General features: G+C 39.2%; 6 protein-coding genes across 9 annotated transcripts; 3 read left to right on the forward strand and 3 right to left on the reverse strand.

Annotated features, from left to right (window-relative positions):
* The first annotated feature begins 2,690 nt into the window (after positions 1-2,690).
* LOC124269982 lies at positions 2,691-4,715 on the forward strand. The gene is made up of 2 exons (XM_046704984.1): positions 2,691-2,911; positions 3,092-4,715. The coding sequence occupies exon 2, from the start codon at positions 3,204-3,206 to the stop codon at positions 3,726-3,728; it is 525 nt and encodes a 174-aa protein (XP_046560940.1). The 5' UTR covers positions 2,691-2,911; positions 3,092-3,203; the 3' UTR covers positions 3,729-4,715.
* A 473-nt stretch (positions 4,716-5,188) lies between these two features.
* Positions 5,189-15,014, reverse strand: LOC124269981 (stromal cell-derived factor 2-like). 3 transcript variants are annotated; one of them, XM_046704983.1, is made up of 8 exons: positions 14,892-15,014; positions 13,422-13,531; positions 11,803-11,885; positions 10,955-11,094; positions 9,880-9,961; positions 7,889-9,044; positions 5,839-7,773; positions 5,189-5,668 (listed from the first exon to the last, which is right to left on the reverse strand). In XM_046704983.1, exons 1-6 carry the CDS (start codon positions 14,974-14,976, stop codon positions 8,870-8,872), a joined length of 675 nt encoding a protein of 224 aa, XP_046560939.1. In that variant the 5' UTR covers positions 14,977-15,014; the 3' UTR covers positions 5,189-5,668; positions 5,839-7,773; positions 7,889-8,869. The 3 variants fall into 3 exon arrangements, with proteins under 3 accessions (XP_046560939.1, XP_046560938.1, XP_046560937.1); XM_046704982.1 differs by having other exon boundaries at positions 7,883-9,044; XM_046704981.1 differs by having other exon boundaries at positions 5,839-9,044.
* A 5,548-nt stretch (positions 15,015-20,562) lies between these two features.
* LOC124269979 (cartilage acidic protein 1-like) lies at positions 20,563-56,779 on the reverse strand. Of its 2 annotated transcripts, none has more exons than XM_046704979.1 (2): positions 56,712-56,779; positions 20,563-23,503 (listed from the first exon to the last, which is right to left on the reverse strand). In XM_046704979.1, the coding sequence occupies exon 2, from the start codon at positions 22,718-22,720 to the stop codon at positions 21,020-21,022; it is 1,701 nt and encodes a 566-aa protein (XP_046560935.1). In that variant the 5' UTR covers positions 22,721-23,503; positions 56,712-56,779; the 3' UTR covers positions 20,563-21,019. The 2 variants fall into 2 exon arrangements, with proteins under 2 accessions (XP_046560935.1, XP_046560934.1); XM_046704978.1 differs by lacking the exon at positions 56,712-56,779 and adding an exon at positions 41,091-41,295.
* On the forward strand, positions 24,665-84,516 carry LOC124269965 (calmodulin-regulated spectrin-associated protein 1-like). The gene is given in 23 exon segments (XM_046704964.1): positions 24,665-25,034; positions 62,833-62,877; positions 62,880-62,930; positions 64,794-64,899; positions 65,278-65,387; positions 65,713-65,798; positions 66,064-66,208; positions 66,384-66,522; positions 66,983-67,186; positions 67,913-68,045; positions 68,647-68,738; positions 69,019-69,127; positions 69,499-70,453; positions 70,455-72,356; positions 72,584-72,596; positions 72,710-72,842; positions 74,213-74,487; positions 76,872-76,940; positions 78,690-78,758; positions 80,019-80,099; positions 80,880-80,998; positions 81,604-81,767; positions 81,890-84,516. Coding segments are annotated over 23 exon segments (5,214 nt in total). The 5' UTR covers positions 24,665-24,947; the 3' UTR covers positions 82,017-84,516.
* A 3,810-nt stretch (positions 84,517-88,326) lies between these two features.
* Positions 88,327-96,142, reverse strand: LOC124269962 (zinc finger protein 346-like). The gene is made up of 7 exons (XM_046704960.1): positions 96,057-96,142; positions 94,817-94,945; positions 93,532-93,578; positions 92,582-92,762; positions 91,456-91,548; positions 90,153-90,376; positions 88,327-88,862 (listed from the first exon to the last, which is right to left on the reverse strand). The coding sequence occupies exons 2-6, from the start codon at positions 94,929-94,931 to the stop codon at positions 90,168-90,170; spliced, it is 645 nt and encodes a 214-aa protein (XP_046560916.1). The 5' UTR covers positions 94,932-94,945; positions 96,057-96,142; the 3' UTR covers positions 88,327-88,862; positions 90,153-90,167.
* A 36,585-nt stretch (positions 96,143-132,727) lies between these two features.
* LOC124269966 (DNA-directed RNA polymerase II subunit rpb1-like) lies at positions 132,728-133,843 on the forward strand. Its single transcript, XM_046704965.1, has 2 exons — positions 132,728-132,942; positions 133,414-133,843. Exons 1-2 carry the CDS (start codon positions 132,728-132,730, stop codon positions 133,841-133,843), a joined length of 645 nt encoding a protein of 214 aa, XP_046560921.1.
* Positions 133,844-144,179: the final 10,336 nt, after the last annotated feature.

A 144,179-nucleotide genomic window follows, 5' to 3' on the forward strand; every position in this document is an offset into this window, starting at 1 on the left:
TATGCATCTGAAAATATGTCTCTGTTGTCAGTAACACGATGTGCATTTAATTTAAAAGCATGAAATTTTATTTTAAAAAATGAGTCAAATAACTTTAAATAATGACATGCACTGAAGAGGACGAGTGAGTGAGTGGAGGCTGTTTTACGCCAGTCAGTGATGTTACATCTACATCACGTTGAATTCAGCCTCAGATCAAGGTCTCTTTATTTCTTCGGATCGGATCGGATATAGCATGCATTAGGCCATTGTATAGTTTAAATGGCACACAAGTACACTCCCTGGCTATATTTAGGTAAAGTTATACAGACTTTAGTGTCAAGCCTTAACAATACGCTCACGATATTAGACTGGAGCAATGTCCAGTTTATTAAATTATTAATAACTTTAAAAATATGTCTGACATTTCCTAAAAACAATCCAGCATATATAATGCAATAAAAACATACAACTGGAAAAATCTGATACAAAGGTCTGTAACACTGTGTAGTCGCACACACTATAATTGTTGACAAATATTACATCTATTGACACTCAACTGTGTGTTGAATTGATTAAAGTTTTATTAATTAGCTATTTGAAGAGGAATGTTTTAATAGTTGATCTATCTTAATTTAGTCATGAATTCCGTAAGACTTCCACTTGAATGAGATGTTGCACGTCCTTTACACATGAGCAAAAACAGAGTCACAATATGAATAAATACATTTTCTGAAAGTGCATGTGTTCGATTTCATAGAGTCATGGCATAGTTAATGTGCTATATTTGAAGACCAAAGGTTGCTGTATCCGTTTTGATAGCTTAAAGACGGAAAAGGATGAATCAGTTGATTTTGGGAGCAGAGTGGTTTCTCTTACTTATATCATGTTACGTCTAAACATTAATAATGAATAATTTTGTATAACGTCCTACTTTCGCGTCGGTTGTACTTCGTTAACAACTTATAACATGCACGTTCAGAATAGTGTGTGAATTTTGGGGTGAGAATAAACCTCATCTTAATATTTATAAGGAAAGGAAAATAACATAATGAATGTTTTTACTTCGAATGGCCTTCCAATAAAATACGAGCATTTTACCTTCGAATAATGGTAAAAATTGGGAGAATAGCGAAGAATAATGTGTCTTTAGGCCGACAAATTGGTGAATTCTTCTCATATTTCTAGGGATATTTGTGAGCAGGGCTTTAATTTAGGACTAATGGGAGATCAGAAGAAGTGAATCATTCACATGTTAAATGGGATTAAACTACACTTTGTAAAGAAATATGTCTAACGTTTCTTGAAAGTAACAAAACCTCTTTCAATAAAATAAGATGGGTTGACCCATGACAAACATTCTTAACATCGTTAGTTACTCCATTGTCGCTGTATGGAGTATGAACAACATTCGCCACTACTCGCTCCTTTCCGTTACATCCAAGAAGACTCGGCTTGTCCCGGAAAAACACGCGTTGGGTCACGAATGACCTTGGAGATGCACACTGATTGGTTGTTTCTCATGACGTCACGGGATTGTTACCTTGAGTTGCCGAGCGGGACTTTCGATTACACAGCAGCTCTGACTGACACTAGCAAATTTTCACAGGCACAAATGGCGCGAAAGATCCATATTCCCCAGTCTTACTTCCGGAGACTCAGGAAGTGGTGTTCTCGACAGGCACGGAAATTCTGCTGCTCATCTCGTGTAGAAGTAAGTAGCTTTGCTTCATGTTGCCATGGCCAAAATTTGTCCCACACTGAATGTGCCTCCCGCTTCTATGGTCGTGGTTACATTTACTTTTAAGTAACGGGAACTAAACCTGGGCGTCTTCCTTTAATCACGTGATGACTTGTCAATTAATTAACGAATCAGCAGCACCGTGTGACAGTCTCTCTTAGCGTGTGCAAGAACTAGAACTAGATCTATCTGCCTAGCGTCTATCCAACTCTGGGCCCAACTCTGTTAGCCTACAATTACCCTACGATTGATTGAATATTGTTTGAGACATCCGTTATACTTGTAGTCACAGAAGCGGTATTATTAGTAGTAGTGGTACGTGTACTACAGTAGTGGTAATACTGTTGTAGCTGTAGGTGTAGTGGTAGATTAGTAGTATCAGTGTAGTAGCAGCAGCAAAATAGTAGTAGTAGTAATATCTGTTCAGTTGTAGTTACATCACGATTAGTAGTAGATCAGCACAGTAAGAAGTAGTACTTAGTAGTATTAGCAATACCTGCATTAATCGTCAGTCTTCCAAACTAATACTGAAATGCTTGAATTGAAGGATGATGAAGACGACCATTACAAGAAAACTGTGAGGAATGAACTTCCTGCAAACTCGTTGAATGGGTAAGTGTTTATTGTATGTGAGCCTGTACAAAACTAACTAAACAGTTGTGCCATTATCCCCCCTTGAGAGATTCAAGGTGCCTATTTACTAGGTTACTCAAGAGGCTTTATTTAAGCTTGATTAAAGTCACTACAGATCATAAAACACCTTTCTGTTTTTCTTTTGGTTAGCTGTTATGCTTCACGTTTGTCATGTTTAGTTGTAAATAGATATGTCATTGTCTGCAGCTGTTTCTTTTCTTTAAGTTCTTGCTGTGGACCTTGTAATTGTTTTTGTTTTCCTATTAAAGATCACAGAAGCCTACCCTGGACTTAAAGGGCTTCCTTACACCCACCCAAGGGGATTACAGCCTAGGCCTTCAGCCTACTGTGTGTGGATGTGGTGCCCCAGCTGGGGAACACCCCCCTTCTCCCATCAAGGTCTGAGCATGCAGCCCAAACTGACAGGGAGCTACCACCAGTGTCAAGCCAATCTAGTACGGAGGTCAAGGATACAACAGCAGTGTCCAGTCAACCTGAATGCAGACACTCAGTCCTTGGGCACTTTCACCAAAGCCGTATTCCAGAAGTATGGAACCCGTAAGTTGACTGTTATGGTTAAATCATTGAAATTTGTAAGAATTGTCTCACTGCTAACAGTGACTTAGCTGTCATCAATGATCAGTCATCAGTTCTCCATTCATATGGTATTCATCACAATTTTGCCCTTTACTTTAAATGGATTCTGTATTAGGTTTGTAATTATGCCTTTTATTTCAGGTCAAGGCATGCTGGCACACAATGCACCTCGGTGGCATTCACCGCCATTGTTGCCAGTGCGGTTGTCCCTGTTGGTCTCTGGACTCCAGCCACACTGGACGGGGTCCTCGTAATGGGGGACCGTCTTCATGACGCCATACTCAGCAGGATGGGAAGTAAGGCTCCCACCAGCAAACATCTGGCAGCAGATGAGATGTTGGAGCAGCCTGAAGACTGTCAGTTGAGATGGCCTGTCCGGTGCAGCCGAGTCAGTGAAATGCAGGGACTCCTGTACCCTGGCAGCATGGACTCGAACTCCCTAAAGAGCCAGCTGACCTGGGAATGGATGCCAGGTCAGCCCCTCAGGGAGTTCGGGGATGCAGTGAGGAGGGTTTTCAACGCCCAGGACTGTCAGGGAGCTGTTGTCACCCTTGCAGGCGGAAGCTCGGCCTTGCTGCACAACCCTGTTGGAGGCTGGATGGTTGTTGACAGCCATGCCAAGGATGTTTTGGGCACCACTGATGTGGAAGGGAAGTCAAGTCTCCTCAGGTTCCCTTCCCTGAAAAATGTGGTAGCCTATTACGGAGGAATGGCTGTTCGACCCACCCAATACTCACTCACAGGATTCAAGGTCGAGTCAATGTCGCAAGGGGGATAACCTCACTAGCAGTACCCTCCCTCAGCATTCGGGCTCCTGCCACCTAGAGGTGCATTTGTCCATTCTGCATGACTGAAGAAAGCAGCAGAGATGCTGCTGCCTGATGGTGCTCTATAAACATGAACTGGAATGTATGCTGCCTGGTGGTCATGTGGAGGTTGATTTGTCCACTTTACTGCCTAGAAGAAAGGACTAGAGATGCTGCTGTCTGATAGGGCACTGTGAACATGCTGTGATAGTGACACTATGCTTGAAGTGGAGTGTATGCTGCCTAGTGGTCATCTCGAGGTTGATTTGTCCACTGTACTGTCCAGAAGTAAAAGGACCACAGATGCTGCTGCCTGATGGTGCACTATAAACATGCTGTGATAGTGACAGTGCATGGATTGGATTATGTTGCTCGGTGGAGCATTTGTCCCATTAGTGGACTGGACACATTATGCTATTGCACATGGAGTGAACACTGTACTGCTGGTGACATATGCATCAATGAAACTTGTATACTGTCTCTGGTTGTGAAACAGATACAAGAAAATGCAACTGATACCACAGGCTGTGTTTTCCTTCAAGATTAAGAATGCAGAAACTTATAAAGGCTAATATTTGTCAGGTTTATATCGAAATGTATGCAGTGAAGACGTTTCTAAAGTAAACAAAGAAAAGAGACTGATCTCTCTAAAAACATTTACTCTTTGTAAATAGTGTAAACAGTTGTAACATGTTAAATTGAGATTGCACTTTCTCAGTCAAAAGTAACCAGTTATAAACTTGATTTTGATTTGCATGTTATAGCCTTCTTTTATATCAGGGTATTATTTATGTTATACAATCACTAAAATTCTATAAAAAAAATGATCACACAGGTGAATGTGTTGATATAAAAGGTGTTATGTTACAGAAAATTGATGTTATTGTTGCAGTTATATGAATAAAATTTAGTTCAAATGACATACATCCCATGTGTTGCTTATTTTGCTACTGTTTTCAGGTTTTCTATAGTTTGTATAGATTCATCAATGCAAGTACAACCCATGACCATAGTAAAGCTTTCTTAGACAAGTAGACTTAATGAGGGTCAAGTTCATGTCCATGATTATTAGTAGCAATGTGTGTACATGCGAGTGTGTACACATGTGTGTTTGTACAAGCCAGGACCTGTTTTATAGTGCTATCCCACTGAGATAACATCCAACAAATATAGCACAGTATACAGACTCCGAACAGTCCAGTCCTGATGCCCATAATGCTGAGTGCTAGCCATGATAGCAACAAATTACATCAATTAACAAAGTGAACAAACTACCAACCTCCTTTCAGACAGATGTTCTATCCACAAGACCACCGCGATCTTGATTTGTTGTTCAATATCTGAATCAAACCACCTCTACAGCATGGGTGGCTGAAACTTCTGGAAAGGGACATAAAGATATGCTCCCACTCAAATGAATGACATCACTATAAACTTTTCATTACATTTTATTTCATTCACTCTCCAACACTTGCAACATATCTAATGTCACACCAACAGCAACATTTCCTCAACAAAGGATATCTTCGTCATATACTCACATATGTACAATAGCAAACATTCTCAACAACAGAATTATGTAAATGACATAACTGACAAAACGGACTTAAACCCTACATCAATCTATGACATAGCAGACCTGGTAATCTGAGGAGCGCTGAAAGTAATGAAGCCAAGACTGAGTTTGATTAACTTCTTGAGGTACATATCTTGAGTGTTGGGTTTGAACAACGGTTGTTATACACGGAATGTCAGCTAACTATGTGAAGGAAGCCCAGAGTGACACAAGGTGCAAACCTCTGCCAAGTTAAGAAACAGGCATGCTAACATGCCAAGGATCATGGATCTTGCATTCTTCTTGAGGCCATGGACAACCTGGCAGTCAAGGGATGCAACTCTGCACATCAACTGACTGACTGAGTTTGGTTTTACGCCACTTTTAGCAATATTTCCAGCAACATCACGGCGGGGGACACCAGAAATGGGCTTCACACATTGTACCCATGCCGGGATTCGAACCCGGGTCTTCGGCGTGACAAGCCAACGCTTTAACCATTAGGCTACCCCACCGCCCCTCTGCACATCAGGCTTTAGACAATGTGAACACCTATATCACCATCTGCACTGAAGATGGCCGAAACATGAGTGATCACCAGTCTATCCGAATTTAGAATAAACACGCCACAGGAACAAAAAGACTGATCATGAGGCAATGAACTGAGAAAGTTTTTGTAACAGAGGATATCTTCCTAAAATGGTTTTACTTTGGAGACATTTCCTAAACAGGATCTGAATTTTCAAATCTTGTGAACTGGATTATCCTGCTTATGACACTGCTTCAGCATCCATGCTCAGTCTGGTAGGTCTGGGTTATCAATAAGGATTACCAAACATATATATCCAGACAAAACTCTCCGATTCATGTACCATGTCTACCCTTTGCCAAATTCTTATATTCACAAATAAAGTCAACCAGCACAGTATTAGTAAAACAAAACAAGCATAACTACAAAGATATATTTACAGTTGTAACCTTGGAATAAATAAACCAGAAAACTAATATGATAAAAGAAGCACCAACATCAAGTGATGATACAGGTAATGTATTACATACAATGCTAACCCCAAACAATCCTTGCATTCACATCCAACACATGCACCCTAAACCCATGGTTACCATGGACACAGATCATTCACCCAAGTAGAACACATGTTCACAAAGTCAGCAGAAAATCAGCCAAAGTTTCTGACCTGTGTAAATAATTTACATTATTTACCAAAATCGCCAGAAAAACTGAAGGTATTGTCCAGATCCAAATATGTCACCATCATACAAAGCAATCATCAGCTATAAATGGATGAAAAAAGACCAGGGTTGATGGCCAAGGTTTTCATGCATTTCAGCTGTAGCGCTCACACATTATGTGACGACTCAGTTTTATCCTGATTTCATTTTCTAAGGAACACCAGTTTTGTAAAGAGTGTAATGAAAAGTTGAAAAGATAAGTAGACTGACTCATCAGTTCTGCCTGTGACTTGCTTTTATAGACAAACTCTGTTCCCATATCATTCTAACCAGGCTAAGCGAGTTTTGAAGAGCAAAGGCCTTGTAATTTTGATGTCTAAAGAATAAATGGATAAAGCAGTTTCTCAAATACCAGCCCCTTTTCTAGTTAGGTTTGAAAAGATCTGGTCAAAGGTACCTATCATAACATCCTAATTATGCTCCACTGCAGCTGGGACTAAAATATGATACTGAACCGGTTTTAATGTGTACATGTCACTCATAATCCCCAAATTGAAACATACCTCTTTATGTTCAAATAACAGCACAGCTAAAATACCTAATAATTCAAGGAGCCACTATGAATTTCCGTGACAATCACTTTCAGGAAACAAAGCATTTACATATTCCTGGACATAAAACAAAACATAATTTGATTATTATACAGCACATCCCCTTGAAATTGTGTTTGTCAGTAGGTTAGTTGTCAATGAATTAGACTCGACTGTTTCTTATTAAAACATACACTTACAAATAGGCATGTATTGTATGGCAATGATTCAAAAGACATATCTCACCTCTCTTACAACCGAGATGCATATGTATAGCGACATTGAAATGGAGATCTATTTCCACGGCTACCTTACAAGTGAGATAAACATCAAGATGAGGTGAACTATGCGGTAGATGATACAGTATCTGGGCCGTATAAGGGCCGTATCGGCTTATGTACGGGCAAAAAATGTGCACAATACAGTAGGAAATAATTTAGAAAACGTAGCCGATACGCACCACAGCAATGGTGTACGGTCTTAGAATCATTTACAGATGTATTTTTCTGAAAAAGCATTGTTTTATTGTTTTATGACCAGTTTACACAAGACTAGCAATATTGTGGTGCATATATGAAACAAAACACAAGATTACTGATACTCCATTAATTTCCATTCAAATGTACACTTCAGTAATCCTGTATTGAACAATTAAGGAGTACGTACTGCAGTATCAAACAGCTGTATAGTTCTAGCCCACTGACATACCATTTAACACCCACACCCAGTTGGATACAGTATACCTTATCAACAGATCCCCTTAGAGGAGAACATAAGCCAAAGTAATAACAATTACCATCTTGTAACTTTTTGTAGTTTGAGTCAGGCACGACTAGAGATGAGACCATTAACCTTCCCTTTCTTCCATGGCCAACATATACCTTAAGACATACATGTTTAAGATACTGAGAGATACTGCTGATACAGTAGTGCTGGAACAAGGCAGCTGACTCGGATTGAGCAAAACAGTGTAATATAATAATAATAAGTCATCTTCTATAACGCACAGTCTCCAAACACAAAGTGCTTGCTCACGGAGCTGAATCAGAATCTGATTCTTAGAGTATGACACCCCAACCCTGTCCTTAGTGAACACAAAACTCTTCAACAACAAGTATCATCAATCATAGAATACTGACAAAATATATCTCTATAGAAAAACATGGTATCAAATAATCAAAGAAAGTATGCCTGAACCTATCAACATTGAGAGGTCAGAAACAGCCAGATTGATAAACTGATATATTAAGATATGGATGCAAACGATACTGATCTCAGACATTGAATGTTCGAAGTTAACATCAATGTCTACCAGTCTGAAAATAACCCAACTTCTACCATAAGAAAGATTTCAACACTGTAGATCATTTTTGTGGATTAGTCAAAATATAAACATGAATGTCTAAACCTGCATCTGACAAATGTTTCCAAAATGCCTAAAAGCTCTGTTTGTCCAGCTTATTTTGATCAGTGTAGATCATATTATTATAGTTATATTTGTTTAAAATATGAATACAAATAATGCTAAATATAAACTTTTCAACCCACCCACTTCTGGACAGAAACAAGCCAATCTTGTTCATCAAGGGAGGTAATCCACAAATATGGGCAACAAGGCAGTGTCAACTTATAGTAGTCTTTCAAAGTAAAACTTTCTGCAGGAAGTAACAAAATATACAAACTAGAAACATATGAGTCTAATTCATCAACACATTTGTAAATAAACAAATACAGTTATATGGTAATGTACAAAGTTTTGTCCTAAAATGGTGTTGTATTAAAGCTCATCATGTTCGTGCATGAGTCGTCCTGTGTTGGGATCGTTGGCTGGCTTGATAAAGATGCCCTCATTGACCATCCAGTAGTTCATCTCCGATGGTGTAGGGTAGCCACTGACCTCACGCTGTCCATGGATCGGTCGGCCATAACTGTCACCACTGATATGTAAGTAACTGAAATACAAACCATAAGGCCAAATAAAAAGACGTTGTGGTTCCGATTACACCTCTTTATAATTAAGGGTAGGTGATAGAATTTTATGTTTTTTTCGATTTTTAGAAGTAAAGTACAAACTAATAACACATTTATCAATGTGTAATTGTTTATTCAATCAAGCTTTCGGCCATCATTTTGTCTTTATCAGAATGACCGATGTCTCTCGATGCTCCTTCATTCTATTACATTAAAAATGACAAAGCATTCAACTTTCCTATAAACAATTTCATTTCAGAGATTTAAAAGAGACTATTTGATTTGTTACTTGAAGCAGAGACTGCAGGGTTTTATGCAAAACAGAAATGTATGCACCAAATGCAGTATGCATCATTGTATAGCATAGATGCAGAAAAAATACACATTACACCCCTAAAGGATGCACAAGATGCAGAAAAAATACACATTACACCCCCAAAGGATGCACAATAATGTTTACTGTATCAGAGAATATAAGGTGACTAATGGGATTGGGTGGTCAGGTTTGCTGACTTGGTTGACACGTCATCGTATCCCAATTGTGTAGATCGATGCACATGCTGTTGATCACTGGATTGTCTGTTCCAGACATGATTATTTACAGACCACCAACATACAGCTGGAACATTACTGAGTGCGGCGATAAACAACCAACCAACCAATCATAATAATGACATTCTATTCTTGTTGAGCTTGATCCTGAGCCAGAAGATGAGTAGCCCTGAATGAGCATTCTAAACAAGTAAAACTGATGCAGGCGCAGGTCTTCCGGCAAAATCATACATAAGGCTGTTATAACAAACAAGAGTTACTTACTGTTCTGTGACAACATTCTTGATCCTGACCTTGTCTCTCCGGCTCCAGTACTTGCTACTGCACACAATAACCCAGTTGTCACCTGCAGCACATGCCCAACAACATGTCAATGGCCTAACAATCGATTCTTAATAAAACAACATCTCCACCATATCCGGGCAAATTGAGATGAAAGAGTTCAATCTTGTATCCAAGATTACAATATGTGTGCATGTATTTCTATGTACCTGTCCACTTTTACTAAAGCTTGTTTGATGTATGTAAGCCAACTGAGATACTATGTCTGAGTTTAATATCATCCTATTCGGACAATTTTTTCTTTTATTCCCTCAATACTGTGCAGCTGGGAGGCAAACAACAAGTACTATTTTTCTACAGGTGAGGTGAAATTGGGTTTTACGTCGTACTTGAGAATATTTCGCTCATATGACGACGTGCATGCGTGTGTATGTGTATCTGCGGCTGCTTGTACTAGCCCAGACTGAAGCTGGTTTTATAGTGCTAGCCCACTGAGATACCATGCTGCAGTGAAGCATGAATACCCCACTCAGACACATTATTCTGACTCCGAGCCGACCAGACCTTGTTCTACCCATTAATGCCGAGCGCCAGGCAGGGACCAACAAGTACCATATTTTAACGTCTTTTGGTATGACGCGGTCGGGGATCGAACCCACAACCTTCCGCTTTCCGGGCGGACGCTCTAACCACTACACCACAGGAGGCGGTCTATTTTTATTTTATTTTATTTTTTTACATATTTTCGTAAAATGCAGTGATGAATCTATCAACTATCTGATTTCTTGATAGACGCATTATCTACCAGGCATAGATTATTTATCATGAACCACAAAACTTGGGCTCACTTAAAAAGGTGTGTGGTGCAGCCAAACCTATAAGCCAGGTTGCACTCAGTGCAGGTGCTGAATAAACATGATATCGCACCCTGGTGATGGATGAACACGGTGTGCAAAACTACAGATGTATTCATGAAGAATATGTCAGTGAAACCTTTGTATCCAATAGTGAAATTAATTACTCATAACTAAATAACTAATTCCCCAGCAATACTGACCTTCATCGCCCTCTCCTTCCTCCCCAAAGGCACTGACCTCCAGGTTGTGAGACAGAGGTGACTGGAAGTGATGGCTGTGTAAATTACGTTTTGTTGATAAGTGCATAAGACGGATTGTCTGACCACATTTTACTGGAGTCCTGTAAATATAGCAGCACAAAATAAACAGCAACGCCTGTCACTAATATAACATAAAAGTTTTGAGTGTAACATTTGACCAACAATTAGTTGCTATCAGTTTGAAAATACTATTTAAAGTCTACAGTCACTCATCAGAAGTCTGAATCTAGCAAAGATCTGTCCAGTTCAGTAAGCTAAGCTAATAGTCCATAGTGAGTGTGTAAGTTTGGATTTACCCCCGCTTTTAGCAACATTCCATCAATATCACGGCGGGGGGCCACCAGAAATGGGCTTTACGCAGTGTACACATGTGGGGAATCGAACCCGGGTCTTCAGCGTGACAAGCGAACACTTTAACCACTAGACTACCCCACCGCCGCTAATAGTCCACAGAATAATACTAACATTTTATGAGAAATGATGCCAAGAGCCATGTTTGAACAAACAGACTGAAACTTATAGACAATGAATGCATTTATAAACATATGAAAACTGACAATGATGCTAAGAGCCATGTTTGCATGAACAGACTGAAACTTATAGACAAGGAGTGCATTTATAAACATATGAAAACTGAATTTTCACATCATATTGTGATCAGAAAAGCAACATGTTAGAGAGTTTATTTCTTTTACTCCATAGAATTCCATTCATATCATGGCAGCCCGTAAATAATCATGTCAGTCAAGCCTGAAAGATTATCAACAAAGCTAATTATCTCCCCTTACCCTCGCAGACACATTGCTCCTGTCTTGCCCCGGATCTGCCAGTAGCTGTTGTGATCATCAGAAGAGTCAACACCTGTCACCGACTAGAAACACAACAAGCAGCATTAAACACTGGCAAGGCAGAATTCTAGGCTTTTAGCCAAACATATGTACAAGATGGAAGTATTCTAAAGTACTGTTGGAAATGCTAGAAAAATGCTTTTTGACTTTTATGTAAAAATCAGAGATAATACAGTTACTGAAATGACAAATATCACTTTAAGAAACATCTACCTAATGTAGACCGAGGGAATAAATTTTGAGACATGCCCTAAAATGTGTTTTTACATATGAAAATATCAAAAACTTAGAAAAATAAGGGGTAGTGGAAGGTTATTTGATACAAACACTAACTGCCTGTGTTATGTCATCAGCATGCATGGCATCGACAGGTGAAATTGACACCTGAGCACAAGCTCAGGTGAGGGGTCATCTCAATACATTTTTTTCTTCATAATGTTGAATATTTGTAGGTATAGTATATGTATTGGTTATGTAAGGGATCATGTGATATCCACATTTCGCACACCAACAACAACACACACGTGTGTGTGTGTGTGTGTGTGTGTGTGTGTGTGTGTGTGTGTGTGTGCTGTAAAAATAAACATACATTATTGTGCATGATCCCATCACTTGTGCATGAATGTTTTGCATGTCAACGGTATATTTCTTTGCAAAATATGGATGTAATTCAATCCCATCACTTGTGTTGTGTTATCAATTGGTTGTAGAAATGTGCAACGTTTTAATAGATGTTTTGCATGTCAACGGTATATTTCTTTGCAAAAATATGGATGTAATTCAGTCTTATTCAATATGATTTGCCATGGCTACCCCACCATCCCATCAAAACAATCAATCATAAAACTATGAGTTCATTGTTTCTTGTTTTGCACCAGTCAATGGAGAAAGATGACAAACTATCAGTGGAGTCACAGAGCCTGGCAGAGAATTATCTAGACCTCTGTAAGAGGCTTGAATGCTTTGGATAATACTATGCATAGACTGATAAAATATACAAGACTTCAAGAAATTGAGAACTTTTAAAAGATATCCATATTGATTTATCAAAGTATTTCCCTGGACAAGCCCATATCTTGGAAGCCTTGATATAATATATCTGTGGCCACATGAATTAATCACCTCCATATTCCAATAACAACAAAATTGCACCTCATAGCCTTTACCTTCAAAAGAGAATTCAGCATACATGAATCAAGATAAGTTTCATTCTTGAATTTGTAGGAGCTGGTTGGAATTGTTGCCACTTTCAATAGAACTGCAGTTATCAAAGCAAGTGAGGTAAGTTACTGTAAGCAAGCACATCCTAGACACTCATACCTTTTTTGACTAACACCCCGAGCAAGAGTATTGTGCTGACCAGTCAAGAATCACAATCAGGAATTAGAAAACATGACCAGGAACCAATATTACCAGCTGATTAAGTTCATCATTTACTCCACACAGTAGATTACCTGATTTCCTGTGCCCCCATTAACCAGCAAGTTTTGTACTGTGATCAAAGCCTACACACAAACATCTCTTTAAACAACTTGTGGGGACCAAGATGCTGTCTTTACCTGCTGTCCACTTCCTGAGCCATATTTCACATGCGAGTGTAGGCGGACACTGGTGTAGGTATTGAGCAGTTTTAGAGTTGAGCCACATGTCACATACTCATAGTTCATCTCTGAAACAAGACGGTTCACACAACATTCTATTTTACACCAAGGCAAGAACATCTGTAACATTCTTTGCATTTATTTCAAGAGAAAACAGACAAATAAATGTTGTTTTGCATGAACACTGAACAGTATCCAGTTTATTACAGCATCTTTTCACCTTGTAATTTTCAAGTTGTGAAAACCCATGGGTAATAAACATGAGGTATAATCCAAGCAGGAAGGGCGTTTTCTGACCATAGCAAATAACAGATCGGTAAGAGTTCCTTACGTATCCCCCACCTATTTTTTTTTAAAAATACAAAGATATACAAGTAATGAAAAGTACCTTATAAAATAGGCGGGGGGTACGTAAGAACTCTTTCCAACAGATCAACTCCTGATCGATGTATTGAATTACCAATGAGTCAGTAAACATTGATGTCTCACAACATTCTGTTATGGATACACCTAAATGAATACACCTAAAAGACACATGCAAACAAATCGGTAAGACTTCCGCCCGTATCCCCCCTAGATTTTAACGATAAAGAAAAATATCTTTGAGGGGCATTTTTGGAAGTTGAATGTGTCTTTCAGCATGTTCAGATACAATTAAAGAAACACGTTTAAGAAACTCATCCTTATCTAGATGAGGAATATATATTCAGGTGATATGATTTGACTAGAATGAAATTTAAGGGGGGATACGGGCGGAAGTCCTTCCAACAAATCCTCATTTTAGCCTGATTCCATGACGGTCATTGGGGCACTGGAAACCTATTTTACCCTGGAACCATCACAAGGTCTCTTGATCATTTGGATCAGTGAAATCGTTAATAAAATAATATATGTTTACAAATATATCCTGCTTATCTTACTACATGAACATCCAAAGAGAAATTACATGAATAGAATGACCATAAAATGAAACATGAGCAGAATTGGTACAGATCTTTGTGGGGAAACGAATCATAACACCAAGCTATGATAAAACATTAAAAGCAAATCTACTGCTGAAGAAATGACAGTGAAAAAAAGAGAGAAAGTTAACATTTTAGAGACTTGAGCGTCCCTGTTTGAGTTTAATATAAAATTATATCTCCAAAAGGTGAACGTACATCAACAGTACTAATGCATTTAACTGAGTAAAACCAAAGAAATAACGTTTGTTTCTTCAATTCTTGTTGACCAGCCCCACACACATCATCTACAATACATGTCCCCTTCATGCATTGGCACATATCTGCCCCGAACAAGGATTAAATATCCATGACGGTCTCAGCATTTGTCACACGCAATCTTATCCGTAATCCTGGCAGATAAAGCAAAATGAAGAAAAAATCACTGACTATTTATCAACAACTATGAAAGATTAAAAGTGTGTACCTCTTGATAACGCATGTTTGATAAATCCGCACAAAAACAAAAGCGAAGCAGCCCAAGTCAGCAACTCCTTTACGAACGCCGCCATGCTGGAAAACTAGACACGTAATGCTCAACTCCACACGTGGTTGGCTGTCATTGGAGAATACAACAAATTGAGTTACTTCCCTTGGACATCTTTTTCCACTGCATTGATGCATACAGGAAGTGTTGGTTGTTGTGTTGTTAAGAACGGATACGTTTTGGCTGCTGCGGCAACCTGAAAAAAAGGGGAATTTGTTTATGTTGGGGGACGTGCAATTGTCATCCTCGATTAACCAGTGTTTCAAAAATGAATTAGTAAGAGTACAATGGATAATCGAGAATGTCCGGCTCAGCCGAACAACACAGGTATATATATACTGATAGAAATAAATAAAGGAGCGTCTCACAAGGAAACATTTTGCTTGAATGCCGCATTTAACTGAAGATCATCAGATACTGTTTTGCAGTGCTGTGTCATATCACATAAAAGACATAGTTACTTAAAATCCAACAATACGCGTAGACGCTTGATCGTGCTGTGACGTACGTTTTGGCTGTACGAGGTACGCGTAACGTGGGCATACGGTGTAAACTGGAGTAATGAAAGCAGGGGCATAGCTACCATTATAAAAAAAGCCCGGACTTACACATTATTGTTGCTAAAAAGAATATATTTTTTCTAATTCTTGCCAGAAATAACTAAAATATTGTCTAAATATAAAGCTTTGCGTCCTGTCGGGCTTACACTAACAAACTGGCTTGCTACGCGCCTGGAAAGTGTTTAAACATATAGCCTGTGTTTCATATACTATATATGCATACATGTACTACAAATATAACACCGGGAAGATAAAAGCATGTTTTACCAAACACATACATGTACACGTGATTCATACACAATTACTAATGTGACATGCACTTTGTCCGAGAACCTATCAATGAGATAGTTATAGAGATAGAAAATTAGTGGTAATTAATGGTAATCAATGGTAAATTGGAACAGAAAATATTTCTGCAAGAAGGGGTCCCATATCCGGCTTTGTACAAATGTATAATGGCATATGTCTTATTCGAGACAGTTTGTTCAATATACATGTATCCCGTTAACAAATATATGACCTTGAACAGATCTCTGCCAGAACGGCGGGGTATCATATGTAGTGGTCAGAGAGAAAGTATGTGACCTGACGTGACGAGACGTGAACTCAAAACCAGTGGAAATGCTCGACTCACAATGGTACAAAAAGTATTCAGAAGCTAGGTGCGGCATCTACATTGTGAAAAAAAGTGACGTCATCGGGGGCTCATGCATTAGGACGGCGGATCAGCACACGCACAGTTACCAGGAGACTCCGGTCAGCAGGTATCAGAGGTTACCGACCGTTCAGAAGTCACATGTTGACGTCGTAGTACGACGGTGGAAGCGTCAGGACTGGTTACACGTGGTCTTTGCAGATGAATGCAGATTCTGTTTATTTATAGCTGGTGGCAGACAGCGCACATGTTTACCGTCGCAGAGGTGAACGAACATAAAGCTGCAGTCAGCGTGCAAGAAGTCGTTCCTTGCGGTGGAGGTGGCGTCATGGTGGAATTTGCGGAGACCAGAAAACGCCACTAGTCGTCATTAATGGAAATTTAAATATGTTATAGACATAATAACACTCGTCTTGTCGTTCTACATTACCTTCAGCGCCGATGTGTTCTGTACCACACAGCTCGTATTCAAGTGAACTTCCATGAAGGAAACATTTTTTTAACGTCGACGTCTTACCAAGGCCGGTATGCTCTCCGGTTTTGGGGGTTTTTTCATAGATAAAGCATCTCCGGGACATCTTGGACAGACGAGTTCGACCTCCTGACAATATATCCTCCCGCCAACATATAAGAGTTGATACAAGCTCTTCAGGACGAACGGAACCTCTTACCACGTGACCTCATCAGACGTTGGCATTTTCGGTTCGACATAGGGTTCGTGCATGTTTGAAGGCACGGGATAGCCATACAATTTAGGTATTAAAGTGGGAAGGTTTTTTTACTCGAACCACTTTCTACGGTTGAATGAAATGTGGTGAAAATACGGACAGCCGAATTTACAGCTTGTTCAGCTTGACCTGATCAAGTGAATAGTAATGAATTGCGTGACCGTGTCACAACTGGTTGTGTCTATTATTGGGAAGGGGTGCACCTTTGTTGATCATGCAGTTGATTGTCAACCTGTCCAACAGCCGATACAAGGTTTCCGTTTGACATCTCAGTGTCGAGAAATCGTCAGCAATGTCCTTTCTTTTAAAAAGAAGCTACAGATGGTTTTATGTTTCCGATTCGGGTTTTTAGTGGACTACTGTGACAGAAATATTGCAGTTGAAGATGAAATTATAGAAAAAATGATAATTGAACTGGGTGTAGAGTGTGACAGCGAGAGTGAATCGGATTGTGCAAGTAACTGACGTCTGTACGTTGTAAAGTTAGTAAACCAAACTAGATAGCATCTGACTGTATAAACAATTCAATTAAAACATGAAATGATTGTTTTTTGAGAAGTGTTGTTTTCCGGGACAAGTTTTGTAACGAATCCATGTACATGTATGCATACTTCGCACGAACACAACATTAATAACATTCTCTGCTCCCCTATTTAATGAAGTTAACTCGACCTGCCGTTTGTGCCATTTGACCTCCCGGGTCATGCATATGCAGAGTAGCTCGGGTCAAGCTGAACAAACTGTACACCCCAAGTGACTTTGAATGTCTTTTTGGCAATATTTGACTGTAGAACGCCAATTCTCAGTTGGTCATTATTTAATGAAACTGTCCATTTATTAGGTATACTTGTTCTCACACATTCGCTGTTTTTAGCTTTTTAATTGTCCTTGTGGTTTGTCATTGTAATCTGGGGCGGTGGGGTAGCCTAGTGGTTAAAGCGTCCGCTCGTCACGACGAAGGCCCGGGTTCGATTCCCCCACATGGGTACAATATGTAAAGCCCATTTCTGGTGTCCTCCGCCGTGATATTGCTGGAATATTGCTAAAAAGCGGCGTAAAACCATACTCACTCACTCACTCGGTTCGATTCCCCCACATGGGTACAATATGTAAAGCCCATTTCTGGTGTCCTCCGCCGTGATATTGCTGGAATATTGCTAAAAAGCGGCGTAAAACCATACTCACTCACTCATTGTAATCTGATGCAGAGTCTTTTTTGCCGTTAAGATTACTGAAAGATGGCATTAAGGCTGAACTCACTGGAAGTGCAAAACCCCAATTCCAATATGATCCGCACTTCGAACCATGGATAAGTCCTTTCAGGCATCAGTAAACAAAGCCATGGTTTCAGAAAGAGGCTATGGAGCAGAATCTGAAGACGCAGAGTTTCTTATCAGGGTCCCATTCCACAAAGCCTTCGTAACGCGACGACATTCGTAAGCCTATTTATAAACTACAGAGTTACGACAGGTCGTAACGTTACGAACGCTATGTGGATCGGGACCCAGGCTAGGCAACAAGTCTCCCTGCCTAGCGACAAGTTTCTGAATACTGAAACCCAAACAGACCACACCCTGTGACCAATCGCAAATCTCACACACCACACAGTCATCAACACAATGATTACTGAAGTACAGTAGTAGGTTTTAGATTTAAGTTTAAGAAAATATTTGAAAGGCACACGTTCACGACGAGAGCAGTTGTGGAGAACTGAAAAAGTTGGAAATGCACGCCTACAAATACGCAAAGCCTTTGACTGAATAAGGGCCAGTTAGAATTTTCAGACGAACACACATAGTAAGTACCTCGCGGCCATTTGTTCACAACTTGAGATATGTGAAAGTCCCATGTTCGCATCCGAAGCTCTGTATCCGAAGGATATTTGCGTATGGTTGTCACAATTAAGATAGAACTGGACTGAGAAACCTCCAGACCGTTGTGAAGCCTGAATATTTGATTGTGCTTTTGAAGGCAAACGTTTAGGTCTGCCGAGAAAGGTGATGGTTCTAGATTTGTTGGTTTTGCTGGGAAGAAGGAAACTCTGATAAACGATTTACTTCTGTCTGTGGAGATTTTGACAGATTGAGGACAGTGTGCAAAATAGTTTCCAATAGTTGCTAGCCAGTCGGGCTAGCTATGCCTGAAAGTTACTAGCCCACAAAATAATTCACTATCCCGAAATTTGAATGTAGACACGGTTTCACCATGAACCTGCTAATATTATGAACATTTTTATTAGGCCATAATATTGCGAGACTTAAAAATGTATTGTAACTTAATAAGTCAGAGAGAGTGATATATTTACAAAATGACCCCATGAACATTCACCAGCCAGTCGGGCCAGTAACTGGAGATTGACTGGCCCAACTGGATTTTTACTAGCCACAGGCTAACGGGCCAGTGGCTATTTCGCACACTGATTGGGGCAGTTGGTTTTGCTGGAGTATATCAAACAGTAAGTCAGGGGACATTGGGTCTTGAGGAGTAGAAGTTGATCAGTTGAACCATCAAGTCACCTTCAAGTATATCATCGATGTCAAAGCATACTTGATTATGTCCATCCCATAGAGCATTTCAACACCCACATCTTCTTCAAGAGACTCAGTCAGCCAAGTAGACTGTAAATTTAGTGAAATATGAAACAGGCAAATGTATGTACAATTTTCGGGATCGTGTCATAGGCCAAGGTCAGGGGAAAGTCAAACATATTTCAAAATCCCAAGTTCCCCCAAATAATAAGACTTGTGGGTACCGCAAGAGACTATAGTAAATCTTGTCAGAATTGCTCATATTAGCCCCTCTCACTCATTTACATGTACTAAGAAAATGTTGTCATTTGTTTGGAACAGCAGTTGTCATGCTATGTTTATAACATTAGAGACATTTTCAAGAACGCTTCCTTTCTCCCTCCCAAATTTTGTAAAACATTATTACAGATTGGCGCTAGGTGCTTGGAGGACATTGGTTCTGAAAATGTCATGTTTCAAGAATATGCATCAGGTTATACTTCACAAACAAACATCAGATAATTATTCCTCAATTGAAAAAGAAACTCTTGCTCTCTTATTAGCTTTTTAGAATCTGATGTGTATTTGGTTTTAACTTCGTTTCTGTTCCCCTGTGAACACTGATCACAATCCACTGACTTTTTTCATAGAAAAAAAGAACAAACCCATGGATTTGATTGGATAACAAACATATTAAATGCAAAAGTACCATTGCTGTGGATGCATTATCACATTTGTAATCATTATGATCATGTACCATGTGTCCTATCATGTACTGCTTACAGTGCAATATTTACCAAAAAAGGTTCTTTCTATGTTCAAACATCCTTTTTCTGAACAGGGAGTGTTATATGGTCTTGTCTTTGAAGAGGGAGTGTATATGGTCTTGGAATGTATTGTTAAACAATGTTGTACTTGTATTAAATTGTTTCTGTTAAAAATTAGCAAAAGTTCTGTATGTAAATGGGTGAATCTACATTAGAATCTATGTCGAAATGTCACCTGTACAGAATAAAGAAGTTCTATATCCATAAAAATAGTCCTCATTCTTTATTCACATACCAGCTGCAGTGTCATACAGCTGGAATATTGTTGAATGTGGAGTTAAACTGCAAAGAAATCATTTTGCTTATCAGGATATATACACCATGTACACCAACATCTTTTCTGACATATTTAATCTAGAAGTGTTTGCCTCTTTCCTTTGACCAGGTGATTGAGGTAGATGAACATTAGATTAAGAGTGCTCTCCCTTCTCTCACATCAGAGAAATAGCTGTTGGACATGTATCCTCTTTATTACACATTTCTTGTATTTTCAACTGGCTTATTGACATTTTCATCTTTTATCAATTTGTTGTTCTATATTTGGATGTAAAGCTGATTACAATCACTCTTGTTCATAATTATGAAATGAAAAGACAATGAATGTGTGTACAAACATTAATGTGCATAACAAAGTGGAGAGTTTATCATGATCCAGTGCTTAACATTGTTTTTTAATTTGATGGACATGCTGTTGTTCAGCATCACTAAATATTGCATGGTGCTAATGAAATAATTTGTCCTCACTTCTGATATGGATTCATTAAGTCTTACTGATCTTAATAATTTAGCATTTATAGTTCTTCATGCATCTTGGTGTTTGATAATGTCACATTAACTGTCCCACTCGTACCTATATCTGCAAGGGGTATAAAATCTGGGTGATCAATTATATGCACAGTATTTGAATCATTCTCTGTTAGCTCACGTGAAACCCGCCTGCCATCAGGCCATGTCACATGCATTGTTACTGGTGTGTCTTTTCCAAGTCCAAAATGAGCAACTGGTTCCATTTGACACAGGTATCCTGATCCACTGTCTATGACTGACAGCTGTTTATCACCATTTGATGTTTCCATGGATACTGATGCACCACGTGCAGGTGCACCAAATTTGGTTCGAGGAACAACCCTTATCCAGCTGTTTCCACTTCCAATATTAGCACTGTATACACGCAGTGGCTGTGCACTACTTTCTCCATGTGACAAGAGAAGATCTAGCTGTCCATCACCGTCAATATCAGCCACGCCCCCTCCAGTGCCACACCCATCCTCCTCTAATGCATCCCCAGGATTCAACGAAGTGATTAAGGGGTATACATCTTTCCTGGGCTTAACACTAAATAGACGATTTGGTTGTACTGATGACATTCCATATATGTTATTGAAAAATATCTCAGACAATCCATCATTATCAAAATCAGCCACAATGACTGTTCTTATTAAAGATGGTTCCTCTAAAGCCTCAACAGCAATATTTCTGAATTTGGTTTGGCCAGACGACTTCTCCTGAATAAATACACGATGCTTTCCTTCCCAGTTTCCATAAACTATGTCAACAAGACCATCATGGTTCAGATCAGCAATGGCCACACCTCTAACATTCTCATTCTCATCTGAAATGCCAACAACTCCAGCCACATCAACAAAAGAACCATTTCCGAGATTCTGGAATAGAAAATTTTCTCCTTTGTTATTTAGTTGTCTATTTCCTTCATTACCGAAGAACATGTCCATTCTCCCATCATTATTTAGGATGGGTCCAACAACAATGCTTCTACCACCAGTTGATCGATCTATTCTGGACTCTTTTGCAACATTCCTGACAACAATGTAACCAGTTTCTACATTATTATTTGGGTGAGATTCATCCATTTCCAGAAGTGCAAATCTACCAGTTCCAGAATCAGAATATGTTGCAATGGCAATTGCATATTTACCAGTGCCAAATCGATCTACACAAGCGACCGAGCGTCCTGCATAATTCTTAGCGTCCAAGCTTCTGTTAGGTTCATCTTCAAACAAATTTATATACTGACCATTTCTGTATTTAAAAAGCTTGTCGCCGTAACTGGACTTTCCTGCATATGCATCATTTGTGTTGAGGAAATATATTTCCTCCCGTCCGTCCCCATCAATATCGCAAGCACAAACACCAATAGCTCTGCCTTTGGGGTCGAGAAGGCCTTTCAGAGAACTGTTGTTCTTGGCAATGTTCTGTAATACATTCAGTTCAGCATTGTACTTTAATACATAATTTGGTCCCGTGAAACCAGCAACAATCCATTCAATCTGACCGTCTAAATCTACATCTGCTGCAGCTACACCATAATTTCTTTGCAAAGGTTCACTCGTACTGATGTCATCCAACCATGGGAGACGACGAAACATTCCTTCTGTCTCTGGGGCACCAACAGCTTGACAATGCAATATAAACACCGAACATATTTGAAACCAAGTAGATATAAATAATGTTAACAGAACTCTTGTCCACATTATGAGAATTCTAAACACACAGGTGATTTGTTATGAAACAGCTACCGGCATGTGCGTGGCTTTGTTTATTAATAGCAGCCATCGTCTTCCGGTAAACCTCATTGGTGGGGAAAGGTTTGTTGTAAATTTTCAATCATATAGTGGAATAGGATTTCGGACAATCATCAACGAGGGTTGAATGTCCACTTCGTAGTTTGATGTTCAATATATGGTTCTGTAATATGTTCTTGCCTTATCACAGAATAAACGTGTCACTTGTAATATTTATATTGTGAATGTCTTCGGTGGCAATACGCAAAACAACGCAGGTGTATTTATAGGATTTAAATACATTTATCAAAATCAGACACTTAAAATACTTCACCTGCATGTCTTCTCACATGGTAAAATGCATTAGAAGTAACATAGGCTTAGGTTATTGTTCACGTGTTTCAAGATTACACGGTGAAATATTCCATACCAAACATCTTTTGGTCTGTAACTACGTTGTCAAGCAAAAAAAATATGATTTCGTGCGCATTACAAACGCGATTGTTGACGTTATATGTGCTACGTACGGTCAGGAAGAAGACGTAGATTATCCCTGGTACGGTGACGCCATGGAACGCCCACTCGTTTGTATAAAAAACAGTACCTCGCGAGAGCGAGCCTGGAGTCTATACATATTTCATTACGGCAAATTGCGATTATATCACAGCTTTACACGGTTGATGTCTTGTGCCAAGCCCGACGTCAACAGGGTTTGGCCTTCACCCGCTCACTGTACATCCGCTTTATCATACCCTGGAAAATACAAAAAGTGAATTCTCGTGAAAACATGCATCATCATATGTGATTACATAAAGAAATCATTTTTGTCACACTGTTGACCCTGTTAGATATTTGAGAATGTATTCAAAAGAAGAAAATACAAACACTTCTTCTAATTTTAAGCGTCAGAATATTTCCAATACTCATTTATTAAAGCCAATAGCGAACAAAATACTTAGTTAAGTATAGCTAGGTGTTACACCAATGACCGAGAACTCTGACTGAGACTTCAATGTGATTCATTATAGCAATAACTATTAACTAGTCCATGCAAGTCTAGGATACATGGCAAATCTAGATTTCCACAGTTTGAGGGTGAATGAAGAAACACTCAGGGCTCCATTTCATTATATTTAATTTTTTTTTATTATGAACTCTTTTTTTTCAGTAAAATATGTTCGTTTCAGAGACTAATAACATACTTGTACTTTCTGCTGGAGACATTCAGCATAAAGGTTTGCTGTGTATTTGACTAAATTTACTTAACAACAACAATATGCTCTAAAAGTGTGTATTAAAGTAGCTTAAAGACTCAACCTTCACAGTAATATCATGAATGAGTAAGACTCTATGGAATGAACGTGGGCGAGTCATGGTGTAATTTAATTACATGTTCAAATTATATTATCGCAACCTTATCGCTGACGGATATGTGTTTCTTGTGTAAAGATGAGTGGGTGAGTTTAGTTTTACGCCGCTTTTAGTACTATTCCAGCAATGTCACGGCGGGGAACACCAGAAATGGGCTTCAGATATTGTACCCATATGGGGAATTGAACACTTTAACCACTCGGCTACCCTATTGCCCCTGTGTAAATATGAAGTATATGCACCACAATTATCATGTGGCACATGGATAAAAATAAACATCTGGCACGAAGAAAACTTAACAGTGGTAAAATACAATGAAGACTCTCCGTGTGAGAATATATGGCGCAGCACAAGAAAACATATGGACCAGAATATATCTGTTCCTGAATGATATCGTTTCGTGATTTCGATTTACCCGACCTAACAGTCAACTGGTTTTCCAATGCTATCATAAATCTAATATTGCGCGAAAACGTAGACTGAAACCCAGTTTATGTTTTGGCTTTGCCGCGCATGCGTGACATTCTATCATGCGCACTTTAACGGAAGTGAATATTTCTCAGTCCATAATATTGCAATGGGCCAAGATGACTCAATTTGACAGGAATTTTTCGATAAAGATACATAGAGTGTCATCTTTTCTTTCCTAATTTCAACATTTCTATTTCATGTTCGCGATGACTCGGTAGTTCACATACGGATACTGATGAAATGTTTGTGGGAATCCGATTTTATTTGCCTACAGAATGGCGCTGCTTCCATAAACAATCTGCATAAATTTGGATATGTTGCAGAGGTTCCGAGAACTAAATGAGTGACAGTAATTATGGAATCTTCAAGTGCTCAGAGTGCCGATTACACTGACAATGATGTCATTGAAATCATCCCAACAGCAGAGTATGATTCTCAAAGGGTAAGTGAAAATCGTGGGAATGACAGACGAAAGAATGACATGCATGTGAAACATGTCACCCAATGTTGAGTGGGTAACCAACCAGTTTTCCGGTTATTGTGACATTTCGTTTTGAATGAATGTCTCGCAAATATCTGTCTGCAGCTGAAACCGTATAATATTAAGAAGTTTTTCTCAGTCAATTGACTATTTTAAAATTATACAGACTTCATATCACAGAATATCGAATAATCAATCAGACCATTCTGAGTGACCATTTGGTACCACACTGATTTGAACCCCATTTTACCACATGTGGTACATTATATTTCGATGTTATACCAATATGATGTGATCAAAGGCATAATGGAAGCAGAAGTGGGGTAGTATCACTGGTGATTAATTTTCTCACCTGTGAGTGTGATCTATGGTGTTCATACATGCTTGACTAATGACAGCTGTCATTTGGTATTTGGTGTTGAAAAGCTATTGTACTGTTTTACCATCACCAGTTGATGAGGTACTGATTAACTGTTTTCCTTGTTTGTTAAACAAGAACATCGCCACCATTTGAATCCAAAATTTCTGAGTGCATTAGGGTCTGTTTGTATATTAAGTCTTATTTTCAGGTACCAAACTTCTACATGAAACACCATGTGTATGTGTGTGTGTGCTTTGTGGTTAGCAAATAGATAAAGATATTGTTAATTTCCTTTGTTATCTCCATGAGTTACCATCTGTTATTTCAGGAACAGTGGATGAATATATTGCATGCATGTGAAATTATGATTTGAATCTGATATCCTAAAAGGGGTCCTTGATGGTTTTTAGCTGTGATATCTTGATATGTTGAACTTGGAACCTACTAGGTCTTAAATGTTTCTTTGTAATATTATATCATGAACTCCTCTTTCGTTACCAATATGAAACATGTAGTATAAAACATTAAATCATAAGATATTAAAATGAAATTCAGAAGTTCAGTATGTAATTAGTGACAAGATTATATGGATGATGAACTTCTGTAATACCATTGTAGTATTGGTTTGGTGTACCTTCTAACACAGTCTTCATGCAAGTAATGTAGCATGTTTTCACATACACTGACTCACTCACACACATACAGGTTGTACTAAGAGGTAGGCCCTGTATGAAGGAAGTGTAGCTGCCACAGTACTGTACTTATTACAGATATTGTGCATATTGTACATTGCATAAGCCAGTGTTATTGTGATTGTTGTATAATGATATATGCTATGGTCTACTGTTCCTCATTTGTTACTTTTTAACAATCTTATCATTCCGCCACCTTCTATATTTTAGACAGTAGGACATCATACCAATATGCAGTTATTCTGAATTTTTCACACCACAATACCCAAAGTGCTACAAAGCAATATGGTAGCTATAAGAAATCAGTGGTATGGTATGTCCAAATTAGGTGAAAATGTATAGAGACTGACTATTCAATTCACCCATATGAAAAATGACTAAGAAACCTGGTCTTGCTGATAAAGACTGATAAACCCTGTGTTTGGATAGTGAAAAGTGGGGCAGAGAGACGGTAGTTGACACAGAGTGACACACTTGCCATTCGATAGCTAGTTGACTAGTGAAGTAATGGTACAGCAGTACAGTACTGTATCGCAATACGAGGTCCATGATTGCTGTACATCGATGTACAACCACTGTATCATGCTGCATTCAATGCATTACATTTCTAGTCATATTTGTGCAAAAACATGAATGATAACAGAAACTGTTAAAACACCAGCCTGCATAGTTTGTCTTTTATTTAAGATATGAATATGTTTCTGCCCTACAACACCCCATTTTTAATCTCTGAAATGAAATGTAATTTGAAACATTAGTGTTGTGATTAACCAGTAAAAAAAAAGAATATCAAAGTTGGAATTTTTAATACATGTATTGTAAAAATACAAGTAGTACCAGGACTATGCAGTATCATTACCCCTCTCCTCTTAACGCCTACAGTCTTACATTAAGTCTTGAAAGATTTAGTGTCAGGCAAGATTGATTAATTTTTTTTTTTCTTTTTGATGTTTTCACACACATGATTATAAAGACTGTAAAGACAGATAAGATTTATTTACTAAAGCTCATAAATTTCTCTTTTGAGATGAATAAAAATAATATGTTTTCAGATAAACATATGACTCACCAGTAGTAATTTACAAATGTTTTTCTGCTAGTTTGGGGTTTAACTATTAGGCTCAGCTTTCCTCAACACTGTGATACATGAATTTCGAATTGGCTTAAATCTGGTGAAAAACTATTTCAGATAAAAGGTTGGTGATGGCATTATAGTCAGTTAATTTTAGTGGAAATCTGTTCTGGAAAATTATGGCATTATAACCAATGTGCAGTGTGTATCTCTGTAGTTCAACCAATTAACTATCACCACCCTATTATGTATTGGTCCAGTGATTATCTGTGGTGTTGAAATTGCTTTTGTGGTTAATTGCTATTTAGCAGTCATAACAGGATATTGTGAGACAGTATGTATCAGGCTATGCACATCCAATTGTTTGTGCAATATGTACATGATGATTGACATACTTACTGGCTTGATGCCCTGTAAAGTTGTATTATCTAATGTACCCATGGTGGGCTTGCACCCTGGAATATATATCTATCTTTCTGTTTCCAAATAGATCAGTCTGTTGTAATACACAGTAAACATGTTAATGTTTCCTCTCTATCACTGAAGCTACAATAATCCGGTCATTGAGGATCTGTGTATTTGTAAACCTCCAATGCATATATATGCTAAAAAACAACAATCAATTCAAAGTCTTGGGTAGTAGCAGTAGGACTCTAGAAGTGATTGTGGGTTCATGTAAGTGCTTTACCATGTGTCGTAACTGTAACCCACCCCATGGCTTCATGACAACAAAATGGCTGAACACAAGGCTTAGTCTTCTCCTTGCCTTAAGTTAGGAAAAAGTGATCATTTTTTTGTGCCTAAACAAGTTGCATGCAGGTTAGTGTTCTCAATACAGCAATATGTGTATGAAAGTTTAACAGGTTATAAGTAAGGAAACTGTTATTCCCAGATGTAATCTTGTATTTTTTTAATCCCTTTCAATACTTTCCATATGGTTGTAAGGGTGTACTTATATCCCTGGCTAAGTATATTTAAACCCAAGGGACTTTCAGTGCTTTGTTTCGCAGACCATAGAGACCTTGAAATTGAGAACTGTTCTTAGTCCCTTTTGGATTTTATTTTGTTTTATTTATTGAAGCACATTTTTAAAAAAGATTACTTTATTTCTGGGACAAACAGTCTATTTAGTACTGAGGAATGAATTCTGTAAGTTTGGGCCATGAACAAATGGATAGCAGGCTAGTAACACCTGCATGTTTCACTTAATTTCCACGAATTTAGTGACAAATCATTGTATGTAGTGATAGAAACAAGCATGCTTCTTCCACTAGTCCTTATAATTATGACATAATCCTAAACGGAGGGAAATTTCTATTTGACTTGAACCTTAACTATAAGGCAGTCTGGCAAAAAGTGTAGTTCTATTGCCAATTTCTATCGCTGATACATGTTCAGAAGCTTCAGTGGTATTTATTTCTTAGTGGGAATTTCAGTGTTAGAGTGAATAAAGAAATAAACATGACACCAGCTTTCATTGTTACAATTTAATGTTGAAACCATCATACTGGGTGCAGTGTAAATCATCTTTATCCATTTTCATTATGTATGTATATATATGCTACAATATTTGTGTCTGATAGAACTCAGCTCATGCTGCCATGCTAGTAGATTGAATTTGGTATGGACTGTTGACCACATCAACACAAGTCCTATTTACAAGGTTGTGTGGTATAGGTAGATAGGAGAGCCAGGTAGCTGGTCCCCTGTGTTGACCTTAATCAATCAAACAGGTAAAGTAAGCCATCAACAGGTATTATCCATAGCCAGGTAACAATTCAGGTAGGTGTGAGGTACAGTAATACACACTCGGCAGTTTCTATGCTCGACATAGTGAGGCACACTTACATGGGTTGGCTTGATACAACCATTCCATTCATTCATACAGGGATAATATAAGACTTGGTAGTTGTTACAAATGGCTGTCAAATTGTATTTATTATGCTCAGATACTCAACTATTCAATAATGACTTAAGTAATAAACTTTTAATATATTTGTATGTAGCAGTTTTCCGTGACAAAAAATAGACACATATATTCACTGACTTTTCTTTGCATGTTGTATGCAATTGAGTAGGTGCACAGCACGTTTCTTTACATGATCTTATGTCTGGAGTACAGGCATATGATATTCTGTACTTTATAAAGGAATTTGTTTCTCGTATGGATTCTAGTGCAGAAAAGGTCTGTAGCTGCCATGTAAGTCATGAATACAGACTAATGAGGATGGGATATTCACAGTGTCTGCCTGTCCTTATAGCCAGACTACAATCAATTATAGATCAAGATCACTGGCTACACGCCAGTGTATGAATTTGAGGAAAAACAGTGACTTTTAGTACGCTAGTCTGCAACATGATTAGTTGACAACACTGATGAAGAAATAAGTTTTGTAAAAATTGTGTATTCATTATAAGATCTTGTTGAAACTTAACATCACACCTTTCTACATGATAGTCTGTGTGGTCATAAAATATGCATCATATCAAACACAAAAAGACAGTGCTCTTATGTTCTTCAGAAGAATTTATAAAATCAGATGAAATTGGGAACTCTTTAAATTCTTCAATTCTCAAATGCTCCCAGTTCCAGTAAGGATATGTATAAACTTCCTGTTAACAAAAACTATAGCTATGAATAATTTACATGAGGCATGCCACAGCCTAGCATATAGCACTTGCCCAGACCACATAGTAGCAACTATCACGATGTATAAGGCTGTATGGCAGCTCAAGGCTTTTGATACAATATATCGATTTGCAAAGGCCATATTCATTCTGTCCAAGGCTATTCTACATCCATGTAATATCAAACTAACTTTTTAAAGATATGCGTTTGATTTCTTGTATTTTGTATCCATCTTAGATATAATAAGTTGGATATCCAGGTGCTACGTTCAGTCTGCAACATTTACCAGTTTCTTGTATATGGTCCAGTGATTTACTAGTAAAGTCAACTGAAGTGATTCAACACATCGGAAGGTTATGCAGTAGGGAATGGTTAAGGCACCCACTGAATTAAGACATGTCCAAGATTTGAAATCTGTTTGTTTAATACATACACATTTGCACTATATTTATGCTGCAGTACGTCTGGACTGACCTCATGTAGATGCAAATAGTATGGAATCTAAGCATAACTGAGAAAGGTTTTATGTGGCAGTTTACTTCATGGTATGGCCCATGGATTGTGATGCCTATTGAAACACTGACACATTCTAACATGACATGCACACGAAATGAATCCTTTTTAATCAAAGTTTCTTGTTTACCAGAAATTGGACCCGGTAATATTAGTATTACCATGATCAGATTTTCGTTTCTACCCTGTCCGTTTAAACAGATTTTACTGAATCAATGAACAATGAAAAAGAGTGTCATTGATGTTTATGTGGTGCATCGTTCAGTCACAGACAATTGTTTTGGTGTAGAATTTGCATACTTCCTGCATGTGCACTGCTTCAAAATATAGGAAGTCAGAGCCTAGTTTACTGACAACTGTGATAGTGTAAAAGTCCAGCAGTTTAATCTACTAGGTGGGGCATGCTTTAACCCACCCCTGTACATGTCAGTTCCTAGGCAACTGTAAAAGTGAAATTCACATTCAAACAGCAAGGCTGCCGTAATACAGTATGTAGTGTTTGAACTTGTATATCTCACAGCTATATGAACAAATAGGGTAGCATGGGATGAGTTGAGTTTAGTGTTGATGGTTCCTGTGACGGCAGGGACAAACGGTATTAGTCACAGCATGGATGGGGATGATACCACTCGATGTACTGTATCAACAGTTCAAATAAAGGAGTTCACTGGGCTAGTCGTGACGCAAGTTAAATTACCTGGGCAACACAGGTGCAGGTATTTCTGTTGGTGTTGTGGAAAAGGTGGGAATTCAGTTGGGGGGATGTCTGTCCTCATCTGGTGGTGACAGTTTGCTTTCTGGACATTAGCGTTGGACCAGGATGAACAAACAGATGTGTAGTGAGGTAGACATTTTTCTATTTCTGTTGTGTATGGAATGTGAGGTGGACTGTGTATACTGTAATGTCCTTGTCCGGTGACGGTGGGGTAGCCTAATGGTTAAGGCGTCCACTCGTCACACTAAACACCCAGGTTCAACTCCCCACATAGATACAATGTGTGAAGCCCATTTCTGGTGTCCCCTGACATGATATTGCTGGAATATTACTAAAACTGGCATAAAACCATAATCACTCACTCACTTGTCCAGTGACTTGTCATTAGTCAATATGGGTGACTTAAATGTCTTTTACAGCTTTATCAGGTTTGATGTTGTTGAGTGCAGTTTAATCAAGAAACATAAACCCAGATACCATTCATTTAAAGTAATATATATATGTATGGTTCTGATGAAATCTGTAGTGTTTATTGTCTATTTTACACACTCTGCATGTCTTGAACTGCTGAAAAAGCTACATATTTTTGTTTGGTCCTGAGGACATAACTGTACATAATACACACGAGTGCTGGAAATATATGAATACAATACTACTGATGATGTCATACAATATTGAGGAGGAAGACTTGGTTAAGTATACAGAGTAGGGAGCTATGACATGACCCTCATCAGCTGCTGATCAGTCAGCTAGAAATTGCTAATGATAATGCCACATTTGCTACATCGGACATGTTGAAAGTGCAAGATATTTGCAGATGAATCATTTCAGTTTTCTGTGATGCTTCACTGCTGTCAGATCTCAATAATCATTCAGCAGCCAGTAGTGTCGGCCTTCACTCCTGAATTTGGCTGTCTCTGAATTAGCCTGTATCATCTTCAGCATCGATAGCTGTACTTGAACATATCTCAAAGCTTCTTCAGTTTGAGCGTTTATTCTGGATATGAATTTGCTTCTGCTCAATTACAAACTCAATTATATTCATTTGTAATTTTGAATAACCATCAAGTCAGTTTGCATGTTAAATATTTTTAAAAAATGATGTGTCAATAATATGCTCTTCTTGTATTGGACAAGACATGCTGCTGTTCAGCAGCATTACTATCACTGGGTAATCTCAACTCCAAGCCTTGATGGCATTGGCTGAAAAAGGAATCCATTTAAGCGACAGACACAGGAATATTTGTGTGTTTTTTGTGTGAAGATGAGCGTGAGAGACTAGACGAGGCTGTGCATCACATGGTCCGTCCTCTGAATCATCCTGCCCAGCCAGATGGTTAAAACCTTTTTTGTCTGCTTCCTACACCCTTAGACCTCTGGGAAAGTTTGTAACCCGATCTCCCCTGTTATACAGCGATGTGAAGGAAGGTGCACACATGTGCTTCATGTGTGAGAATGCATTTCACACGGAGGGACCATCTCATGCTTAGCACTTATCCAAATATCAAAGAACATTAATCAGTAGTGTGGTGTAGATAGACCTGTTTCACATTGTGCTGGTATGTTTCATTGTGTTCAAAGGTTTTCACAATTTATTTGAAATTGTTATAAAAGATAGCAGATTGGAAAAGAATATATTAATATGTTTTTGCAATGACCCCTTGGTGCGATACATTTCTTTCCACATCACCTGCACTTTGTGTTTGTAGTTTAGCATCCAGCCTTAATGTGAAATGTGAATGAAGGTAAAAGGGTAACCAGCACTGAACTCTATTAACTTGAAGTTGAAATTAAAACACTTAGTTTTCCTAATCCTCATATTGGTGTCATATTTCATTTTTGAAGAAAGGGAGGCAACTCATCCGGGTATCTGTCCTTATACTGGGGCATTGTTAGTCATGTAATACTATCAGTCCGAGATAGACTTTATGAGCATTATGCATTACATGAAAAGTTACAGAGGCTCATATGCCTTGTGATGCAGAGGTGGTAGGAGCACCATAACACTATCCAAAACCTCAACCGAGATGGTTTGTTTGATAGCAACACCATGATAGCTGTGGATTATTGATAAATGTCGCCTACAAATAGCCATGTTGATGAAGAAAGCTTGGATCTTCAGTGTCAAGTAAGTCATGCTTTGTGTATTTGTGTGAAGGATGTAAGAAGGTGATGTTTAATAGATTTTATCAGTGATCTTACTGAAGTACATTGTGATCTCTCTCAGAGAGGAGATCTTCCCAAGATATTTGTGTCTTGCTGTGTGGTATGTGTGGTGGTACAGCTGTAAGGATGATGGGTTCAGGTTATTGAGAGTGCTATTTTGAGATGTTTCTCTTGTGTTATGTTTCAGAGTAATTTTGTCTTCATCCATTGTTGCTGGAAACCAGGAATATTATAATTATTATATTGCAATACTCATGGCACCATCCATAATGAAATTGGCAAGATTAACAAATTTCAAGATTAAGAAGTCTTTCTTTATTGTGATGGTGTATTCATTATACTCATATGGACACTTCCAGCTGTAGCTGTAGGGTTTCCAGTGGGTTCTTAACAAACAAATTATCAACGAATGTTGAAGTATGCATTTGTAAATGATGCATTTTGTTTACAGTAACTATGTAGTTAAGAAACTTCCTGGTGGAAGTACTGATGTAGATTGGTTTTTATAACCGTGTCAACTCTTTTCTTCAATATGTCAATAATTATAAATTAGCAAAGTTGTTATTTGCCATCCGCCATGTGTCCATTACTTAGACTTAGAGCTAAATAGAACTTTGAAATCCCATTATGGCAGCTGGCTTGACTAAGGCAGTTCAGGCCTGTCTTTATGGAGCCCCTGGAGATTGGGTCTGACTGTGTCCATGCTGGTATATGGACAATAAGTGTCATTCCCTGGTGGGTGGAGGTGTGTGCACAGCCTGGCCAGGTTATTACTGATATTAGCTGTGTAGCCCTGTAGTCACTGTTGTGGGGATATAGCATGAACTGTGGATGAAGCCATGACAGTTTGTTGTTGAAGGGAAATAAAGTAAACAGTTTAAGTTATGACTCACTCAAAACATATTCCATAATAAGATCAGACACCTCAACACGTTTCAGAAGTAATGGTGTAATCCTGGTGTGTGATGTTGTGCCAATAATTTTAAAAAGGACATGTTGTTACACTGTGATACTGTAGTGATGTTCCATGGTGATACTGCAGTGAAATTGTTATAAAATTCTAAAATGGTCAATGTGTTTCAAATGAATGGTGTGTGCATTCACTATAAAATCTTTAATTTCTGGAAAGATGAAGCATTTGTCTAAATTTCACTTCATGGTCAAGTTTATCTTGAACATTTTTGCTTATCTTAGTTCAAAATTCAGCATGAAATTCTAGGTTTCCTTGCCATAATCAGATGTTAAAAGATTTTGATTTCAGAACCTGCTAGATTTATTTTTCTAAAGCAGCAAACCTGAGGATTAAGGACACCTCTAAATTCTTACTCTATTTTATGACCTTTTTAACAGTTGTTCAACATCTATATCTGTGTATATCAATGACCCCTGAGTCACCCTGATACACGAGATGACTCAATAACTCATTATACTTCAACATGAGGGGTTCTTTTAGATGCAGTAGACATAGGTACATTCCAAACATTGAGTCACTGATTGACCGGAATTCCAATGTTGTGTAAACCTTGGTTTATACCTACACTGTAAAGTGTGTCATTACAACAGTGTAAACTAACACTGATCGGACACTGAGTGCTTTGATTACACAGGTGAATCTACACCCCTTCCACCTAAGACAGGTTGATAGATTAACAAGAAGATAAAAGATGATCGTTTCCCTGTTTGCCAGAAACATATGAAGAAGGCTCCCCACTTGCCCGAGGTAGATATATAAACTCCCAGCACAAAACCCTTTTTATCGCATACCTATGCCAACAGAGTGGGTATCACCTGGATTTGGCTGTGTAAACTGAACCAGCGTGTATAAATAGGCTACAGGTCTTCCACTTATTTAAGGACTATGTGCAAACTTGTTTTTTCCGAGACTGTCAACACAAAACGTCTGCAAGTATGTCCAATGTGTAGCCAGTGCATGTGTAACCTGGTCACACACTTTTGTCAGCGTGAGGAGATAGGTGACAGCCATTGACGATTGGAATGTGCTAGCTCAAGTGCTTTTTCTGCTATGGTGCTTTGTGTTCTGTAACATGAAGAAAATAACACTTTGTGTTTGTTTCCCCTGCCTACTGCCTAGAAAAATAAAACCGAACCAGAATACATTTGCATGACATGATTTGTCTGATACAATGTCTGAGCTCTGGTTTTGCACATCTTTGTTGTTTTGTGGTAATTGGGTGCATAATAGGTGCCTTGTACTAAAAGCACTTATTATGCACCCAATGATGATTGGGTTGTCTTGATGCTTGTTCAGGGTGATAAACTCTCTCAAGCGACCCAGGATTTACATTCAGATATGTCTGCTTGTTCAAGACTAGTAAAGTTCAAGAAGTACCAGTAAAAATAAGCAAAATTCAAACCCTATTCTCTTCCAGATCGTATATCATAGATACCCACACTATTGTCCACAGGATTTTGTGATCCAGGGTTATTGTATTACACAAAGGTCAGCTTGACATTGTTGCCATGATGCTGATTATAACATCAATCTCAGGTTGCCTTAATTAACTAACCTGCCTAAGTTCTCTACATCTGGTTCATGATTTACAGCTATATATTTATTTGGCCTATTAAACGCTAAATTCACATTCTCACCATTGGAGGTGCAGTAGATCCATGCCAAGCCAGTGTTGGTGAAGAGTCAAATCAGGTTCTCAGTATACACATGGATTTGAAGAAAACTAAAGCCTGAACATTCACATTGCATAGGTTTCTTAATTCCAAACACTGCAAAACATCTGTTGTGTTTTAGTCAATATTTCTGAAATGTCATAGTGATGGTCATGCTGGTAAAACATGGAGGTGAATGGTGCAGTTAATAAAGTTGACCTGATCCAAACATGCCTCATTGCATAGATATACAATACTGTTTGACCTTTGTGTGAATATTCTTCTGGAACATTCTTTACAGCCTGACTTACCAGTGATCTGCTTATTTGTTGTATCCCACCTAATGCAGTCGAAGCCTTGTAAAGTTTGCCAGTAAACAACAATAATGCTTCTGGCTCTACAGACCAGCAGTTGTCAACTTCTCTCTATACTTGAAAGACATATTTCAGCATGTTGTCACATCATGGTGTTTGTCATGATCATGAACTATAGCAGGGCAGTGGGGTAACCGGTTGTTCAAGAGTTGGCTCATGTAGAAATCCTTGATTTGATACCATAATTAGATATGATGTCAAGTCCATTTCCAGTGTTCCTAGCCATAATATTGCATGAATATAAAATGGCCCTAAGACCAAACTCCTTCACTCACTTTGAACTTTAAAGAAATACCTTTGTGTGCTGGATGATACTGTGCACCTATCAGCAGTACTGGGTTCCCCCAAGATATCACAGTGCTGCTTCATCTTAATCTATTGTGATGGGATTGCCTTGTCAGGCATACATACTTGTCATCAACCAAGTCAGACTTAATTACTTCTCTGTTCTGTGTTGAAAAACTACACGTTTCTTGCTTTTTAGCTCATGTTGTCAGGAAAGACATAAATAAACTCAGCATTTCAGTAAACTTCATCTTTCTTACTGTATGCGGATGTGATTGAAGATGAGATGCGGCTCTTCTTGAAACAAAGTCGTTAATTGAGTGGAACAAACCAGATTGGGAGGAGACAATCAGACTGTGTCTAACTGGTTACTTGTTGAGAACGCTGTCCGACATACATTAGCTTCATTATGCAGCAAAACCTTCTGACGTTTGTAAACAGAATAGTTCTGAATGACTGCTATGATTAATAGTAGGTTTTATTACTGGTGTCAGTTGCTTTCCTGAACCTAATGCATCATTGATCACAGTGAAAGGATTCACCTCACAATAGGCTGCACATATATTCAAGCTCATGGGCCCATGTCTTTAAATGATGTTGAGAAAGTTTATTTTGTCACGTCCTGAAATGACTTTTTTTTCCTATAACATATGTTATATTTGGGATTACACTTTCTTAGTAAAGTACAGATTCTAGTACTTTTGTTGGGTCGAGTCGCATCCGGGATTCGAACCCACACTATCAGAGTCAGGCACCTAATCACCAGCACACAAAGTCAGCCACCTAACCTGCTCAGCCACTGCGGCTTCCACAATGTGACTAATAAATAATATTCACCTAACTGTATCAAATTGTTGGTCTGTCAGTCTGTCTGTCTGATATGAAAAGAAAGAAAATGTAGTGCTTTTCTTTAGTGATTAGTGTGATTCAGATTAATTCCCAGATAATTACTTCATCCTCTTAGTGTCAGTCTGCAAATTTAGACATATTAGTCCAAAACATATAAGTACAGTTCTATGTGGTCGAGTTAGATTAGCAAATAATAGCCAAGTTTGGGCTATTGCCCTCAAAGGCAAAAACTGTAAACAATGATGTTATTGGAAGATCTTCAATAAAAGTAAAATGGTAAATAATAATGTTTTCATCAGAAATAAAGGGGATTCTGGAGATGGGTAGAATTGTGCAAGTCTCTAAGGCAGTAATATGTTGTTTAAATCATAGTTTCTAGATTATATAAATAGTACGAAAAAGTTGTCCCTAGAACTGTACTGTTTGCATATCAAGACATGCATATTATAAGGATAGAATTACTTTACATCCATTGACATATTCAATACAGCCTTGGAGCAAGGCTAGGGTGTTGGTTGAAAGTGGTATTTGAATTTCAGAACCCCCATAAATGTGACAAGCACCACTTGACTTTCATGTTTAATTTCAACACAGCCAAGTAGAGTCCATGTCAGAAGCTGTTTCACATATTGATTAACTCCCTTTGCAGAATGGGATGAGTCCACAACATTTATGAACATCAAATAACATATATGTAGAGCTGTCCATGTTCATCATGTGTATTTACTATTGGAAATAGTTAATTTGAAGGCTGTTCACAATGCTGCCTCCAGCCTAGATACCTGACATTTATGTCTAACATGAACACAAGTTTGTCTATCATTGATCCTTCATGAGGAACCTGCCAGCCATGCCTACAATGAAATGTTTTTATTTATCTCGCCCATCAAGAACCTGCAAATAAAAGGAGACGAGTGTGTTTTTGTCCATCTCTCTTTGTGGCCTGCTAAGGCAAAGACTTGGGATTAAACAGTTCAGTAAAATCTATTCATATCTTCATTCATGACTTGAGTTTCATTTTGGATAAGAAACGCTTGTTGCTTCTGCTTGACATGTGTCCTTCATGCAAGGAAAACTCTGATGACTTGCTTTTTGAGAGCATACAAAGGTGTCCATTCAAATGTTGGGCATCCTGTGAAGCTTTGTGTATTTGAGTGAGGCCTATTTTGAATATTTATTGTTTGTGTTGATGTATAAGGGGAATACAGTGAGGAGGTCTCACCTGTAAAGTTGTTTGGGGATGCCACTGACCTCCTGATCTCTAGACTTGGCTTCAACATGCTGTGTGTAGACACTTGGGTGGAATGATGGACAAATACAAACTTGGAGTGCTCCTAAATAAGTGAACAATTTGGCTGCATCAGCTATATATCCAGCAAGAATTTTAAAAAGTATCATTTTCCCTGTTTTCAATCTGGCTGTGGTTAGATATTTTCTTTTTTGGTGTGAGAATTTATTATTTGGAAGACCATTCCACGGAAGAAATGCATTATTGCATTTGCATGCATCATTGGATTCTGATGACTTCAATTCAAGATGTGCTTGTTCATCAATGACAGTGTCTTGAGAGGAGCTGGTGACTAAAATAGTGTCTTGTATCTGACACTGAAGATCTATGAATATATTAAGATTAACGTCACTCTCAACATAAACACAGTAATGAAGGATCTGTTTCATTGATTTTTTATGATGGTTGCCTTTCTGTAAGGTATGTCATGGCTAGGGTGCATACTAGTATTCTAACTCTGGTACTTTGATAAGACATGGCATAACTTTTGTTATGGAGGATCGATAAGATCGAATTTTGGGAAGTTAGGAAAAGCTCATCATGCTTTTGGAATGTAAAAGCATCAGTGTTGGCTTTTGTATTTACTGTCAAGGAGCGACACATTCTTCAGTAGGACATATTTGACAGCCTGCACGATTGGGTTTTCTTTTTCTACATGTACAGTTGAGGGTTGGCTCAGACGAGATTTTGTGTTTAGTACAAAGTTTGAAAAAAGCCATTCTTCCCAGGACAACTGACTTCCTGTCATTACATTGACGTTATTGTGTGACTGAACTGGCCATGTGGAAGATGCTGCTGATATTGTAGGTGAATATCAAAATTTAATCCAATTTGGTGTTCAACGTTTATGTTTCCAAACTGGATCTACAAGGAAGCCAGTACCACCTGCCAGACTGTGACTAACCTTCCAGTTGGTCAGATGCCAGAGGACCTTCTCCAAGTATTTATTATTCACAACAGTCTGACCCTACAACAAGGTATTTGGATGATGACCAAAACTAATCCATTGATCTAAATTCACAGACTTGGAAACTGTGATTGTGTGAGGTCATATGAAACATGCCAACCTGGTGGTAGATCGATTGATCTTGTGCTGGAAAATTAATATTGTATTAATGAGACAATATTCTGCTTTGGCACGATTACATCATTGTCAGACGACTGAGTACAGACCCATCCACTCCATCGATCTACGTTCATGTTCATTGAGGCACATGATGAAAAGCATGTAGGAAGACTTGTGATGTAATGTGGAGACATTTAAGGGACGTACCTGTTGGACAATGAATGGTTGTTTCTCAACTTTCCACCTTAAACCTATTGATCCGTATGGGGCAGGAGATAATGATATTTCTTGCTGAGTCGGCAAAGTACATGCTGTCTGAGACCAGGTTGACGAATCAGCATTACCAAGGACCAGGATCCTGGAGCGGTTTGCTCTGACTATGGTGTCTACTAATGAGTATTTCCTACAGAGGTCTGTGTGAACCAGAGTAATATGGGAATGATTGGATACATACAATCAGCATGAGATGTACTCTCAGCAACTGAAACTATTGTTTGTCACGGAATTGATTGCAGGTACCAGTGTGGGAGCTTGGATATTTTGTAACCAGTGCATTCCTGTCAAAAACTGCCTCAACTGCTCCACCTGTGTGTTACCTGACTTGCAATGTCATAGGATTACTGGACATGCTTTGTATGCACACATGCTGTGTGTTGATGAGTATAATCACTGAGATTGGTAATGTGCAAGTGGATTGGTGCAGTTTACAATGCTTCTATATCCAGGTGTTGGAACCACCCCATGTTAAATGTACAACAGGATTGTACAAGTGTCAACGAGGACAGAGGATCAGCGTTGAGTAACTTAATGATAATGTTGTAAGTGGAGTGTTTATCCAAGCCTGATGTATCTGCTATTGCACTGACTGACAGGCAGAGCACAGGTAGGAGGGACAGTATTTATAGGAGGCCAGGTATTTGATTTTGTGTTGACATCGCAGCTGTGAAGTTCTAGCATGTTGTGGGACATGGGACAGAATGAGAACCACATAGCTTTTTGAGAAATCTAAATTCTTAAATTTGTATCTGAACGAAAAGAGACCTAAACATGACAAAATCAGAAATATGTTTGCTAGACACAAATGGCATTGGGATATTTTCAATATAATGTCAACTTTTGATGTGGCATTCAATGTATCATAACCAAATTTAGAATACATTCCTTGGACATTTTGGAGCACAGTCAGTCAATGTCCTAGAAACTGAACCAGTTTGAAACTGAAATCACTATTTATAGCAACTGAAAGTGTCTTTGAAGCAATAAATGGATCTAGCTAGGATTATGTTTATCATAAGTGATAAGATGCATCGTACTTAGTGATCAATGATAATGCAGACTATGTGCTCCTAGCCATGTTGACAGTGGGCTGTCTTATCACCTACCTGTGCACGTTCAGGTAGACACTGTGTTGTGATTCTCCTGTATCACATCCTACAGATAACGGTGATACACACAGGGTCAGAAGGAGTGCAGGGTTTTCACTGCATCATGGGCATGTGTTGAATGGGAGTTGATCCGTGACATGTTTCAGTCAGGGCATAGGGAGCAGGTTAAAGCCTCCTGGTGACAGTAGATGCCTCTTCAATCAAGATGAATCTCCACAGCCGCAGGCTACCTGGTGAATAGTACCTACTTTGACTGGTTGAGACACTTTCAATGCTTTATAATCAGCGTGACACAGATTTCGCTTTTATTGCTGTGGAAAGTGAAGAAAGAGTGACGGGTGCTACTGAGGACTATCTGGAGTCAGTGTTGATATTATCCTTGAAATATTCAGTATTTTGTGAACTGTCAATCATGGATCACCCTCATCTTTGACTTCTGAAGCGTGATAATTTTGCCTTTAAAAGTAACTGACAGTGTTTGACTTTCAGTCGTGTGTGAAGGAGACGGATATCTTGGAGAAGTTTAAGGGTGATTAAAAATGAGGACTTTCGATTTTGTTATGTGAATACCTTTGATAGTTCCCATCACATGTATCAACATGGGCCAAACTACATACTGCAATACCCCATGCTACACTACAGTGAGTGATGTGCTGAAAACTTCCTTTGTCATGTTTGTGTATGGAGGTGAAGGCTGTTCAGGAGAAGATACTTTATGAACAATTTTTTTATGGTGTTTTGGCAAGAGAGGAGAGGTTTATTTGACACCTAACATTGATGTGATTTTCTTGAGAGACATCAAGATAGTTTTGTGTGTATTAGCATCATGCACAAGTAGATGACGTTTTCAATACAGACATGGGCTGCTGAATTACGAAGTCCGGTTTCCTGTGTTGTCACCTGCACTCACCTGGGAAGGTGTTGCAGATATTGTATTCAAGTGCATGTTGACAAGGATTGGCTTTTGCGGATTTGTGTTGAGTTTAGGATATTGTGGTCACTCCCAGGTATATGTGAAGTTCATTCTGAATAGTGGGATGATAATCGCGCTGTGCAGGTTTGACAAGAATATTTTTACTAATCTAGATTTCATGAAGTAGATGTCTGACACATCAAAATGAATGAAAGAACTGACCCGAGACTGGTGTCATCCCACAGATGAATCGTGTTTGTTTGAGAACAAACAAGTGAACTGCAGTTGATTTTACACGTCTGCAAGGCCTAATTTAGAAGGAAGGTGTTGAGATATCGGAAAATATACTCAGGGAAAAGTTTCTGTCTCAGAAAAGATTTTGTGAATATCACAGACAAAGTTATGTATGTTATATTTTATTGAACATTTCATGTAGTCGGTTCTTGATACTCTATCCTGTGTACATGAAACAGCTGTAGTCTGACAGAATGGGAGACATGGAACAGCATGGAGACTGGACGACATCGGACTATGATGCGGATTCTCTAGGTGGAAACTCAGGGGGCGAGGAAGATGCTACTGAAACCCAGGAATATCAATCAAGAAGTGGGAGTTTGTTCCATGAGAACAATTGCTTTCACAGTGATTGCAAATGCTTCAATTATGCTGGGTATGACGAGCACAAGAATAGTGGCAGGTTTAGTAATGACCCAAACCTTGGTGAACCTGGGATGAAACATGGATGCTACAATATTGGATGGCCTTGTGTGGAATCTGGTTTGGGAAGTAATTACATAGACATGTCTACAAAGTCGCCTAGGATTTCAGTACAAGGCCAGCCATATCTAGATAGGACCCTAATCAATCAATTTCATCATGACACTTCCTACAACAACAATCAGGATGTGCATTGTGATGTGAGGGATGTGTCTCAGGTGGAATCATACCAAAGTCCAGTCCAGTACAATCTAGGGGATAATCCCCAATACGATTCTTATATTCATCATAGAAATAACAATTTGCTATCCAATCAAGGTTCGTTTTCCAATACTCATGAAACCTTTGATAGACAGTTACATTCCAGGAATACAAACAGGTTTAATTCATTAACAAGTATTGACGAAGAACAACCCCTGGCAGTGTCATCTGAACAAAGTGATGTCAACTGGAGAGATTGTGTGAACAAGCAGTTTCAAACTCAGCAAACCCGTAACCGAACTAGGAATTATATGGTGCTGCCTTCCCAGATGTCCCCTTTGCATCCTCAACTTCAACCTCAACCTCAACCTCAACCTCAACCTCAACCCTCAACCTCAACCTCAACAGCATCCTCATCTTCACCTGCAACCATATCATCTTCAAGATAATGCTCATCCTCAACACCAGTCAATGTACATTCCAGCTTACTCAATAGAAGGTCGTCCCTACCAGTCGCATGGTGAAGGTGTTCAACCTTTTCTTATATGTCAACAATCACAAGGTGGTTTATATACAAGTCAATCACAAGTCAACCATATGGATCATACAGGTGCTGATGAACCACCTAACCATCTTCAATCCTCTTTTCCCGTGGTTCATTCTTCCTGTGAACCTGAATGGGTTCTTGACGGTCAGGCAAGTGTTACACCGGATGACAGTTCAGAACCTTCAGAAACATACCTAGATGTGTATGATGAATTCCATCCACTTCTCCAACCAGATACTCAAGCATTAAAACAACAAGATTTGAAAGAATCACTGCTTCCAGAAAATCAACTAAGAGGAACAAACAGTTGTCAATCCATTCATCATCCACAGTCTCCTAATGGAAATACATATTACCAATTGGAAGGAAATGTACAAACTCAGCCAGTTTATACTGCTCAGACAATTTGTCCGTCATATCAGTGTGTTAAACCACAGGTTGAATCTGACATCCTGACTTCACCAGAGGATGAATTTTACGATGCAGTGGATGATCCTGTACAGTATGATGCTGAGAACCAGGACTTGGAAGGTCATTTTTCAGTAAGTTGGTGTAGCTGTAACCTTCACATACAATGTAACTATTTACTGTATATCATATTTAATTACTGTATCATCTAGTTTCAGCCTTAAACATTACTGTATGATGTTGTGATGGAAAAATACATATGCTTCTCGTCACTGGTAAATGCTGAACAGGCAGTATATGTTCCTTTTGGAACATTATACAGTCTCTGACTTGAGTCACTTGTCTAAAGCTGGATTCTGGTAAAATTCTGTATGGCCCAGTAAGTCCTTCTGAACAAAGGTCCAAATGATAACGCTAAAATATACTGAACATGATGCTACAACCAAAGTTTGGGTTAGTAGACAGGAAACATTTTAGCATAAACGATTATATATAACCTGTTCCAGCCTTGAAGGTGGGAGTTAATCTTTGAAAAATATTGTCCAAGAGATTCTCTCTCCTCTGTTACAATGATTTACTGTTTCACAGGGGAAGTGATACAGTTGAAGCAGTGTGGTGGAGCAACAGGAAACTTACTGCACCGAGTGTATAATGCTGTCAGTTAGACCAACCTAACTAGGTGTATAATCACTCAGTTGGTGTTCTGTCGACCTCTCACATAGCTTGTGATTGAAAGGTTCAGAGTGTAGAGTACCAGTAGGGCTCTACTGTTGTGGCAACTTTGAAAAGGCAGAATTTATATTTGATGGCTGACTGGAAATAACAATTTGCTTGTGTTTAAATTCAGAACAGATTGGGTATGTTGTTGCTTGTTATTTGAGGGTGTAGAAAATGAAGCAAGTGTAGCACATAATGACACCCCCATTAATCAAACTGAATATGAGTCATGTTATTTTGGAGGTCGTGTGAAAAAATACATTGCTGTGATATCAATTACCTCACCTACCCATATCAAAACAGACAAGACTCTTAACATGTCTGTTGATGTTGTCAAATCATTTTTGCACTTTGATTGTTTTCAATAAATTGTGATCGCTAAAATGGACAACCTTGTCTATCAACATGATGGACATTAAACTTTAAAGGTTGTGTTCAGGTTGAATTAGTCAAGGGTCAAGTGACTCAGTGAAGGATAATCCTGTATAACAGCAATATGGTTGCTGTGTTCAAAAGTGCAGCACCTTTTGTATCAAAGCAGTTTGTGCGAAGACCTTGAAGTCTACTAGGAGAGTGCTCCCTCAGTATCACCATCAGCAGATATTACCTCATATATGCATAATATAATTGTCTCTCATAGCATAACAGATTAAGTATCAGGGGTGGAAATAACTTTAAAATTGATAGTGTACTCCAGTACAGTGGCACATGTAATGTCACTTGCCCTGATAATTTTTCCACTATACCGACCGTTTTCTTGCTGATTTTTTAAATAAACAACAGAATTAACACTGGAAAGTCAACTGGACACCGGTACAGTGTGACATACAAATTGCTTGCCCAACAGAAAAAAACACTGGACTCGGACGTCGGGCAATGGGTTATTTCCACCCCTGAGTATACTGATATGAAATAACTGTAGTGATATTAAACTTCTGAGTATTATGGGAGAGATGACTGGGTAACCTAGTGATGTTCTCATGTCAAGCCAAAGGTCCAGGCTTCTTTAGCCACTTTGGTACAAAGTGGGAGGCATATTTCTGATGTAACCTACCATGATATTGCTGGACTATTGCTCCAAGAGGTGTAAAATTACATTCCCTCATGCTTTACATATGGGCCATCAGAAGGTTAATGCACCGAGAAAAGACGAGGCTCCAGCTTCAGACTAGAGATTGCTGACCAAGTCACTGATTCTTTTCCCTAATAAGCTTGACTAGATGTGAGTAGCCATCAAACATATGAAAATACTGATGTCATTATGTATAATGGAGAAGTAAGTGTTGACATCCAGGAATGCTTTTGACTCTTTTGCTCACTGAGGAATTGTGCTAAACTGATCATTTGCCTGAATCCAAGTGTCAAATCTTTTGTACAGAACCACCTGCTACTTGGAAGAAGACACATTGCTCTTCCTTTCATATGGCAGTGAATGAGTTGACAAGAAGGTTCTTACCGTGTCTAGTCAGTAACTGACAACTGGTGTATGGAAGGCTAGGGAATTGTTAAGATAAATCAGTAGATGTCATGCAGAACAGCAGAATAGTCCCTTGACTAAGACCAAGCATGTTTACTGACAAAATTGGGTACCTTTGACCAGAATCTTAAATAGTTTCTTTATTCAATGGTTCTTTGATGTAGACTAAATTGCTCAAGGCTTTTGTTAGAGCAGTAAATTCTGATTAAAATTAACTTCCATTGATCAATGGTTTTCTCTTTGTAGGTATCATCAGCTAATGTCTCAAATAGATTGTGTGAAATGTCTAAATATTCAGTCTTTCATGGTTATAATATGTATTCTGCACTCCCAATGCAAGGAAACCTGGTTGATCTGTTCGGTGCTGTTGACAGCAAAATTACCAGGTTCTATTCCCAGTTACAGTATTCTCCATTGGGCAGGTTTCCAGATTAACAAGGTTCAAACCAACAGGGTTTCACTGTCTATGTCCCACAGCCAGTAATATGTGAACAAACCATAGACTCATTTATTGAATATAATTATTCTTTACATATCTCATAACTTGTACCAGCTAGTGTTTTCCTTTGATGTGGTATTCATATATAGATATGAATGAGATACGTAAGTCACCTGGCTGTTACAGCAGGGAGCAGGGCTCAGGTCAGATGTCATGTCCCTAGGATTTACTGAAGGACTGTAATACATTGTACTATTATGCTTGTGCGAAGGGGCAAAGGTAGCTGCTTTGTGGGACAAAGGTGCCTGGTCAGGGATGTGAGTGAAGGTGGCTAGACCAGTTTTGGACACGATACATCAAACAGTGTTTGTGGTGACATGGGTCATTGCCTACATCCGTGGATGCACATGGTAGTTAGAAGCAGCCCATGTGAAATATTGCTCATCAACCTGGTCAGAGCACCAACCAGCTCTAGCCGTGTAAAGCTGGTGCTTCTGTATTAGTATATGAGAGGACATAAATATATATTTTCATTTTAAATTGTCGTATTGTGTTTATTATTTTGATTATCAAACTATCCATACTGAAACTCCCACTGTACCAAATTGTGAAAATCCAAATCTGAATTCAGAACAAATTTAGTGCTTAATCATAATAAATTATACAGAGAAAATCAGAAGATTTCCATTATTGCTCAACTGACAGATTGTTTTAGTGGTATGGGATAATCCAAGGCTGGTCTATTAGGGTGGAAAGGTTGGAATAACTGATTCTATTCTTTCAATTAAGTTATGTTTTTCTCTCTGTGTGTTTGCGTCAAGTAGAGTCTGTTATTGAGTTACATCAGAAATAGTAGTTGTTCAAAGCCAGTCAAGTTGTGAATCAGGGTAGGATGACACTGTCTCCACCAGACTTGGGTGTCATGGTGATCTCCCTGACAAGGAAGGTCTGCACTAAGACAGACATGCTGAGCAGTTCCCAATCTGCATTGGCAAGTGGTGCTTATTGTGCACCCTTTATCAATGTTTTGTCTCTATATTGATCTGTGATGCAGTTTTCAGATTGAGATGACTGATGCACCTGATGGAGTCTGGCATTTAATGATTCGAGTGCATGCATGGATAGATCCATGCCTGCAGGCTTGGCTTGGAGCTTAGACTGCCCTGTTCAGTACAAATCAATAATTCCACGACTGTTCCACCATATTCATCTGCTGGAGATACTGGTGTGTTGACATTTGGGGCAAAGAATCAAAGAATCAGATGTACTGCAGGAGTGAGTGAATTAATGACTGAACGAATGTCCTCTTTTCCTGAGGTCAGCAATTTTTCAGCTTTATCATGAGTGCTTGTAAAGAACAGCGTGGATCATGCACACCAGTGGTTAATAGCATAAGTAACAATTCCTGTCTTTTGTTTGAAATCGACCAATCAAATGTACTGGATTTATCAATGTGAGAAACACGTCCAATTATGCAAGAATTTCTTTGATATGATTCAGTCTCAAATATTAGAATTCAGCTGTCACTCATATGGCTGTTAGTGAAAAATAATTTGATACTTGTATGGATTTATGTGGCATATGTTTATAAAATTGTATCTGCAAGATATCAATGGTGTTGTACAAGCACAGCTATTTGTGCCATTGTTGATTGGAATTAATGAGTAGTGTTGACATCGCTCATATAGCTATTAATGGCATTAGGTGCAGTATTCTGATATATTTGGGTCACACAAATCCAGCGAGTGTTGACTGACACCTACAGCGTTGTGTGGGATCAACAATGCTGTGAATGTCAAAGTAACCTCAGCTGATATTTGTAACACTTCATCTCCTAAATAACTTATTGCTACATAAAAAGATAAAAACGTCTGTATCCATACTTTTAGGTGGAAAATACTAAGTGATCTTAATCTGTTGAATTATGTTTGTAATCAAGTGCTAATTAGCATTATATATTAGTTATTGTAGTTAACAATCAAGATTGCTGAAACATATACATGCCCTAGATTAGAAAGTTAAGATGGCAAACCACCATGACAACTCTTTGAGGTGTTAACAGACAAGGATGAAATGTGCAAGGAGCCATATTGTATTCTTCTAGAGGCATCTATGAAATAAATAGACTCACATAAACTTGATAAATTACTGACCAAGCAATATTTGCAGTCTCCAAAGAATGTCAACAAATCTTTCTATAATAGATCAGTGACTGAATCCAGGAGTATGACCGTAAGATCAGACATATCAATAGGCTGGACTTCAGTTAGCATGGGGACAACAGTAGTCTGGGTGTTGGATAGCTTGCACGTATTGATCGCTGTGTCAGGACAGTGAGCCGTTCCTCAGAGAGTCAGAGAGATTCCATTTGCATTGATTATGCTCTCTTGAACACATTCCAGGGGCTATCAAAGGGAGGTCACTCTGGCTCTGGGCGATGGAGGTGTTGTACAAATTAAGATTGATGGTGCTTGACACATAATGGGTGCAGGTTTGTTTCAGGCCTGTAATTATGCTACAGAAACCATTATGGTGCCTGATATTAGCTACAGTCGGTAATTTCGAGACAATGGTGTAGGGGTTGTTCCATATTGAGTTGATTGGTCATTTAAAGATTGTTGTAACATTGGTACGATGATAACTAATCCGAACAAATTTTGTAAATACATTCGTAATTTAAAACCCATCTTGTTTTGTCTGTAACTGATATATTTAGTGTTTCAATCTGGCAGTTGATGAACACATTCATTACCAACAGACATTGCTTAAGCTTGACACAGTCCAGAATGAATGAGAAAAGGTTCAGGTCATGGACTCTAGGTCGTAGCTTGTCATGGAACCAGAAACACATTTTGTTTTAGAATGAAATGGAAAATTAAATAGCAATGTGTCAACCAGTCATATTTTATCCTAGTTGTCCTGATCGGCAGGGTGACGGTAGGTTCAGCAATCCCAGTCAATGATGAATAACATGTCTGTCAACCGCACACAGGGCCATGCAGGCGATGCACAGAGATGTGCTGGTGTGTCAGGGTATAATCTAGACCTCCTCTGAGGCCGATATTCAGCCCCTGTCTGCAGGAAATGACATAAAATATGTCAATTTGGAATTTAGAATTTCCCAATTCATGTTAATATACATAATGTATTACTAATAACTAATTTGTGGCTTTGTGGAGATAACTTTTCACTCATAACAGAACCAATAAAGAAGAGTGTTTTAATGCTTAGTGTGATATTATTGCATTAAAAGCAATCTCAAAGCACATGTATGTTTAAGACAGTATGAATCATAAAAGAACCACCAGATTTTGACAAAGCGACAATAATTTCCCAATTTTCCTTCAAGTTGCACTTCATGTGTAGAGCCCTGGATAAGTCCCTGTGCTGCATCTTACTGTTGTTTGTGTTGCTTATATAGTTGTCATTTTAGTTCTGTTTGACTCAGGATCACATTTCATTCTGAAGTCAAGCTGCAAGTTGGTAATGTTGTTGTGATTAACTATTTTTCATGAAATCTGAATGAAGAACCTTTTGTTGTTTCTACAACATGTTTACACACTGTTTGTGGTCCTCACCACAGTGTAAGTGTTAAATGTTTTGGGTCTTCATAGAATATTCTGTCAGGCAAATATTTAGTCCATACATCTGCCCATTTGTAATTTGGATTTTAGTTCACATGTCAAAATATATAAATATCGCATACATTGTATGAACATTAGTGGATGTTTAATGTTTAATTTGAAGTTACATTGTCATGTGAAGGTATGTTTTGTTGGCCTGCTCCTGTTAAATTTACATTGTCATGTGAAGGTATGTTTTGTTGGCCTGCTCCTGTTGAATTTACATTGTCATGTGAAGGTATGTTTTGTTGGCCTGCTCCTGTTGAATTTACATTGTCATGTGAAGGTATGTTTTGTTGGCCTGCTCCTGTTGAATTTACATTGTCACGTGAAGGTATGTTTTGTTGGCCTGCTCCTGTAAACTCATGGGATCATGTACCAGGTAACAGCAGTGAGTAGCCGGAACATGTGTACTTCTCAGGAGGCAATACATGGGGTGAGATCTGATAAGAATAGAAACTTATCTGACAGGTGGTGCTATTGGGTCAGGGTGAAATACAGCGATTATAGGCTGTTGCATTGTTACCAGGATATAAATGAAATACTGTTAAGGCTGCATTAAGCCAAGGTTACATTGTACATGTGTTTTCTGCTTGTATTTTAGAGTCACTTGCGTTTAACCGTGTTGTTTACTTTGGCTGTGTATTGGCTAATAAATTGTATTGCAATATATTGCGAATCGGGTACTCGTATTGCAATATATTGGGAACTTAAGTGTCTGACAGTGAGTGACACTAATTGTGCATGTCAATCCTATTTTCTACATTATAAGTCCCTGAACATATATGTTATGGTTCTGATAACAGCAATCTCAAAATTAGGTTGCATAGTCAGGGATTCTATTTTCTTTTTTATGTAATTATAGTTTTACAATATGCCGTTTTGTCATTGAATAACGAAGGAAATATTTGTTGTGAAAAGTCTGTGTAGATTTTAATTTAAGCCATAAAGATAATCCCAAAAACTTCATGTATGTTCTTGTCCCAATATAACGGTTCTCCGAAAAAAAATATTGCAATACGTATCGTTTGAAAAGTGTATTGCGATATACCAGTATACTGCTAATACAGTGCAGACCTATTGTTTGCTGTTAATGGTGTTTCAACATAGAAATTGACTGTTGAACTTGCTGATAGCAGTGGTTGAGCTGATTATTGGATCCAAACGTCATGGGTTATACATTAAATTAAACAATAAGGAAACATTCTAACTTGTTAAATGTATGTTGCATAACTTGCCAAGAAGCACATTCAGCAGTTGTATCAGTCATAATGCACATGTAGATTGTCAGTAGAATATTCGTATGAAATCTGGTTGTCCAGAGCTGAACAAATACCATTGAAGTGGTATTAATCTCAGTATAGATCCAGGGACCTATCGTCACTACTTCACATAGCTGAAGAGTTAGTGTGCATTTAATTGTACTGGTGTGTGAAATTGCCTCTCCAAGCCACAGAAATATTACACCTGTAATTATGAGGCAGGTGAACAGGTTGGATTAACACCACGATTCAGAGATTGTTGACTCATTCAGTACAAAGAAACTCCTGATCCAAATGATTTTGCTTCAGTCAGGCTATTTAAGGGAACAGTATTTAGATAATATTTAGGTTAAGAAGTTAATACCTATAACCATGTACTAGGCTTTCACTGCTTTGCTGATAACAGGCTATTAGCAGTCATTTCCAAAGTACCATTTATGCCTTACACCAGTATGCTACAAAGATCACTTTTGTGTTTGAAAAGACTTGTTGAAGGTGTATTTTTAGGAAAGGAAAATGGAAGCACAACTGCTAGCACGGCAAGTGGAGTATTACTGATACAGACCAGATTGTACCAGATAGAAAAGTATACCTGATGTTGATGCAGACATGTTGGCCTTGTGTGTAGTTATTCATGATTACTGTAATTATCTACAAGTTAAGTGTCATCTTTCTAGGTGCTGCTGTACAAAGCAGTCTTAGCGCTAAGGTGACCGTAACTCTAATTCCTTAACATAGACTTAAGGTAGTCTTAGTGCTAAGTTTGTTTTGTACAACAGCACCCTGGTTTTACAGAGCGTGTCAATTTACATGTTGAGATAGTTCACATGCAGATTTATGGATTCCTTATTCTTGGACGTTATTGAACTCTCAATGTGACATCCAGGTGTCCAAGGAACCGACAAGATCACTTTGCTGTTCTTGCCTGGATGATAAGGATTATAACCTGGTGACAATTGTATTTGAGAAATATCTCTAGACAAATTACAGAATGTATAATTGTTGTATTACTGTGAATGATTTTTACAAAGAATGGCAGTTCTTTGAGCTCCTGTTGAAGATGATACATCAGGCTATTGGTGGTAACGTATTCATGAAGATAGTGTATCATGTATGGGATAGATTTATGGCCGATCAATATATTGTTATAGTCTGACCTTTATCCTGTGTTGTGGGCTTGGCAATATGTAAGCCCTGTCTGGGATCTCCACCACAAGAACACTACAATGGCTGATGTCCAAAGTACTGTATTTAATACTATATATGATATAAAAATGACTCCATTCATAAATGCTAGGTAATAGATTAGAATATCTCTTGTTGGGATGGAGTCATACAGCAATATAGTTGTTGAATATATTAGTTCTGTTGATAGCTGATATGCTTGGCAGCTAGTATCACATACTGTTAAAGGTTGTAACATAATGATGAGCCGGAGCTTGTTGGTATCGAGTGAACCAAGAACATATCATCACAGGATGTATGCTCAACCTTTGACAGGACTATTGAGTTGTTTCATACTATTTCAGATCCAACAATTATAGCAGTCAGTTTACAGTTATGTCGTTCATCATGGAATGATAGGCATTTCCAATAGTAGGTTTGGCATAAAGAAATTAATATTTTGATTTTAATTCCTGATCAGTACCTAACACCTTGTGACATCATTTTGTTGCAACAGACTTGGCCCCTTTCCCTTGGTTAAAATGTTACATTTATCGTAAGTCATAATGTTCAGATGTTACTTTCTATGCACAAAGATTATTTTGAACAACCTGTTCCTGCTTCATACATGTATATATTTCATGTGGATGATTAACTGTTATCAAAGGATGAATACCACAACCCATCTTAGGACATGTTTCATCTAATGCCTGTTTCCTTCATGTCAGTCTTGACAAGACTACATGCGTGTTGATGCAGGGGAAAATGGTGCCAAAATACCTGCCACACAGATAACACCTGATGCAGTATAATTACCTGTCAGGTCAGATGTGGAACACAGGTGAAGGCTCTCGTTCTCATCCTAATATATGGGAAATTATGTTGTACAGACTGGGAGGAGGTCACTTGTTGTCTGTCAGAGGAATAACTGCAGTGCTAGTTTAGAAAATGTGCTTGAAGCACTTGACCGTTGCCAACCTTCAAGTATTAGTATGACTAGAGTCAGAGCTTCAATGCTTCAGGCCACCAGTACTTTATGGTACCTTCACCAAAACATCAAGTGTGGCTTGGCAGGGATATGCTACACTTGTTGATGGTAGTATTACTGAAGTGAATGTCCTTTTGTAAACAAATGTAACATGTATTCAACAGTTTTTTAACCTCCTCCTATTTCCTTTTGACCCCCCAAGCTCTTGGTTTCCTACCTCCTCCTATGTATTGGCATTTCCAATGGGTGATCTAGTGTTGGGTGTAACAGTTACCTCCCTTTGTCCTCATGACTACCACCTACTGTTGTATTTCCAGAGTATGCTCCAGTGCTAAAAGTCACAGTTACCTCCCCCTGTCTCTCTCCAGACTACTGAGTATTGCCATTATTGGAATTTCCAGAATGTGCCCCAATGCTAGAAACCATCAGTTTTACTTACACACATGCTATAATGCATATAGGCACTATACACTCTGGATTCTGTTGGTATGAGAAAGGTCTTGAGTTTTCTACTTCAACCCTGTGGATGGAGTGCTTCAAAGTGCCTGAAGCCTGGGAATTGACGTATGGAAAGCAATGTTAGACTTTTTCAGAATAATATGTTCCAATGATACCTTGATTTCTTAAATAAGGGCCATCATTTTGGACATCTAATGTAAGAATGTATAGCATTACAGTAGTAACTATAGAACTGAAGGATTTGATGTGTTTGTAGCTAAACTTGTGTGTGTGTGTGTGTGTGTGTGTGTGTGTTCAGGTTAGAATGTGTACAACCTAAAGTGGCTACATTTAAATAGGGTCATGGCTTGGTTGACTGTGTACCAAGATACCAAGGATACTGCTTTTGTTTTCTGTCATTGTTTTGCAATTTTCAGAGTCACTAAAAGGGTGCCATGATATATCGGAAATATTGCAACATCCATTCAGTCACTGTGTGATATGTCTGACTGTGAACTAATACAGAATGGATATTCCAAGCCCTTTTGACTGACAGAAAGACACAATTCTGCTTATCTTCCTTTAACTTAGTGATTAGCGAATGTAATTTAGATGTAGACAGAAGCATGATGCTTTAAAGAATCAATGTTATCTTTAGAATGGAAAACTGGGACTGGAATGTTGAGGTAACTGATGCTTAATCTGTTATGATGCCACTGTGTCTGCCCTACATGTGTTGTGTAATGTATAGATGCAGCCTGCACTGTGCAGGTGCCCCCTCGGAAGGAAGAGCCAGACTGAGAACAAGACCATATCAGAATAAACACAGATAAGACTCTGAATGGATAGCCCAGAACAGTCATCATGTACAATCTAAATGATTGAGATTGACATGGCATGTACTACATGTGTGCATGTGGGTGGTTTCAGCACCTTTGATTTGACAATCCAGTGAAGATTATATGATTCACTGAGGCAATTTGTCACTAATCTGATGAAATAAGTAGATCTTGTGGGTGATGATGTAGGCCAAGGTTAAGGGAAGCCCTTACGGTTGTTACGTGTTGTGCAAGTTATTTGCAAAGAAGCAGATATAATTCTTCACATGGAACCTGTGATGTACATATTATATAAGAGGTGCTTGAACGGAAGATGCACATTTTAGTTTTTGTTTTAAAAAAACGATCCAACAAGCATAAGCTAGTGTTAGAAATTAAAGAGGGTCCTGTTTCCTTGATTCAGTGGGATTTTAATCTAGGGACCTCATAGGGTGACGACAAAGGCCCTTGACATTTACGATTCATTTAAACATTGCATATACATCTTGTACTTGTCAAGAAGTTTTTATCCTGTTTCCGCCCTGCTCTGTTCAGTTCACCATGTATCATGGCAGTATTTTCCCCAACAGCTGGTAACCGTGACTATGGTGCCTAATAATGATGGATGTGCTAGTCCATAAACCCTATTAAAGCAGTATGCATCTGTTTCTAAAGTAGCCTTTACCCTAATAAATTATCTGGCTGAGATAGGTGTTACAGATCTATTTTAGCCTCCTTAATATCGGAGAGGTGAGTGATTATCAATGAATTAATCACACGTTATGGCATGATGTGACATTGTAAATGACATTCTTTTTTTCCTCAGCCTCGGCTTTTCTTCCTTTATTGTTTTCTAATGACCGCAGATATATTTATGAGAACCTACAGCACTGAATACTTTCAATTTAACAGTTGACAGAACCTCAGTCTGCCTTGTCTGACACACACTACAGCGGAATGATTAGCAAAATAGGAGTCCTTCATTATTGTGAGTCTGATGCTGCCCTTTCACCTGACATCTAAATTTAAAGTCTGTAACAGTGTCACATTACAGATGTTGATTTTAGAAAAAGAATACAAAGAGTACACATGACTTGTGATTAATGTTTAAGGTCATATTTATAATTTACTTATGCACTGTTACAAGCCAAAGATTCATGTTTCCCATCGCATTTGTAAGTCTTGTTTACTATTTGCTGCAGTAGAATTTTGCCACATCAATCAATATGCCTTCATAACATTTACACACACACCAGTGAAGCTGAAGAACTCTAAAGTACTGAGATCCTGGCACCCGGATGTTGGCAAGTTACTCTAGGATATGATATACAATGCTTTTCCAAGCATGGTTCTTCAACATTCGAGTTAAATATCAAAATAGGAGTTGTAAAGAATGTACTTTTAATGGCCATTTTGGCTTTCACATTTGTTGCTGAACAAAATTTTGTTAGTATTTACTGTCCATAGAATTATCAGTTGCACTGCTGAAACTGCCCACCCCTAAACACTGCCCAGCACACAATCCTCGATGTCATAAATGTGTTCTATGTGTTGGCTGTGCCCTTTTGATTAATGCATAAAGATATTAATCATTTGTGTTAAAGAAAACTTAAAAGGAAACAAATTAAGGAAAAATTTAAACTTTGTCATAGTACCTTCATACTTCTTTGTCTCATACTAAGATGAATGAAAACAGTGATAAAGTTGGAGTTGTTTTGATGCTGGCTTGTTTGTGTTACATGAGGCCATGTGTCACTGGTTCTACCATTATACTATTTACTATTGTTTTGTTGACACCATTGTACCAACACATCATTTGGTGAAGCCTCTAGTCTAACACTGTCACTCTCCAAATGTTATATTTAAAATGGTTAATGTGGTTAAATGTTTCTGAAGCTTGACCTACCTGAACAGGATGTCTTCTGTATGGTCACACAGCCATAATTTGTTACTGTCAGTTTTACAAAGCCTTTTAACCCTTTCCAGTTTGTATGACTAAATCATTGATTATTGGTAATTTGAAGTAGTTCACAATATCCCTCTGTCAGCATTTGAAGTAACGGACTCGAGTGAAATGTTATTGAAAATCAACAAGGCTCTGGCCACCTGTTGCATGAGTGTAGCACCTAAATACATTGATCAGGTGAGAAAGCTAGCCTCCCATATATTGTGTCAGTCAGTTGGATGCAGTCACAATAATTTATGTTCATGGATGCCATAGTCACGAGTCCTTAATAATTGTCATGTTGCCAGGAGAAAACACATCAACCTGTGATGGATTTCTTTTGATGAATATCAACAAGGTGTGATGGTGGAATTCTAAACCTTTCAAAACATTCACTCTTTGTACAAGAACATTGGATTCTCGGTTTCGTGATGTTAAGGTGATCCTGAAGTGGTTTTCATGGGCAGGTATATTTTGAAATCTTCTGTAGTGACATTTTGTTGGATGTGGCCTTCAGCAGAACTGTGATACTGCAAAACAACATTTCAAATTGCCGTTACTAGATGCAATACTGTTGAAATATTGTGTCTTGTCATATTTGGAATTTTCGCTCTTCATTCGAAGGGCACCTGCACAGTGCAGGCTGCATCTATACTATATTACAAATAATGGGAAATTCTCAAGATCGAGAAAAAGATGAGGTCAGTACTGCTGAAGTACTTGACGGAAAGAAGTTATTTGAAGGAAAGATAGAGTTGGGTGATGAACCATCAGCAGACAAGACTGAACGATGCACAGAAAGGACTGATGACAATAACAAGGAGTCTGAAGGCAACAATGAGGTGGATGATAATGAATCTGTTGGCAAGGCTATATTGAAGTTCCTACAGTCTATTGGCAAATCTGAATCAAATGACAACCAGGCAGTAAGCAAGACTGAGACAGACAGCAGTCAGAATGTAAGTAAATCGGATTCATACAAGAATGATTCAGTTGGAAAGTCTGAATCTGACAACAATCAGTCAGATGAAAAGTCATACAAGGATCAGACAGGAGGCAAGTCTGATTCATACAAGGATCAGAAAGGAAACAATTCTGAATTAGACAACAATCAGATGGGAAGCAAGTCTGAATCTGACAAGCATTCCAGAGGAAATAATAATTCAGAAAGTTTGAAGCATGTAGAAAATTTCAAGTTGAAAGATGAGAAACATCCTGTTATTAAGACACCATCTGACAAGAAACTACCAGTTGACACCACTGCATCGTACAAGAAACATTCAGCTGCTAAGACTCCATCTGACAAGAAGCAGATGATTACCAACACTTCACCACACAAGAGACAACATATTGCCAAGGTAACATCAGACAAGAAAGATCATATTAACCAGACTGCATCCGACAAGAAAAAAGCAGTGGTTAAGACTTCATCAGATGAGAAACATTGTGTTGACAAAACTGCCTCAAACAAGAAATATCCAGTTGATAGTTCTGCCTCAGAGAAGAAAATTCGTGTTAACACAGTTGACTCAGACAAGAAACATCCAGTCATTAAAAGTGCCTCAGACAAGACACAGCCTGCTACCAAGACTGCCTCAAAGAAGAAGTGTGTATCTGACAATGATCCTTCAGTAAACAAGAATAATGGACAGCATGACATGAAGTCACCCAAAGGTATGACTGATGGTGACAAGAAGCAGCAGGTAGGCGAAACACAGTCAAGACATGATCAGATTCATCAGTCAAACATGGAACAATCCACTGACAAGGACCAGTCCGAGGGCAAACAAGCATTTTGCACAACTGGGTTGAATAACAAGCAGAGTGGAGGGAAAAGTCAGACACAAAGAACTAAATCAATTGATAACTGTTCTGGAAGGTACTTAAGTGGGAACAGTAGACCAAAAACGAAAAAACAAATTGTTGGGTACATGCATAGAAAAGATGTTACACTTGGTTCAGATCCACAAAACTATGATTTCAACAGAAGACAGAGACGTGGATTTAAGAACACAAGGAAACCTATTCTGAAACATTTTGGAGATGATTATTCAGAAGTTGGAGCTAGGAATTGTGATAGAACTGGAAATATGTTTAAGGGAAAGAACACTGTTCACAAGCGGGTTAGGTTTCATGATTTGTATCAGGTCAAAGAAGATGATGAAGACAATGAAGATGAGAATATCAATGTAAATCCAAAGGCCGGGGATGTTCTACATAAGTCTCACATGAATGACATCAGAACCGGTCAGTGGACATGTTGTGACAGAGCTAATCAACTCGCTATGATGCGTGTAGAAGGTGGTCTTCCACTCCTGACAAGAATGCGATTTGTCACCAGTAGGAATAGACTTACTCGCCAGAAACAGATAAATAACGATGAAGACACTAGTATCAGTGGATGGAAAGATGGTGAAACAGCTGTTCCTGGTGACACACTTGGAAGAGACCTGTCTTTTGATGCCATGGCTCAGAAGAAATGGACACCACCCGATGTGGGCATCTGCTTTTATGATGACAGAAGTTTAGCCGCTGTTAGTAAAGAGGGCCCTGCCAATGAAGACGGAACGCATTCAGTTATGGGAGGGGTGCAGTTTGTCACTCCCTTTACAAAGAGGACGCATCAAAGACGAAATGTGCTGAAAAGGGACATCGGATTGGGTAGGGAGGAAAACTAGTAAAGACACTGTCAACAGAACTGCCACAGGTGAAAGCGGCTGTCCAGTAATGGGTAGGTTGCACTTTGTCTCTTCTGTTGACAAAATGAAAAACAGAAACAGTTAAGTGAGGACAAGGATGCCATCTTCCATGTGGATAGACAAGTAGGTGCTGTTCACACTGCCCCTAATGTTAAAGAAAGTGGGTATGTATTTGCTAGAGGAAACTTTGTCACTTCCATGAATAAATTGACTGGTCAGAAACAGATGAGGGATAAAGACTTGGACCTTCATGGGGACAGAGATGAAGGAACTTTCAACAATGAGGCTACCATGGTAGATACAGGTGGTCATTCACTTTTTGGAGGCCTGCGCTTTGTCCCTAGTGTTAATAAGATGACTCAAGAAAAATGGAAGTCACAGCATAAGGACACCAGTTTAAATGGGAAAAGAAGGGTACAATCTGTTCACAAGGAACATGTCCCAGCTGATGAAGGTGGTTCTGCTCTGTTGGAAGATTTGCAGCATGTCACTTCCATGTTTGAAATGGCCTGGCAGAAACAAACAGATGAAACTGAAGCCAATGACTCCAATGCATCTAACCAGAAAGATGTAATAACAGCTGAAGAAGACAATCATCATGTTTCTTCAGGACTGTGCTCACCCCAACATCTTGATAACATAGCTGGACTTGACACAATCTCCAGCCCTGAGTGGACTGAGGGTGGAATTCTTAGCACAGATGTTGGCCCTGAAAATGATGACCTTCTTACTGGAGGACTGGATTTTGTCACCACTGTTGATGCAGTGACCCAACACACACAAAACTGTGACGCTGATCAAAGAGATTGTAAGACTGAACACAAATTCTCAACTTCAGGTAATGAAGATGGTCATCTTGATCTTGAAGGATTTCGCTTTGACTCTGACAGCGACAGTGTCTCGAGTCAAGCCACGGAGACAAGTTTCCTGAACATCTCAGAAACTGGCGATGATGGTGATGAGTTGGTGGATGGGGACATGGTGCTGAGGTTTGTGGTGGATGACAGTGTTATCACTCCACAAAGGTACCAGCGGGAAGGGATCAGCTGCTCCTTTGACTCAGTGGACATTAACATGTTTTCAGCCAATGAAGCTTATGATGATAACGAGTCTATCTACGTAGACTCCCTGTGTGATCAGACAGATCCATGTACCAGGCAGGGCTATACAGAGGAGTTCAAAGACTCACTAGATATGAGCGACTACAGCTACAGTGACGTTGATGCAAGGCATGAGCAGGAAGGTGTTAAAGATGTTATTGTTTCAGAGGTAGGATGACAGTGTTTATAGATTTATCCATATTAAAACTGTTACTACTTTGTAACCAAAGCAAAGCACAGTTAAAATAATATGTGGAGATTATTTACTGACAAAGACTTACTTGAAAATTTCATTTCTGCAAGGTCAACCATATCGATTCAAACAGGTCTGTAAGAAAGTAGAAATTTGAAGTGGTCGTTCTAAACAAGTGAAATACATGTATGACAATACAAAGCTGCAGCCTGGCCAAATTTACAGGTCCGTGACTCAAAATGTCCACAAACATGTTTCATTCTGACAAGTCTGTCTTTAAAACAGCGTAACAACTTTATTTTCATGTCATGTTTTTTTTTCTGTTTCAACCAACTAACAATAACTTTTAATGTACAATCTTTAGAAACTTCTTAAAATTAATATTTTAGTTTTAATTTTCCTTCTGTTAAATATGGCCTAAACATGTATTTCATGCTTGAGCCAATCCTCTGAAGGGATGAGATCATTAGTCAGTTACAGATGCTTCAGTATGCATTATTGTTCATAGGCTCCTGGTTAGCAATACCTGCCACAGTTAGATATATATAACAATCTATTTAACTCTGTCTCACCCGACCACACCCTGTGTGTGACTGATCTGATGAGTGTTGTGTTTGAGACAATTGTGTCAAGAGACATGGGAGGACGTAGGGTGTTCCTGTTTACACACCCACACAGTGGTGTAGAAATGCCAGGCTATTTGTAGAACAGTGGTAAACCTAACCACTACATAGCAAGGAATTAATATGAACAAGTCACTTCAAAATATTGTGAGAAGGAAATTTGGTGCCTATTGCCATCATGGGTTTGTTGATATTTAGATTTGGTTTCAATTCTGATTTAATTAGAAACGGCATAAAAGTGGTATATGATCTATATTTGGAGCAAATGAACTAGAAAGCCTTTGATACCCAGTGTTCAAATTCAAGGAAATAAATTCTTATTGTCCTTAAATTAAAAATTAATGAAAATTAGGCAACAAAAGCATTGAGGATAGCCTTTTCATTTCTAAAAGTGCTACATTTTCACCACAAAATGTCAAGAGTGATGTCTGTTCTGCAGGTTGTTATTGAAGTATTCTAACATTCCAAACTTGAAATGATTATGTTTGCATATATAGAAAACATCTGTTGTGAATGGTTCCAAGTATTTGCCATCAACCTGTGCACTGATGTCTCAAAACAGTGATCAATATGTGTTATGTGTTTAACGGTTGATGTGAAGCCATGTTGTCTGGCCTGCACCTACAGCTCATGTTTATTGACTTCATGAGACGTCACCGTGACATAGTCAGGGATCACTTCATTGGATGTGTTGTCTGTTTTTATAGCTTGCATCTAGCACTGCCCTCCATTCGTTTTGTGATGATATGTTGTAATGATTAATGATATGCTGGCGATCTAACATATTGATCTTGGTGAATTTGTATTATCTTGAAATATCAATTTTGCCAATGACGCCTATGACAGTGAATAGAAGCATGACTGTTTATATGTCAGGGTGTACCAATATGGCAAATGAATCATACCACAATGTGATATTTATGTAACTGCCCTTAGATACGGAGGATTTCCTTTATAAAGTTGGCATCTTCAGTACCTATACTTCTAATATTTGTTTGAGACTCAAGGAATACACCATTGGTTTGACACAGAAATACAGGGTAACAATTAGCGATGTCATGATTCCTACAAAACATACTACATACTTACTTGTATTGATTCATATTTTATTCCTGCATTGTTTCAAATATGAAATTGGGATATGATCACATGCATCAACCAAGTCAGTAAGGCTGATCACCCCAATCCTGTTAATTGCCTATTAACGACAAGTATGGGTTGCTTAAGATCAGTTCTAACACAGATCTGGTCAGGTTTCACATATGTCTGACAATCTTACGTGTACCGGTATATATGAATAGGATGAGACAGCTATATACCCCAATGGAAAGCACAGCTTTACATGAAATTATGTTTGAAGCAATTTTTCTTGCAATTTTATTAATACATTTTGTGAAAGAAGACATGTTATTGTTCAGAGGATGGAAAATGTTTCATGTATATTTATCGATACATTTTTGTTTGCAGGCCAAACTGAGAGCTTCACTGTCATGGATTTTACATAAGGCATATCGGGGGATTCCATACCAGCTGAGTTCAAGGATCCGTTTTACGAAACAGATCAGGTATGCCTTGAACTTGATATAATTTACACATCACTCAACAAGCAAAAAAAAGACAATGAAAAAACCTTTCAGATTTAAGATATTGTTGTATGCTTTGATCAGTTCTTTTGACTTCCCACCTTCACTGGCACAACACATGAGTGTAATTTGTTGTATTCAGTTGAATCCCTTGGCGTTGCCAGGATCTGTTAATTCACGTTCAACCTGACGATGATTATTCAGCCGCCCTCTACTCAGACTTGATGGTTTGACCAAAGTGGAGAATATCCTCAACCCTTATCACTTTGGTCTTTCTCTCCCCTTATGCCAAGACGCCATAAAACAGTTTTAATGTAGTCCAAAACAGTCTTGAACCTAATTTCATCATGCTCACTGGATTTTTTATTACAGTCCAGTGAGTGGATAAGTTGTGCAAAATCTTATATATAGGTCCCATCAAACGTTTAGACCCACTTAAAACACTCACTATATGTTATGTATATACATGTGGTTACATCGAAGATTGATTTCTCCACTAACTTAGGCGAACCAGCTGCAAACCTTATGCAGATGAATTGCACAAGGATCATGCATCAAAGTGCTGAAAAGCATGTGCAAATATCGTGCATGTGAACAGCTGCCTTCTGGTGTAAAGTTTTGTTAAAAATTTGCCAATTTTCACTGATTTTTATTATTTATTGAACTCATGACAATAATCTTTCCAATGTTATATTTACACTAGTGAGTCTAAACTTTTGATGGGAAGTATATCATTGCTCTCAGGATGTTATTGAAAAGGCTTGATGCCTTTACCTAAAATATAACTGTAGACAGTGTGTGAGAAATGGGTGCCAACCTGGTCACAATATGCTGGCTATATCTTTGTTGATGTAATTGAAAATTTGGTATCCGTAGCCTGACTGACTAGCTTATCTTGTGAGTCATCATGCTTCACCTATCTGTAGGTCCTTTATGTCAGCTTGCTTGTTTGTGATTACATTGATTTCTTGCGTCAGATAGTTGCAAAGAAGTTCGTTGATAGGATTACATTGAACTTAATTTCTTTCAAGTCAGCTTGTTGCACCATGTAGAGATTGATTCATATGTTGGACACATGCATTAATGAAAGGCAACTGTGGTTTTAAGAGCAGAAGATTAAGTTTCTTCTGTTAGTGAAGATGGGTGAATGACCTTTCTATGATCTGGCTGTAGAGATGTTGTCAGTCATGATGCTCTCTCCTGATCATCCCAGTCTTGCATGCCGCTGTGTGTGTATGGTTTTTATTGCCACACTCAGCAGTGTTCCAGCTACGTGACAGCAGATTGTGAATAATGGAGTCTCAACCAAACAATCCAGTTATTGATCGTTAACAAAACATGCAATCAGGGTAAAATAAGACACAATTAATCAGTCAGACCTCTTAATCCATTTGGTTTCCTCGTGTATCCAGCAATAGATGCTAGGAACCAATTCTCATCCATATTGTCCATGGGGCTTCTGTGGAAAATGCTGACAGAATGTACCCGTGAAGATCCGGGGGTAGAATAGGTCTTCAGCAACCCATGCTTGCCACAAAAGGCGACTATGCCTGTCGTAAGAGGCGACTAACGGGATCTGGTGGTCAGGCCCGCTGACTTGGTTGCCACATGTCATCGGTTCCCAATTGCGCAGATCGATGCTCATGCTGTTGATCACTGGATTGTGTGGTCCAGACTCTATTATTTACAGACCGCCGCCATATAGCTGGAATATTGCTGAGTGCGGCGTAAAACTTAACTCACTCACGCTGACAGAATGTCGAGTACAGCAAGATATGTGCTACTATCTAATGACTGTTCCTTTGTATGTTGTTTAAGTAATATATTTGTGTTATGAATTTTCAGGGAACATGGCAGATCAAACCACACCTTGTTCGCCTCCTGACATCCAGCGAGATTTACTGTCAAGCATGCACCAATATGTTTCCCAACACATCGTCACAGTGGCAAGGTCAGAGAAACTCATTCAGTGCTCTCCTAGATTCAATGTTGTTCAATTCATTTAATGTTCTGATTATCCTTCTTCAGGGTTTGAAATTGAGGTTGGTCCTTGAGATTGCTCCTTTTGTATTTGAATCTAGGGATCCTCTCAGTCTTCAACTTTGGCTATAGGAATATAACAAGGACCCCTTGACGTTCATGCTTAATTTCAGTGTTCTAGTTGTTTGTCATCAGCATGCCAACATGTGATAGAGGATTTCACCAAACTGATAAATGTCTCCTCCCTCAAGTATCAGTAATGAAAATGTCAAGTCGTGCTGAAACCATGGAATGTAATTTGTTAATGAATTATGACCATAAAATGTATTTGACTGTGAATGTTGTGCAGGTCACTGGAGTATCATCCAGGTGCTGTCTCGGAAAGGCATCTATGTAACTGGCTCAGATGACACCACCGTCACGGAAACTGTCCTCATTCAGACAGCCCCATTCAATATGGTAAGTAGTTTTATACATACACTCTCTGTCAGGTTGCACAATTGGCATGATCATAAGTAAAGCTTTGCTTGTTATAAGTGTCAACTAGAATTGATTTGTTGATCAAGATTAGTGAGTTCATTTGATATTGATCATAACATTAACCATGTGTTGTCTAATTGCCCTAATATGGGCAGATTATTGTTGTCTGTGATGTATTACAACAAACAAACCATACAAACACACGTCAGTCATCCCCTGTCTAATTTTATATTGGAAATACTTTATATGAATTACATAAGCAGGTTGTGTATTCCATGAAACAAACATTAAGTTCTTTCTTCAGGATGCCCATGTGTCATTGATGACATCACTGATGGCGGCGTACATGTGTGAACAGGTCACAGTAGAAAGGGTTGTGCAGGCAGTAAGGTATGTAACTCAGATGCAAAATGAACACAGTTCTACTTAAACTATCTAAATAATAGATATCTGAACCACATACTGTTTGTAAGCTTGTCCAAATATGATTTCAAAAAGTTGAGTGGACAAAAGGGTAGGTATGTACTGTAATGGGTCAAAGATGTGTAATAATACTTCTACTTTCTCAAATTTGTCTTTGAGTCAAAGAAATTCTTTATTTCTAACTTTATGTGTTGAGATAATGTAGATAATTCAGTTTACTTTCTATTTCAAGACGCATTACAACATTCAATGCTTCAAGTGAGCTCCCATCTGGGGCTGAAGATACTGTGATCTTCTGGATCAACAAAGTGTGCTCTGTGGCCCAGAGCAGAGACCCCAAGTCTCAGCATGTGCTTCAAGGGGAGACCAATCAGAAAGTAAGTCTCCTCATCTATCTGTGTTGGCCCCTTTATGTTACACAATAGAGGTGGTCAGGATTAATGATAAATAGTGGTCAGCATGTGATCTGTAGTAGGAGTTTTGTTGACCCTTCTCTCTGTGTAAGGTTACAGGGGCTCTGAAATTACAATTCAATTCCTTACATACTTGCAGGTGCGTATTGTAAGTCGGACACCAGTAGGAGAGCCAACACAAGCTCCTGTGATACATAACCTAATGGCCGACCTCAGTGATGGCTGTTCTCTTGCTGTACTGCTCAGCTTCTACTGCCCAAACCTGCTCAGCTATAGTGGTAAGTTCATGTCCCTCTCAACAATCCTTAGGCAGTGTGCTAGTGTTCCATGCTTGTTGTACAAGTACCATGCATGTATGTGAAAAGAAAGCTTGTCATGTTTCCAAGGCTTGTCATGTTTCCATCTCAGTAAAGCATATCAGTGTAGAAGGAAGTCACCCTTTGACTGTACTCTCTATGTTTTTGTGTTCCATACTGGAGGCATAAGTTACCCAGGTGATGGAGGCATTGCTTGCCCAGGTGATGGAGGCATTGCTTGCCCAGTTGTCTAAGACACCACAATATGTGGTGTAGAGTTGTGTCCCTTGGACATGACTGATACTTATGATCATTAACCTGATACTCATTACAGTACATGACCTGGCTCATTCCATCAACCACTGGTTTGCACAGTAGGGATTCTGGGTTAGAAATTGGTTAGAAAATGGTGTTTTCACTAATTCAGACTTTGTTTGTTCAGATATTTGCCTGAAAGAGAACCTGGGTATTGCGGACTCACTGTACAACTTGCGACTGGTGAAGACGTTCTGTGAGCACAACATGCCTGCTGGGTGCTTCCCTTTCACCTATGAAGACCTACTGTATACACCCCACACACTCCGTGAAAACATCCTAGCCTTTCTTGGAGAACTCTTCTATTGGTTTGAGATACAAAAGTTTGATGGTATGATGGAAATTCAAAATCTTTCAGACTGATTTCACATAAGGAAATGCCTAAGTTATAGCCCTAAGGCAAATGCCTATCCAAATGGAGATCTTGATTATTGAAGCACAATATCTACCCTTGCACTGACTTAGTGGTCACTGTATAACTCAGTATTGTGTTTTCATGAATTGGGGTGAGGGGTAGCCTAGTAGTTAAAGCATTCGCTTGTCACGCCAAAGACCCGGGTTCATATTCCAACATGGGTACAATGTGTGAAGCCCATTTTTGGTGTCCCCCGCTGTGATATTGTAGCGTAATACCCAACTCAATCACTCTCTTTAATGAATTCCTCTTTGAGCAATTCCAGGGCACAAATAGTCTGTAATGTCACGGTATGCCGTCCATAGCCCATTAAAGTGAGGATCAGTGCCTTATTCCACCTAGCAATCTTAGTGCTACAACTACCATTGTGTGGTGTTACAGTGCAGGAGTTAAGATCACCTTAGCGCTAAGATTGTTTTGTAAAACGGGGGCCTTGTGGTTACAGCTTACCCCATGGGAGGAATCATTGATCATGATGTCAAGGACTGCTTTACAGGCCCAAATATGATTGAATACAGTGTGCCATCATGCTGACATTCACTCACTTTTAGGACCTGTGGTAGGTTGTTCAGACTAGCTGTATTGAAACTAAGGTGTAAGAGTGTGGACTGAAGTGGTTCTGCTTGTCTCCCCTTTGTCCAGGTTCCCGACCTGGCACTGGTCAGGCTCTGTCAGGTGTACCACAAGTCAGCAATGCCACCAAGCGCAGCTTCCATCAGGCAGAGGATACAAGATTTACTAGTAACCCTGAGCTCAACAAAGCCACAAGTCCATCGTGAGTCACCATGCAGTTTGTGTTGGAGACAAATTGCCTTAGACAATTTGAACAGGGACAAAGGAATCCTTGATGTTCTTGAAGTTAGGGGGTTGTTGGAGAATTTGGAAAAGTATAATTTATTATGGTTTTGAGAGGGCTGGATTGAGATCAAAACAGCAAGCTGTGAGTTATTATGGATTTGCCCTTCCTGCTGAATTAATAGTATAAAACCCAGGCCTTCAATCTGGATTGCTTTAATTGCTTCAGTGGGAAGGGGAAATTTAAGATGCAGTTTATTGATTGTAATACATTACATGAATATTACAGTCTGTGGAATAAGAGCAAATCAATAAAGGTCAAATTTTAGGCACCAAGTTCCTGAGGATGCAGTTTAAACAAAGCTGTCGCAGCACAGAGGTCAAATGTCAGAATAAATCATTACATACTCTACAGGGACATGACAGTAGCTCGTAAACTTTATGGAAGAATTAGTTAACCAGTGAGGGGGAAAACATTTATTCTGCTCCCATTATCAGATGGCACCTAATTATATCTGAATAACGCCAGGTGTTAAATGTTTGATTTAGAACATAACTCTTGCCTTTACCCCTGTTTCCAGATCGGGGATTCCACCAAGACAGGGACCATTGTTGCACAAACGCCACCAAGGCAAGACAGGTGTCAATGAAGAAGAACCTGTTCGATACTTAGGTTCGTTTAGTTGTTCAATTGAGAAAATAAATAAGTAGGAAATCGGGGTGGTAAATTAATTTCTTGTTTTACTGAATTTTTACGAGGCAATAGAACACCAATTTTTTTAAATGTCTGCTAATTCTGGTGATATGAGGTTCATAGTGAAAGACAAATTTAGCAAACTAAACATTGTTCAAAGTCAAAGCATTTCTATTTTCATATTATGTATTATGTTTTACATTTTCAGTGTCTCAGGTATGTCTAGCCTTGTACATATTTTATTGTTACTGTCATACAGAACCACCGAAACACCCCCGCAGAGCCCACTCTCTGAGTTCACCTCAAGAGAGAGATACCATCCGTCAGTCTGTGATAGCCTGGGAGGAACAAGAGTCCACACCACACAGGTGAGCTTGTCGTGTGACACATTGTACTTAGGGGACTAGCGTAATTCATGTGAACTTACAAATATATTAAACCTCTATCAAGCTGTTTTTCATTGACTTTATTTTTTTCGATGTTTGTTTTGAGTGTCCAAAGCCTCAATGTATTGATATTGTAATCAAATTTAAAACAAACTTCAGTTCATTTTGTTTTTAATTGTTTTGCCATGATGTACCCTATACCCTTTGCAGTTTGACGTTATTTATTTATTCTCTTGTTTATTCCATTTATTTAGCTAACCAACACTGTGACAATACATGATGAGGACCTGTAGAAATAACAGATACATACTGTTATTGATTTAATGTTTTAAATCCTGATGTTTGGTTTGCAGGCCTCAAAGTGTGAAGACATCAGTAAACCAGAGTCAAGACAGTGCTGCACTCCTGGCAAATGTGAGCATTGACTCGGAACTCAATGAAAGCTTTACTGATGACCAGCTTGGTAGCTGGAATTTTGACGAGGACAAAAGTCAGTCGCCCCAGCCAACGTTCAGTGACCGACAGACTGTGCCATCAAACCTGCATGATCCAAGTCACCCTGATTACATAGAGATAGAGAGTGTAAACTCACGTCAGTCAAATATGAACAGTTCTCGGAGTGAAAAACTGGAACCATTAATGCCAGCTATTATTCGTCCGGCAAAGGAAAAACATTCAAACCACACCAAAGCCCAAGAAAGAGGTGATCCTTATCAAAGAAAGAAATCATCACCAACAAAGCCTAGAAAGTCACGTAGTTCGCCTGTCAGCAGCTCAGTGACACCCAGTCAGGGGGACGTAACTGTTGAAGCTGTCGTAACTCTTCCAGGAGACAGTAGTCAAGTGACGAGTAGTGATGAAACTGTTGTGACGCCTCTCCCTGATGCACTGCTGACAGGTCGGGCAGGTGATGGCGACTACGTAAGCCCAGACTCTCAACAGAAGGGTTACGAAGCATTCTATATAAATCCAGAAATCTCTGTGGAGGTTTCATTGCCTCCTGTGTCGAGTCAGTCTCCCAGAACTCTTAGTGGAGGTTCACACACAGATGAAAGTGAGGTGACTGCTAGTTACACAATCGACCAAGATCATACTTTAGAAACTGCTAGAGCAGCTGGGATTCCTGTTGTTCACAGTGGAGATGGTGTTCACATTCGGAGGACAACATCTCGGGATGGTTCAGTGTCGAGCAGTAGGAGCTCAGGGGACTTCTCTGATCATGAATCACATAAGATACACCATGATCATAAAGCTAGAGAGACAGCTGACTTGAAAAAACTCTCTTTCGTTTCCTTCACGGAATCGTCAATCCCCAGACGTAGATGCCCAAAAACCCAAACTTGTGATCACTGACCAACTGCCTAAGACATTGTCTCAAACACTGGCTAACAAAGAGAAAAGGCCACTCACTACAAATTTTGCTGAAATCAAACGAATTAAGGAAGCTTATGGAAATATTGATAATTCTGGTTTGGTATATATGCAGAATGGCCAAGAACCAAAAGCTAATGGAACTACAAATACGCTCAAATCAGCATTTTATAGAAAACAAAATGAACCCGGGGGAAAGAAAACAACTTTTGCAACACTACCAAATGAAACCACATGGATTGCTCAAAGAGCATCTCAGGCCTCAGCAGCTCAAGCTCAGAACAATGGAGCTGATTCCCAACCTGTGTCATCTGAACTGTCCCAGCTGAGGATGAAGCTGGATGAAAAGAGGAAGGAGATTGAGAGGAAGAAACAGAGGATGGAGATGCAACAAACCAAGATGAGACGGAGACTAGGGAAGGATGCCTTCTACAGGGTAGTGTCTCGGCATATGGATGATGTGCCTGATGGCACGACGGCTCAAGGGGTTCCTGGTGATAGAACTGCATCTGAGATCGGGGAGAGGCTGGGACAGCAAGTCCTTGGGGCTCCTGATGCTCAAAGGCCAACATCTTTTGTAGATCCTTCCTCACATGCTGCTCAGAGGTCAAGGCCATTTTCACGAGAAGGAATCCAACAAACTATAGACAATGTTCGAAAGAAGTGGTTCAAGGAGGATGATTTAGTTGGTGGGGCAAGACCTCCAGATGATGAGAGTATGACTTTAAGTCAAGAGGAAAAACTAGGCCCACTTTTACATGTACAGTCTCAGCCAGTTCCTTCTCCTCCTTCACAAGCAATGACAGATAGTCAGCATAGCACTAGTAGTCAACACAGCACAGGCAGCCAACCTGAGTCATTTGAAGCTTACGATTCATCTCTGGATAAGCTCAATAAGAGTTTATCAGATCTCCAGGGTGAAATAGCACGGCTGTCATTACAACAGGAACAGATAAAATTCCTTCAGTCTCCTCAGGGCTATGCCCAAGCGGACATGCAGATGCACCTACAAGGTGGACCCATGACAAATGTTTCCAGCATCCCACCCCAGTCCTTTCCGAAACAGACTGGTTACACCTTGCCTCCTGCCACCCAGCAAGTCACACAGATGGGGCAGGGAGGATCTCATCAGCCATATACGATGAACCAGTTTGTGCCAGGAGCTGGTAGTCAAGGGCTGCCTGCTTCTGCATCTACTCAGATGTACGGAGGAGCCCAGTCAGTTTCACAGAAAAATGTGCCATACCAGCCTTGTCAGACACTTCCATACACCAGTCCTATCATGGCTGCTACAAGCTACCAACCGGTTTCCCAACCCACCTCCACCCATCATACTCCTCAGCACTCAACAATGGGATCTCAACTTCCCACTTCTACCCACCCTCCTTTTCCTACTTCTACTCCAATCCCACCATCAGCACTCTCAACAGAGCGAAGGATCCCAACCCCACCCGGTTATACTCTACCCCCTCACTCTCCTGATGCCCAGCCCAATGCTGACACTGCCTCAGAAGATAGCTCTTCCACCCAGGACACCACGGCCAATGGGAATGGATTCTTTGTTTCATTTGGGGATGAGACGCCTAAGAGAGCAAAACCCAAACTTGGCAAAGACAGGATGAAGAAAGAGCAAAGATCTGAAACACCTGTTGCCAATCCAGCATCAGCAGCACCTGCAGCATCGGCATCTCCTGCCTTGCCTGCTTCTGCATCTTCTGCCATGCCTGCTTCTGCCTCCACAACCAGTGCACCATTACAGCCACTACCTACTGCACATACAAACCATCAGAGTGGAAATGCTGGCTTTGTGATTGAAGATCGGGAACTAACCCCTGATAAGGTAAGGGTAATTCTCCATGCAGAAATGTCAATCAAGTCAAATGTGCAATAACATGATTGATTACAAAGGAGGGTGTATAGTATAATAAAGTTTGTCAGAGGTCTGTATCAGGTAAATAAACAGCAGCTTATATAGAAACAATTAATTGTTTGTATCTTTATTATACAATGCCATTTGTGTTCGTATTTTATTCAGACTGATATTTGAATACTGCATCAATATAAAAGATTGAATTTTGCTGTAAGTACTTTTGTAACTTTTCTCTGTGACATACCTCTGAAGAATGAAGAAAGAAAATCAGGGTAACAATATAATGGTATTGTGGTTAGTACATGTGTATTTGACTGTCTCAGGTTCAGAACTCGGAAGAAGAGATGGCAAGGAAAGAGAGCGGATACTGCAGATGCAAGTTAAGAGGAAGGAGGAGCAGGAGAGGAAGAGGCTGGAGAAGGAGGATGAAGCTGCCAAACAGCGGGAAGCACTGAGGTGAGCTTATGTCAGCACAGTCAGTCATGTTGGTTGGTGTGGGATGAAGAATAGCTTCGGGGTACAGACATCAGTGGATGGGTGTGGCATCAAGTATAGCCAAACTACTGGGGGGTACAGAAGTCGGTAGATATACACCACTGTCAGTCAGGTGGGTGTGGCATCAAGTATAGCCAAACTACTGGGGGTACAGAAGTCAGTAGATATACACCACTGTCAGTCAGGTGGGTGTGGCATCAAGTATAGCCAAACTACTGGGGTACAGAAGTCAGTAGATATACACCACTGTCAGTCAGGTGGGTGTGGCATCAAGTATAGCAAAACTACTGGGGGGTACAGAAGTCAGTAGATATACACCACTGTCAGTCAGGTGGGTGTGGCATCAAGTATAGCAAAACTACTGGGGGTACAGAAGTCAGTAGATATACACCACTGTCAGTCAGGTGGGTGTGGTATCAAGTATAGCAAAACTACTGGGGGGTGCAGAAGTCAGTAGCTATACACCACTGTCAGTGAGGTGGGTGTGGCATCAAGTATAGCAAAACTACTGGGGGGTACAGAAGTCGGTAGATATACACCACTGTCAGTCAGGGTGGGTGTGGCATCAAGTATAGCCAAACTACTGGGGTACAGAAGTCAGTAGATATACACCACTGTCAGTCAGGTGGGTGTGGCATCAAGTATAGCAAAACTACTGGGGGTATACAGAAGTCAGTAGATATACACCACTGTCAGTCAGGTGGGTGTGGCATCAAGTATAGCATCAAGTATAGCAAAACTACTGGGGTACAGAAGTCAGTAGATATACACCACTGTCAGTCAGGTGGGTGTGGCATCAAGTATAGCAAAACTACTGGGGGTACAGAAGTCAGTAGATATACACCACTGTCAGTCAGGTGGGTGTGGCATCAACTGTCAGTCAGGTGGGTGTGGCATAGCAAAACTACTGGGGGTACAGAAGTCAGTAGATATACACCACTGTCAGTCAGGTGGGTGTGGCATCAAGTATAGCCAAACTACTGGGGGTACAGAAGTCAGTCAGTCAGGTTATCACCACTGTATACACCACTGTCAGTCAGGTGGGTGCCATACACCACTGGCATCAACCGTCAGTGATGTGGGTGTGGCATAGCAGGTGGGTGTGGCATCAAGTATAGCAAAACTACTGGGGGTACAGAAGTCAGTAGCTGTCAGTCAGGTGGGTGTGGCATCAAGTATAGCAAAACTACTGGGGGTATAGGTGAGAAGTCAGATATACACCACTGTAGACATACCACCACAAAACTACTGGGGTACAGAAGTCCACATAGGAATGTTGTTCGACTTCACCTTGTGTGTTCAGGCAAATAGTTATGATGATGTGTATGTAGATTGAAGCAAGAGGAAGCCGAGAGGAAGAAGGCAGAAGAAAAGGCAAGGAGGGAGCAGATCTACCAGCAGTATCTACATCGGAAACAACATCAGGAAGATGAGGAGAATGGTATAGAAAGACCCCAAGAGAGACCAGCCAAGTCCAAACCACGACCCAAGTCCATGTTCGTCAAAGCCACCAACTCACCCCCTCCAGAAGACGAAGGTTTGGTTTGCTCGCTGGACGATCTCTCTGCTCGAGCATTTGTTATCCCTTCTTCAGGTGGTGCTGCCTGTAAGTGTGTGCACGCTGTTGCTTCTTTTGGGTTCTCTGTACTTGTCTTGTACCTCTAGCAAACACATTGGATATACCTGACTTATGAGAAACTTTGGTCTGATAAATACATTGATTCAGAATGGTAGAAAAACTTTCTTCTTGTGTTGAGAAAGATAAAGCCAGATGTACTAAGTTAGTACTATTTATTGAGACAAATTATTCTCTTCACTGGACAGTATTATGCTGCCTTCATAGTTAAATGTGTTTGCTAAAATACATGCATTATTTTGTTCTAATTTTTCATTTTAATAAATGAATTTGGATATTTGGATGTCATCAAATAACAGATTATTTTGTGGATTTTTTAAGAAATTTAGAAACATAGATTTTGTCCTAAAGTTTAAAAAAACCTCTTCATTATTGCATTTGCAAGAAGAGACAATATCTTCCAAGATATATTAGGCACGTTATGATTAATGATGCTTTCTTTTGTTTGATTTGAAATTCAGTAAATACTTATACTGGAAAAAAATTGATGCTCAAATAAGACTATGATTATATTCTGGAAATATTTCAAATGCATGGACTAAACTATACCATTTTTAGAAAGCATGCAGTATATGTTCGTTCATAACTAAATATCTCCATAACATGACAAAGGTAAGTGAACATGTTTTCCTGTTTTAAAGTTCAATTTGACTCTTTTTTGCAGCTAATTCTTTTACATTTTTTGTTAGTTTCGTTTAGAATATCCATCTTTGCTGGTTTGATATGTGAATGTTGCTTTCAATATATGAAGAATGCTGTAGAAATAGTATGTACGGTATGCTGCTAGTTGTATGCTGGTGCAATGTATGCCACAGATACCATATATATATATATATACATACATACCCTGCATCAAGAGTGTGTGTTTGTGTGTGTGTGTGTGTCAGGAATGGAACATGTAGTTCCCAGGTACCAGTGTTTTCAAACAGTTGTATCATCCCAGGTAAAGCATTTTTGAGATGCCCACATATTTCAATACTAGAAAACAAAATAGTGACAGCCCTTGAAATGATTATGAACTTCCACAATGTTAATATAATGAACTCTAAACTGTCAGAGAAACGAGACCCTGATCATAGCTTGACTATGTATCAGCATTTGTAGATGTCAACGGTTTAAAGTAGATGCCAGGGTAATTGGAAGAAATTGTGTAATGCTATAAGTTTAGTGATTGGTATTTGAAAACACTCACATATCTAGATAGACAACAAAATAACAGCTGCCTGTCTGTATCTCTAGCAATGTACACTATCTCTATAGTCAATGTTGAAGCAAAGTGTCTTGTTCATATCCCTTGCCAAAATCTGCTTGGAGACTGCAGAGCATTGCGAATCTTTGGACGAATGAGCACAGCGTCCCACAGTTACTCTAGCTTACAGACTTTGTTCCCACAGTGCCCAGTTAGTAGGCTGTTCTTGAGATGGTAGACTGTTTGGGCCATGGACCAGCAATCAAACTAATTGTGCTAAATCAGATGCTGAACAAGTAAAGGGGTTATGTTAACCAGTCCTTACCAACACTACATCTACAATGGACATTAACATGGAGTTACTGTCAAATGGCCTACCTGTGGGGACAACATGCTACAATCTTTCCTACATTTCTTTATGATTTTATTTTTATTACTTCTTGGTTTGGTGTTTATTCGCTTCATTTACCCCGCTGTAAATGTGATCAGAATGCCTGCAAGATTGCTTGAAACATTAGTAACACTGTATGATTACTATCTGCTATTGATGACAGAGGGCATGGTGTTTCCTGCTTAAAGAGGCACTGTATTACTCCACCAGGCCAATACAACACTGGGTGGTTTGGATTAGGCATTAAGATGAGCATGATGGTCAGAAGCTTCACAACTTCAACAGCATGAAAGCCTTCTTGTTTTTATTTTCATTTTTAGTTTAGACTGCATATGAGAAATGTTGCTGTATTTGTATTTGGTTTAAATGTTTTGACAACTATTCAGTTTATGCTCTCTTTTGTATCAATGCAAAGTGTACGGTAATCTATGTTTGTTGAGTATTTGGCTGCAATGTTTTGCTCTTTTCGGATTTCTATGTTGACAATTACATGTATAACAAGTTGTCATTTCAAATAGCTTGTCTTATGTGATTGAAGGAAAGATGGATTTTAAAATTTATCTTTAAGCGCCATTACTAAAATCTGTATTCACTCAAAATTAATATCTGAAACTAAAGAGTGATTTCCACAGCAACATTTTCCCCCATGCACTAACATGTAGAATAGATTCTACTGGAAGCTTGTTACTCCTATTTGATTGGTTGGGAGCTGGCCAGAGGCGCCCTCAATTTTTTTTTGTTGCATCATTCCCACATCCGGTTTGCTTTTTTCAGCCTCAGCCTCCTCTTCTCCTCGCCCCACTCTTCGTATTCCCCAAACACGAGGAAAGTTGAGAAAAGCAGGTCTGTACTACTAACCCCTGATTCCAGACATTCAAAACTTTGTGCCCTAATACACCTTGTACCAGGACAGTTGCTCAAACAGAAATCAGGTTCTGACAAGTCTTTGATATCAATAGCAGCATAATACTGACTCAGTGAATATATACTGAACAAAAAACAAATATAGGAACACAGGAAACTTCAAGCGCTCCTTTAATATTTTCCAGTTTTCATCACCAGCTTTGAATAGCGCTGTGGGAGGAAATCTGAGAATAAATAAGGAACACTGCCATGAAGTGGTGTTCCCTTATTTGTTTCCCTCAGTATATCTCATGGCTCTTCCAGCAGTCCTCATTGCTGCAGTTATTGTCCTTCCAGTGATGTATTGATTCCCATACGTAATGCCATTAATTATTTGTAGGAAAAACAAGAAATCTGTTTTCTCTCTGTCAATTTTTGTCTTCTTGTTGAAAATAGTAACATGAAAACTGATTGGTCAGGGAAATATTTGTTTCTCTGCCCGTTGAAAGCTGCAGGGAATATGCTTCCTTATCAGGGCACTGAACACAGCACGTCACCTGAGTGTCCTTGGGTCCACTTTCACATGTATATACAAAATTTTTATATGCACAAAGTTTTGAATTGGATCACAAATTAACATTGTAGCTTTATGTTGTACAATCCAGGATTTATGTCATTTGTAAATATCACCAGATTGTCTAAATAGGCCCACATGAAGAACCAAAGCTATTTCTGCTGGAAAATGAAATTCTTTCAACACTTGGCAGTGGTAATAGTTTGCATAAGCAAAATTTGATTTGGTGATGGGAACACTTCGCTGCAATACTGCACTGCCAGCTTATTGATCAAGCCTTTGCCCAGGGTAACTAAATGGACATTAACCTTACACTTCATGGCAGCAGTTTTGGTGTGGAGACTTTTCGCAGCCTAATAATACTTTTTGTACATCAGAATTGTCTTACTTTGAAGTCAGTTTCTTTGTATTGTGTACTTAAATGAAGTTAACTTGAATTCAATATATATTGTACAACTCCAGAAAGGAATATTTAGAATATGAAAAGGCAATATTAGAAATCAACTGCCTTTAACTTTACCTTAACCTGACATCTAGTTGTAGATGATGTTTTGAGAGGTTCTCAAGTCCTGTTATAAATAGTATATATCATGTTAAATAAAGATAATTTCTCTTTTGCCTTACGCAAAGTCTGTTTTGAGCCATGATTACAGAAAAAGCTAATGTTTGCAGTGTAATATTTAATGTTTACGAGTTAATCAGTATGTTACTTTGCTACCAGTAATTGTAAGCACATCCCCAACTTGTCAGTACTGTGATCTGTCACGGAAAACATTCAAACCACCTGGGCAATCCTTGCTATGACTTTCCTTCAGAAAGAGCAGCTTGAATCCTGCTCAATCAGTAGGCATAGAAAAGGATTTGTCTCAGTTATGTCCCTCCTTCACACTAAGTATTGTTAGAGGATACAGTGGATAGTAAGTCTGAACTAACTGCATCCATGTGCATTGTGATCTGAGAGATGACTGTAGACTGTCATGGCTGCCTTGTGTTCATGACAAGCTTGTGAATGTCCTAGAAATCAGTCGATCAGCTTGTGAATGTTCTTGATAGGAATCTCTCCTACTCTGAATGCCCTCTATATAAGGAATTGTGTTTTCTTGTTAACCGATACCTAAATTACTGACACACAGTGTGTGGACGTTTGCCATAATGCATCGTTTCTCCCTACACAGTCTCTTGCAACACTCTAACACAAAATGGCCGCCCAGGAGGAATGACATATCGGAGACCCCCCTCACCAGGTGGGTACTGGAACAGCGTTCTCCTTACAGTGTAATCATGAATATAGTGTTCACATCTTATATCCTGTGTGGCATTATGAAAAAGATGGATGTTGTAATGTTACTGCAAGACTATGTACACTCTGTATATGTGACATGTTTTGATGTCTTGACCTGTGTGGTAACAGAATTGTAGGTGACTCGTCACTGCCTTCATCAGAAAGTGTAGCAATACTGATTCAACGATAGATTAAAATAAACATTCACAGCAATTAAGAATCCTTTACCTTGACCATGGGAAGAAGTACTGAGTTCAAACCCACTTTATCGTTTGAATTTAAACATCTGAAAATAGGTCTATGTGTTGAAATATCAAATCTTTATTTGTGAAGGAATCACAGTGAAAAACATATTTATCTTTGCAATATCTTTCTTGACCAGAAAAAAATAAACTTTCCAGAAAAAAAAACGAAATAGTTTCATTGACATCCAGTTTGAAAGTTGGTTTGATAGGCTGAAGGCAGCTGTGGCCATTTTCCTAAATTCAGTTGTATGATAGGTTACCCAAATACCCACTGAGTAACATCATGTGTTCATTGTTGCCCACAAGCCCTAACTGGTGTGTGCTCTGCAATAATACAACCTGAGTGATTTAATACACTAACATTGCAGGTACGGTGGATGTAGTTGTTGTTGTATGGGTAGGTTGCTGGTATAAGTGTCCCCTCCAACAACTTCACTAGCTTGCTCATGTGCTGTGTGAAACTTTGTGTAGTGATTCTTGTTTGCTAGTAGCACAGCTCTCATCTGTCCTCCTGACAACTAGTCTGGTTTACACTCAGAAAAGCTACATTCCATGCAACTTGTTTTTATCAGTGTTTTTATGAAGATTTGTCGTGATGGTGCAGTGTTTAGATCATTGAACTGCAGTAATGTTTTTCTTTTCAGCGTTGAATTGTCATGATTTTATAATGCTGGTGAGAAGTCTGATTCAGTAGGAATTGAAATGAACAAATTGCTAAAATTTATGATTCCTTGACATCTTCATCTAAAAAAATGTTGTTTTCCCGAGTTTCAGTATCATAGTTAAATGCAACAAGACATAAGAGTATGCTTTAACTCTTAGACAGTTCCGGGTAATGAAAGTCTATTAAAGAGTAAATACAGTGACTTAACAGTCAGTAATGTCTTCCTCAAATATGTGTCAGAGACATTTCAATATTTCAGTTGTTGCAACAGTTATTGATTCATTTGTAACTTACCAAGCACATATTCCTGTAGATCTGTACAGGCTGCAGCAGCGGCGTAACCGTAGCAACGATAGCAGTGAGACAGGATCTAATGCAGGATCTGACTATACTGGTGAGAGTTATTTTAGATCAACTTTTTTGGATCAATCAGAATGATTTTTACTCTATTTTCTTTTCTTACTTTTATAGACCAACGAGCATGAAACATGCAAAATTCATTCCATGCCCAGCATAAGGATATCATGTGTTTAGACCTAAAGGGCTATCTCAGTCCAGTCAAGTCTTTAAGATAAAGAATTTAAATACTGAGAGAGAGAAGTTAAAATGAAGTGGTTTTCCACCTTCATCCCTCACTCAGTTGGGGATGTCGGTAGAGGATTTTATTCAAATCTGTGTTCAAAAATGACAAAACTGATACCTGGATAGTAGTTCAGATAGTGGATGAGGATAGGTATATTAAGTAGGTAAACTGAATATTTTGTGTTTGTAAGGCCTTAAGAACAATTCAGTTTTGGCAGATTCATAATTAAGATCATATTCTGATGTTGCACTGAAGTGTCAGAGGCACACATCACCTCCAGTTAAACTGAAGGTGTCAAGCTATGTTTTCATGGTGATGGATGTCAGGGTGGCATGGCGATACATGACGGCAGTCTGGTAATAATCAAATCTTGACTAGATAGTTTCAGTGATTGACATCATGAGCATCTATCTATGGAATTGGAATACAATGACATCCAAAGAACCATGTCATCTTGCCTGACCACCCAATAAATGTAGTTACCATTTTAACAAGCATAGGTTTCTGGAGATAGATGTTATTACCCACAATCCCTACACATTCTCAAATTAATCATAATTGGATTATGAATGGATTAAATTTCTGTCACAGGTCCCAAGTTATTTGTAAAGCCCAGTTCTAAATCCAACCGCAACATAATCATGAACGCCATCAGTCACTGCTGTCTAGCAGGCTGCGTCAACACAGACACGAAGAACAAGGTTTTGGAGGTATGGATGAATAACATTTTTACTTACTGATATGTATTCGTCACCAACATCTGAATGACTCTGTACGGTCATGTTGTAGTTTTCAATGTGTATGTTATCATTTACTCATAATAAAATTTGTCTGATTGGTGAGCTGTCGTCATGAAATTCAGATGTAAGTATTTGTCTGTACAAGTCAATACATAATGTGAAATGTGTCATGTGTGGCACTAGTAGGGTGTATGGGATATTATGGTGGAATGTTGGTGTACACCCCTCACCCTGTGGTGTTCATGCCCATTCAGTTCATAAGGTAATGTACAATGTGACATATGGAACTTTTATTCTTGCACAAACGCAGCGAGGATCTACCAAAAGCATCATTGTAATGTTTGCTTTCATATAGGTTAAAGGACCTTAGGGGTCAAAACAATGACTGATCTGTGCAAACTCGGTATCGTGTGTTTGAGTTGGGCAAGGTGCAGGATAGTTCATGCAGCTGTACACATGTGGATGCATGTTGCCGAATGACGGAAATAGTCTCATGAAAACCATATTTCACCTCACCTCACCTATAGTGAGTATTTAAGGCTAGAGTTTGATGTTTCACCTTTGTCCTCCTCCAGATCATCTCCCAGACTGATGCCAAGCACTTCCTCATCCTGTTCCGAGACGGAGGCTGTCAGTTTAAGGGCCTGTACACCTATGCACCAGAGATGGAAGAAATATTCAAAATACATGGAGTTGGACCAAAGCAAATCACCAACAAAATGGTGGAAAAGTTTTATAAGTAAGTGAGAATAATCATTTCAAGAAGTGAAAATCCTGTATTGTTCTTAATCAAAAGTCATTGGTTGTCCAAACACATGGATGATATTATTGGCGATAAACAATTATGTAATTCTATTACAGATACAACTCAGGTGCCAAAAGCTTCACTGAGGTAAAGTCTACCAAGCATATATCTGTGTCTATTGATGCTGTTGTGGTGCACAATGCTTTGTGGAAGACAAGTAAACCTGGCGCTGCTAAGAAATAGATCCTGCTGTAGTCACTGATCTCAGTCACAACACAGTCAAGACACAGTCCAGGGACTCTCTGACAGAGAATAGGAGATAGCTACTTTTAGCCTTCCTTGTAACAGTCACAGACGGCCATCTGGATATCAAATAGTCATCCCTGGCACTGGATAGTGCTTGAAATGTTATGACAGTTGTGTGCATTCGGCCTGGGAAGTATCTCAGCTTTGTGGTAATGGCAAGTTTAATGTGTTCTGTTCTGTTTGGACCATTCTGTGCTGCTTTTAAAGGTGTATCTCAATAATGTGAAAAAGGATACTTCATGCCAAGTCACACCGATATGAATATCAATTTTAGCCCCAAATTACACCAGAGAAAATCATTTTGTGGTCATGGTACGTTTTTATAAATAATGTGTGAATGAATACTAAGGGCATTGGATACTTTCTACAGCATGACCAAAGATTCAGTGATGGATTTATTTGAATTGAAGTTACAGTAATATTATACAGTTATATTTTCAACAAATCCGACAATACTGTATGTATGGAAAAAATTGTTAAGATGGTTATATGGTGTCATGGATGACAATGTATTTAGAAATATGATTTACAGGTAATGGCTTCCCAGATCCGATCCCAGTCTGATACACATTTTGTATAAGATGCTAAGTTATAGGATATAGTCAGGTTAGCTTGAGTCTGCCGTCACAGTAAGACGAAACGTTCATATGTCAAGCAATATTCCAGCCAACAGTCCCATTAAGCAGAAACTGCATCGGCTATGAAGTGTATGACCTGCTTTGTTGAAATGTGATTATGCAAGTCTTCTCATGTACTGCTTGATAGTCTGTTCACAGTGGCTCATGCCAAACTAGTTACATTTGTTAAATTATTTTAATATATTCCACTACACATGACCATGATTACTACTGCTGTTCTATGTGTGTATGAACCACAGTAGTGGGACATGTGGGACATTATCGTTTTATCCCATTCAACTGAAATGTTAGTGAAAGGTTTGTATTTGATATGGTTCAGAATTTTTTAATTGATTTTAGCCATTATTCACTGTTGATGGAGACTTCGACTTGTTTCTTCAATTTTAATCAACATATACATGAGTATATATCATTGTATATATAGTATCATGATCTGGCTCGGAAACAACATTTTGTCACACACAAACGTGTAAATGTAGACCCTGCATTATCATCATAACTAATAACCATAATCAATAAACAGACAGCAGAAATGTTCTGGTGTCACCAGTTCAGCAAACCATATTAACAGTGTAAGACATGTCAAGCTTCATTTTGCATGTTATCCTCTGAGACTAAGTCATACTGGAACTTATTGTGTATCAATTATTGTAGGCATGGGTTGTAGGAATGGGAAAGAGGACTAAGTAATTTTGTGATTACAGGATTTATGGTTGTATGTGAAGAGTTGTGAATATGTAGATTTTGACCTAATTTATGTGTATAAACCCTAGTTGTAGAGTTGAAGACATGCCAGTGAGGCCCAGGCTATTGCTCCCAGTACAGTTGTGGGTCTTTCAGAGTTCAGCTGTTAGCTTCCTGTCTGTCACGGCTGTTTCCATTTAACACTCCTGCGATGACCAATGCTTTTGTAACAAATATTTATTGTAAAAATGTACATTGTTTTCTACACTTCATTGTTGTGATCTAGCTAGTGCTTCAGTTGCACTGGATCCCGATGTCATATTGGATCCTGTTGTGGGACACAGTGTTTTCATTATTCAGATCAAATAGTGCTTATCTCAGAGTTCCATCTCAAAGAGTGCTTGTAAAATAAATGTTTAACTATTTGCATAAATATGCATTTATTTGTGTAAATGTTTCATTCACATCAACATCATTTCATAGAAAAAGATATTAAAGTATAGTCATGTCATTTTCATAAATCACTCTTTCCAACATCGTTATTCACTCATTTGTTGCATTTATTTCCCTGACAGTTATCAAAACATTTGTCGTCAATCAGTGTGCAGATTCCAGGTTCGCCAATAGACTGTGACAATAACCTTCCTTCTATCTCAAGTAGCAATGGTTCTATTTATGCATAATTCTGCTCTGCTTTGCTGTTTGTTCAAATTGGAGTGGCAAGAGATATGCAGCATGGACCTGATGCTTCTAGTAGTGTCAGAATTATATCCCTTTAGCTGCCTTAACCCCCAGCCAGAGGGTAATCACATAAGAATGATCTTTTAAAATACCCTTGTTTAGATTTTAGAAACAGTTGATTTCATTATATATTTTTGTTTCCTGTTAGCAATAGTTTGGATACCTTTCCTGACAAAGATTCAACATTTTAATTGTTACTTGTGGAGACAGAATAAATACCCAGTGTCATCTTGCTACTCCAAGTTGTATGTGCAGCCAGCAAGTACAATATTATTTATGTGAGAAAGCCTGTGATACTATTGGCCTTACAACTTTCAATATGTTGCTGTGACAGTGTGCATCTAAATGACAAATAAATGTTTGTTGCCAGCTAACACTAGTTTTGTTATCAGTCACGTTTTTCCACAGTATTTCAGTCATATCACAGTGTTATGGATGAATAGATACTTTCTTTTTGCACACATGTCCATGATATATATACGCTGTGTATGAAGTTGTATGGTTGAACAGGTTATCATGACAGTGTCTGTAATACTGCCAAGTGGAAGATTGTTCTCAGTTCTCCAGTGTGAAAATATATGTATATTCTATAAATGAAAATACAACCACCTTGTACCCACTCACTACCACAGCTTCTTTCAAATAATCAAATCCAACCAAATAAATCGGGGTTCGCACAGGTTTGAAAAAGCCTGAAATTTTGACATTTTGCACTAAAAAAGGCCCTATATTTATTTAATTTTACCAGGAAAATACCTTGCAATGAAAATGTGCATTAATTTATCTCCAAAGCAAAGCTTTCCCAGAGCAGCAATGTAGCTACGAGTTATTTCCCTCTGCTTGCTGGTCCCGCAGTTGACCTTGAGTGTATTCAACTACATCTACCTACTGCGTATGTGTTCTACCTGTTTCTATAGTTCCTTAAGAATGTTGATTGGGCCTTACGACAGAATGGAGATACTATGCACTATTTTGGTTGTGTCATCCTACTGCCTGTAGTAGCTTAAAAGACTCAACCATGATCCATGCAGTCTTAAAAAAAAACACATAGATAAATTTGATTTATTTCTCTTCATGTTCATATTATTTTTCTGATACATATTTCCTTTCCTAAATACACCATAAATTCTATAAAGTGTAACAAAGCTTTAGGTGTCTGGGAAGCTTGAGGAATAGAATAATCTTAACAAGAACACAAGATTAGGGCAAATGTCAAGGCAGTATAGCACTTCACAGAATACTGAGTAACAGTCTACCACCGGGTATTCTTTGTCAAGTACACGTTCTTTCATATCAATTACAATAAGTAACCTTGGTAACAACTATCTATCATACACAATATTTGACATTGTAACACTATACCCATGCATACATTGTAGTCCTTAAAATAAGATACCATATAAGATTAAAAGGTACAAAATGTCATTAACATGAATATATTAGCTTACAGCTTGAATAGAAACTGGTTAATGTCAGTGGTGTCAAACCCTGAACATACAAGATAAACATTAACAACAAATACACCATACGATCTTAGGTATGATTCTAAACTGTCTAAAAATTACATTAATGCAAGGAGAACATACATTGTCATGACATGAACACTTGAAGTGAGTTGGATTTAATGCCTCTTGAACAGTATTCAAGCTATATCCGTCAGTATCAGTAACCACAGAAGATGCAGGTACAAGACATTAACCACTTGGATGAAAGCAACACAGGAATGGTACTGCCAGACCTAGAAACATATTCCAGATTCAAACCCATGATGCAGCTAATTGTGGCCAATAGGCAACTGGTGAGCCCCTCCAGGACATGAGAACTGGTTAATAAAGATGTGCGTATAGGGTTACCTGTAGCAAAATTAATACCATAGCACCTTTTGTATGATAAGTCTAAACATCACAGTGCACGAAGAGCACGAGTTGTTTTGATATGAACATTTGGATGTAATTGTGAGGGAATAATGCGTAATACTGCAGTCAGCAATGTTTATATTCCTTTAAATGATCAATCTGACTAGAGATTGCATGGATCATTACTCATACTTTCAAGCAATGATCCACAATCAGCTAAGTGACTGGACCAGATGATCGATGTTAGTCAACCCTTACAAGCAGACGTTACTGCGATTAAATTCTCACCAAAAATCAGCCAAAGAGTGGTACTACAATCAACCAGTCTGCAAAAGCAGAGTCAACCAAATATTTGTCAAAAAATATTACATTCATTTAGTTGAACTGAACCCTATTTACAAAGCTAAAGCAAAGGCAGTTACTGATAAAAGATGTGCCAGGTTCCCAAATGTCTGGGTATAAAACATATTATAAATTAAATAATTACATAACCACTTATATATGAGCATCTTGCTCCATATACAACATACAAGAGTAAAGTCCCTTCAAAAAAGGTTCCTCATCATAAATAAGATCCCTTCTTTCTCATGATTCTAGTGCTTGAAAACACAAACAGTAAATGCATTTATCAGGTTTACAGTTCTGAGTCAAGTAACTTACATCCTGAAGGACAAAATATGAACAAATTATCTAATGGTTTGTAAATGTTAAAAAGCAGCTCTCATAACACAAGCAGTAACCGCAGCTGATTGTCTACCAACATTTTTTGGATAAATGAGTGTCATCAAGGATTGGAAGTTTCGGGGATCAGTGTAGTGCTGTGTCTTATGCTGTTCTGGCCAGTTTTCCAGTGATGTTCCAGAGTTGCAGGAATGTCCAAGTGATGCAGGCTGGGGAGATCTTCACCTCCTGTGAAACCCCCAGAGAGGCAGGGATGGAAGCTAATAATGAGATGACTGTCACTACGATGCTGGTGACGTGAGAACACTGTCAGAATGGAAGGACCAGAAGGACCAGCAGAACCTAACAGAACCATCCCTACTGATGTCCCTGTTCTGGCTGCAGGACCAAAGGTTTGTTTGTTTTTGATCAGGCTATAATGTTTCAAATCCAAATAAAACAAAACACAGTTTTGACTGAACCTGTTTTGTAACACAGTCATGATAAATTTGTTTCTTTAAATAGAACTATGCCTTTTGTCACATTTCCATTCAACAATATGATCAAGTTAACTTATTGTTGTATATTTTTTTACTCTTGCATCTTATCACACTGTACAAATCAGTACAACAAGAAATACAACTTACGGGAACAAGCATAATTTCTTGCTTTACAGATTTTCTTGGTAGGGACAGCAAGTAAAGATTTTAGAGATATTTTCAAGTTATTTTCCAGAAACAAAACCTCTTATAGAACTTTCACACAAATACAGAACACCTTGTTCATTAATTTTTAAAATTAAGAGCCAACTTGTTCACATAACATAAAAGTCAAAAACAAAAGAAAGCTCCACATGAATTCATACATGACAATAACCACATGTCAGTTTCAAAATCAACTGGTCTTGGTGGATCTCAAGTAGTCCTCACCAAAACGTGTAATACTGATCACCAATACTCTGTCTTATTGTACAAGGTCAATACTTACTGATTAACAACATAAAAACAAAATCAAAGCAGGAAAATCTGTGTGTTCCAGATTTCCATCTCCATACAAAAGTCTATTCATAGTTTCCCAAAATATCACTAGATCATCGGGCCGGCATTTAATAAATCCCTCTTGGCTGATTTGACCCCACAATGTTTTCTTGCCTAAGGGATGTAACTCTGGCAATGTCAGTACATTCACCAACCAGTTCTAAGATACAAGTGTTAGGGACAGGTCACTTATTATTGGTGGTGGGATTGGTCTTAGGAATGCAACTGTGTTTCACACACAGCAAACAAACAAAGCCCTTTCTGAATATCTATATATCAGGGTGATATGAAAATACCCCCAGTCTGTTGAACTTCATAAGGTTTTGTTTGTTTGAATGTTGTTTAACACTGCACTCACAATATTCCAGCTATATGGCTGCAGTCTGTCAATAATATAGTCTGGACCAGACAATCCAGTGATCAACATCATGAGCATCGATCTACGCAATTAGGATGCGATGACATGTGTCAACCAAGTCAGTAAGTCTGACAACCCGATCCCATTAGTCACTCCTTACAAAAAGCATGGATTACTGAAAACTAATTCTAACCCGTACATTCACAGGTGAACTTTATAAAGAGAAACAACTACAGGTGCCATAAATGAGATATTACCAGAATCAAAGCATTTATATTGTATATTTTATTATTTCCTGTATATTTTCAACAATGTTCGATGTCATAAAAAGATTACTTTAAAACACTAGAACTGTGTAATGTTTTTATGCTTTACCCCCACCCTGACCCTTTAGCAATCCCACCTCTTCTGTTGTGATATTATTCCATGACTCCTACCTTAATCTCGCCAGCCCACCACCCCATATGATGAATATGACCTGTCCTTTAGTGTCCAACACTGGCTTGTACTTCAAAGAAATCCTGTTCTAAGATATAAACATAAAGTGGAGGGAAACTATGGACAACAAGTGGTACCCCAGGGAACTGCTGCTGTATCAGGTTGAGTCTGTGTGGCCCTTAGAGAGCTGGGTACAATGTACTGTAGTCACACAAGCAGAAGGGTATCTGTGGTTTCTATACTGTTTTTTTGTGCACACTCTTGATGCTGTGTCTTCAACTGCCATATGGAACTTGTCACTGGCACCAGAATGTTGCAGGAATGGCACGATCAAAGTCTTGTTGAGTCATATATATCACAATCTTGCAAAGCTGTAAAAGGAGAAAAGCTCATTTTTATGGAACTATCATTAAGACATGAGGTTGAGATGTACACTTGAAAACTATTTCACAAGAATCTTTAAACAAATCTGTTAACGCATGTCTCTTCCTTCATTTTTATCAATGATTTTATAAAACACTCTATAGAATAGAACAAAATAGAATACATGTATAACAAAAGCAATCAGAAAATCACTATCAAATCAGCCAATGTTATGTAACCAGAATAAAGACATAATCTTGATACTGGTGGCTGTGGAGGTGAGAAGACCTATAAAGCATGCACAAGGTGTGGTGTGGTGTGGCATGGTGTGTTTGGGCTTGTAATAGCCATGACTGATGCCAGTTATTTTTAGTGCTAGCCCACTGAGATACCATGCCTCAGTTTAACATGTATACCAAACTCTCCCACACACAGTATAATACCTGCAAACCAACCAGTCCTTGTTAAATCCCGATAATGCCCTGCTTCAGGCAGGGAAACAAGGAAGTGCCATCTACTGAAGTATTCTGGTATGTGAGCCGGGGATCGAAACAATCGACCTTATACTCAGTTCACTACACTTCAGATGGACAACACATTGGAAACAACAGGAGAACATGATATTCTACATACTGATGCAATCAGTCAAGGCTGTGCTATGAACAAAAACTAGCTATCACCTAATTGTTTGATCAGCATTCTAGAAGTGGGCGAGTCAAAAATGAAACATACAACTTTATGGATGACAACTTCTTGTTTATTGCATAGAGCAACATTTCGATGTAGATTCTTACATCAAGCTAAAAGTGACTTCAACCAAATGGTGAGAATGTATCACCTATAAAAGACAGAAAAGTCTCAAACACTATCACAAGCACAGCAAAGTTACAGCTGCAATGATGAAGCTGATGTGCCAGTGTTTCAGTTATGTAATAGCATATCAGCCTTCCTGTTGAGTGTAATGCTATGACTGCCGTTGAAGTGTAGGATTAATGTCCATTACAGTACTGAAACAGTGATCTTCCCTTTGTAGTCAGCCTACACACCACTGTTGTTAGTGACACCTTCATCTACAAACCTGAGTTAGTTATGCCTTTGTCTTAAAACTTGGCTCTTGTTCTCTCAGCCCTTGTCTATAAACCTGTCATTATTTCAACCTCCATCTCTAAAAACCGGGCAGTTTACAAACGAGAGGCCATCTGCAAAAAGCCACCTTTGTTCTACAGATCATATTAAGTTTAGAAATACAACAGTCACAGTGTTAGACAGGAAATGAATCTAACCATATCAGTACAAACCTGAAAGTGGCAGGTTCAACCTTTAAGGTGTGAGTCCAGAGCTGGCATGCTTGACTGGGTCGCTTCCTTGGCCTTCACGAACGATGTGGAGAGATATGTTTCAAATGATGGTAATGTCAACGGCACATCACTTGCCTTGACTGCGGTCTGGTCCGGCATCACTGTCACTTTCTTAATTGGAGCCATGGTCTTTAATCTTTCGAGGTTTTTCTTGTGTTTGGCACCTGCAGAATACAATATCTTTTGTCTGTGAAGGCAGGATCAATACACTTAAGGGCTGGAAATAACTTTAAAATTGCTTGTGTACTCGGGTCAGTGGCACATGTATAATCACTTGCCCTGATAATATTTCCACTATACAGGACGATTTTCTTGTTGATTTTTTAAATAAGCAACATGATGAACATTGGAAAGTCAACTGGACACCGGTACAGTGTGATATACAAATTTGAATGCCCGACAGAAAAAAACACTGGACTAGGACGTTGGGCAATGGGTTATTTCCACCCCTACACTTTGGTGTTCATTTCAAAAAAGTGAGAAAGTGAATGTTGTGTAAACATATTTCAAATATATCTCAGGAGCCACAAATAATCAAAGCAAACCAGCAACTGAAGCAGCTGCAACATTCCACACCAATGTGGTCTGAAGACTTACAATCAGTCAGAAACCCTGACTTCCCTTCTTACAACCAGCTATGGGATGCTGGGCACCTGGTCTAACCAGATGCCTCAATCATAAAGTTTAATGACAATGAAAATAAGGCAAACCTATTCATCAATCATGTTCTCAGTCCCTCCTACCTGATCCTGAGGCATCCAGCCTCTCTTGATTTGAAAAGGGCATGGGTTGACATATCAAACAGTAATGCATTCCTTGGGCATGCCAGAAACCAATTATTGTGATTTCAACTCCTGCCATCGATTATGTTTCTAGGTTTGTCGGGACCATACCCATGCTCTGGGTTTCATCAATGAGTTGAACGTCTGCATCACTTGGAGCTTTTCTCCGACATTAATGATTAAGTGGCCATGCCATGAAAGAATTGGAATACTGTTCATTAAACCAAAGTCACTTACTCACTAGCCACTCACTAATTCTAAGAGAGACAAAATAGAACATCTGACTCCTGATGCACCACGACCCATAAAAAAGTATGTTACCCCCAAGAGCCAATCATCTGTTAGCCTAACAGAATGGAATGCTAACATTTTACAGCTGTACCAGCCTTAACCCACATGAGTGGAGACGAGACTGACTGTGTTTGTTATTAGCAATACATATGCAGTTTGCTACTCCCCACCTTCTCTGTGTTTATCTAGCTGCTCCTGGGAGTTGACCTGTATCTTGCAGAAGCCACAGTATAACATCCCAGTCGCCTTCGTAGGCCCAGCTTCTGCAATAACCAGATATTGGCACATGTACTATTAACATGCATTGACTATCAAGGGTAAATCGACTTTTACCACAGTAGTAAGTACTGCTGGACATGCTCAACTATTTGTGGGAAGTGGGCATCATGAGCGAGTTGCGTTTTATGCTGCTTGTAGCAATATTCCAGCAATATCACGACAGGGGACACCCGAAATGGGCTTCTCACATTGTACCCATGTGAGGAATCAAACCTGGGTCTTCAGCATGATGAGCATATGCTTTAACCAATAGGCTACCCCACCACCCGTGGGCATCATGAACTCTGGGGATGCCAATATTGGTCATTGGTTTTTGGTACTCTATGCTCTTACACAAAATACACAGCTGTCGGACATTTGCACAACACCATTACAGGTGACTACAGCAGCCACCTCACCCTGTAAATAGTGATTTACTTTCACTGTGTCACTCATTCGTATACACTGAAGTGACAATATAACTCTAGTTGACACATCAGTTTCCAAGCAGCAGAAATTACTCAATCTTTGGCTGTTTTTCCTACATATATTATTATAAAAGAATACACAATGGAATTTAGAAAGTGGTTAAATGTAATGCATTTTCTATTTGGGATTACACTTTCCTAGTAAAGTACATATTCTAGTACTTTGCTGGGTTGAGTCCCATCCAGGATTAGAACCCACACCGTCAGAGTCGGCACCTAATTGCCAGCACACAAAGTCAGCCCTCCAACCCCCTCAGCCACTGCAGCTTCAACATGAGATGGGACTCAACCAAACAAACAAGCACAAGAATCTGTCCTTTACTAAGAAAGTGTAATCCCAAATATAACATGTCATATAAAGTCATTCTTCATTATTTGTTTGATTAACTTTAACATGATTCAGTACAAGCTGCATAACATAACAATAGCCTGTGACTGCTAAAAAAATATATGAGGAATTGTGTTCCCCATAACTGAATGTGAAGGTAGCCAAGCCTTACATCTAGTTCACTGAATGTTATAACAAGTTTTGCATAATTATCTCCCTTACCACCCTGGTTTTCTTCTTTAGGTTTCTCTAAGTTGCCATGCACAATCTTCATCCTCTTGAAGTGTTTGCTGCCGCTGTAGTGTTGCTGGGCCTGCACAGTTGAATTGAAGACGATGTTGCACAGAGAACACATCCCTGCTTCTGCCCCATCTGTAGACTTACGCTTTTTCACACTGCCAGGCTATCAGGGAAATAAATCACACCACATCAGCATATGTGATCAAGTGAATATGATTTTATGTCACCTTTTTCTAGTAATGAGCGTAAAGGTTTGTTCCTCCACCTCCCACCATAACTATAGTGAGTGAGTTTAGTTTTACGCCGCTCTCAGCAATATTCCAGCTATATGGCGGCGGTCTGTAAATAATAGAGTCTGGACCAGACAATCAAGTGATTGCATCGATCATGAGAATGAGCATGAGCATCGATCTGCGCAATTGGGAACTGATGACATGTGTCAACCAAGTCAGCGAGCCTGACCACCCGATCCCGTTAGTTGCCTCTCAAGACAAGAATGGGTTACTGAAAGCCAATATTCTAACCTGGAACTTCACGTGTCCCACCATAACTATAAAGCAATACTGACCAAACTGACCAGTAGTTAAAAACATTCATTAGCCCTGATGAACAGGAACTATCCCTTACTACTGCACTTACATTTTTAAACATCTATCTCTATATATGATAAAGTGACGGTTAGAAGTTTAGTCTGTGTTAAATACAGTGGCTTTGATATAGATAAGGCTTCTCTTCCGGGTTTAAACAAGCCGCTATCCCCACGCAGTCATTTTTAGCAAGTATTAGTGCTTGAATGATTACGAATCTGTGTTGTATCAAAGGCAATTACATCTTGGCCTTCTCCTCTACTTGAACATGCTCCATTGTTACTAGTAAGAGAGCCGCCCGGCAATACTGGATGGACACAAACTGCTGCTGTTGTGTTGGCTCACCTCTTGTTCCTGTGAAACTGCACCTACTCCTGGTGTGCTCGTCAGCCCTGGAAACAGTATCAAAGCTGCCTTTTGACAATAATAAACTAAAGTAATCCTTCGGTAACACTACGTATTCTTTATGTAGAACAAACAGTTGAAACACTGTGGGTGACAATTGTGTTGGTGTAACAGTGCAGTATATGACAACTTGTCAGCTTATTGATATGTAACGCCACCTAATGTTGAACCCACCTCCGTGGTGTAGTGGTTAGAGCGTCCGCCCGGAGAGAGGAAGGTCGTGGGTTCGATCCCCGACCGCGTCATACCAAAAGACGTTAAAATATGGTACTTGTTGGTCCCTGCCTGGCGCTCGGCATTAATGGGTACAACAAGGACTGGTCGGCTCGGAGTCAGTATAATGTGTCTGAGTGGGGTATTCATTACTATTCATGCTTCACTGCGGCATGGTATCTTAGTGGGCTAGCACTATAAAACCAGCTTAAGGCTAATACAAGCAGCCGCACATACACATACACACACATGCACGTCGTCATATAAGCGAAATATTCTCAAGCACGACATTAAACCCAATTTCACCTCACCTCACCTAATGTTGAAGAGAATAAAATCTGCCAAAATGCTGATGTCAGAGGCTTTCAAGGGTAAGTCTTACACCATGGTGACCCTAGCTAAGTTTTCAGGAGATTACAGGCTTATGACAGTTCAAAAATCAAATATGATGAAACATTCATCACAGTGACATATTTGCTTGTATAAGGAGGTTTCCCTTGAAGTTGAAACAAATCCACCTCTTTTCGCTCATTTAAGCCACTCTCCCGCATTTTACAAGAAGGGTTCAAATGAGTCCCAATTTTTTACTCAAGTACCTAAGGTATATAATTCAAATCATACTTGATTATCCGATAATAAGAAACTGTTACATATGCTTGTTTGTGTTTTCATAACTGACAGAACAATCAACCGGGTGAAATAAATTATACACATTAAAACTCAACTGTTTCACATTAGCTGAGCAGTACATCTCAACAACGACATATACTATGTTGTGTAGGTTTGCTCTGTTCCTCCTACTGTTGTGTTCCTCTACATTAAAGATTTTAACTTGTACAACTAGCAACAGGATATTTTCTTAAACAACATTTTCCAATGATGGGTATAAAAATAGCAATATTATTTGGTACGGGGTATAAATTGCCATGTACCATACTGACATTTAATAGACAATTCACGATTTGGGTTATTTTGTCATTCATTGTACTCGTTTCATCTCAACTGAACTCACCCTCCACAGGCAGTCCCGCAGCCATCATCTTCTTCTTGTGAGCTTTTCCCTTCATATGCTGCTGCAGCTGTTCCGGGGAATTGACAGTGAGACTGCACACTGTACACGTCGACATTATGCTCCTCAAATCTATAAAATTGGAAAACAAATTATCCTCGTGGAGTCCTACATATGCACAAAGCAATCTTAACACCACAACAATCGTAACTCCCATACTTTAACACAGACCTACAATGGCCATAGCGTTAAGTTTGATTTAACTTTCAATATGTATAAGTTGTAATAGCTGAAAAGAATATTAAAAACATCTGCCTGGACTGACTTGTGATTATTATTCTCATATTTCAGTATCATCATGTTTTAAGGGCTTTTTGATTGCAGGGTGTGTTCTTCAGTGGATAAAATAATCGCCCTATTTTAAACAAATATGTAGGTACTAATTAAATCTGTTTGGATCTTTGTGTTTATGAAATCTGTGACAGGAGACACATGGTAGACAATGGCAGACATGACAGGGTAAGAGTTCCGCCCATAACCCCCGCTTGAAATGTATTCTATTTATTAGGATTATTTTGAGGGTTTAGGGTTAGGTTTGGTTAGATTTTAGGTTAGGTTTAGGGTTAGGGATAGGCTGTTTATAAAAAAACATAGGCATATTTTCTTAAGCATATAATGATTTTAAACAATACAGGGGTTACGGGCGGAATTTTTTTCACCATGACAGTCTTGGTAGACAACGGTACACATGGCAGTCTTGGTAGATAATGGACATGATGGGGACTGTTCCCATGGTAACAGTAATTCAGGTAAAATTATTTTTGCTACCACGAATACAGGACACACACCTAATCTGAATATCCATGATTATGCTATCAAAAATTGTCCTAAAGGATTAAATATTTAATAGCCTGATAATTATGTTATTTGTAGTCTTAGTCTGACATGTCTGTAGATGCTAATGTTGAACAAAATCCACCTCTGAATAAGCTAGAAGCACCGACATCAAATACCATTAGTGGCATCCCGTATTTGCCACTGCAGGACTGACTCGGACTAAACTACAAATGTTACACGGAACGCATTCTAAAATACCAAAAATGGCACCATAAATTCAAGATCTATCAGCCTTGTTTGAAATATCTACGTAATTAAATCTAGAACACAGAAACAGGTTCACACCAACGAACACAAGCACACGATTAGAACAAACAAACAAGAATTATAGCATGTCAGAACGAACCGTAAAAACGTCAGTTTTGGCGTCTTTTGATTAATTTTCTGCGTTATCTCATAGCATGTGTTGATTTCCGGAAGTCAATACCGGCCTCGTTGTAGCGCGGAGATAATGGAGTGCTTCACTGCCATTGGTTCATTTTGTTTTGATTTCCACTGAGTTAAAATTCTAAGTAGCTTTATTGATTAAAATATCAAATCAATAAATTCAGATGGGTGTAGTTTTTTTTAAACATTTAGCGGATTGTTACTTTTCTAAAGAGTCGAGAAGAGGGTTGGAGGACGAAATAAAACAGTATGTTTTATTGAACTGCATGAACACGGGAATTTAGAATATTAAATGTCCTATCATATTGTGTAAATTGAACTAAAAGTATCTTTAAACGATTTGAAAAATAGAAACGGGTAAGTGCTGTTATGAAAACAGCAAGGTTTTGATCGTACATCAGTAAAATAACTTCGACATTTTTTTATAAACCTTTAAGCAAAAATGAGCGAAGAAGATACTGCCCAAAGAAGAAAAATAGACATACACAACTTACAGTTCAAAACTAGGATTAGACTCTCTGAATCGGCCTTAAGCACCTCATGCTGGTAAGAGTAAGTGATTGTACTGATTGCCACTATGACGGCGTCAGTAGGGGTCCTAAAGTAAGGCCAGAAATGATTGGAAAATGCTTTTGGGCTTCAATATCAATATGATGAATTTGACACAAGATAAAAGCACATATATGATACATGTACAACTCTACCTAGTTGGATATTAAAGCTCACATGAAAAAATGCAATTGAGGGGTGACTTCACAGGAGGACATTTTGACGTTTTAACAACATTCGTAAATATTCTAAGTACACACTGTAGTTTTGAAATACAGACGATAATTATTCATATAGCCTCAACTAATTACATAAATGATTGTACCTTTTTTGTTTTTTTTATAACATCTATGTGTGAAAAAGATGGAACTCTTGTAGTAGTTATATTCAAAATAATTACGTAAAAAAGTCTTAATTCAAATCGCATAGATAATCTTGTTGACCCATAGAAGTTTCACTTCGTGTATGAGCATTGAACTGGCAACATGCGACTTGATATCTCTGCAGAACAATTAATTTCAAATTTATACCAGTATTTCATACTGGAGAAACAAAGGGGGAAACCATAGAATGTGTAAAGCCCTTAATTTGACATATAGCCAGGTTTACAAAGTTGTAAACAAATCAGTTACCTCAGGGGTCGTGTCAAAATCAAAACCAGGTAGGAAACACAAACTGGATAGCTTTGATAAGGGTGTCATACGCCGTGCAGTGTATGAACTATATGAACGCAAAATCCCACCGACGTGTGCTAAAATTCAAGATGAGATCAAAGATACAATAAATGTCTCGAAAACAACACTTATTGTAGCTCTGGTAGAAATGGGGTTCAGGTACACCAAAAGGGGAGATGACAGAGCTGTGTTTAGAGAAAAGTACACAATCCTGTCCATCCGATCAGCTTATCTCAGAACAGTTGAAGAATACCGCAATTTGGGGTTTCAAATCATATACCTTGATGAAACTTGGTGTAATAAAAATCACTCAGCCGATCGGATGTGGCTTCCTTCAGATTGTTCTAAGGCACCAGTGTTACCATCAGGCAAAGGTAGACGCCTGATCATCTGGCATGCTGGTACCCGTAGCAAGGGACTGATTGAGGGTTGTGACTTTGTTTTTGAGGCCAAGAAATCTGATGGTGATTACCATAGCGAAATGTATGGGTAGGTATTTTTGGATTGGTTCGAACATCAGCTTTTACCGCAGCTGGACGAACCAAGCGTTATCATTTTGGATAACGCCAGTTACCATAACCTGCGTGTCCCTGGTACCATCACACCCACCATGAGCAATCTCAAGGCTCAGTTGCAGGATTTTCTCACTTCCTGTAACGTGCCTTACGGGCAATCAGAAACAAAGACCCAGCTCATGGAAAAAGTCCGGCAGCACAAAAAGCCAGTCCAGTACATCACTGGCAAACTAGCTGCAAAACAAGGCCACATGGTTCTGCGTACACCAGTATGGCACTGTGAGCTCAATCCCATCGAGCTGATCTGGGGTAAGAATTTTATTGTTCGCAATAATACCACATTCAAGCTTTCAGACGTTAAAAAGCTTGTGTATGCTTCTTTTGCGAGGATTACTCCAGAAGTGTGGCAAAAGGCTGAAGACCGTGACGTTAACGTCAGCCGAGTTGCACCTGTTGTAATTCCGCTAGAGTCCTCGATCAGCAGTGATACTGACACTTGATATTTTGAGACGGTCCCTGACATGTACTGCCCGTGCGTTACATAACGCTGTCACCCTGTCTGCCTGCCAGGTGGGTCACAGTATAGTTTGTTTCTTTAAAGTGCTTCTCCCATGGATTTTGTTCTAAGTTTTTCGATATTTTACGAGTAATCATTATGATTAGGGAATGGTACATCGTGATTACTCATATGCCATATTAGGTCGAGGTGGTATGAATGATTATTTATGAGTTTTTAATCTGAACTATCAACCATTATCAAAAAATTGCCAAAAAGCATTTTCCAAGCATTTCTGATCTTACTTTAGTCAAAATGGCCACAAAAAAGTCATAATGGCCACAAACCCCTAGTCAAAATGGCCATACCAAAAAGTCAAACTGGCCATAGAAAAAGTCAAAACGGCCCTGGTCCTGGATTACAGTTGGAACAATAACGTATGGCCAGTTTGACTTTCTATGGCCATTTTGACTTTTGGGTATGGTCATTTTGACTAGGGGTTGTGGCCATTTTTACTTTTGTGTGTGGCCATTTTGACTAGGGTCAGTGTGGACATTTTTTCGTGTGGACATTTTGACCTGTTCCCGTCAGTAGTTGCCTATGTTGTGGCCACCGATTTTCCTGGCTTGACGAATTGCTTACATGGGTCACTGATAAAGCTGGAAAACATTGCTCATTACTGCAAACAAAGAAGAAGGTTTTCGAACGAAATGCATATGTTATGTTTGAGAGCCCACAGGCCAGCAACTACAAATGGAGAGCCCATCGGTCTACAGCAAACAAGTGGAGAGTCCACCATCATACCATGAACTAACTGAGAGTCCACCGAACTACACAAAATAGTGGAGAGTCCACCGAACTACAGTAAAGAAGTTGTCAGTCCACTGGCCTACAACAAACACTGTGCAGAGAGTCCACAGGCATACACCTGATGAGTGGTTTCACAATTCCACAGCTTCAATTTGGATCCCCTGTTCTACCTTTTTGACTCTATTTAATTCCTAGATGTATGACAATAGACATACTTTGTATTTGAACATTTAATGACGGAACTAGGAAATCAAGAAAAAAGAAGACAGTGTTTTGCGTCTCCGCTACTGAACAGAATGATGGGTAATTCTCAAACACAAAACTGCCGTGACCTCTTTGAGAGGCATTTAGAAGCCGGAGCAGTAATGAAGGATAACACGTGTATGCCTATCAATCTTTATTCTGTTCAGCACTTGCTCGATAACGGCGTTAGAACCTTCACAGAAACGTCGCTCTCACTGTCATAACGTTATTCATCCATATATTGTTACCCTTAAGACAGTAATTGTTACGTTTAAATATCACCTTATAAGAGCTTCACCTGCTTGTTTGTCTGTACCACGCCCGACGAATACACCAAACTGACAACTCTCTAAGGCCTGCATGGCTTTGGACTTTCTCCCCATATGAAACTGACAAGCCGTGATATAACTGGAATTCGGTTCAAAGCGGCATTATATCGAACACCGTCACTCCAGTCACACATGCCATATTATGGATAGAAGCAGTCATACAATCACTTACATCACATGTTTTACCGTGGACGGACATCTGTGCGAGAATCAAGCAATTCTGAGGCTTACAGTTGCCTCTGAAAGCCCTACACCTTATTCCGTTGATTTCATTCAGCTTTTTTTCAGGTTGTAATTATGAGATTCGGTAAATTATGTACAACGAGGACTTTACGGGTCACTGCTACTCCTTCGTCGGTTTCGACAGATTGCCCCGTTGGCAACTCGGCATTCGTTTCTTCATTTCCGGCGTTTAAGGTTTTCAACAATCCCGTTTCCATACGATTAACACTGGAAATAAGGCCTGCGTATATACCGCCGCCATCCACTCGTCACTATTCAAGGCAGCATGATAGCGGTAAAACAAAATGCAAAACACTGTCCAGTATACAATACATTAGACCAACGCTTAGTCCCTGAATATATGTAACAAATAAACTCATTTAAATCGCAAAGGAGCCCAAGTGAGCTGGGATCTAGACTTGCTTCATTTAGAGAGTTAGCATTGCAGGGAAGCTCTAAGGCTAGGCAATGGGGAAAATAATGTGCGTTATGGACTGTGAGACAGACTAACAATACACGTGTGGCGTTATCTGTGTTTCTACGTCAAACGTAAATTACTACAGATGAAGAGATTTAATCAGTAATGTACTACACAATGTGTCCACTCTTCGAGGCAGTTGCCCGTTAAAAGGTTCAAGATCAAGCTTTATTATCGGACGCCCACCGCCCACTGTGACGTCATTTGTGCGTATTTAGATTTTAACAAATACCTCGATATCTTGAATATTTCGGAGAGCCTAGCGCATGCGTTAACTGCAGCAACAAAGTTGTTTAGACACAAAGTTCTGTAAATCGTTATCATATTATATATCTATTTATGATTAATCGATATTTATAAAATGCCTGCCATTCAAACCTGGCAAAGAAATGTCCAGGCCACAGTTCCACACGTTGATTTTAGCCCTAAGACGGGGACAATCATTTATTAAGATGAAGCTAACTGTGAATTCACAGGCAAACAGGTTGATACTTAATCTGGTATACACAATGTAGGAGTGGACAGTCCAACGACGGCTTACAACAGATAAGTTCACTGGCCTACTTTAGTTGTGGCGTTCCCCGCCGTGATATTGCTGGAATATTGCTAAAAGCGGCGTAAAGCCATACTCACTCACTCACTCACTCACTCACTCACTCACTCACTCACTCACTCACTCACTCACTCACCGGTGGCCAACGAAGGGGCATTCTTCCGAGTGTTTTACTGATATCTTCATGGGTGAATTCTGGTGTTAAGATCTCTTTCTTGTATACGTTCCTCTACGTTCCTTTTCCCCAAAGTACAGACCCCTGCATACAGTATTCATATGATCATTAAAGTATAGTCAAATCATGACCCTGGCGTGTGTGACCCTGACGAGTGTTAGACGTAACGTGAATACCGAACCGTCAAACACCGAGGAAGTATTACATCACGAACGTATTGTGCATGCATATCAGTGTATTGTCAACGATGAATATGGCCAAGAACGTACAGTGCATGTGTAGGTTTTGAAGCATCAACGATGATAAGCCAAGGACGTACAGTGCATATGTAGGTTTTGAAGCATCAACGATGAATATGGCCAAGAACGTACAGTGCATATGTAGGTTTTGAAGCATCAACGATGAGTATGGCCAAGAACGTACAGTGCATATGTAGGTTTTGAAGTATTAACGATGGATATGATCAAGAACGTACAGTGCATATGTAGGTTTTGAAGCATCAACGATGAGTATGGCCAAGAACGTACAGTGCATATGTAGGTTTTGAAACATCAACGATGAGTATAGCCAAGAACGTACAGTGCATATGTAAGTTCTGAAGCATCAACGATGAATATGGTCAAGAACGTACAGTGCATATGTAGGTTTTGAAGCATCAACGATGAGTATGGCCAAGAACGTACAGTGCATATGTAGGTTTTGAAGCATCAACGATGAGTATGGTCAAGAACGTACAGTGCATATGTAATCAACGATGAATATGGTTCATATGAAAGCATCAACGATGAATATGGTCCAAGAACGTACAGAACGTACAGTGCATATGTAAGTTTTGAAACATCAACGATGAGTATGGCCAAGAACGTACAGTGCATATGTAAGTTCTGAAGCATCAACGATGAATATGGTCAAGAACGTACAGTGCATATGTAGGTTTTGAAGCATTAACGATGAATATGGCCAAGAACGTACAGTGCATATGTAGGTTTTGAAGCATCAACGATGAATATGGCCAAGAACGTACAGTGCATATGTAAGTTCTGAAGCATCAACGATGAGTATGGTCAAGAACGTAGAGCTTTTACAAGTATGTGGAGTACAAACGATCATATGTTGTACAATATACTTCCACACATCTCCCATACGCCCGTGTTTTATCTCAGCCCTCAAGTTCCAATAAACTTCATGAAGTGAAGCCAACAATTAGTTATACCTACTTGGGTAGTCAGTCAAGATGCGATGAGTTATTTTACGACGATGTCGTATTGGCCACAGTCGGTTTACTCATGACTATCTGCTGAAAACAAATGGGTTGGACCCCCCATGTGTGTCTCTTGCGATGAAGTGTTCACCATCAAGCATATACTGCTTGACTGTGTGGACTTTTCGACTGAGAGGGAATCACATCATGATGCGACAAATCTGAAATATCTGTTTGTGAACTACCTGAGGGAAGTTGATCTGTATCATAAATTGTAACTATGTATAGTGAATAACGAATTGCGTGCTCTTGAATTTAGTGCTATGACATTTTCTGTTTTTAAATAACAATGTGATGAATATATATGTTTTTAAAATAAAGCTCATTTGGACTTTGGACTTAAAATGTGTATTAATTCAGACTTGATCTCGTCACTATATGGCTGGAATAGTGCCGATGTGACGTAAAACCCAACTCAACTCAACTCAACTCAACCAAATGCATCTGTTCTCACGCATGATTTGAACGAAAGAATCATCGGATTGGATACATCGTGGCATATTAATATGTAAGATCAACATCCGCAGATGGTACATCCAAGTTCGTATGGAAAGATACAGACAGTATATATTCATTCAACCTTTCAGATAAATATGCATCTTCAAGCAACACATTTCCCCTCCCAAACACGTCACTGCGGTGATGGAGCCTGTTGTCGCCTACAGCACGGTACGTTAACACAGTTAAAGTGCACACAGTGGTAGTGTTGGAGCCCCCGCGTCCAGGCGGGAAACACCGGTAGCTGTTGAAAGCATGGACACTTAAACAGTCGTATACGTACTGTGACTGGCACGACCCTGTCGAATATCACACATGTCATATTCCTACCAAAGCAAGGTTATTGATATGACTATAAACAGATTTAATCAATCAGCGCGTTGACAAATTCCAGATGGACAAAATCGATCACACAAATACACAGACATGATATTTACACATTCTATATTTTCATTAATCCCGAACTTCTCTGAAAATATCTTCACAATGCAATGAAAGTATAATTTTACTTATAGGCAGGATTTGTACACAGTAGACACAATTCAGAATTAATATATGGTTACTGTATACAACAAACATCAGTACATGTGCTATCGTGTCCGGATTGTCTGGAGCCGTGAAGATCTGGGTTAGAATTGGTCTTCAGTAACCCATGCTTGTCGTAAGAGGCGACTAACGGGATCGGGTGGTCTGGCTCGCTGGCTTGGTTCACACATGTCATCGGTACCCAATTGCGTGCTGTTGATCATTGGATTTCTTGTCCATACTCGATATGCCTGCTCGAGGCGTTACAAGGGGAATATGTACATATAAAAGTCAGGTTAAGTGTTCACTGTATTTAAACGTCACTGTGATAATTAATAATAATAATAATAATGTGTCCATTTATATAGCGCCAAACTCCACACTAGGTATGCTCATAGCGCTAACAATCAAGGCACAGCACATTATTACCCCGGATAACCCAAGCTGCCTGTTAGGCGCTAGAAGGTTATAGTCATATGACTTTTTCCACCGGGTACCCATTTTCCTGCTGGGTGAACAGAGACAATTTTGAACAAACTCACTTGTCTAAGGTGAGACCACATGTGTCACATGTGCTTCGTTGTGGGGCAGGACTCAAGTCCTAGAAACTCTCAGGAGTCAAGCTGCCAAACACGGTCACCCATCCAAGGAGATGGAGAACATATAGGTCTTCAGTCTTGATTTGAATTGCTCAAAGGTTGGACACAATTTCAACTCCGATGGAAGTGGTTTCCGCAGGATAGGGACAGTGCTGGAGAAGGATCTGGAGTATCAGGTAATAGTGGGTACTCTAGATTGATACTGGTTGTATGTTTTATGCAAACCTACTGGTGACAATGACGGACAAACATTTATCACAATTTTGTCAGTTTGACATCAATATAGTATTGACAGTTTACAAATTATGATATCTAGTATTGAAGAGGTTAGTCTAATGCCGATTTTATACACATACAAAAGGGCATGGTGTTGACAAACCAAGAATTATGAAAATGGCACACCCCACAAAGTGTCATTAGCTCTACGACGTCTTGGACAGATAGGCATCGTAAGGCTTGATCTCTGTGCAACTGGTCCGGTGGGGTAACCTAGTGGCTAGTGGTTAAAGCGTCCGCTCGTCACAGATAAGACCCATGTTGATTCTCCACGAAGATACAAGGTTGGGCCCATTTATGGTGTGGAGCCCATTTCCGCTGGGATATTGCTAAGAGCGAAATAAAAACACTCTCTCTCTCTCTCTCTCTCACTCACTCCACTCCACTCCACTCCGCTCCTCTCCACGCCGCTCCACTCCACTCCACTCCACTCCGCTCCGCTCCACGCCGCTCCACTCCACTCCACTCCACCCCACCCCACCCCACCCAACCCCACTTGTTATGGCTAATTAATCCTGAAGACTCAAAGGTTGTAAATATGCACTGTTAGTGTGACAATAACGTCAAACTAACGTTTATGTCCTGGATTTGAACTCAGGTGTTATACGCACCCACGTCAGATATGACATAAGCAAGGTATCCTCAGAAGCATACCATTGTTGACAGGATTCTATCTAGACAATACACGTCCCTTTCATGTAAACATTACCTTTTGTTCGGTATTTACATTATTCTTACCAGCACTGACTACACCTGGGTTAGCAGACACTGAATCACTTGGGGAAAGCTTGATGTTTGTTTACGATGACGTTATCTTTGCATATAAACATGTTTGGTTGCGCCTCAACTGAATAAATATTTCATCAACACAGCACGCGCAGAATACGAAAATGAACACAGAACTGACATTATGGAGACGGCGATCTGTCAGCGACAGGGGACTGTCTTACAGCTCTCATTGAACACGACTGAAACTTCTATCAACGGCGAGGGAAACAAATTTCGAATAAATGATAATTCAATTTACAATCAAATATGATCGGCTAAAAACAGGATCTAGGGGTAATCTATACTTAAAGCGTTCACTCTTCACGCAGAAGGTCAGGTTCGATTCTCCCGATGGGTGAATCCTGTTTCTGTTGTGCCCCGCCGTGATATTGCTAAAAGCGGCGTCAAACTTTATTCAGTCAATCCAGGAGCTTTCTTGATTTTCTCATTTTTCAAGAGTACTGAATGATCAGTATATTTTTACAGGCAATAATATTAAATATTTGCATGGGGCTTAAACATATATAACAGTTAAATCGATATATACTCATGCCAATAATGGTTGTCAACCCCCTCCCCACCCCAACCCCCCACACACCTCACACACAATTAAAAAAATTGAAGGGGGTGACAACCATTATTGGCATGAGTATAAATTGATCACTGACGTTTGCTGTCATCTGTGTTTGTGTCGCCAATAGAAAAACATATTCAGTAAGATCAAATTGTAAACGTGAGATTTATCTCGAATAAATCGGTTTTAAGATTGATGATTATGAATCATTTCTGTAAAATATTCGCTTCATGTTGCTTTTGAGATGAAGCTAGGGTCAGTGTTTTATTCCTGACGTATTTTCCGTTTAAATACTTTTAATGTTATTTTCTTTTTTAAATGTGAATGAAGTTGATTGCACATAGAGCTGACAGTATTCATTCAATGTATTACTCAGTGGTAATCATTCTTCTTCATAATATTGCTATTTACAGACAGCCGCCATATAGCTGGAATATTGCTGAGTGCGGCGTAAAACTCAACTCACTCACTCATAATATTACTACTAGTGAAAATCAGATGGTACTTACAGTTATGTATATGCTATTATAATCTACTTAGGAGAATTATCACCTAGTATCGAATTATCGACTTTGGTGACAATAATTTTTCTAGAAATCGACAATACTTCCGGGTCTGTTATGTATGATCTCTGTCTTATTATTTATAATGACACGTGAGTTTGACTCTTAACCTTGATATGTGTTTTGTGACGGAAATATCTGAAGATTAAAGTAACTCTTCATTCAGATGTGTCGAATTTTGTCAAATAAATTTACATGAGCTATTTTGATAATTTAAAAGTTGAATGTTAATCTGCCAGAATTTGTTTTACAGAAGATAGAAAGTGAAAATACACGATCGCGACCAACATTCTGCCAGTTAAATGTATTATGTATATAAGTATATATACTAGATCCAACTAGGATAGCACAACAATATCATCATATACGTTTGGATTTTATAGATAAGGTATATTTTGAGATGTATTTGATATCTTGATGACATTTTATTTATACCATAACACTAATACGCTTCCGTACCAAAACTGATATCAAACTTTCCTGTAATTACCCGGTAAAACTTCATCTCGTTTCTTGAACCTATTCTTTTGATGAAAAAAATCAATTTCGCGGAGACAGATTGACTATATACTGAGTGCATAGTGTATATAAGTCTCTAGCTTTGCATCCAGGGTACAAATCTGTTTCCAAACTGTATGATCAATACGACTGCCAGCTTAATCTGAAAGATGGAATTGAATTGTGTCATTTATTTCACATTTTGATCCATGACATGAGTAATACCAACAACGATAACTCTGTTATCGCTATCTTCATCAGTTCCACAACAGACATACATTGGACATCTATTCCTCCAGTTTCATTAACATCTGTAAATGCTATGTATATGAGGTACTTGAGGTTTTCGTGCAGTAGTGCAGTGTTATTGATAATTAAGAAACCGTTAGGCCACACTATCCACTGTTTGTGTTCGACTGTGAAGAAAGTAATTTAATTAAAATTTGCAATTGTACAGATCTAATGTTTTGATGATAGATATTCATGAAGTCTATCTCTTTACAGTATTCATATCACTTTCAAACCATTAATTTATGTCTAATGGTAACATTGGCAATGGTTCAACCATATCGGCTTATGACAGAGGTTTTTTGATCAAATGAAACTTAGAAAAATTAATTACCTGTCAACAAAAAGTCAGTAAAATAACAAAACTATCACAGATTTAAAACTAGCATGTTACCATAAAACGATATTTTTATAAACAAAAATACAACCTAAAAAAGGGCTATAGATCGCCATACTAGAGACCATGGGGACTTACAGAGCTTTTGTTATCTGCATGGACCCTAGCTGGATTACCACCCATTCACGGATGAATTAACGAAAGCTTATTCTCGGATTATTAATGCACTCGGATGAAATATACTCTGAAAGACATGGTCCCGTATACCCTCTCAGGATACAATAGTTTTACAATACTTTGAGGATACAGTCACATCGGTCGAAGAATACTCGATTGTTTTGTTATACGATAAATCAGTGATAATCTGTGTATTTTCATGCTTAAAGTCTTCCTTAATTTTCAGTTTCATTTCTGTCGAAACCTTCAGATAGATCGACGACACGTTAGTTGTTTACACGTTGACGTCATGTAGCTATCTCTCAGACTTCGTTAGTATTGAGAACGTGACAAATCAATGGTAAGTGTCAGTCACGTGATTTGACAACAGGTGAGGCGAGGTGAAATTGGGTTTAACGTCGCGCTGCAGAATATTTCGCTCATATGACGACGTGCATGCGTGTGTATGTGTAGGTGCGGCTGCTTGTACTAGCCCAGACTTAAGCTGGTTTTATAGTGCTAGCCCACAGAGATACCGTGCCGCAGAGAAGCATGAATACCCCACTCAGACACATTATACTGACTCCGAGCCGACCAGTCCTTGTTGTACCCATTAATGCCGAGTGCCAGGCAGGGACCAACAAGTACCATATTTTAACGTCTTTTGGTATGACGCGGTCGGGGATCGAACCCGCGACCTTCCGCTCTCCGGGCGGACGCTCTAACCACTACACCACGGAGGCGGTCGATTTGACAACAAAATTTCTTTTGAATATTATTTCTCAAGTTCACCTGAATTTCCCATAAAATTCAAATATTCTTGATAGATACCCATTTGATATATAGGCAGCCCAAAGAGTTAATCAAAGCTGTATTGTGCCACTTCGTCGACTATCAAAACGATCACCGAGATAATGTGGTTACTAAACGAATGGTTTCTTCGCGTCATAAAGAATGTCTTGTCAAGACAAAGCATACTTTGTATTCATGATTTTATATAAATCTTGATAATAATCATATTTCAATCTAGCACGATTTGCTACAAATCCCATTTGCGTTGTATTGGGATTGCATTTTTCAATTTGATTTACGTTAATGAGTGAAAATACGAAACACTGATAAACTGCAGTTAGATATTGACTTTATGTGAAACAAAGTGACGCAGATCGTAAGAACAGCACTAGTGAGTGATTTTAGATTAACGCCTCTTTGAACAGCATTTCAACCATATCCGAGCGTCTCAGCTTCGTATGGGAGGAAGCCCCGCGTGATGCAGGTACTAGAGTTTTACCATTTTTGTGAAGCCCACAAGGGTATAACGTACGATGTTTGCATACCTCAAACCTCCAACTGTATGCCTTTTGACTGTGAAAGCACTACTGGGCGACAATATCCGACCTTGACTGTTAAATGTTTTTTAAAATATAAAAACACTTTTTATCGCGTCTTTTATTTTATTTCAGAGTGAAAACCCCTTTCAATGTTTTTAGAAATCGGATGCAAAGTAAAAGTAGTCATTGAATAGTCAAAAACATTCTGGAGGTCAGTGTAGGTTGGTCACTCCGAGCTGGGTCATGGTCGTGATTATTAATGTTTCTTCTCCGTGTGGAAAGAGTGAGTGATAAGTGACAGAATCAGGCAGTAGGGGATTGGCACTTATGGTGCCATGCAATATGAACAATATCCGCCCCGTGTTAATGACTCTGTCACATTCATCTCGGGGAAAGTGCAGCGGTGCATGCGCATGGTCATGCTGCATAGATGTGATGTGGCAGATGTGGCAGCTATCTCCCATGTGACCAGTGTCCACTCCTCTTTGACAACATGTGGCCACCGCTTCACACAGTAACATTAGCGCTACCACTGTACTTTAACATATGACTTAGGAGAGTCGAAGCGCCTGTGTCAGAATCATTGACTGAGGACCAGTCTATTCTAGCTCACCACAACTTTGTTTTATCTTCTCCATATTATCATTTCTATTAAATCGTCGCATCTCTCAAAGAAACGCGATCAAACATGGCCGCCATGTCAGCCATTTTGAAAACGAAACAATAACTTTGTTGTTGCGATGAAATGATGAAACATAAATCCACCCCTTTGTCGGTATAACACCAAGGATGTTATTGGGCGATTATTAACCGTAGGGATATTAAGATCCAACTACCCTGGATAAAAAAAACAACAACCAAACAGATCATACACTAAGGAAATGTGTGTAGTCCATTTCTGTTGTCCCCCGCCGCGATATTGCTGGAATATTGCTACAGCGGCGTAAAACCATACTCACTCAGTCGCTCTCTCACTCACTCACCCACTAACTCATTTACGCACTCACTCACTCAGTTGTAACGATGTTCTGGTTCAATTCTTCTTCATTGGTCTTATATGAAAAAACGTGTTGCAGAAAATAATGGATAGGTCGTAAAAACACTCGATGGTCAGAATAATGTATCGGAAGAATAACCGTTGAAAACGTAATTCTCATCACAACCTCAAACTGCTGATGAAGCAACCGTGGTCTGTCACACTGCAGCAACAACGAGGTGAATGGAGTTGTGTTGACAGCTCTGTTGTTTCACTATCAGGTAAAATACCAGTCTTCATCCATGTTCATCTGAACCATGCAAGCAAGGCGCTGACATGTATTGTGCAGAGTTGTCTCCCTTAAGTATACCAGAAGCCGAATATAATCATGGTTTCGAACCCCATGTACGCTCTGATTATGTTTCCATGTTTGTCAGCACCAGACCAGTTTTCATGGTTTGGGTGCTGAGAAACCCCGGAGAACATCATCAGTTCAGGCACTCCTCGAACGCCAAACTCACATTGATGATAATTAAATACAGTTTAAAGTGGCTTAAAAGCAAACTTTCCCATCTACCCATGTCCCCGTGTATACGTTTCATTTAAGTAGACTAAAAGCTTCTTGTCCAAGATATTTTGATTAAACTTCTTTTTTATTTCCCTCACGACGTTTCGGGACCATTCCAGGTCCCTTCATCGGGTCCCGAAACGTCGTGAGGGAAATAAAAAAGAAGTTTAATCCATAAAAATATCTTGGACACCCACCACCCACATGGACATCAACCCCAGTAACTAAATACAAAGTTCAACAAGACGCCATTATTGTTTCTTGTATGTCGGAAAACAAACATTACAAAGTGTTAAACAAACAGGCCAATACTGTTTGAGAGCGAACTCTGTAAAGAATTATCTTTGAAGTGAAATATTTCTTAGCTGTCAAGCCAAGCATCTCTCACACTTAAATTGTCCTCCGAGGTAACATTAAGAAGACATATAATTAATATGCAAATACAACATTGCGCTTGAGAGACTTCTCTTTGACAGAGGTCAATATCCCATCGCTAATGTCAGTAATAAGTGGTACTGAGAACTTCTTCTACATTACCCCGTGCTGCTAATGGTCTTTGAATGTGTAAGTTTACATATTAAATTGTATTTCGTTCAAATATTTAAGAATTATTGACTGAGTTACTTGACAGTTTAGTGCCGCTTATAAAACGTGAAGAGAGCCGATAAAATGGATGAATAACTTAAAGTTTCCTTCGGTTAAAGTAACATCATCTTTTTATCAATATGAACAAATAAATACGTCAGCCATGAAAGATATGCAGGTTATTAGAGTTAATATTTTACGTGGGCCCTAAGAATTGTTCACAAGATAGGATGTGCAAAGACCTATTAAAATCAAATTTTCATACGATTCATACGAATCCAAAGTGTGGTTAGAGGCGGTGGGGTAGCCTAGTGGTTAAAGCGTTTGTCCGTCACGCCAAAGGCCCGGTTTGGATTCCCATGGGTGGAATATGTGAAGCCCATTTCTGGTGGGATATTGCTGGAATATTGCTAAAAGCGGCGTTAAACCATACTCACTCACACACCCAGATTGTGGTTAAGCGAAAGTACGTACCACTGGAATAGTTTAGTCTCTGTCTATTTACCTGTTTAGGCCATTGCATTTGATACTCATTCTGAATTGTGCTAGATTAATGCTTTTGGCAGTTTCAACTTTTTTTTTAACACATGGGAGTATGAGTATGAAAATAGTGATAAATGAAGTAAGCGTTTGCTGGCACCTGATTGTGAGTTCGCTACAATATGGTACTCAAAACAACTGAGTTCGAGAAATAAGAATTCAACTCGTCTGTATATCATGCATGTCTGTAGTTGGCGCACCCCGAACTCTCATAATCCGTAGGGCGGTTGGGACGCCCAGCGGTTAAAGCGTTCGCCCGTCACGCCGAAGACCCGGGTTCGATTCCCCACATGGGTACAATGTGTGAAGCCTTTTTCTGGTGTTCCTCCGCCGTGATATTGCTGGAATATTGCTAAAACGGGCGTAAAATCTAACTTACTCACTCACACTTAATTTTTAAAAAGCCATTTCTGTATCTGGAAAGGTTATGTTAAGGTCAGCTGACCGTCGTCTTTAATGTTACTCAGTCACAACTAGTGTTGGGAATTGGTTAAAATCTCATAATTGATGATTGGTTCATTACAACCGATCAATCATCGAAAATAATTGGTTAGCGTCATTTATGTTATGTGTTAATGCACACAAAAATAAGGGAAAAAACATGTAGTTCTTTGGGGTTTTTGGCAACATTTCACATCTTTAAAGGATGACTAGTATGGAGGAACATAAATTTCTTAGAGTCTTTAAGATAAATTCAATCATGACTTGGAACGAGCTTGTAGTGCTTATGAAATGTAACAGACAAAACCAACCTAGTGAAAAATACTGTTAATGAAAACAAGTGTTCTAGAATTGTTTGTGTTCGAATATGAGAAAACATGATCGATTGCTTGGTCGTTTAGTCACTGCGACAAATCTTCGATTATTTCAATTAATCGGACCACCACTAGTCACTACTAATAACAATATCGCATGACGCAAAGGTAAGTATTGATTATAAACAGGAATATCCAAGCCATGTTTATTATGACACTTCCTGAAGATGTCAAGAAACACTGATGAAATCAGATGGTATACAGTCTTCCCCTATCTGACGTCTGACATGAACTTTGGCGTCACCTTTCACCTGTAACCTCCACGCGTCTCCATTAACGTAATGACCAACCCCCGAGCGGCATCGCGTACATTTACAGCCTCTCATTTCAGTCAATTGTAACTCCATAATGACGGAATCTGTGAAACCTCGCAACAAATCTTGTCAGCGGAAGCATTAACCGATGACATAACATTTTTATCAGGCTGAAGAATTACCCGCGTGACACGAAAAAATAACGCATAAAAACTCCGTTACAGACACAAAACTCTAGTCTTCATATCAGTTCGGTTTGAACCGAGACCATTACCAACTCACGCTTCTTGGCAGAGCCGATGCCGAAACAACAGGAATTATTCTCACCATTATTTGCTCATTTGCATACTTATACCATGTTGGTCGTCATTTGGGAGAGCGGGTCAGGGGAGGTCACTCTTACGCAGACAATCAAACTCTTTTAATCAAATTGTGAAGGATATTTCCTTCACCATCTTCTAACCCGTGATCTTTGCTTTGTAATTGTGAATAGGTGGTAGCTCACAGGGGATGGGGGTTTGATGGAAGAGCTATGGGAATAGGAGAACAGCCTGGGGTGGGTGGTTTGGAAAGGCCTGAATGTCCTATGGTGGCTACTGAAACTTTTGACATCAACAGATTGGTGCTCCAAGTGACGCAGGTTCTTTTACATATCGTTTATGCAATACTTTTCACGTGTCATGAATTGAGTAAAACCCAGACTTATATTTTCCATCAACGTTGTATAAATGCATACGTTTGTCATCGGGGGTAAGGGAGTGTGATTTTTAATCACCGTTGGCCTTTAAAGAGAACAGTGAATGTGTGAGTGAATAATGTGAGACGTGAGATGTTTTTGGACCATGATTTTCGAACGAAGGTTCACTGTGCTTATTGCAGCTGAAGTGACCTTAGTGAGCGAGTGAGTGAGTTTACTTTTAGTTTTACTCTCTAAACAAGACTGACTGACTGACTGAGTTTGGTTTTACGCCGCTTTTAGAAATTTTCCATCAACATCACGGCGGGGAACACCAGAAATGGGCTTCACACATTGTACCCTTGTGGGGATTCGAACCCGGGTCTTCGGCGTGACGAGCCAACGCTCTAACCACTAGGCTACCTCACCGCCCCCTCTAAACAAGACTATATAGGAGTACTAAAACTATTCCCTGATCATGAAACCAATAAACACCTCTCTTGCACAAGTCGAATAACTAATAAACCATCCAGGCTTTTCTCATTGCACAAGTCGAAACAACTAATAATCTATTCTGGCTTTTCTCATTGCACAAGTCGAAACAACTAATAAACCATCCAGCTTATTCTCATTGCACAGGTCGAAACAACTAATAAACTATCCAGGCTTTTCTCATTGCACAAGTCGAAACAACTAATAAACCATCCAGGCTTTTCCCACTGCACAAGTCGAAAAAAACAATAAACCATCCAGGCTTTTCTCATTGCACAAGTCGAAACAACTAACAAACTATCCAGGCTTTTCTCATTGCACAAGTCGAAAAAAACAATAAACCATCCAGGCTTTTCTCATTGCACAAGTCGAAACAACTAATAAACCTTCCAGGTTTTTCTCATTGCACAAATCGAATACATCCACTAATCGAAACCATCAGGCTTTTCTCATTGCACAAGTCCAACTAATAAACCATCCAGGCTTTTCTCATTGCACAAGTCGAAACAACTAATAAACCATCCAGGCTTTTCTCATTGCACAAGTCGAAACAACTAATAAACCATCCAGGCTTTTCTCACTGCACAAGTCGAAACAACTAATAAACCATCCAGGCTTTTCTCATTGCACAAGTCGAAACAACTAATAAACCATCCAGGCTTTTCTCATTGCACAAGTCGAAACAACTAATAAACCATCCAGGCTTTTCTCACTGCACAAGTCGAAACAACTAATAAACCATCCAGGCTTTTCTCATTGCACAAGTCGAAACAACTAATAAACCATCCAGGCTTTTCTCATTGCACAAGTCGAAACAACTAATAAACCATCCAGGCTTTTCTCATTGCACAAATCGAAACAACTGATAAACCATCCAGGCTTTTCTCATTGCACAAATCGAAACAACAAATACACCATCCAGGCTTTTCTCATTGCACAAGTCGAAACAACTAATAAACCATCCAGGCTTTCCTCATTGCACAAATCGAAACAACAAATACACCATCCAGGCTTTTCTCATTGCACAAGTCGAAACAACTAATAAACCATCCAGGCTTTTCTCATTGCACAAAAACAACTCGAAACAACTAATAAACCATCCAGGCTTTTCTCATTGCACAAGTCGAAACAACTAATAAACCATCCAGGCTTTTCCCATTGCACAAATCGGAAAAACCAATAAACCATCCAGGCTTTTCTCATTGCACAAATCGAAAAAAACAATAAACCATCCAGGTTTTTCTCATTGCACAAATCGAAACAACTAGTAAACCATCCAGGCTTTTCTCATTGCACAAGTCGAAATAACTAGTAAACCATCCAGGCTTTTCTCATTGCACAAATCGAAACAACTAGTAAACCATCCAGGCTTTTCTCATTGCACAAGTCGAAATAACTAGTAAACCATCCCGGCTTTTCTCATTGCACAAATCGAAACAACAAATAAACCATCCAGATTTTTTCTCATTGAGGCTCATTACGAAAGCATCTAACCCTGAAGCCAAACAGTTAGTCGTGGAGACAACAGTATCAAGTCTGGTAAACAAAGTTTCCAGTCGGTAAACTGACGGTTGGAATGGGTAAAACACTCCCCTGATATACTTTTGTTAAAATCTGACAGTTTTTATTTATACTTCGCCATTTCTATGTATGAAGTAGGAGGGCATCATTTCCCAGATGGTACTGGAGAAGGATCAACCAACAATATAAATTATATCAATCAGGGTCTGTACTGAAACTTAGATTGACGCCATTCTTCAGAATTATAGTGAGTGAGTGAGTTTAGTTTTACGCCGCACTCAGCAATATTCTAGCTAAATGGCGGTGGTCTGTAAATAATCGCGTCTGGACTAGACAATCCAGTGATCAACACCATTGATCTGCGCAATTGGGAACCGATGACATGTGTCAACCAAGTCAGCGAGCCTGACCACCCGATCCCGTTAGTCGCCTCATACGACAAGCATGGGTTACTGAAGATCAATAGTCTAACCCGGACCTTCACGGGTTTCAGAATTATACAGCACATGTACCGACACATTTTTAGGCGTAGTAAAAGAACTAATTTATTTGCACAAAATATATTTTACTCAGTATAACTGAGAAAACAAAGTATTCCATGACTCATCAGTCAAAACAAGGTTCCATCCGCTGACGCTGAGACCATTACAATTTGATAAAGAGGTCAACGACCCATGTCACAGATACATATTAAAGCGTATGACAGAACACAGGGCGCCGAAGGAAACTGTCATGTACCATTAAAGTCAACTCAATTAACATACGTTCCAGAATAATTTAGAACTGACAGCGTTTTTTAAACTATTTCGAAAGAATATTAACGTCATTCTGACTATTTCATGTCAACAGCGATGTTGTATTCTACGGAGATTGACGATGTAATGCTATTCAGAAATCAAGTGTGCTAGATTCGCGGGCTGTTTGCCACTTTCAGAATGTTTCTACTTAGTTCCACTGTTTGTGTCTGCCATACCAATACTGATTTCACAATATTTGTAAATCCAGCTAAACTTGCCATACATTATCGAGTCGAAATTCTGTATCTGTGGTATGAAGTTCATAAGTCCCATTCCTCGTGAAATAGCTATTCATAAATATTGAATATCAACATTAACATAAAGCAAAAAACATTCCAAGATCGATTCCAAATGAATGAGGTTACCGTATCTTCCATGTTTCAGATGACTTTGACCATGACCTTCTTTGCATCTATTGGATGTTGCCATTTGGCATAATGCAATTTATATATAGATGTAAAACGTGATAAATATGTTAACTTTGAACATATGTAACTGTACTATGGGTCGTTTGGCCTAAAATGCTGAATAAACTGTCTCTCTGTCTGTCTGTCATAATGCCATTTATTCATTCTTTTGCGTGTTTAAAAGAATGCGATACATGAACTATCCAACAAAACCGCTAGCATATTCCTGTGAAAACCATTAACCACAAAGATGATGAATCATTTATGTACGAAAATTACAAACGCTTGTACCTCCGCCATCTTCGTCAGTTTATTAAAAGAGACCGCCATATTGCTGAAGTATTGATGAGTGCGGCATAAAATTAAACTCACGCACTATTAAAAGAGAAGATGGCGTCTCCATCTAAATAGAAGCCACAAAACTCTTTCCCATTTTATGAGGAATATGTCCTAAAATCAGTCTCCTTAGTACGATTCCAACTGTACAATAAGCATGTGTCAACAATAACAGTAAGAGTGGTGATAGCAGGTAAATGAATCCTGCCTCGCTTGTGTCTCTGTCCCATGCAAAGGTAAGTCATTTTGCCATCTGTAACAAACGTGAGTGAGTGAGGTTTTACGCCACTTTTAGCACTATCGCGGCGGGGGACACCAGAAATGGGCTTTACACATTGTACCCATGTGGGGAATCAAACTAGGGCCTTGAGCGTGACGAGCCAACGCTTTAACCACTGGGCTACCCCACCGCTCCGTAACAAACGTGAACTTTATTGTACACGTCTAAACAGAAAAAAGCATAAAACACGGAAATGACCCTGACACGCTTGTGGCTATACTAAGGCATTGCAAGTTGTAATCCTGGTCAAAGTTGTATGACGCTCTTTGCAGAACAAGATCGCTCAATTATATTTCAAAAGTGACCGTCATACAATCTTATGGAGAGTTTTTGTCAGTCATTGAAGCTTTAACTGTATAATGTAAAACAGGTGAGACAGCTTCACCTGTCTGTTTCATGTCTAACTCAGGTGGTGGAATGGAATGGGATTGACTCTTTAGACTAAGGGTGGGTATTGCAGAGAAGTTTCATATTGCGATATATTGCGATGCGGAAGCATATATTGCGATATGTATTGCAATATATTGCAAGGATTATTTTTTTAACAAACACTACTTATAATCGAGTTAATGCTTGATTATAAAGCAAAAACACAACAAAATCACTATGATTGATTAACCTTTTATAAAAACTTTTAATCATGACAAAATAAAAATGTAAGTAACATTTGGCACTAATGAAACAGGGAAAAGAACAATTAAAAAAACGGAAATATCCGAAGATTTCCCAGTGTTACGAAGTTTTCCGAATGCATGTCAAAATACCGGTTTTCGATCAGCATATCGCAATAAGTATCGTTTTCATGTCTGAACCGGTAAATACCGGTAAACCGGTTACATTGCGCAGCCCTACTTTAGACACATACCAGAAACGTAAGTTAGTAATGATAAGGATATCTATAAAGCGCTAGTTCCACAACACAGAGAGACATGCTTAAAGCACATCATTGCTTATAAACATATACATGTATACAGAAGACAGACAACAGTATAGACAACAAGTGGTAGCGTCGTAAGAGGTATGTTAGTCTAGATCTAAACACAGATAGCGTACACTCTTGAGGTTCAATGGGAGAGAGTTCTATAATGAAGCAGCTGCATGAGAGAAGGATCCAGCACAGACATATTTCAGATTATATTCTGGTACAGTCAAGAGCAGTTGGTCAGCTGAACGGAGATTTCTAGAGGGCTTGTAGTGGACAAACATCTCCTGAAGATAGGCAGGGGCTTTGTTTTGAAGAGAGTGTTAAACTAAATAAAGGATCTTAAATTCAATCCCCTCGCGGACGCTCAGCTAATGCAATGGCTAGGGTTGGGAGGAGGGGGGAGGAGGAGATCGTCGTTGACATATTCCCAAGTTCTGATTTTGCCAATCCAAGCAGAACTTCTGACTCGTATGCATGAAGAAACAGATCAGTTCGAAGGGGAGAACAAATGATATCCATTAGAATGCCAACTTCTTGCTACAAATGTCCTCTGCCAAATGTTTACATTGGAGGTGTAAGTGAGGACGAAAAGAATTACACACATTGTTTTCTCTGTAAATTTCAGATGACATTTGCATATATACTTACGGATATGAGAGAGAGAAAGAAAGAACGGCATTGTCTCGCGTACTAGAACGCCCCGAGCACACCACAACGGCATTAAAGTTTCACCAATTACGAGAGAAACAACCTTTTATTAGAGATGCTGGTACTCACACGTCATTGGTTTCTTAACGTCAGCCTTACTTTAGATTGCCTCTAATGGGATTCACTGCATAATTCAAGAAACATTCGCATGTGAAATCCGGCGTTACGATTCACTCATCATGCAGTAGTTTACAGATTCAATGATCGTCGCAATAATGCCCTACGTAGATCTCCAACTTTGTACCTGTTGAATAATGCAATGGCTGTGATCTGTGCGTCACTCCATAAACACTCTTTCCCAGTTTTTAGTCAGATGGTTTTAAAAACATTTTATGGATTTGTTTTCTCTTTAAGGCTATACCGATTATTAGAACCATATCGTCCTCATAGCGTCCACATCGGGAAATAATAAAGCACGAATGTGTAATCTAAGAATCCATTATTATTCTTAAACGTTTAAATCCCATGCACCCAGGCACTGATGGGTATTCTTGCATTTCACACAAATGTTAATTCATTTGTACATAACAATTAAACATGAACTAACGACTATTCTCTAATATTCATAACTCTTCTTTTTAGTCTGTAGATCATATATAATTCAAAAGCCATCAACGAATAGGTTTATTGTAATGTTGGTCCAACTCTACCGATAACACAGCACTCTTACTTTACTTTCAAGAGGAACATAAGTTGATATTTTCAAATCGTTACTATCATTGTTGCTCATCCAATTTGTTATACTTTTTCTCATTATCATTCCTGTTGTTATTGTTATTGCTATTTGTGTTAGGAATGTAGACCCTCTAATCTTAATATAAGTATCCGCCAGGATATACAGACCAGTTGTACCCGTGACGATCCGGGTTAGAATTGGCCTTCAGTAACCCATGCTTGTCGTAGGAGGCGACTTACGGGATCGGGTGGTCAGACTCGCTGACTTGGTTGACACATGTCATCGTATCCCAATTACGTAGATCGATGCTCATGGCGTTGATCACTTGATTGTCTGGTAGAGACTCTATTATTTACATACCGCCGCCATATAGCTGGAATATTGCTGAGTGCGGCGTTCGACAACAAACAAACACAGACCAGTTCTGTGGGACTCCTTAAGTGAACCAACTCAAAACGCATTGACAGAAAGCCTACTTGCGTACAACTAACGCATAAGGTAATAAGGTACTCTCCAGTCTCCTGGATCACGGTTATCTATCGTCTATCTGACATCAATTCAATTCTTCAAAGCGGCTGTACATAGAAGCAGAACAGCTGTTTTAAACATCACTTTTATATCCCTATTGATATAATCTAAAACCTCTTAAAATACATGTTTGTCAGTGGATCACATACGGTTACATTCTGATATATTTGAAATCAAATTCACCATCGTGCAGGACGGAGGGGCGCCTATTGGTTAAAGCGTTGGCTCGTCACGTGGAAGACCCGAGTTCGACTCCCCACTTGAGTACAATGTGTGAAGCCCATTTCTGGTGTCCACGCTGTGGTATTGCTGGAAATTTGCTAAAGCGGCGTAAAACCTCACTCACTCACTACCATCCTGCAGTGTAAACAGGGAAAGTTTTCTGTGCCTTAAAAGCTATAAAGATAATAGGTACATTGTATAAGATTACAGGAACATGCTCCAATAAACCTTTTCCTATGTAAAATGTGTAACTAATTCAAAGCGTCCCCATGCACCATTCTTATAAACCTGCAACCAAAGCCTCAATCAATGCCACAGACCCAGCAGGGGTTGCTTGTATAATTCAGAAGGATGGTGGGTGATACACACAAGCGTCTTCGTAACTGTTCTTATTCAGGTTTCTACATTCGTGTAATTGCCTAGTTTAAACCCATTGGGGGTGAATATAGACACTAACTGCATGAATATTGGAACGTTGCGCATGCATACTAAACTATTAGACCATATCCAGTGGAGGGAATATAGTCACGCTAACTACACTGAAAGTGGTTCTTTGTTCATAGCCACGATGCCTGTTGAGTGAGTGAGTTTAGCATTACGTCCCACAGAAATGGTCTGTGTTCGTTTGTTTGTTTGTTGTTTAACGCCGCACTCAGCAATATCCCAGCTATAAGGCGGCGGTCATTAAATAATCGAGTCTGGACCAGATAATCCAGTGATCAACAGCATGAGCATCAATCTACCCAAATGGGACACAATGACATGTGTCAACCAAGTCAGCAAGCCTGACCACCCGATCCCGTTATTCGCCTCTTACGACAAGCATAGTCGCCTTTTGTGGCAAGCATGGGTTGCTGAAGACCTATTCTACCCCGGATTTTCACAGGTCGTTTCACTTAAAGAGTCCCACAGAACTGGTCTGTGCTGTGGAATCAGCAATATTTCAGCTATATGGCAGCGGTATTTAAATAATGGAGTCTCCACCAGACAATCAAATGATCAACGTCATGAGCATCGTTCTACGTAATTGGGATACGATGACATGTGTCAACCAACATGTGTCTGACCACCCGATCCCGTTAGTCGCCTCCTACGACAAGCATGGGTTACTGAAGGCCAATTCTAACCCGGATCGTCACGGGTACAACTGGTCTGTAAATCCTGGCGGATACTTATATTATACCTACACCTGTTGAGCCACACTCGATCATCCAGTGTATTTTTCTTACATAATTGTGTGTTAAGTATTAGAATAGAGATAAAATAATCTGGATAATTGAGGGTAGGAAGAAAGTTCAATGATTGTTTAATGTTCTACAAATTTAAAACGTAGGATTATGAAGGGTTTTTCGCTCTTATCTACATATTTGACAGTACTGGTTATTTTATGAAGAAAATACAGGCTACACAAACTATTATGCAAATCCCTCAGGACCTCGGAATGAAATATTGGTAATAATGGTTGCGTGCTAGAAATGATTCCAGTTATGACTGGTTGGTCATTCACCCGGATTCTTGTTTGCTCCGCACGCTTTCTAGCATTTGGCGGTGGTCTATACATAACCGAGTCTAGATTAAGCAATCCAGTGATTGACAGCATGACAATCGATCTACACAGTCTGGATATGATGCCAAGCATCGACCAAGTCAGTAAGCCTAACCACCTGACCCCGTAAGTCGTTCCCATGTCCCCTCCCCTAGGGTTTACTTTAGGCCAATTCTCACCCGAATCTTCACGGGTACATCCATATTAGGCAATCCCGTAGTCAGTATATTTTCAATGATATAATGGAGGTATCATGATTCTCAATCAGTCAGGGGGCGGTGGGGTAGTCTAGTGGTTAAAGCGTCCTCGTCACGCCGAAGATCCGGGTTCGATTCCCCACATGGGTACAATGTGTGAAGCCCATTTCTGGTGGCCCCTGATATTGCTGGAATATTGCTAAAAACGGCGTAAAACACTCACTCACTCACTCAGATTACACATTGTAACCAACCAATCTCCAAATTATCTGGTCAGTTTTGCGACAGGCAGTGTGTTCGTTGACCTGGTATCGCGGAATCCCCACCGAGTGTGTAAAGCTGCCACACAAGGATTGACCCAGTAAACACTGTGGAAACCCGCGTAGTTTGCCGATACCGGTATTACCAAAGTGTGGCACGTCTCTTATTCCTAATTGACAGTTGTATCAATGAGTCTTCTACAAAAACATGTAGACCAGATTTGATACAATAGATTCCATCGAAGTATTTTTTTTAAAAATCAGTTTTTTTAATCAATTGTGCAAAACGCTTTTCGCTTATGCCATCTGCTATTTGTAGAAATCTCAGCGAGTACCAGAATCAGTGGCGAAGGCAAACTTAATGGATTTAAAGATTTACATTCGGCGCTTGAAACGTTAGCGCTAAAAAGCAGAATAATTTGGTATTGATTGTAAATTCAATTGACAAGATAAGTTGATGTGTGAATTTTCATAGCTATTGTATTTAGAATACTAAACGATGTCCCGTGTAATACCATATTTATGAAACGAGTGTATGTTCTTTGTATATCATTCAACATTTGTATTATTTGTGTATCATTCAACATTTGTATTACGACACCCGAACAGTGTGATGGCTCCCAGGGAAGCTTCTTTCAACATAAGATATTCTTCTTTTTCATTGAGACATACTCTATAGTGGGTCCGATCCGTTGAATCTTATATTTATCGTGTGTATTTGTTTGTCACAATCATACCAGCAAAGCCACCCGTGAGATCGTGTTAAGTTACGCCATTGCCTAACACAATAGTCGACAGTACAACCTTGATATCACACTATATAAACATGGTAATATGGGATTAATTGCTCCAGTGACTTAAACCTTTGAGATAGTACAACCATAGTGAGTGAATATTACCTAATGCTTATTATTACTCACCCGTTATAAATCTACAATGTCATTACACATTGTGTAATAACATCGTGTGCTGCCGGAACTATTTGCACTCGGTCACATGACCAAAGAAACGTGGTCAAAACAAAGTTTCAACTGTTCTTTGCTTGGTTGCGTGTTATATAGCATTTATGTAAAATAATAATATGTTGGTTGAAGTCATTTGGTCCCTTTTTCATACCACCTTGTTTAGTTTTAAAAAATCCAATTAAGTAGACTAATGTTGACAATCATAAATGTAATGTATTCATACCCGTGACCCCTGTTATGACGGCGTGATGCACTTGTTCTGTAAGTTGAATTCTGAGATATTATTTTGCTAATGTTAGACGAGTAATAAACAAATACCAAACGAAGTACCGTGCAATACCATATTTACGAAACTCGTTGAATGATATACAAATAATACAAATGTTGAATGATATACAAATAATACAAATATTGAATGATGTACAAATAATACAAATGTTGAATGATATACACATAATACAAATGTTGAATGATATACAAATAATACATGATGATACAAATAATACAAATGTTGAATGATATACAAATAATACAAATGTTGAATGATGTTCAAATAATACAAATGTTGAATGGTTTAATGATAATAGAAATATTAAACGGTATACACGTAATACAGACACTAAATGATTCAACGGATCGGACCCACTATAGAGTATGATATTCACATAATACAAATGTTGAATGATATACAAATACATGTGATACAAATGTTGAATGATATACAAATAATACAAATGTTGAATGATATACAAATAATACAAATGTTGAATGATATACAAATAATACAAATGTTGAATGATATACAAATAATACAAATGTTGAATGATATTCACATAATACAAATGTTGAATGGTTTAATGATAATAGAAACATTAAACGGTATACACGTAATACAGACACTAAATGATTCAACGGATCGGACCCACTATAGAGTATGTCTCAATGAAAAAGAAGAATATCTTATGTTGAAAGAAGCTTCCCTGGGAGCCATCACACTGTTCGGGTGTCGTAATACAAATGTTGAATGATACACAAATAATACAAATGTTGAATGATATTCACATAATACAAATGTTGAATGATATACAAATAATACAAATGTTGAATGATATTCACATAATACAAATGTTGAATGATATACAAATACATGTGATACAAATGTTGAATGATATACAAATAATACAAATGTTGAATGATATACAAATAATACAAATGTTGAATGATATACAAATAATACAAATGTTGAATGATATACAAATAATACAAATGTTGAATGATATTCACATAATACAAATGTTGAATGGTTTAATGATAATAGAAACATTAAACGGTATACACGTAATACAGACACTAAATGATTCAACGGATCGGACCCACTATAGAGTATGTCTCAATGAAAAAGAAGAATATCTTATGTTGAAAGAAGCTTCCCTGGGAGCCATCACACTGTTCGGGTGTCGTAATACAAATGTTGAATGATACACAAATAATACAAATGTTGAATGATATTCACATAATACAAATGTTGAATGATATACAAATAATACAAATGTTGAATGATATTCACATAATACAAATGTTGAATGATATACAAATACATGTGATACAAATGTTGAATGATATCCAAATAATACAAATGTTGAATGGTATACAAATAATACAATTGTTGAATGATATACAAATAATACAACTGTTGAATGATATACAAATAATACAAATGTTGAATGATATACAAATAATACAAATGTTGAAAATGTTGAACTATATACAAATAATACAAACTGTTGAATGATATGACAAATAATACAAATGTTGAATGATATACACTGTTCGATAATACAAATGTTGAATGATATACAAATAATACAAATGTTGAATGATATTCACATAATACAAATGTTGAATGATATACAAATAATACAAATGTTGAATGATATACAAATAATACAAATGTTGAATGATATACAAATAATACAAATGTTGAATGATATACAAATAATACAAATGTTGAATGATATACAAATAATACAAATGTTGAATGATATACAAATAATACAAATGTTGAATGATATACAAATAATACAAATGTTGAATGATATACAAATATGTACAAATGTTGAATGATATACAAATAATACAAATGTTGAATTATGATATACAACTGTTGATGATATACAAATAATACAAATGTTGAATGATATACAAATGAAATGAATACAAATGTTTGAATATATACAAATAATACAACTTTTGAATGATATACAAATAATACAACTGTTGAATGATATACAAATAATACAAATGTTGAATGATATGCAAATGATACAAATGTTGAATGATATACAAATAATACAACTGTTGAATGATATACAAATACATGTGATACAAATGTTGAATGATATACAAATAATGCAAATTTTGAATTATATACAAATAATACAACTTTTGAATGATATACAAATAATACAACTGTTGAATGATATACAAATAATACAAATGTTGAATGATATGCAAATGATACAAATGTTGAATAATATACAAATAATACAAATGTTGAATTACATACAAATAATACAAATGTTGAATGATATACACATAATACAAATGTTGAATAGTTTAATGATAATAGAAACATTAAACGGTATACACGTAATACAGACACTAAATAGTATACAACTATTTAATATTATACAAACAATATAGATTTTAGTGGTATACAAATAAGGATAGGCTACGTTTACAAGTAATACAAATATTGAATAGTTTACAGAAAATACAAATGCTAAATAGTTTACAGGTAATACAAATGCTGAATAGTTCACAGATATTACAAATTACTACCATAAAAATTCTCAGATGATGCAAACCCCAGTCCTTTGACGGTGAAACCATGATTAAAATATTTAGCTGTCAGGAAAATGTGTAAAATGTGAATAAGCTGTATGACGCTAGAAAGTGACTTAGCAACTGAGGAATACTGGCACGATATGTATACGGTAGAGTTGATCGAATACAATACTATACTACAATATAAACTATGTACGGCACTATACTGCTCTGTACCACACCACACCACACCACACCACACCACACCACACCACACCACACCACAACACACAACACAACACAACACACAACACAACACAACTCACAACACAACACACAATACCAATACCATACCCATACCAATACCAATGCCATACCATACCATACCATACCACACCATACCACACACAACACAACACAACACCACACCACACCACACCACACACACCACACACACCGCACCACACCACACCACACCACACACAACACAACACACACAACACAACTCACAACACAACACACCAATACCATACCAATACCAATGCCAATACCATACCACACCGCACCATACCGCACCACACCATGTGTGATTCGTTATACTCTACACTAACTATACTATACTTACTACTATACTATATCATGAAGTACCACCCTGTTTGAACTATTCGTGTGAAGAAATACGATAATGAATACCTATTCAGTCTGTGGCTATATGCTACAATTTTAAGTGCACATCCACCCGGCGGGCCAGCGGGGACCAACAGGGTCATTATGAGCCTTATCCTATCTGAATCTAGCTCTTGTTCTGACAGATCAGCGTTTATTTACATGAACTGTTACTTTAGATACTGTTATACTAGCTGCTGTTAAGTTGTCAAAGCAGTACGTTTTATCACACCATAATATTATTCTCAGACAATTTAAAACTCTAAACAAATTCCCGTCGTGATATTGCGGGAATATTGCAAAATGCGGCGTAAAACCTAACTCACTCACTCACTCTAATCAAATTCATATCATTCTCTGCTTAAATATCTCAAAGACATGATCTAAAAACACATCCTCCTTAATTTACTTCATCAGTGTTGGTTGTTTTAAAGTTTTCTTTCTAAGTGATGCACCAATACCTCAGAACATGACATGAGAAAGTGCTTCCAGTAGATGTATGTGTTAATGGCGGCGATGGTACCAGAGATTTCTTGTCTTGGCACCCAAGACACAAACAGACATCGATATGAATATTTCATCACGCTTCAAATTAATACCAGTCTTTCACTGCTTGGTTTGACAGCTATTGTGTTTTAATTCACTGCGACAGTGTCGTCACTGAAAGCTGAGCTCCGCCTAAGGTAAAATGTGGCCCGCTTCCGCATCGTAAATGAATTGTTCGTTCTAAGACAAGTGGGTACTTTTTGTGTCCCTTTAAACATCCGAATCACTTAAAGGTCTGCAGGTGTATATTAGTGGCATCTTTGGCACTTGGCATCTTTGTTCTTAAGGGTTATCTGAAAATATTTTTTTTATTAGAATCAAGGCTCATCTGTATCTAAACGTTGATCTATCTTTATTATCGATTATCTCAAAAGTCCTTCAAATAAATGTTTTACCGGTATCACCGATTTGCAATGAGTAAATGAGCGATTTTCTATTTTGATTCTAACCCGATTTAATGAGCATTTTTCTTATATCAATAACCAGAATACATGTGTGGGTTAGAATATAAGCTTTGAGGAGGAAGCCCAAAGCATGTAGCAGTTACAACTCTAACAATCTGGAGACAATGTGTGCGTGCGTGAGTACGTGTGTGGTTACATTCGCAGATTTTCACTACCATTTGTAGAATTATGAAGGCGAATGTCATTCGATTTTACCAAAACGACATCAAACAATATGGCCTCGAAGCTAAACTTCATTGTAAAACGTAAAGTTTGAAGGTAAGGCATTTAGGCAAGTCAAGTTTAAGCAAAAACTCGAGCGTGGACAATCCGTTGTAAGATGACGTACAGCTCTGGACATGTCATCTCCGCAACAGAACTGTGACTGCAACCTCCATTAGCGGACAGTTGTTCAGCAATCGAGTGTGCACCGTAGGTATCCGACCCACACAGCCGTACACAGGACCTATTCTGACACAAATTCAACGTGCTCAAATTTTACGATGGGTCAACAGATATGCCAGATTCAACCAGTGGCTGTGGAACAGAATTGTCTTCAGTGACGAGTCATGGGGTCAAGGAACTTCAAATGCATTAGGGGCACTGGGGTAGCCTAGTGGTTAAAGCGTTCGCTCGTCACACCGAAGACCCGGGTTCGATTCCCCACATGTACTACGTGTGAAGCCCATTTCTGGTCTTCCCCGCCGTGGTATTGCTGGAATATTGCTCAACGCGGCGTAAAACCAAACTCACTCACTCACTCATATGTATTACCTTTCCAATAATATGATTCCGCAATCCACTTTGTTTGTGACCGGAACCACGGGCGGGGCAGAGTAAGCTCATCTTTTCCTATATACAAATAATGCAACGAGGTGGATGCATGTATACAAAATAATACAACTGTTGAATGATCGGACAAAATAATACAGTATGTCTGAGATGATCAATGCAAAGAGATATCAAATGTTGAATGATATACAAATGTACAACTGTTGAGATGATATACAAATGCATCGTGATACGAAATGTTGAGATGATATACAAATAATAGCCGATATTTGGATTATATACAACATAATACAACTGTTGAATGATATACAAATAAATGCAAATGTTGAATGATATGCAAATGATACAAATGTTGGATAATGTACAAATACAGCTGATATGATGTTGAATTACATACGAAATAATACAAATGTTGAATGATACTTCAAATAATACAATTACATTTACGAATGGTTTAATGATAATGAGAAGCAGTGAAGCGGTATGCACGTAATACAGACACTAAATCGGTATACAGCTATTTAATGTTATACAAAACAATATAGATTTTTGAGTGGTATACAAATAAGGGATGAGCTACGTTTACAAGTAATACAAAATATTGAATAGTTTACAGAAAATACAAATGCTAAATGGTTTACAGAATAATTACAAATGCTGAGATAGTTCTGGAGATAACAAATTACTACCATAAAGGATTCTCAGATGATGCAGAACCCCAGTCCTTTGACGGTGAAACCATGAGTTAAAATATTTAGCTGTCGGGAGAGTAATGTTTTCTGTAAAAATGTGAATAGCTGTATGACGACGCTAGAAAGTGACTTAGCAACTGAGGAATACTAATGCAGTATGTATGCAGTAGAGAGTTGATCGAATACAATGCTATACTACAATGCCAGAAGCTATGTGCAGGCACTATACTCTGTACCACACCCGCACCACCACCACCACACCACACCCACCACACCACCCCACCACCTTTAGCACAACACAACACAACGCACAACACTGCTAAGCTCACAACACAACACACAATATAATACCATACCCATACCAATACCAATGCCATACCATACCATGCCATACCACACCATACCACACACAACACAACACAACACCACACCACACCACCACACCACACACACCACCACCGCACCACACCACACACACCACACAACGGCTTACACACAACACAACTCACAACACAACACACCAATACCATACCAATACCAATGTAATACTGTATTACACCGCACCATACCGCACCACACCATTATTGTGATTCGTTATACTCATTCACTAACTATACTATACTTACTACTATATACTATATCGCCGAGAGTACCACCCTGTTTGAACTATTTCGTGTGAAGAAATACGATAATGAATACACCTATTCAGTCTGTGGCTATATGCTACAATTTTTAAGTGCACATCCACCCGGCAGGCCAGCAGGGACCAACAGGGTCATTATGAGGCATATCCTATCTGAATCTAGCTCTTGTTCTGACAGATCAGCGTTTATTTACATGAACTGTTACTTTAGATACTGTTAGTACTAGCTGCTGTTAAGTTGTCAAAGCAGTACGTTTTATCCACACCATAATATTATTCTCAGACAATTTAAAACTCTAAACAAATTCCAAAATTCCATTGATATTGCGGGAATATTGCCATCTGCGGCGTAAAACCTAACTCACTCACTCACTCTAATCAAATTCATATCATTCTCTGCTTAAATATCTCAAAGGCAGAGTCTAAAACCCATCCTCATTAATTTGCTTCATCGAAGTGTTGGTTTGTTTTAAGGTTTTCTTTCTAGAAGTGATGCACCAATACCTCAGAACATGACGAAAGTACTTCCAGTAAAGATGTGTGTTAATGGCGGCGATGGTACCAGAGATTTCTTGTCTTGGCTTTAAGACCTGAAACAATTTTATCGATATGAATATTTCATCACGCTTCAGAATTAATACCAGTCTTTTCACTGCTTGGTTTGACAGCTATTGTGTTTTAATTCTCTGCGACAGTTAATCGTCACTGAAAGCTGAGCTCGCCCTAAGGTAAAATGTGGCCCGCACTTCCATCGTAAATGAATTATTCGTTCTAAGACAAGTGGGTACTTTTTGTGTCCTTTAAACATCCGAATCATTAAAGGTCTGCAGGTGTATATTAGTGGCATCTTTGGCATCTTGGCATCTTGTTCTTAGGGTTATCTGAAAATATTTTTTATTAGAATCCAAGGCTTAATGACATCATGTATCTAAACGTTGATCTATCTTTATTATCGATTATCTCAAAGTCCTTCAAATAAAATGTTTTACCGGTATCACCGATTTTGCGGCCAGAGTAAATGAGCGATTTTTCTATTTTGATTCTAACCCGATTTAATGAGCATTTTTCTTATAGCATCAATAGCCAGAATACATGTGTGGGTTGGGAATATAAGCTTTTGAGGAGGAAGCCCAAAGCATGCTTAGCAGTTACAACTCCTAACTCAATCTAGGAACCAATGGTAGTGAAATTGCGTGAGTACATTATTAATAGTTACATTCTGAATTTTCACTACCTTCCGTAGAATTATGAAGCCGAATGTCCATTCCATTTACCTTGTCCACCCCATCCAATATAGCCCCGAAGCTAAACTTCCATTTGTAAAACAATAAGTTCCAGAGTAAAACATTTAGGCAAGTCAAAGAGTTTAAGTTTAACTCAAGCATGAACAATCCGTTGTAAGATGACGTACAGCTCTGGACATGTCATCTCCGCAACAGAACTGTGACTACATTTCCCTCCATTGCTGGTTTCTGTTATTCCGTCCACCATTAGCCTCCATTCCCTTCCTTCCATTATTCCTTCCTCCATTTTGTCGTCCAAATCCTACCATTCCTTCTCCAGTAGCTGTTATCTTCCAGTGTGTAAAGTCCTTAAGTCCATTCCATTCCATTTCCTATTCGTTCCAGGCCATTCCATTCCATATACTACATGTAAGCCATTTCTAGTCTTCCATTCGTGTCAATACTCTTTCTGTGCTGTCCGCTCCGCTCCACTTTCACTTCCATATGATTCCTGTCCACTGTTTTATAATAGGTTTCCCCAAACAGGGCAAGCCATCCATCTTTATCCACGATTTAATTCATCCCTGGCTTTGTGGTGGTTGTCCATTCTTCGTTCGTTCACTGTCCATTCTCATGTCCATATTCTTTCTGTGTGTGTGGGACTCACTGGGTCTGGTCCATTCCTGTCCTTTCTTTGTCTCTATACCACTGTGTGTGGTTCCTGTCTCTGTCCCTGTTTCCATTTCCGTTTCGGGCCTGTATCTCACATCAGTGTCAGAACTATGCTCATTATCTAGGGAATCAGGTGTGGCTGTTCCATCCACCAGACTACTCTCCGTCTGGGTCTTTGGGCAATATGGGTTGTGTGATGGGGCTGATGGTTATCCAGGCTCATTTCCATGGGGCCTTGGTGTGTTGATCTATTTTGGTTATGCGTGTGCGTCATGTCCGGATATTTGTTTCAGGTTTGGGATTCCGTTCGTCCACCGGTCTCGATCCTGCCTTGTCAGTCCATTTCCGTTCGTCCTATGTTCGTCCTGTGCATCCGTCTCTTTCCTTGTGTGTCCATCGGTCGGTCCATCCTTGTGCTCTTCAGTTGTAAGCCATCCGGGTCCGTGTGTTATGATCATGGGAGTTCCTTTCCTGGTCTTCTTCACGGTCCACTCCTCCGTGCTTCGCCACACGGTCAGCCTCCATATATGGTCCTTTGTGGTCACCTGCCACATGGGGTTTGGTTCCATGTGGTCCACCTTCCTGTGCATGGGTGGCCACCGTGCCTGGACATGGTCACCTCCGGGCCACTGGGTTGCATGGGTCACCATGGTCACCTCCTGGGCCACATGGTCCCATGGTCCACGGCCATGGTCCTGGTCATCCACTGGGTCCTTGTGCCACCTTGTGGTCGTCCATGGTGGCCACCTCCATGGTCGTCTTGGTCCTGGTCGTCCATTCCGTGCCACATGGTCCTTGGTCGTCCATGGTCGTTGGCCATGGTCGTCCATGGTCCACATGCCGCTGGTCGTCATGGTCACCTCCCTACATGGTCACCCCACCCGACACAGACACCTCTCCCTACATGGTCACCCCTCCTTACATGGTCACCCCTCCCTACATGGTCACCCCACCCGACACAGACACCTCTCCCCATGGTGGTCACCCTCCCTACATGGTCACCCTCCCTACATGGTCACCCCTACCCCCCTGACACGGACACCCTCCCTACATGGTCACCCTCCCACCTACATGGTCACCCCACCCGACACATGGACACACCTCCTCTACATGGTCACCCCCACAATCCCCTTACATGGTCACCCCTCCTTACATGGTCACCCCTCCCTACATGGACACCTCTCCCTACATGGTCACCCCTCCCTACATGGTCACCCCTTCCTACATGGTCACCCCTTCCTACATGGTCACCCCTCCCTACATGGTCACCCTCCTCCATGGTCACCCTCCCTACACAGACACCTCTCCCTACATGGTCACCTCTCCTTACATGGTCACCCCTCCCACATGGTCACCCCACCTCCTCTCCCATACATGGTCACCCTCCTTACATGGTCACCCCACCCTACATGGTCACCCCCCTACATGGACCCCTCTCACATGGACACCCTCCCATGGTCACCCCTCCCTACATGGTCACCTCCCTACATGGTCACCCCTTCCTACATGGTCACCCCTTCCTACATGGTCACCCCTTCCTACATGGTCACCCCTTCCTACATGGTCACCCCTCCCTACATGGTCACCCCTCCCTACATGGTCACCCCTCTCCTACATGGACACCTCTCCCTCCCCACATGGTCACCCCCTCCCTACATGGTCACCCCAAATCACCACAGACACGTCTCCCTACATGGACACCCTCTCCTTACATGGTCACCCCTCCCTACATGGTCACCCCACCTGACACAGACACGTCTCCCTACATGGTCACCCCTCCTTACATGGTCACCCCTCCCTACATGGTCACCCCCCACACAGGTCACCCCATGGTAACACCTCTACACCCCACCGCGACACCTCTCCCCACATGGTCACCCCTCCCTACATACATGGTCACCCCTCCTTACATGGTCACCCCTCCCTACACGGACACCTCTCCCTACATGGTCACCCCTCCTTACATGGTCACCCCACCCTACATGGTCACCCCTACACGGACACCTCTCCCTACATGGTCACCCCTCCCTACATGGTCACCCCACCCGACACAGACACCTCTCCCTACATGGTCACCTCCTTACATGGTCACCCCTCCCTACATGGTCACCCCTCTCCCTACATGGTCACCCCTACATGGTCCCCTCCTACATGGTCACCTCCCCCTCCTACATGGTCACCCCTCTCCTACATGGTCACCTCTCCCTACATGGACACCCCTCCCTACATGGTCACCCCTCCTTACACCTGACACAGACACCCCCCCTACATGGTCACCTCCCCTACATGGTCACCCCTCCCGACACACAGACACCCCTCCCCTACATGGTACATGGTCACCCACCTACATGGTCACCCTCTCCATACATGGTCACCCCCTACCCGGTCACCCTCCCTACATGGTGTCACCCCCCTCACCTCTCCCTACATGGTCACCCTCCCCGACATGGTCACCCCTCCCTACATGGTCACCCCACCCGACACGGACACCCCTCCCCTACATGGACACCCCTCCTACATGGTCACCCTCCCTACATGGTCACCTCTCCCTACATGGACACCTCTCCCTACATGGTCACCCCTCCCGTACATGGTCACCTCTCCCTACATGGTCACCCCTCCCTACATGGTCACCCCTCCCTACATGGTCACCCCACCCGACACGGACACCTCTCCCTACATGGTCACCCCTCCCTACATGGTCACCCCTCCCTGCATGACATGGACACCCCCTCCTACACATGGTCACCTCTCACTACACGGTCACCCCTCCCTACATGGTCACCCCACCCGACACGGACACCTCTCCCTACATGGTCACCCCTCCCTACATGGACACCCCTCACTACATGGTCACCCCACCCTACACGGACACCTCTCCCTACATGGTCACCACTCCCTACACGGTCACCCCTCCGTACATGGCCACCCCTGATTTCTTATAGCTTTTACGAAGTATATATTATATATTGCTTCTATGGCATTCGTCTGCTTTATCCACGAAAGAGAACTGCACTCGAGCATATGAAGTTGAAGCAAAGGAATTATCTTTGCTATTAACAATGTGAACTGTTTGTCACGGTAAGTGGACTACACTTTCCCACCGGTCGGTCCAGCAGGAGGCCATGGGCTGGACACTGTGGACAAAAGAGCTGTTTTATGTTGCTGTGATGTGTTTCAGTGGTAGGTATTGATCCCACACGTCGACTGGAGGAGATGAAGAAGTAGGCCTAGACAAGGGTTTTATAACACTGTGGGATTATATGGAGAAGTCTAACACTGATAGCAGCTGCAGCAATACACTACCAATACTGCATCTAGTATTATAAGGCTAGCCACTCATATCTTGCAGCAACTACGGCTACATCTGTCAGAATCACCAGTACTACTTCTACAACTACGTTTACTTAATACGTTTACTACGACTACATTCACTAATACTACTTGTACCACGTGTTCATTTTTGTACTACTACTACTACTACTACTACTACTACTACTACTACTACTACTACTACTACTACTACTACTACTACTACTACTACTACTACTACTACTACTACTACTACTACTCCTGTTCAAACAACAATAAATATTCTCTCAACTGCCAGCATATCTACTTCACGTTTGTATTAAACTGGTACTGCTGCTACTACGTCTCCCACTATACCTACTACTTCTGCTGCTGCTGCTGCTGCTGCTGCTGCTGCTGATGATGATGATGATTATGGTGGTGGTGATCACACTACTCTACATCTACTACTACAACATCTTTGATGACTGGCTGGTCAAGTCACCTTTCTATTTAAAGAGAAATAGTTCATGGCGGTTCTTAAAGTCATTTGTGGGGCGGTGGGGTAGCCTAGTGGTTAAAGCATTGGCTCGTCACGCCGAAGACCCGGGTAGGAATCCCAACATGGGTACAATGTGTGAAGCCCATTTCTGGTGTTCCCCGCCGTGATGTTGCTGGAATATTGCTAACAGAGGCGTAAAACCAAACTCAGTCAGTCCGTCAGTAAAGTCATTTGTTATTTTGTTTGTCATTAATTCCCTTTAAGGTTTCGTTTAACAAAGAGGAAAGTTATCAACCGGGACCTCCTCAGAACAGATCCCGACACCTCTTACCCACTTCTTTCACATGAAGGACCTTGAACTTATTGCCAAAGGCGACTCCACACTAAAAACAGATTCTAATTGTCGAGTCTTTTTCCAGAAACACATTGGCATGATGTTTGGGCTTGGAAAGTGAAAGCGACGAACTTCTTTGGAATATGGGCATGGGAAATGACAACCATAGAATTCTTTGGAATACGGCCTCAGTTCAGCAGAGCTCTTCGACACTTGTAATGCAGAAAGCTGCAGTGTTAGGTTGTCTCCATATTCTCCGAAAAGTTGTTGGTGGGTTCGTCCCGAGGGAGAAGTCCCACTGGTTGTCTGGGCTTCGTGTAGAGGGGGCAACGGTACCAGAGATGATGATAATGATGAGCCTAGCCAATCTGGACCTCGAAATCTCTCTCTGCTGCATTCTGTTTTAACATGTTAAATATAATAATAACAGATACGAAAAACACATTAAATTACACGGGCACAAAACACATTCAATAACATGACCACATAACGTCTTAAATTACAAGGGCACAAAACACATTCAATAACATGACCACATAACGTCTTAAATAACACGACCACACAACACATTAAATAACACGGACACATAACACATAAAATAACACAGCCACATAGCACATTAAATTTCACGGACACATAAAAAAAACCCACATTATTTGAATACTGAATACTGCTAATAATAACTAATAAGAATACCAATATTATTTATAACAGTAAGACTACTATTACTGTTACTGTTACTATTGCCTTCACAATGGCTACATATTCAATCAAAAATCATCTTCAAAATACCTTTTAGTGGGCACGGGGCATATATACGCCGACACAAACTGTTTTTTCAGAACGTTCAGATACGACCATCTGTATCATGTATTTGTATGGATATCTGTCTCTAATCGAATTTCACTACATTTCATCAAATTACATGCCTCCACTTCTAAATGATAATTATATCGTTTGGAGAAGATATCTTTAAAAGACGAGATCCCAATGTCTTGAACTAATTGTTTTCAAAGTGAAATACTCATAAAAGAAATTGGCTGTATTATTGATTATAACCTCAGTAAGAACTGAAATCTGAACTTTCGACGAAGATGGAGCCTAAGTCGAAGATATTACGTTAAACTGTATGTCAGCGGGGCGGTGGGGTAGCCTAGTGGTTAAAGCGTTGGCTCGTCACGCCGAAGACCCGGGTTCGATTCCCCACATGGGCACAATGTGTGAAGCCCATTTCTGGTGTCCCCCGCCGTGATATTGCTGGAATATTGCTAAAAGCGGCGTAAACTAAACTCAGTCAGTCAGTATGTCAGCATAAGTTAACAATGTTGAAACTACACGGAAACAACAATTACGTTTTAGACTCTTAAAGTGCAAAATCAAAATCTTATTTCACCCATACATTTTCGACCCATCCTAAACCCATCCAACGATCCCGACTACATCACGACCATGTGTTCGTGAATCACTACCGAATGACCCGTGAAGATCCGGGCTAGAACTGGTCTTCAGCAACCCATGCTTGTCGTAAGAGGCGACTAACGGGATTGGGTGTCAGGCTCGCTGACTTGGTTGACACATGTCATCCTGTCCCTATTGCATAGATCGATGCTCATGCTGTTGATCACTGGATTGTCTGGTCCAGACCGCCGTCATGTAGCTGGAAAATGGTTGAGTGCGGCGTTAAACACCAAACAAATATCCTATATATTACCTGTCAAATACGCACAGATACGCGTACGAACGCGTATCCAAGCGCACACACACGTGGATATACGTACAGCCTCAGATTACAACCGGAATGGCAGTAAAATGGGAATTTTCAGCTTTAACCATTTTCAGATCGGTAATGCGTTATATTGCCACGATTCGTCAAAGACTCATTCACTAAACGAGTGGTGATTTGAGGGAGTCTTTCCATTCTTCATGCAGCGCCTCGCCAAGTTCAAACGTGTTCCTATAATGTCCCACACGTATTCCATTCGGGAAAGCTCTGGTGTCATGCTGGCCAAACCATTTTATAGATGTTGTGGTGCTATGTTTGGCAAATGGTGGCTAATGACATCTAAATGGGGGAGCTGGCTAATGACATCTAAATGATGTTTTCTCCACCCCCTCGCATAGAGGAATTTAACAATATTAATTTAAAGTGTTGCTTGCTTGGAAATGACGATACTCTCTCTTCTACAACGCTTTCCCTGACACATTCTCTGAAATCAGTTTCCCAAAATATCACACATTCAGTATCTGTGAACACTTATGTGTCTGTCCTCTCACTCAATGTTACGCTTTCTCTCTGAGCTATCCGAGTAATAACTAAGCTATTTCTTACATTGTCTGAGTAATCATGATGACATCATTACACTATTCCTTATATCGTCCGAGTCATCATGAACATATCACTACAAAAATCCTTATATTGTCTGAATAATCACGATGACATCACTACAAAATTCTGTATATTGTCCGAGTAAGCACAATGACATGATTGCAAAATACTTAACATTGCCCGAGTAATCACAATGACATGACTACAAAATTCTGTATATTGTCCGAGTACTCATGACGGCATCATTACAAAATTCCTTATATCATCTCAGTAATCATGACATTTCTACACAATTCCTTATATTATCCGAGAATTCATGGCATTTCTACACAATTCCTTATATTGTCCGAGTGCTCATGATGACATCACTACACAATTCCTTATATCATCTCAGTAATCGTGACATTTCTACACAATTCCTTATATTATCCTACAAAATTCCTTATATTATCCTAGTAATCATGACATTTCTACACAATTCCTTATATTGTCCGAGTACTCATGATGACATCACTACCCCATTCCTTATATCATCCGAGTAATCACAATGACATCACTACAAAAATCCTTATATTGCCTGAGTAATCATGACCATATCACTACCCTTTTCCTTACATTTTCCACTTCTAATACCACAATCAATAGTTATTCCTAAACCATAGTCAGTACGTTTATACATCAGTTTTTAGCGTCACGAAACATTTGGGCATGTGTAAATGGCGACAATGCATAATTGAGAACGTTTGTCTTTATAACTTCGCTTTTCAGTTAACAGTATCACGATGAGTGAGTGAGTATGGTTTTACGCCACTTTTAGCAATATTCCACTAATATCACGGCGGGGAAATGAGTTTCACACATTGTACCCTTGTGGGGAATCGAACCCGGGGCTTCGGCGTGACGAGCGAACACTTTAAGCACGAGGCTATCCCAACTGCCCCAATATCACGATGAGTTGTGGGACGCAGGAACGATACCATTACCATTTCCTCAGGTTTTAAAATAATATTCGTGTTAACAGTATCTAAAGCAAACACTAGCAATAGTAACTCTACTGAAACTACATATAAACCGCTTTTTCGTTGATATAAATGTTTCTTACAACCCACAATCTACAATTCACAATCCAGTCCAGTTTATAAGCCATACGCCTCTGTACCAGAAAGAAACGTTTCAAAGATGGAGTTGAAAAAACAGTCGTTAGCGAAAGAAAGCCCGGCGGTATTTATATTTCTGACCCATATTTTCTGGTATGGCGAGATGGTGCTTTAATCACACACTCTGCGCCATTGCGAGCATCCCCTTGTGGAGCTCCTTTAATAAACTTCCGTGCGACATCGAATAATTATTCTCGCTGAGGGAACCAGTGCACAAAACGACTCATGTTCTATAAGATTAACACGAGATGTTCGTAAAGCTTCATTTGCAAAATCATTATTTTAGTCGGAAATCATAAATACGTGAGCGAGTTATAAGTTTGGTAGCTGCAGCATAGAAATATACATAACAACCGATCCCGTCTGAAGGCCAATACAAGACATGGCCTATCTGCCGCGTCTCTTGTCAATGATTAATTGCTTCCTTGTCCTCAAAACACCTGGCATATTTGGCTGTAACAGATGGCCTGAAAGTAAGAGTTAACGTTGGCACAGTGGAATTAATTACTTGTAATTACTTTACACAATACTGATTGGCGTTTAACGAGCAACTTGAACTCATTTCGCAACAAATGCAATTTCCTTATAAATAATTTCCTTCTGAAGGCAACTTACAAATCATTCACTGTTGAATGACATGTACACAGCAATGCTGTATTTAAAACACATGTCGGTTGTTATGAGAGCACCATAGAAACATTCACTGTTGAATGTCACGTACACAGCAATAATGTGTTGAAAACACGTTGCGTTTGTAATGAAAGCAACATATAAACATTCACTGTTGAATGTCACGTACACAGCAATAATGTGTTGAAAACACGTTGCGTTTGTAATGAAAGCAACGCACAGCACTTTCAAAATGGAATGTCATTGCACGAAAAAAACAGATTGAAAACACATTGTGTCTTTTTATAAATTCAATATACAAGCATTCACGGCACTTCGCGAGACCTTAGTACTCCCGGTGACAAACAACGTACGCTTGGTCCGTTCTAGTAAAGTCCTATTTGGCGGTCGCGCTATTTGGAACCAAAACTGGTTGCTCTTGATTATACACTTGTCACCGGAAATCTGGTACCGGAAGTAAGTTGGGCCCGTCTCCCATATCGCAAGTTGGCGCGCACTAAGCGAGCCGGGAGCCAGCGTAGTACCGGGTGTAGCGACTCGAGAGACTTACATGCCCTGTACTATAGGATGCCACAACCAGACACAATTCACTGTTGTTTGCAAATGTCAGACTGGTGTTATAAACCCGCTGTATTTGAGTTTCATGTTTTACGTACACTGGTAGTTGTTGGACTCTTGGATTCTGGACACAGGGGCTTGTAACGCTAAAAGCTGCCATCAAGGTATATACTGTCACTGACGGGGTCTTATTACTATATAAAACGAGGTCAACACACCAGGTTCGTTTCAGGGCGATTTCGACAATACTCACTGTATTTATCCCATTTAAAGTTGCACACATTTCAAGCCAATAGATTTACCTACAAAATGTGACATACAGCACAAAAATCGAAGCAGTACTTTGGGAGCTAGGGTCTTCGGAAGCTCGAAAAATTGACGACCTTGACGCCTTGACCCCGTCAGTGACAGTATATACTTTGATGGCAGCATTAGCGTTACGAGCCCCTGTGATTCTGGATTCAAATGTAATTGCGTTTTGATACCTAACGGATTATAATTTTCGTTTTTTAACTTTTTGTATCATATTTCAATGCTACCGTTATAAAGCTGGGTCATTGCTCCGTGTGGAGAGTTTAACAACTAAAAACACAAAATGCCGTCACCATTAAGTCAATGATCAACATTTGACGTAACCAGAACAGGACTACATTGCATATATTCCGTCTGGTTAAGAAAACATTGGATACTATTATAGAAACGCTAAGCATTTCTGAGTTTAAATAAGTGCTCACGAACGTGTCGATACGAAGTGTATAAATGTCGCATTATATATTTTTATCCACAAATCATCAATAACATAGTACCCAGTTTTTAATCATGTTCTTACCCTTCTGAAGTGTCATTCAGCGTACGTCAGACAACATAAAACGTTAGACTCTATAATTTAATTATGAACATATACATATAAACATCAGATTCGATGTGCTACATTTATTAAACATTTTCCAATAATACCATGAATGTTAGACAGGAACAAGTATATTTCTTTCCTGCATGTGTTTTAATTATTCATGCGTCTTCCACTCAATTTGCTTCGAGTTTACGTCGCAATACGACATTTTGTACAACGCCCTTTAAGTGTGAAAGTCCACACAGTGACGTGAAGGTGTCGCTGACTGCGTGAATTGTTCTCACCTACAGTGTCAAAACACCGTTTAGAAGTAGACTCACCACACGCCCAAAAAACAGGCCATAAATATTTTGTAGTGATTGTCACTTACTTGAACTGATTCACTCACAGTGTGAGGAGTTTGCAATAAACATGCCTTGGATCACCAGAACGGCGGTGTTAGGAGATTCACGTGCCTTTCATGACCCAGACTGCAACTGATTCGCGCCAAAGAGTTTTAACATACGCGAAGATTTATGGTGTAACTGTTTGATTCATATAAAAAGGAAAACAAACCTCTGACAAGCGACTGTTCACAGACTCATTATTGTCCCCAGATCAGTAGTACCTTTATGGGATGTCTTGATACTCTTGAAAAAATCCAAAATGGAGTGTGACTGATTTTTGTTCCAAAATGGTGTGACTGATATTTTGAAGTGAGACGATGAACTAATTTCCTTCATTTTCAAATATATATAAAAAAATCTAAGCCTACGCATTAATAACAATCACCAATAATTACCTACACTGACCGGCAGCGAAAGTGCCGAGACAAAAATTATGACGTCGAAGCGGAAAGGTCACTATAAATCCTACATGATGTCATCATGTCATCATGTCATCAGCGTGTTAACATGATAACATACTTCTTATAAACACACATCATTATTTACCATTTTAAAACCAGTTGGAAGTGACAAAAACTGAAATTTAACAGGGCATTATTCTTGAGTTTGATTGGATCGGATTGCAAAATGAAATGAATTTCATTATGTTCACTTTTTGCCATAGTTAAGCATTGGAACCAGGTATATGCTGTTTGAAACAATTCGGTCCGTTGCATGCAACCGCTGACATGAAGGTCCATAAACCTTTGAATCGTCATTTTTAACAAATCTGAATGAAAAGGTAGTATTGATATATTTTACGTCATCATATTAATGTAAATACAAAACTTTGATGCAACGATTAATTTTGTTTGGATCAGTGGATTTGGACAAGCTTTTCGACATGCAACTGGTCAATGGACTGAAATTACAAATATTATTACATCTCAATTCCTTATGCGATGAAATCATTACACATAGCTTAGTAGTAGGTCGCTCTATTACCTTAGTCTCTTTATTATTTCTCAGCAATGATTATAACACAATTCAAGAAGGATGTGGTACAGGGAGATAGTCTTGAAAACTCCAAAAATGGAGAGTACTCCTCTGTTGTTCACATGTTTGCCTTGATTAATGAGCGTTATAGGTCCAGTCAGTACATCTATCCGTACATCTAAGTCCAGAATGTTGCTATCAACAGATCTGCCCTCAGTCAGATGACTTGCCCATCGACAATGTCGATCCTGAGCATGACTTGAAGCCTGTCTGGTTAGGCTCACTGACTTGCTTGAAACATGTCATCGTATCCCAATTGCATAGATCGATGCTTATGCTTTTGATCACTGGATTGTCTGGTCCAGACTCGATTATTTACATATTTCTGGAATATTGCTGAGTGTGGAGCAAAGCTAAACTCACTCACTCACTCAAAAAACAATGTATCAGTCAATCATAATATTGTTTTGTTTCAACAATGCCAAGCACAGTTCCAAAGCAAAATATTTGGCTTAGATTTTGGACGCTATATGGGGCTATTACTAACTATGCATGGACATTTTACACACATGGAAGGATACAGTCAGTACAATGATGGTGGTATTCTTCAGTCCAAAATCAGAGAATGTTTTATGTGTCCACACTAACTCCCTTCAAGGCTTTTAGGGGCATTTGAATATTACATTGTTTACAACGCTATTTACGCTATAGACCTAAACTCCAAACGATCATTAGTGGACATATATATATATAAAAATATAGAACACTCTTTCTATCAGAAATAAAACAACATCAACATCATCGACACAGCTCTAAACTATCTTCATATTCTAAGTACAAGTCTGTTTTGAATGTCGAACAATATCTAACTCTTATCAACTTAAGAATATACCGTCAAGCTTTATCAAGATTTAGATGCGGATGCCACAACTTAAGGATTGAACTTGGACGAAGACGAGGAAAGCAGATTATGTACACACTGCAGCCGCTACGGAATAGATGTAGTTGAAAATGAATCCATTTCTTACTTGTATGCAAAGCCTTTTCAAATCTACGAAAATCATATATTCACCCTGCATACCATGAACACCCTTCTGTTGCAGCATTTGTTCATCTTATCAATTCTACATGTCCTCATTGATAATTTAAGTAGAATGTATTTCTAGCATTTACACTTTACCTTCGGTACACCAATAATGTTATTATCATGCATTTTGTATTACTATAGTACTACCTTGTGGAATTTATTTATCGTGTATATATTGAGGTATAACAAAATGTGTATATGTGGTCAATGTACGTCCTATGGGCCTGTGACCTTTGGCTTGAATGAATAAAGACAAAATGTATAGAAAATGTTCAAACTTGCACAATGTGATCATCGAGTAGTTTTCTCTTTAGAGTAGTTTCTCTTCTCAATGTTTGATTTATTTGTCAATAATTGTTTGTTTAAATCACTACTGTTGGTTCACTTGGCTGCGTGAGAAACCTGTAATCTTGGGTCGAAGAACTGTCCTGATTATGTTTGTAGGTTTGCCAGCGCCATGCGTTTGTTCCTGGGTTTTACCATCTAGT

Source organism: Haliotis rubra, unplaced genomic scaffold (assembly GCF_003918875.1).
Source record: "Haliotis rubra isolate DU_JTF1 unplaced genomic scaffold, ASM391887v1 Scf149, whole genome shotgun sequence".
In the NCBI taxonomy this organism is placed as follows: domain Eukaryota; kingdom Metazoa; phylum Mollusca; class Gastropoda; order Lepetellida; family Haliotidae; genus Haliotis; species Haliotis rubra.

What these genes read in the sequence shown, in the direction of transcription:
- LOC124269979 (XM_046704979.1), bottom strand. Translation starts at nt 22,720, where the DNA reads ATGTGGACAAGAGTTCTGTTAACATTATTTATATCTACTTGGTTTCAA.
- LOC124269962 (XM_046704960.1), bottom strand. Translation starts at nt 94,931, where the DNA reads ATGTCGACGTGTACAGTGTGCAGTCTCACTGTCAATTCCCCGGAACAG. An exon ending in TGCGGGACTGCCTGTGGAGG is followed by an intron (nt 93,579 to 94,816) that starts GTGAGTTCAGTT and finishes TACTGTTTCCAG; the next exon opens with GGCTGACGAGCACACCAGGA. An exon ending in GCTAGATAAACACAGAGAAG is followed by an intron (nt 90,377 to 91,455) that starts GTGGGGAGTAGC and finishes TGTATTCTGCAG; the next exon opens with GTGCCAAACACAAGAAAAAC.
- LOC124269966 (XM_046704965.1), top strand. Translation starts at nt 132,728, where the DNA reads ATGGTCACCCCTCCTTACATGGTCACCCCTCCCTACATGGACACCTCT. An exon ending in ATGGTCACCCCTCCCACATG is followed by an intron (nt 132,943 to 133,413) that starts GTCACCCCACCT and finishes CCCCCCACACAG; the next exon opens with GTCACCCCATGGTAACACCT.
- LOC124269982 (XM_046704984.1), top strand. Translation starts at nt 3,204, where the DNA reads ATGGGGGACCGTCTTCATGACGCCATACTCAGCAGGATGGGAAGTAAG.
- LOC124269981 (XM_046704983.1), bottom strand. Translation starts at nt 14,976, where the DNA reads ATGGCGGCGTTCGTAAAGGAGTTGCTGACTTGGGCTGCTTCGCTTTTG. An exon ending in GCTCAGGAAGTGGACAGCAG is followed by an intron (nt 11,886 to 13,421) that starts GTAAAGACAGCA and finishes TTGTGTTTCTAG; the next exon opens with TCGGTGACAGGTGTTGACTC. An exon ending in GGAGCAATGTGTCTGCGAGG is followed by an intron (nt 11,095 to 11,802) that starts GTAAGGGGAGAT and finishes CTATATTTACAG; the next exon opens with GACTCCAGTAAAATGTGGTC.